General features: G+C 41.6%; 7 protein-coding genes and 1 pseudogene across 7 annotated transcripts; 6 read left to right on the top strand and 2 right to left on the bottom strand.

The window, feature by feature from the left end:
- The first annotated feature begins 11,817 nt into the window (after window positions 1-11,817).
- Window positions 11,818-13,394, top strand: LOC120293609 (probable receptor-like protein kinase At4g10390). The gene is made up of 3 exons (XM_039313306.1): window positions 11,818-11,917; window positions 12,010-12,201; window positions 12,531-13,394. The coding sequence occupies exons 1-3, from the start codon at window positions 11,818-11,820 to the stop codon at window positions 13,256-13,258; spliced, it is 1,020 nt and encodes a 339-aa protein (XP_039169240.1). The 3' UTR covers window positions 13,259-13,394.
- A 9,244-nt stretch (window positions 13,395-22,638) lies between these two features.
- LOC120293081 (probable receptor-like protein kinase At4g10390) lies at window positions 22,639-24,123 on the top strand. Its single transcript, XM_039311811.1, has 2 exons — window positions 22,639-23,049; window positions 23,349-24,123. Exons 1-2 carry the CDS (start codon window positions 22,665-22,667, stop codon window positions 24,080-24,082), a joined length of 1,119 nt encoding a protein of 372 aa, XP_039167745.1. The 5' UTR covers window positions 22,639-22,664; the 3' UTR covers window positions 24,083-24,123.
- Window positions 24,124-24,501: 378 nt separating this feature from the next.
- Window positions 24,502-24,957, top strand: LOC120293608 (probable receptor-like protein kinase At1g33260). Its single transcript, XM_039313305.1, has one exon. It carries the CDS (start codon window positions 24,502-24,504, stop codon window positions 24,955-24,957), a length of 456 nt encoding a protein of 151 aa, XP_039169239.1.
- A 9,689-nt stretch (window positions 24,958-34,646) lies between these two features.
- Window positions 34,647-36,217, top strand: LOC104444170 (probable receptor-like protein kinase At4g10390). Its single transcript, XM_010057797.3, has 2 exons — window positions 34,647-35,035; window positions 35,279-36,217. The coding sequence occupies exons 1-2, from the start codon at window positions 34,654-34,656 to the stop codon at window positions 36,010-36,012; spliced, it is 1,116 nt and encodes a 371-aa protein (XP_010056099.2). The 5' UTR covers window positions 34,647-34,653; the 3' UTR covers window positions 36,013-36,217.
- A 7,947-nt stretch (window positions 36,218-44,164) lies between these two features.
- On the bottom strand, window positions 44,165-45,561 carry LOC104444169 (protein HIGH ARSENIC CONTENT 1, mitochondrial). Its single transcript, XM_010057796.3, has 5 exons — window positions 45,426-45,561; window positions 45,248-45,325; window positions 44,970-45,114; window positions 44,800-44,853; window positions 44,165-44,573 (listed from the first exon to the last, which is right to left on the bottom strand). Exons 1-5 carry the CDS (start codon window positions 45,440-45,442, stop codon window positions 44,460-44,462), a joined length of 408 nt encoding a protein of 135 aa, XP_010056098.2. The 5' UTR covers window positions 45,443-45,561; the 3' UTR covers window positions 44,165-44,459.
- A 1,155-nt stretch (window positions 45,562-46,716) lies between these two features.
- On the top strand, window positions 46,717-48,295 carry LOC104444167 (probable aquaporin NIP5-1). The gene is made up of 4 exons (XM_010057795.3): window positions 46,717-47,003; window positions 47,154-47,573; window positions 47,687-47,748; window positions 47,826-48,295. The coding sequence occupies exons 1-4, from the start codon at window positions 46,842-46,844 to the stop codon at window positions 48,022-48,024; spliced, it is 843 nt and encodes a 280-aa protein (XP_010056097.2). The 5' UTR covers window positions 46,717-46,841; the 3' UTR covers window positions 48,025-48,295.
- Window positions 48,296-49,413: 1,118 nt separating this feature from the next.
- On the bottom strand, window positions 49,414-83,268 carry LOC104446187 (annotated as a pseudogene).
- Window positions 83,269-83,526: 258 nt separating this feature from the next.
- Window positions 83,527-84,434, top strand: LOC104445869 (probable aquaporin NIP5-1). Its single transcript, XM_010059811.2, has 3 exons — window positions 83,527-83,952; window positions 84,066-84,127; window positions 84,206-84,434. Exons 1-3 carry the CDS (start codon window positions 83,527-83,529, stop codon window positions 84,432-84,434), a joined length of 717 nt encoding a protein of 238 aa, XP_010058113.2.
- Window positions 84,435-120,134: the final 35,700 nt, after the last annotated feature.

Genomic DNA, 120,134 nt, shown 5'->3' with positions numbered 1-120,134 from the left:
TATGATGGAGTTTGAACTCTTCAAAACAAGTGAATGGTTTTGACTCGAAAAGACCTTGTTGACAGCTTTAAGAGTTAACATAATGGTGTTTCCAAATATGTTAAATTTTGAACATCAAAAGGGTTATTCGCAAATGGACATCAATGGTTGTCCCTATTAAGTAGGGACATGACATAATAAGGATCAGCTAGGGTTGGGGATCTGATCATGGATTTGCCGGGCCTTTATGCTTTTGCCCCTGCAGAAGAGAAGATGTACAAGTAGATCAATTAGTCTGGCCGAAATCAAATGTGAGTTGAGGCCCCAAGGATCTCTTTCGTCATTTGCTCTAGCAATTACTCGGAGACACCATTTCGTTTAGGAGAGTTTGTCATGCCTCTCATTGATTTGTGACCCTTGTTTTTGACGGTCAAGTAATCCTACAACAAGACATGCTTCTCATTGATTTGTTATCCTTGCTTTTGGCGCTTAGGTGATCCCCCAACAAACAAGAGGGAATGTGTTAGTCATGAACTCTTTCAAGAGTCGAATTAACTGGAAGCGATACAACTTTTACCCTTCATTGGTTTGCAGGTGATTGGGTGAACTTGAAGTGAGATGGGGGACACGAAGTCCTATGTCCCTTGTTTCGTTAGGTCAATTATTCTCTGAATTGGCTCCTGGGTGACATGTCCTTTTACACGAAGCCAGGTAAATTTGATGTGGGTCATTTCTATGTACTAGCTTGGCCAATATTGATTTGCCTAACCATCAAATTTGGCTCTTGAATCCTAGTGCTTCCGCCAATAGGGAATATGTTAAAAGTGAATTCAAAGAGGGGGAGTATTGGAAACGATACCAAATTACTCTTCTCCAAAGTTTGTATTTGCTGACTCCTGGTGATGTTTGAATGTCGATGATGGCCTCTTTATCTTGGCATAGTTCAATGCTTCCTTCAATTGGCCTCCCTCACTTGTGACGATATATGCATGATTGCTGGTCGTTGATTCATCTTCAACGCCTTCCTTCGTGGAATTTCTCCTTCCTGTCTTTAACTATAGCATCATTGGGCAAAGTCATGTACCTCAAGCTTCTATGGAATCTGAGATGGACAATCAAAACCTCCAATTCTCTGATGGGAATTACTTCTTGCGAGAGCATGCGTACGAATAGGAAGTCGGGTTTCTAGGTCTTCATTTTGAATAGGGGCTAGAGACCACTTCAACTGTCCGGATTTCTTCCACGTTGGCCGTAGCCAATTCAAAGAAAGAGAAGAGATCCCTTCCTTGTGCTTCGGGCTTGTCGAAGCTGGAAGTCCTGTTGATGAAACCACAAGATTCCCAGTTGCTTAGGCACATTGTGGGGAAAGGATATTGCTGCGGCTTGTGAAGGAGTTGGGCGGGAGCAAGGTGGAGTGTGCTGAGCTCTTGGGAATGGCTTGATTCCAAATGTATGCCTGTACCTATTACGTCCTATTTTTCGTTTCCTGATGCGCTTGCTTCAAATGCCCCTTGTCACACTAAGTCAAAGGGGACGGGAATGATCTTCTAAGACATGAAGTGAGTGGGTCGAGGAAAGACAAACATGATTAAATTTATCATCTTGTTTTAACAAAAGCTTTTGGGTGATGAAATTTTTTTCAAAATACGTCTTTGGGGAGAAAAAGCATGAGGAAGCCCAGCCCTCGGTATTCTCCTTGGATGATATTTTTTTCATGGTTGGATAGCATCACCGGGCTGGCTTGGAGTACCGCCTCATGCTCTTAAAAAAAAATATTATAATTGTACAATAGAGTACTTGGAATGGAAAATACAACCGTAGCACACTAGATAAGATAAGAAACATGAAACTATAAAAACAAGTAAAACCCATGAAAACTCCTGTGTAAAGGAGTGCTTTGATAGTGCTGGTCTTGAAGCTAAGCGTCTTTGAATTCTTCGCCTCCAGTAGACTCGAAGTATTCACATGAAAGGACCACTTCATTGAGGCTATGGAGATGCAACCCCTGCAACCAACAACGATGCTTGCGAGGTAAAGCCCCTATGAACAGCTTTATCATTTCTTCTTCGGCCAGTTGAGGGTAAGTTTGCATCATAAAAGCCTCCCACCTCCTTGCATACGCTCGGAAATCCTCCATTGGTCTTCTTTTGAAGTGAACCAGAGTTCGACAAGGCACTTCATTCCCAATCTGGCTTTGATACGAAGTAGGAATGCGAAGACAACTCATTCCAATCTCTCATGAGGTAGATATCTGTGTGATGAACCATTGTAATGCAGACCCCGTAAGACTCTCTTGGAAGGCTTGAGTTGTGAATGACATCGGGCCATAGTATCGACTCATTTCAGCATGGAAGTATTGCAAGTGGGCCACGGGACAAGCTGTGCCGTTATACTTGCGGAGATTGGGTATCCACATTTCTATGGGGCTCATGATCCTATGAGGGCAAGATGAGTTTGACGTATCTTGGTTTAGGCCCTTTACCGTTTTCCCACTTGCATATCTGTTGTAGTGGTGAATTTTTCTGTTTCAGAGAAGTTGGATTCTACCGAGATTACCCCATTGCTTTCTTCTTGGTCAAAATTTCCGAATGAGGATAAAGTATTGAAGCTATCCTCATGGTCAGAGGACAAGCTTAGTACTTCGTTAGGATCATAGCGGATAAAGACGTATGCTTCCTCTTCTGACGGGCCTTCATCCCCGGATGAGAGTAGGAAACGGTTATATGATGAATCGTCAGTTTCATTGTTGAAATAACGTTGGAAGTCCTTGGGATCGTGACTGAGCCGGGAAGTCTTCGGGGTTGCACTCTAGGGATTGTAGCCTTCAAAGCTGTATTCTTGGGAACGCTCGAAGCTTTGGTGCGGTGGCTCGTCGCAGATGCTGAATTGATCTGCTTAGGCTTTCTTTCTTGGCCCCCGGTCCCGGACCTTTTAAGTAAGGCCCCGCGTTTCGCCGCTCGATTACTGTCAAGGGAGTGAAAGACACTAGAGCTTCACCGTCGATTCACTTTCCAAAGTGATAGGGGTTGGTATTCTTTGGACCTTAGCTCTTGGAGTAAGCTTGGGAGTTGTCCAATCGTGCCCCAGAGTCTTGAACATGAGCTCGTGTCTTTGATCTCGTACAAAGGTTCCTTGCCTTCCTAGTGGGAAATTTTCCAAGAACGGGTGTTGTTCGGCTGCCCATTTATCATGCAAGGCTTCATTGACATGCTCTTCTCCTATCTCAGCGACTAACGGTTCCTCGTGCTCCGCGATCATCGGCTCTTCGTAGGGCAGGGTGATGTCAAGATTATACTCTTGGTGAAAAACACGAATTAGTTCCCTTCAGGCTTTAAGGGGACTAATCTTCCTGACAATGTACCATCGCAAGGTAGGGCCAGTCAAGCTCGATTGGTATGATTGAATCATCATTCGAACCAGGTAGGCCTGTAAGTAAGTCTCTGGACGGGGGGTATCAGCATACCTTTCGCATTCAGGTGCTTTGAGCTCTTCAGGAATCTCAATGCCGCGTAATTGGACAGTCCATGGGATTCTCGCTCCCTGCACGGGCTTAATTTTTCATGATCTTTTCAAACTATCTATGGTACTAGCTATTTTCTGGCAAATTTGCAGGTGTCATGACGGTGTTTGAGGCAACTATAGAGTTGGGCTCAGCTTGAGTGGATTTCATTTGTCTCGAGAGTTGTTGAAGGACAATGGACATCTGTCCTACGCCATCTTCAATGTTAATGAGGCGATTTTGTACATCATTCTGATCGGGCCCAATTGTATGAGGCCATTCGTGAGCGATTGGTGGCTGGCGATTCATAGTTACCTGTTCGTTGCGAAAACAATGAATGAGCACGAAAGTAAACAAAGATTGACCCATGGCAATGGTCTAACTGCTTTTTTATTTATCAAAAGAGGATTTATAGATTGCCAACTCCTAACATCTAGAACTTGAAATTGAAAAGACAGGATGAAATACTATATATTAAACAAGAGTCCCTAAACAATGGGACAGAACTTTCACACTATTTACACTAAGGGGCACATGATTGCCAATTTATATGCGACGGGGAGCCTTGTTCTTGCGAGAACGCCCGCTTCCTTGAACCGCTCGAGGTGTGCATCCACCATTCCCAAATCCCTCTCCATGAGCTCTACTTGCTCGTCTTGGCCGTCGCTCTCGGCTGATTGAGTGAGGGACCGATGGCTTCCATCTTGTCGGGATACAATGGTTGTGGATGTAGGACATGGAGGCGTGATGGGCTTTTTTCTTTTCCCTCAAGCCCTTCGGTACCACGATCCTTTTACGATGGCACTTGTTCCATGCTTCTTCATAAATGTCAACCATGTATTCAAAATTTTGATGAGTGAAGAGAAGTGGAGGGTCCTCTTCTTGAAAGATGGCGGGATCTCCCGAAGGGCTCCATACTTGTCGTGCCACCCGTTGTGGGAAATAGGAAAAAGCACCGGTGAGGTCGAGCAAATGGAATTGGATGGCGGCGCTTGAAAGCAAAGCGAGCTCTCTTTTCATAGAACCAACCAGCACACCATTGGAATGCCTCAGAGCCGGGTCTCTTAGGAAATTTATCCAATTTAAACAGCTTTGATTGGGAATGTATGGTCCTAAAACCATAAATTTTTGTAATGGATTTTCGAAGTCATTCATTCCATGATCGCATGAAGCCTTGGAATTCGCTTAGGTGAGAAAAGAACCGTACTTGTAAAATTTCAGGAGAGGCTCGCATGATTTTCTCCGTGTTGTCTTTAAAACGATTAAAGGACAAGAATGTTTCAGTTAAAATCATATTGACATAATTTTGCCCTCTCAAGATTTGATCAACTATCCATGCCATCTTAGGACTTATGACATTTCTTTGATGGGGGAAAATGATGAACCCAAAAAAGCCCCGGGAGGAAAATCTCGCTTTTTGGGTCATAGGCGATTTTGAAAACGAGCATTCATGAATTCTAGTGGGCAAGGTATTATGGTTGCCTTCAAGAATTTGTCTCATGACATGGATTTCAGTTCCTAAAAGTCGCGCTAACCCTTGCCACGGGAGGAAGCCTGTCGATGGCTTAACAAGCTTTTTCTCGAGAGGCATTCCAGTGATGATGATGTATTCTTCCAAAGTTGGGGTTAGCTCAAACCCACCAAACATAAAAGTAGTCGTTTTCAAGCACGAGAAATGTGCCATGGCCTCGTATGACTTCGGGACGAACAATGATTTGAATCAACGATAGGAGATGACCGATTTTGGCTTTCACGCGCTCTTGGGCAAAATTTTGGTCCAATTGACCCCACCATCGAAGAGTTCCGCCTTAGGAGCAAGGGATGAACTCTGGATATCGTCTTTCCCCATCGCATATAAACCGAGACTTGAAAAGCTTATCCTAAATTGCCATGGGCCAAATAAAAAGACTGAGTAACAATAAAGAAATCACTTTGCTTTTAAAAAAATGGCAAGCACAAAGACATGCGCATGGGACGTGCGGCTCGATTTCTAACTAAGAAGGATTGGTGAGATTAAAGGATATCCGCCCGTCGCAGCGGTCTCGCGTTAGCGCATACCCTCCTAACCTCGGCTAAGAAATCGGGAAAGAAAGGCAACCTCTACATCGCGGTCTCGCGTTCGAGGTCGTATCTTTCTTAACACCATCCTAGAAATCCTATGGCGGCCCAAGTCCGGCGGCCGGGTTGTGTGTGCCATGTGTAGTGTTTAAAACAGTAAATCATGCACAACAGTTTATAATCACAAAAACATTTTATTTTAACAGAATAAAAAAACTTAAAGCAATTACCCCGCATAAAAGAAAAAAAAAAACAAGTCAAAGAAAGTATTTAAACAAAGATAAAATGGCCTAAGTCCTCAAAGTCCCAAATAGTCGCTGCCCGTCGCGACCTCTTTTCCGGCGCCCGCACCGGGTACGAGCGCCTAAGGAGGCTAATGGCTCGGCTGAATTTAATTATGCCCTACCCTCCCAAGTCCACCAATTCACGACTTTAATAGTCGAGTTTTTAACCCGTAAATCAATTTTTAAATTGGAGTCGCCACTAATCGATTTGGGGTGGGTTGATTAAACCCAGTAGTATCTTAGAAATACTCACCGCGCAACCGCAAGAAATTAGGATCGGGGACTTTGATTACACTAGTTAATCACTAACTTTTTCGACCTAATCTTGTTTTAACCCTAAGGCTTTTTGGATTTTGAGAGATTTTCCATGCATTTTGGGAGGAAAAACATTTTTGAGTATTTTTCTCATTTTTGGACATAAAAAGGGATTTTTTGGTTTTTTTTTTTTTTGGAAAAATACATGTCTTTTTGGCTTTTTCATGATTTTTGGCTTTTTTTTTGGATTTTTGGCATTTTTGGAAAATATGAAATATTTTTTATTTTTTTTGATTTTTCGGAAAATAAAATATTTTTTAAATAATTTTTAATATTTTTGGAAAATAAATTATTTTTTAATTTTTTTGATTTTTCGAAAAATAAAATATTTATTATTTATTTATTATTTTATATTAAAATAATATTATATTAAAAACGACCCGGGTCGGATTCCCAGGTTGGGGCCGACCCGGGTCATTGAACTGTGACCCGGACGGGCCCGCAACGCGGGCCCGACTCGCATTTTTTGATTGTTTTTTTCTTTTAAATGCAAAAGCCCAAACCCATTTTGACTTGATTTCATAAAAAAATCCCAGCCCAACAGCTACCCGGCCCACGCGAACAAAAACAAACCAGGCGGGAACCCTACCCGGCCGCCGACCCGGGTCCGACTCGAGGGAAACCCTACCCGGACACCGACCCGAGTTCCGGCCACTTGGGATTCACGGGAACCCTACCCGAGCGACGACCCGGATCTGACACGGCCTCGACCCGACGCGGCGCTGACGGAGGGGCTGGGACGGCGGATCGTCGGCGATACAGAGGACAGCAGCGGTCGGTCGTTCGTCGGACTGAAGAGCAAGACTCAACAACAGCAGCCGAGATCTATTTGGCTGGTCGGGACTAGGGATTAGGGCTTCGCGGACAGGGGGCGACGGCAGCGGCAGTGTCAAGGGAAAGGCAGTGGCGAGGTGTCGAACCAGAGGGCTTCACGGCGGCAGCACGGCGGGATCTGGGATGGCAGCGGCATCGAGGCACGGCTTGGCCCGGCTACTGGGATTCGCTCGCTGGACCGTGGTGACGCAGCGGGAGTCCGGCACGGCGACCGCGAGCCTTCCCCCTTTCCAGATCCGACGTTCAGACGGCCTCTCCTTCTCTCGAAGTTCCAGATCTGACCTCTTTCTCCGCTTTCTCTCTCTCTCGGGCTCGGGCTTGCCCTTCGAGCTTCGGAGGAGAAGCGGCTCGTGGGGGGGACAGCAGCAGCAACTGGCGTCGGGATCTCGTGGTGTCGGCGTCGCGGAAGGGCTCGGTCGCCCCGGATCTGCGACGCAGCTCTCGGCCGGACCCTCCTCAGGCTTGATCTTCCCTCACTCAGGCCAGATCCGAGCCTCCATCGGCCGGATCTGACCTTCTCGAAATCGCTCGCCGCCGGCCTTCCCCGAAGTCTCTCGGCGGAGGGTGGGCTGAGCTCGCAATTTGAGTTCTCTCTCGCTCGCTCTTCGATTCCTCCCCCGAAGTCTCTCAGTGGGAAGATCTCAGAGTTCGCTCGTGTTGGTGTCGACGGAGGTGCTCCGCTATTTATAGGCGAGGGGGTCCGGTCGACGGAGGAGCTCGGCCGCCCGTCTTTGGCTTGCCGACCGGACTCTCGCGGCCCAACCGGCGTCTCATCTCAGCATTAAAGGCGCGCATTGAAGGCGCATGCGCGTTGTCCTCTCCTTCGGCGGCCTACCTCCGTGCCTCTCTGCCGTAGGTTGCCCTTGAGCGCGTCGCCGGCCACCGCTCGTGAGATGCAGAGGTGAATGAAGAAGAAGAAGACAGGAAGAAGAAGAGGGGGGGCCAGGTCGTGCGAAGGGAGAAAGAAAAAGGGGCTGGCTGCTTTTTTTGCTTTTTGCTTTTCTTGTTTTTATTTGTTTTTTTTTTCTTGTTTTCTTTTTGTTATCTACTTATCCGAAAAGAAAAATAAATTAAAATTTTAATTAATAATATTAACATAATTAAAATTGAGGTGTCAACAATGGTCAATCCAGTTTCAGCTATATGTTGATGTTTCCAATTCGCATTCCTGTTTTGATGAAGTGCAAAAGGACAAGAAACCCGTTATTCTTTCTAATATATTGGACAAATTCGATGGATGTGACAAATTCAGATGCTTTTTCACACTGCATAGACTTAATTTTGCAGTTAAGTTGATTTTCAACAAGTTTGTGAAAAGCTTTAAAAATATAACAAAATTGACTGTAAGATGAGAATGAATGGAACCAAGTAAAACGCAATAAATAGTTAATAAAACAAATGTAGTATTTATTGCCGTTGAATGAAATAATAGGAGAGGGATCCCAAATATCAAAGTGAATTAATTCCAAAGGTTGTTTTGACCTGGACAAAGTAGGATAATGATTATGGCGGTGATTTTTATTCATAGCACATGTCGTACAGACTGAAGATAAAGAACGACTAAAACTAATGTTGGATGAATTGAGAAGATGCACAAGCCAGTTGGTGGTGGCATTTCCCAAGCGGTTAGGCCATAAAGTGAGAGAAGCAACTGACGCAAGAGATGTGGAAGAGTGGCCAAATGGAAGGGTGAAACAGTAAAGCCCATTGTCATGCATGTCGTGGGAGGATTTCCTAACCATTTTTAGTAGACGTGGCAATAAATGAGTTTGAATCAAATTGGAAAACACAATAGTTATCAGGTGCAAACTGAGACATGGAGAGAAAGTTTTTAGTGATTCGGTATGACTAAAATTTGACAAAGTATAAAGGACATAAAAGAGGAGACAAGTGTACCTGTGTGGGTGATCGGTAAGGAGATTTTGTCATCCACAACAAGTTAATTTTGACCTGAATATGGAGTGACACTTGTAAGTCCCACAAAATTGTCCATAATGTGATGCATAGCACTTGAGTCAACAAACCATGCCGAATATGTGAGAGCATATGGCGGACTTGATGGCGGCAAATACTATGGCAGTGAATTCAGACTCATCAAGTAGGCTTGTGCGGGTTGGACTGATCAAACAAAGTGGTAACATGTATTGGTCCTATGGCCTTGCTTGCTACAAAGCTAACACAATGGGCCTCCTCTATTGCGGTGTTTCCTACGATTTCTAATTCCATAATGTGAGCCACAACCATTGGATATTCCAAAAAAAAAATCCTAGATTGATTAAAATCTACATGGAACTTGTTGGACTCATGACGAGTTAGTTGAGAAAGAGGCGGTCCTTGGCTGGTGTGAAAAGCCATTGAGGGGGGCTAATTATTTGTTATCTATACTTGCTCTAGCCTTCCCTTGTGATTAAGAATTAAGGCATGAAGTTGGTCCTTTGTCAAGGACTCGGTTTGAGTTAAAACGGAAATTGCAGAGTTAAGACCTTGAAATTTAGCACCCAAACCACGAAACAATTGAGTATGATATTCATTAATAGATAATGGCTCACCAATAGCAGCTAACTGGTCTATGAGGCTATTGGCTTATTGTAGGAATTCTGTGACAGATCAGTAACCTTTTGAGAGTGATTGAAGCTGGAGCCATACAGTAGATGTGTGAGCAGTTAATTGAGCAGCCTATGAGTTCGCAAGATACTTCCAAACACTTGCATGATGGGTGACTCGTCAATTGAGCAACTATTGGAGTAGTCGACGAATGGAGGATCTAAGCCAAGGCAATGGACTCTCCAAATTTCTAATTTTCAAACGTTGGTTGATCATCCGCATAATAGCCTCTCTTGGTGCAGTCTCCTTGACAGTCTCCTCCAGCTAAGGTTTGGTACCGTTCAGAATGGACAGCAAGTAGGTAGCGTGTCAATACGACAAGATTTGTGCTTTCTAGATCAGAAAGTTTGTCCCAGTTAGCTTGTTCCTAATACTTGGTGGTGACATGAGAGTGGGGTTACTTGAGACGGTCGTGATAACATTAATGGTGGTGTTGATGCAAATGAAGAAGATAATGTTTCTTCAAACATGGATTGGTGAGGCTTTCGTCAAAGATGCTCGATACCAACTTAAAATACTTAATTTCATTATATGTAAAGGAAGCTACCGCAATCGCAATTGATACATGAGGGAGTCGTGAGACTCAAAGAAGAATTAGGTTCTAGGGAATAAAATTTTATTCCTTTTTCCAAAGATGTAATTGTGTTGCAAATACAATGTATATAAAGGACTCTAAGAGATAAGATACAAAATGTGACGAATAACAAATATTCCCTAAATATTAGTTGAATATTTTCTTCCCTTACCAATGATTCTTGATTGGTTTCACCACCACCGACCAAGGATTTTGAATTGAATGGAGGATAGGTCGGTACTCGATTGACCGATCGATCCCGATTATACCAATTGGTCTTGTTTTTAAAATGTTGGAAAAATAAATTGAAGTGAGAAAATGACTCAAATAGCCTATAAACTTCGACACAATATGTTCTCATGTAATCTCTAAATTTTTAATTTGTTCAATATGACCTCGAACTTTTAATATTTTCAATGTGGTCTATAAATTTTTTATATATATTCAATTTAATCCCCAAACTATAAGAAAATGCTCAATATTTTCCTTGAATTTGAATTAATAAAAGAACAATATTGGATATTTTCATATAACTAAATGACTCAACTGGACATATATAAAATTTTAAGGACCATGCTAAATGGATTAAAAGTTCAGAGACCACATTTGGACCAATATTATGCTAAATTTAGGAAACACTTGTGTTATTATCCCAATCGAAGTAAGATTGTTCAAAATTAGAAAAGCACCAGAAACGTAATCGGATGCCAATTGAGAGAAGTTCCCAACCCGAGTGAGTGGTCCACAGAGACAACACCCACGTTTTCCAAGTTGATAATGCCGCTCCCGTTTTTTTATCATATGAGCTTTGAACTGAAGTGGCAAGCAAGCAACCTTGCTTTGACCGACCGACAATTTCATCACGTGAACGGATTCTCGGCTGAAATCCTTTTTTTAGTCCTAACCAGCAACCACTTCCTTTTTTTTTTTCTCTTCTTCCGACAACATTTTTAGCCACCTTCCGTGATCGTACACTCGAATTACTCGTCTTGCATCAACAAAGCAGTGTGTCTATGTGCCCATGAGGTTCCTGCCAACAAACTCATCACTTTAAAAATTCAATTTAATTTATGACAATCTATGACAAAATAACATAACATGCGTCCCAATAATCATAAATCAAATAGATAAGAAAGTTTCAATTCATATAGAATTATGTACAGACAATTACACTTTGGTTTAAAGAAAATTGTGAGTCAAAATGTGCCCTAACAGCCCCATGAAGACCCTTCTGATCTGAATCAAGAAGCTTCAAGGACATCACCTTCCGACTCTTATCCCGCCTGTCCGATTCTTGACACCCACCGAACCCATGAAAACCTAAAGAAAAGGACAAGGGTGCTGGTATAACAAAGCGGACGTGCGCGTGCTGCTGTCCTCTTCTCGTCGTGTCAAGGGATTTCAAAAACAGTGTATCCATCCATCGATCTTCTGTCTCATAGCTAGTACGCGCTTTTTGTCCTTTGGCCCCACCTCTCTCTCTCTCTCTCTCTCTCTCTCTCTCTCTCGCCTTCTTCGCTTCTTCTCTCCGCACCAAACCACTACCGCGAGCCCCACCGGAAGCTGGCGACCATAAAGTACACTCTTTAATTCACCGACTCTTCCCCTCTTAAAAAGCAACAGCAGCCCAAGAAGGGAGTTGACTCGATCTGAATCGCAGATCTGCAATTATGGGTATCGTGAAGTTCCTCCGCTCCAAGCTGCTGAACAGGCGACGCAGCTCCGACAGAGCCGCCGTCCACGCCGATGAAGGGAGGGTTGCTCGGGAAGGTGCGGCGACACGGCAGAGACGGCAGTGAAGAGGTGGGAGTGGGGAGAGATCGAGAGGATCACGGGGTGCTTCTCGGAGGTGGTTGGAGAAGGCGGGTTCAGCACCGTGTACATGGGGCGTTTCCCCGGCTGCGGAGGAGGCTCCACCGCCGCCGCAGCAGCCGTCAAGGTCCACTGCGGCGGGGGAGAGCGGCTTAGCATGGCCTTCAAGCAGGAGCTGGACGTGCTGCTTCAGCTCGAGCACGAGAACATCGTCAAGCTCCTCGGCTATAGCGATGATGCAGGTTGGCACGTCGCTCCTTTGTGCGCCTAGTTTATATTTAACTACCAAGATATGAAAATATTTGTCAAACTTCATTTCTTTGAATCGGAAGAAAATCATTTCCACGAACAAGGTTGAGATTTTGACAGTTGTGCATTTCAATTTCAGCTATATTTTGCCATTTTATAAGTATATGTTGATCGTATATAATCATATAGTAATCCTACCACCATTAGCAAGAATGATTTTTTTCAGTAATATTAAATAAATATCATGTCATCGAAAATTAGTAAATTACCATAAGAAAATTTTTGTCAGTAACTAATTTAAGTTTCATCCCGTCTCATGAAGATCAAGGCGCGCTTATATTCGAATACGTCTCTTGCGGAACACTCCATGAACGCCTCCACGGCAGCGGCAGCAATAAGCGCTCGACTCTCCCATGGAAGAGCCGCGTGAAGATCGCCTTCCAACTTGCGCAAGCCATCGAACATCTCCATGAAAGATGCACCCTCCACATCATCCATGGCGACATCAAATCCTCCAATGTTTTACTGGACGGCGACTCCGATTGCAAGCTCTGCGACTTCGGATCCGCGAAAATGGGCTTCTCCTCTATGATACCGCCACCCTCGTCGTTGCCTTCATCATCTCCTTATGTTAGGAGAAAGAATATTATCATGGGTTCTCCGGGCTACACCGATCCGGCATACTTGAGGACAGGGATAGCCTCGAAGAAGAACGACATCTATAGCTTCGGCGTCTTGGTCCTCGAGCTCGTGACTGGTTTGGAGGCGTTTCGCGCGGACAAGGGACTGGTCTTGGCCTCGATGGCAGCTCATATGACTAAGGATGTCGATCGTATGGATGTTAGTGAGGTGACGAACATGGTGGATCCAAGATTGAGAGGTGATTTCAACGTGGAAGAGGCGAGGGCTCTGATTGGACTAGCGAGGTCGTGTTTCGACGAGTCGACCCTGGTTAGGCCGACAGCGAGCTGCATGGTGAAAATGATGAAAGAGAAGGTTTCTTCAATTTCAATCACGAACTCAAGGCATAAACTCTCTGATGATCTGTAGCCAAATATGGATGTTTGTTTGGAGATCTACATGTACAATGTGTGGATTTTCTAATGATCTGTGGCCAACATTGAACTATGTTTATGTGAAGATCTACATGTGCATGGTTTGAAATCAAATCGAATTGAATTAATCACGAGCGTAAAGAATCCATCAAAATCAGGAAGAAAGCAACGTAATTCTCCCCCCTCTCTTTCTTCCTTTTTTTCCCTTGTGCGCTTACCTTTTTTCCCCTTTTAGACTTATTTTTCAATCTCCTTTGTTTCTTTTAAAAAAGTTAATATTATGAAAACCTCAAATTGACACCCATAATAAATTTACTGCAAATTAATTTTTGACCATAAAAACTCAAATTGATACTTTAGTGATAAATTCACCCTCTATTAATTTCTGGTAAATTTTATCATCAAATTACCAAGTTAGATAATACGTTACAAGTGTACTAGGTTAGAATTTTATAATTCATTTGTTAGAGATGTATTGATTTGATATTTTTTATGATAAAAAAATTAGTTTGGGGTAAATTTGTCATAGGTATATCAATGTAGGATTTTTGTGGTTAAAAATTAATTTAGAATTAATTTATCATAGATATATCAATTTGGAGTCTTTTATAGTATTAAACCAAAAAAAAAAAAAATTCTCCTCCGTTTAATTTTTTTTCACCTACTCCTACCTTTCTCCTACTATAAATATAGAAACTACTATTATAAAAAAAAAAAAAAAAAAAAAAAGTACTTTGGCTCGGCGGCTTGGTTTGGTTTGGCAAAAAATAGAAAAATTGAACCAAATTGCTTAATTTCAATCTAATTCGATTTGTGAACTAGTTTTCTAAAATTACCTCTTCAAATCAACAAATTTTAAATTTTAGTTCAGTTTGTTAGTTTGGATTGAATTATATATGACCTAAACGATACAATCGATTGGTGTACAAGACGTAAAATACTTAATTTCAATAAATGCAAAGGAAGCTACCGTAATTGCAGAGATATATGAGGGAGCCATAAGACTTAGTGAAGAATTAGATATTAGGGAATAAAATTTTATTCCTTTTTTTCTATACATAATTGTGTTGCAAATACTATTTATATAAAGGACTCTAAGAGATAAAATACAAAAGGTAACGGAATAACAAATATTCTCTAAATATTTCTCGAATATTTTCTTCCCTTAACATCCCCCCGCAAGCTAATGGTGAGGGTGAACCATTAGCTCAAACCACAATTGAAGGAATCGACAAGTAGGCAAGCCTTAAGGAACCAGCTAGTAGGCAAGCCTTTAATGAAGATATCAATAGTTTGTTCTTTGGTAGAAATGTAGTAGACTACCAATTGTTTCCCAGAAATGCGTTCCTGAATGAAATGATAATCAATTTCCACATGTTTGGTTCAAAAATGAAAAATGAGATTTGTGGATAAGTAGATGGTAGATAAGTTATCGCACCAAAGAGTGGCGGCTTGGGTGGTTGTACATGAAGATCCCGAAGAAGATATTCAAGCCACATTAACTCCGCTGTTGTATCCGCAAGACACTTGTATTTTGCTTCGGTGCTGGAAAAAGTCATAGTTCATTGCTTGCGAGATTACCAAGAGATGAGATTTGGTTGGTGATAGAGCGACGGTTTGTCCGGTCGCTCACCCAATTGGTGTCAGAAAATGCATGGAGCTGAGTGGCTGCTGCTTGAGTAAAAAGAAGACCATGCAAGACCGTAGGGATAAGTATATTAAAAGTGTCAAAAGTTATGTACGATGTTTACTTTAGTGCTAAAAGTTCTTGCCAACTCATTTAAGCGCTAAATTGGAGAAGAAACAATCACTTAAGTATCAATGACAAGAAATCCTAACCCAAATGATTACGTGGCATTTATAATTAAAATTACAATATGACTTGGTAAATTTTTAAAAATCTTTACTCCACATGGCATTTCCATGTGGTATGGTTAACAATAAAGTGATCGATTTTTATCACTTTAAATAAAATTTGACACTTAAATAATTACTATATATAACATTTAAACGACATTGTCTAGGGGCTATCTCTGACTAGGTACATCAGTGAGCCACATAGGATTGAGAAATTAATAAAATATATCCATGTTAAATTTCCAACAACTCAGATTGAAATTGGCACTTAAGGGCGCGTTTGGTTGTGTTTCTATTTAAAAATTGTTCCAGGAACAGAAATAGAAAAAAGTGTTTGTTCCGGAAACAATTTTTGAACAAAACAACGCGTTTGGTAAACTTGTTCAGGAATAAAAATAAACGAAACATGTTTTGTAAATTTGGATAATTTTTTTATTTCTTTTATTTTTTCTATTTTTTTCTTATTTTTCCTTTTTTCTTTTTTTTTCTTTTTCATTTTTTTTTTTTCTTTTGGCGGTCGCCGGCCAAGGCCTTGGCCGGCAACCGCCGGCGAGGGTCGGCCTCGCCTTGATCCGGCGAGGCCGAGCTCGCCCGGCCAGAACGGCGAGGCGCGGCCTCGCCGACCGCCGGGCGAGGTCGGCCTCGCCGGATCTCGGGCGAGATCGAGCTCGCCTGTGCCGGCGCGAGGTCGGCCTCGCCTTGATCTCGGCGAGGCCGAGCTCGCCCCAGCGGGCGGCGCGGCCTCGCCGGGCCACCGCCGGGCGAGGCCGAGGCTCGCCGGCCGGGCGAGGTCGGCCTCGCCGGATCTCGGGCGAGATCGAGGTCGCCTGGGCCGGCGCGAGGTCGGCCTCGCCCGGCTATGGCGAGCCTCGGCCTTGCCGTGGCCGGGCGAGGCCGCCGTCCCTCGTCGGCCGGTCGCCGGCCATGGCGAGGCCGGCGACCGGCCAAAAGAAAAAGAACAAGAAAATAAGAGAAAAAAAAAAAAAAGTGTTTCTAAAAAGTGTTTGAAACAAGAAACACAAAATTTGTGTTTCTTGTTTCTTTTTTGTTCCTGGGAACAAAAGAACAAAAAAACAGAAAAAGTGTTTAAAAACAAAAAAAAGAAACACAAACAAACGCGGCCTAAGTATTCATTTTTTTTTATAAAGAAAGTGACACTTAAGTGTTTAAAAAGAAACTGTTGGCACTAAGTGAGTGTTGTATACAACTTTTGGCATTTCTAGTGTACTTATCCTTGAGATTGTGTCAGCTAAGTAACACAGATTGTGTTTCACGGCCTGCCAATCGACCATAGTGGGGGCGTGAAGATGTTGACAAGCTGAATTCACTGCGCATACAATATCGGGCCGCCAAGAGTGAGATATTGAAATGCTCTAACAATACTTCGAAACTGAAATGGGTGTAAGTGGCTCATGAGAAGCAATTGTTTCTGGTTCCATGGAATTAGTAGGAGTAGCAATGGGTTTGGCAGATTGCATATTAGTATTTTTCAGTATTTTCCTCACAAATTGACCCTGGTGAAAATGTAACCCATCGTTGGTAGGAAGCACTTTAATCCCCAACAAATAATGAATGTCCTTAAATCCTTGATAGCAAATTCCAACTGAAGGGATTGCATGAGATCATGTAATGGAGCATTCGGGGAACCGATTAAATTAATGTTGTCAATATACACCAATAAGTAAATGGTGAAATCAGCCGCGTGCTTAACAAACAAGGTGGTGTCGACCCTGGATATGACAAATCCCAAGTCACACAAGCGGGTGTACCAAGCGTGAGGTGCTTGTTTAAGACCATATAACGAGCGTCGCGACAAACATAGTCGGGCTTACTCGCATCAACAAAACCTCACGGTGAAGTCATAGAATTTTCCTCCTCAAGTAATCTGTATAGGAATGCATTAAAGACATCCAATTGTTGAATGGACAAATGTTGAGAATATGCCAAAGACAAGACCATGTGTATGGTGATGGGTTTGGTGACTAGACTAAATGTCTTGGTGTAATTGATACCCTCTTGTTGATGAAAACCCTTGGCAACCAATCTTGCTTCATATCATTCAATAGTTCCATCGGAGCGGTGTTTAATCTTATACACCTATTTGCATATGATAGGTAGAGCATGAACGAGAAGTGGAACAAGATTCCATGTGCCATTATCCAATAGTGCTTTGTATTCGAACTGCATTGCGAGCTATCATTTCTCATCCTTTGCAACCTTGGAAAGACAAGTGAGTTCTTTAGGAACACCGGATTGAACCACAAGAGCCAAGGTGTGATTTCTTTTAAAAGTTCGACGAGTTATTGTCCCATCTCGAAGACAGGTTGTCATAGGATGTGAAAATGATGCTGTTATCATGGCAGGAGTTTCTGTGGAACCTCAACAGCTTCAGTTGTAGTTTCGGTGGTGTCAACAAGCAGAACATCCGGATTTGGTAGAGAAACCCCTGGAGACTCGAGTGGTTCAGCCGGTGTCGAGGATGATAGAGACAAATTAGTAGGTGAAAATAGTTCCACACGTGTTGGTGTTAAGGCATTTTGAGAGGAGTTTGACGTGGCAGCAAGAGGATAGGTGGCCTCATCAAAAGTGGCATCCGCAACAACATAAAAGTGCTTATACTTGGGGCAATAGTAGCGATATCCTTTATATCGCGGAGGATAGCCTATAAAGAAACCTTGGATCTTGGTGCGAACTTATGGGGCAAGTAAGGGCAAAGAAATTGATGCATTGCACAATCAAAAACACGTTAATGCGTAATATCGGGTTTAGTGTGAAATAAAGTTTCTTAAGGTGAATATTATCAATGATTGGTGTTGGCGTGCAGTTAATCAAGTAAACCACAGTTTCAAAAGCAAACTCCCAAAACACTGGTGGAACAGAACCTTGATGAAGATGGTCAATCCAGTTTCAGCTATATGTTGATGTTTCCAATTCGCATTCCTGTTTTGATGAAGTGCAAAAGGACAAGAAACCCGTTATTCTTTCTAATATATTGGACAAATTCGATGGATGTGACAAATTCAGATGCTTTTTCGCACTGCATAGACTTAATTTTGCAGTTAAGTTGATTTTCAACAAGTTTGTGAAAAGCTTTAAAAATAGAACAAAATTGACTGTAAGATGAGAATGAATGGAACCAAGTAAAACGCAATAAATAGTTAATAAAACAAATGTAGTATTTATTGCCATTGAATGAAATAATAGGAGAGGGATCCCAAATATCAAAGTGAATTAATTCCAAAGGTTGTTTTGACTGGACAAAGTAGGATAATGATTATGGCGGTGATTTTTATTCATAGCACATGTGGTACAGATCGAAGATAAAAAATGACTAAGGCCCTATTTGGTAACCATCCAAACAGGGCCAAATTCTGATTCTTTGTTCCCGGAATCAGTTTCGGCATAGAATCGCGTTTTGTAAAATTTTTGTTCCCGGGAACAGATTGGGAATAGAATCAAGAACAAAAAAAAAGTTGATTCTTGTTCCGGGAACGAATTTGAGAATCAAAATCAAGAAATTTTCTTCTTCCCTTCGGCCATCTCGCGACCGCCGTCCACCACCGCCGGCCACCGTCCACCGCCGCCGCCCGCCGCCGCTGCCGCCGCCCGCCGCCGCCCACCGCCGTCGCCAGCCGTCGGCCGCCGTCCGGAGGCTCGCCAGACTAGGGCGAGGTCCGACGAGCTCGCTGGAGGCAAGCCTAGCCATCGGCGAGGCTCGGCCTAGCCATCGGCGAGGCTCGGCCTAGCCATCGGCGAGGCTCGGCCTCGCCCGGATCTGGCGAGGCCGAGCCTCGCCGGGCCGGGCAAGGGGCCAAGCAAGCCTCGCGACGCCCGGCCCACCGGTGGCCGGCGAGGCTCGCCCAGGCCGGCGAGGCTCGGCCGACGAGGACTCCGGCCTCGCCGGGGTCGGCGACGCTCCCAATGAGGTCGCCGGCCAAAGAAGAAGAAGATGATAAAAAGAAAAGAAAAAAGGAAAAATAAAAGGAAAAAGAAAAGAAAAAATGAAAAAATGAAAAAAGAAAAGAAAAAAAGTAAAAAAATTATTTAAAAATTAAAAGAAATAGATTTGGAACGAATTAATGAACACGGTACCAAACGCGATTCTATTCCCGTAATCAAAAATTTTGGACAAAGCACCAAACGGCCTAAAATGCTTAGAATCGCCCCTAGGGAACGAATAAAAAGAATCGCCCGATCGAATCTACTCCCGGAACAGAATCAGTTCTGATCAGAATCTACTCTCGAGAACAGAATCGTTACCAAACGCGCCCTAAAACTAATGTTGGATGAATTGAGAAGATGCACAAGCCAATTGGTGGTGGCATTTCCCAAGCGGTTAGGCCATAAAGTGAGAGAAGCAACCGACGCAAGAGATGTGGAAGAGTGGCCAAATGGAATGGTGACGCGGTAAAGCCCATTGTCATGCACGTCGTGGAGGATTTCCTAACCATTTTTAGTAGACGTGGCAATAAATGAGTTTGAATCAAATTGGAAAACACAATAGTTATCGGGTGCAACCGAGACATGGAGAGAAAGTTTTTAGTGATTCCAGGTATGACTAAAATTTGACAAAGTATAAAGTACATAAAAGAGGAGACAAGTGTGCCTGTGTGGGTGATCGGTAAGGAGATTTTGTCATCCACAACAAGTTGATTTTGACCTGAATATGGAGTGACACTTGTAAGTCCCACAAAATTGTCCATAATGTGATGCATAGCACTTTGAGTCAACAAACCATGCCGAATATGTGAGAGCATATGGCGGACTTGATGGCGGCACGGCAAATACTATGGCAGTGAATTCAGACTCATCAAGTAGGCTTGTGTGGGTTGGATTGATCCAACAAAGTGGTAACATGTATTGGTCCTATGGCCTTGCTTGCTACAAAGCTAACATAATGGGCCTCCTCTGTTGTGGTGTTTCCTACGATTTCTAATTCCATAATGTGAGCCACAACCATTGGATATTCCAAAAAAAAATCCTAGATTGATTAAAATCTACATGGAACTTGTTGGACTCATGACAAGTTAGTTGAGAAAGAGGCGGTCCTTGGCTGGTGTGAAAAGCCATCAAGGGAGGCTAATTATTTGTTATCTATACTTGCTCTAGCCTTCCCTTGTGATTAAGAATTAAGGCATGAAGTTGGTCCTTTGTCAAGGACTCGGTTTGAGTTAAAACCGAAAATTACAGTGTTAAGACCTTGAAATTTAGCACCCAAACCACGAAACAATTGAGTATGATATTCATTAATAGATAATGGCTCACCAATAGCAGCTAACTGGTCTATAAAGCTATTGGCTTATTGTAGGAATTCTGTGATAGATCGGTAACCTTTTGAGAGTGATTGAAGCTGGAGCCATACAGTAGATGTGTGAGCAGTTAATTGAGCAGCCTATGAGTTCGCAAGATACTTCCAAACACTTGCCGCGGATGGGTGACTCGTCAATTGAGCAACTATTGGAGTAGTCGACGAATGGAGGATCTAAGCCAAGGCAATGGACTCTCGAAATTTCTAATTTTCAAACGTTGGTTGATCATCTGCATAATAGCCTCTCTTGGTGCAGTCTCCTTGACAGTCTCCTCCAGCTAAGGTTTGGTACCGTTCAGAATGGACAGCAAGTAGGTAGCGTGTCAATACGACAAGATTTGTGCTTTCTAGATCGAGAAAGTTTGTCCCAGCTTAGCTTGTTCCTAATACTTGGTGGTGACATGAGAGTGGGGTTACTTGAGACGGTCGTGATAACATTAATGGTGGTGTTGATGCAAATGAAGAAGATAATGTTTCTTCAAACATGGATTGGTGAGGCTTTCGTCAAAGATGCTCTGATACCAACTTAAAATACTTAATTTCATTATATGTAAAGGAAGCTATTGCAATCGCAATTGATACATGAGGGAGTCGTGAGACTCAGTAAAGAATTAGGTTCTAGGGAATAAAATTTTATTCCTTTTTCCAGTATGTAATTGTGTTGCAAATACAATGTATATAAAGGACTCTAAGAGATAAGATACAAAATGTGACAGAACAACAAATATTCCCTAAATATTAGTTGAATATTTCGACCACCACCGACCAAGGATTTTGAATCGGAATGGAGGATAGGTCAGTACTCGATTGACTGATCGATCCTGATTATACTGATTGGTCTTATTTTTAAAATGTTGGAAAAAATAAATTGAAGTGAGAAAATGACTCAAATAGCATATAAACTTCGACACAATATGTTCTGTAAGTTCTAAATTTTTAATTTGTTCAATATGATCTCGAACTTTTAATATTTTCAATGTGATCTACAAATTTTTGATACATATTCAATTTAATCCCTAAACTATATGAAAATGCTCAATATTTTTCTTGAACTTGAATTAATAAAAGAACAATATTGGACATTTTCATATAACTAAATGACTCAACCGAACATATATAAAAAATTTAGGGACCACACTAAATGGATTAAATGTTTAGAGACCACATTTGGACCAATATTATGCTGAATTTAGGAAACACTTGTGTTATTATCCCAATCGAAGTAAGATCGTTTAAAATTAGAAAAGCACCAGAAACGTAATCGGATGCCAATTGAGAGAAGTTCCCCAACCCGAGTGAGTGGTCCACAAGACAACACCCACGTTTTCCAAGTTGATAATGCCGCTCCCGTTTTTTATCATATGAGCTTTGAACCGAAGTAGCAAGCAAGCAACCTTGCTTTGACCGACCGACAATTTCATCACGTGAACGGATTCTCGGCTGAAATCCTTTTTTAGTCCTAACCAGTAACCACTTCCCTGTTTTTTTCTCTTCTTCGGACAGCATTTTTAGCCACCTTCCGTGACCGTACACTCGAATTACTCGTCTAGCATCAACAAAGCAGTGTGTCTATGTGCCCATGAGGTTCCTGCCAACAAACCCATCACTTTAAAAATTCAATTTAATTTATGACAATCTATGACAAGATAACATAACATGCATCCCAATAATCATAAATCAAATAGATAAGAAAGTTTCAATTCATATAGAATTATGTACAGACAATTACACTTTGGTTTAAAGAAAATTGTGAGTCAAATGTACCCTAACAGCCCCATGAAGACCCTTCTGATCTGAATCAAGAAGCTTCAAGGACACCACCTTCCGACTCTTATCCCGCCTGTCCGATTCTTGACACCCACCGAACCCATGAAAACCTAAAGAAAAGGACAAGGATGCTGGTATAACAAAGCGGACGTGCGCGTGCTGCTGTCCTCTTCTCGTCGTGTCAAGGGATTTCAAAACAGTGTATCCATCCATCGATCTTCTTTGTCTCATAGCTAGTACGCGCCTTTTGTCCTTTGGCCCCACCTCTCTCTCTCTCTCTCTCTCTCTCTCTCTCTCTCTCTCTCTCGCCTTCTTCGCTTCTTCTCTCCGCACCAAACCACTACCGCGAGCCCCACCGGAAGCTGGCGACCATAAAGTACACTCTTTAATTCACCGACTCTTCCCCTCTTAAAAAGCAACAGCAGCCCAAGAAGGGAGTTGACTCGATCTGAATCGCAGATCTGCAATTATGGGTATCGTGAAGTTCCTCCGCTCCAAGCTGCTGAACAGGCGACGCAGCTCCGACAGAGCCGCCGTCCACGCCGATGAAGGGGAGGGTTGCTCGGGAAGGTGCGGCGACACGGCAGAGACGGCAGTGAAGAGGTGGGAGTGGGGAGAGATCGAGAGGATCACGGGGTGCTTCTCGGAGGTGGTTGGAGAAGGCGGGTTCAGCACCGTGTACATGGGGCGTTTCCCCGGCTGCGGAGGAGGCTCCACCGCCGCCGCAGCAGCCGTCAAGGTCCACTGCGGCGGGGGAGAGCGGCTTAGCATGGCCTTCAAGCAGGAGCTGGACGTGCTGCTTCAGCTCGAGCACGAGAACATCGTCAAGCTCCTCGGCTATTGCGATGATGCAGGTTGGCACGTCGCTCCTTTGTGCGCCTAGTTTATATTTAACTACCAAGATATGAAAATACTTGTCAAACTTCATTGCTTTGAATCGGAAGAAAATCATTTCCACGAACAAGGTTGAGATTTTGACAGTTGTGCATTTCAATTTCAGCTATATCTTGCCATTTTATAAGTATATGTTGATCGTATATAATCATATAGTAATCCTACCACCATTAGCAAGAATGATTTTTCAGTAATATTAAATAAATATCATGTCATCGAAAATTAGTAACTAATTTAAGTTTCATCCCGTCTCATGAAGATCAAGGCGCGCTTATATTCGAATACGTCTCTGGCGGAACACTCCATGAACGCCTCCACGGCAGCGGCAGCAATAAGCGCTCGACTCTCCCATGGAAGAGCCGCGTGAAGATCGCCTTCCAACTTGCGCAAGCCATCGAACATCTCCATGAAAGATGCACCCTCCACATCATCCATGGTGACATCAAATCCTCCAATGTTTTACTGGACGGCGACTCCGATTGCAAGCTCTGCGACTTCGGATCCGCGAAAATGGGCTTCTCCTCTATGATACCGCCACCCTCGTCGTTGCCTTCATCATCTCCTTATGTTAGGAGAAAGAATATTATTGTGGGTTCTCCGGGCTACACCGATCCGGCATACTTAAGGACAGGGATAGCCTCGAAGAAGAACGACATCTATAGCTTCGGCGTCTTGGTCCTCGAGCTCGTGACTGGTTTGGAGGCGTTTCGCGCGGACAAGGGACTGGTCTTGGCCTCGATGGCAGCTCATATGACTAAGGATGTCGATCGTATGGATGTTAGTGAGGTGACGAACATGGTGGATCCAAGATTGAGAGGCGATTTAAACGTGGAAGAGGCGAGGGCTCTGATTGGACTAGCGAGGTCGTGTTTCAACGAGTCGACCTTGGTTAGGCCGACGGCGAGCCACATGGTGAAGATGATGAAAGAGAAGGTTTCTTCAATTTCGTTCACGAATTCAAATTCAAGGCATAAATTTTCTAATGATCTGTAGCCAAACATGGACTACGTTTGTGCTGAGACCTACATGTACAATGTGTGCATTTTCTAATGATCTGCAGCCAACATTGAACTATGTTTATGTAAAGATCTACATTTGCATGGTTTGAAAGCAAATCGAATTGAATTAATCACGAGCGTAAAGAATCCATGAAAATCTGGAAGAAAGCAGCGTGATTCTTCTCCTCTCTTTCTTCCTTTTTTTTTCCTTGTGCGCTCACCTTTTTTCCCCTTTTGATTTATTTTTCAATCTCCTTTGTATCTTAACAAAAGAAAGTTAGTATTACGAAGAACCTTAAATTAATACACCAGTAACAATTTTACTAAAAATTAATTTTTTTGATCACAAAAACTTAAATTGGTACTCTAGTAACAAATTTACTCTGTATTACTTTCCACTTTAGATTCACGAATATGGGCTTCTCATCTATGATCCCGCTGCCCTCGTCGTCGCCTTCATTGTCTCCTTATGCTAGGAGAAAGAATATTATAATGGGTTCTCCGGGCTACACTGATCTGGTATACTTGAGAACTGGGATAGCCTCGAAGAAGAACAACATCTATAGCTTCAGCATTGTGGTGCTTGAGCTCGTGATGGGTTTGGAGGCATTTTTTGCAGACAAGGGACAAGTCTTGCCCTCGATGGTAGTTCAAATGACTAAAGATGCCGATCGTATGGATGTCGGTGAACTGACTAACATGGTGGATCCGAGATTGAGAGGTGATTTCGATGTGGAAGAGGCGAGGGCTTTGATTGGACTAGTGAGATTGTGTCTCGACAAGTCCACCCCGGCTAAGCCGACGGCGAGCCGCATGGTGGAGACAATGAAAGAGAAGTTCTCTTCATTTCGTTCAAAAACTAAAACTTGAGGCACAACCTTTTTAATGAGCCAAACATGAACTATGTTTGTGCGGAGATCTACATGTACATGTGTGAATTTTCTAATGATCTGTAGCCAACATTGAACTATGTTTATGTGAAGATCTACATGTGCATGGTTTGAAGTCAAATCGAATTGAAGTAATTACGAGCGTCGAGAATTCATGAAAATACGGAAGAAAGCAACGTCATTCCTCCCCCTATCTCTCTTACTTTTTTTCCTTGCGCGCTTCCCCCTTCTTGACTTATTTTTCAATCTCCTTCGTTTCTTAACAAAAGCGAAAAAGTTACTTTCATGAAAAACGGTAAACCGATACACTTGTAATAAATTTATCAAAAATTATAAAATTCAAAATTGATTCATTAGTGACAAATTTACTTTTTGTTAGTTTTCATTAAATTTACTATCAAATTACTAAGGTAAATGACATGTAATATGTGACAGTTATACTAGTTTAGGGTTTTACTCTCTATTTATTACAAATGTATTAGTTTATAGTTTTTGTGGCATTATTCCTATTTAATGGAAATTAACAGAAAGTAAATTTGTTATAAATATACTAGTTTTATATTTTTTTTTGTGATCAAAACATTAGTTTGAGGTTAATTTGTTACATGCTTACCAATTTAGGTTTTTTGGTGGTAAAAAAATATTTATGGTAAATTTGTCTTAAGTGTATTAGTTTAGAGTTTTTCGTGGTATTAAACCAAAAATAAAAATAAAATCTCCTCCCTTTAAATTATTCACCTATTGCTACCTATCTCCTACTATAAAAAAAGAAAAAAAGAAACTACAATTATAAAATAAAAGCAAGTATTTTGGTTTGGCGACTTGGTTTGGTTTGGCAAAAAACAGTAAAATCAAACCAAACTGTCTAACTTCAATCCAATTCAATTTGTGAAATGGTTTTCTAAAATTATCTCTTCAAATTGATTCAAATTTTAAATTTCAGTTAGGTTTGTCGGTTTGGACTGAAAGTTCTTAATTGGTTTCGACCACCACTGAAAGGATTTCAAATCGGAATGGAGGATAGGTCAAGACCCGATTGATCAATCTATCCCAATTTAACTGATTGGTCTTGTGTTTAAAACACTGATGAGAACAAACTAAAGTGAGAAAATAACACAAATAATTCATAAACTTTAGCATAATATGCAATGTGATCTCTAAATTTTTAATTTGCTCAATGTGGTTCCTGAACTTTTAATATATTTGATATGATTATTAAACTTTTGGTACATGTTTAATTTAGTCCTCATACTATATGAAAATACTTAATGTTTTCCTTGAACTTGAATTAATGGAAAAGTAACATTGGACATTTTTATACAATTCAATGACTCAATTTAACATGTATCAACAATTTAGAGACTACACTGAATAGATAAAAGTTCAAAGACTACGTTGTATATTAGAGTAAAGTTTAGGGACCACATCGATGAAATTAAAAGTTCAAAGACTACGTTGTATATTAGAGTAAAGTTTAGGGACCACATAGATGAAATTAAAAGTTTATGGACTACATTATACATTATGCTAAAGTTTAGGCACCACTTGTAATATTATCCCAATCGAAGGAAGATCGTTCAAAATTAGAAAAGCACCAGAAACGTGGTCGATTGTCAATTGAGAGAGGTTCCCTAGCCCGAGTGGGCGGTCCCGCAGAGACAACCCACGTTTTCCAAGTTGATAATGCCGCTCCCGTTTTGATCAGATTAGCTTTGAAACGAAGTAGCAAGTAAGCAACCTCACTTTGACCGACCGACAATTTCATTAGTGAGAAAAGATGATCGACTAAATGCCTTTTTTAAAGTCCTAACTACTTCCCATTTGTTTCTATTCGTCGGACACTTTGGCCACCTTCCGGATCGTACTAACATCAACAAAGCAGCGTGTCTATGTGCCTGCGAGTTTCGTGCTAACAAACACAACACCTTAAAAATTCAATTTAGTCTACGACAAAAAAACATGAGATGCTTCCAAAAAAATCGTAGAGCAGATAGATATGAAAGTTTCATTTCATGTATATGTATCAGTATCCACGATTACACTTAGTGATGGTTTTAATTGATATTGGGCTTAGGGCCCGTCCACCCATGCTAGGCCCAAAAGGCCTGGCCCACGGGAATAGGGCCCGTGGAAGGGGAAGGTATAAAAGGGAGGAGAGAGAGAGAGAAGAAAACACTTGGCTGAACGTACGTACATTCTCTCCCTCGCTCTCTCTCCAAAAAGACAAAAAGAACAGTAAGGCAAACGGCACATTCTTCTTCCCTTCAAGCGTCATCGGATCGAACAAAGGACAAATTTCTCTTCCTCTATCGGCATTGGTGTTTAATCTGTGGCTAACAAGGTACGCTCGAATTCGTGGTGTGCTTTACGATCGGTGATACGTGTTTTCTCGGGCTTCGTCTTCCGCATGGATTTAGGGGTTCGATTTAGTGTCGAATCCGGTTTTCGGGGATCAGTAATTCCCAACATTGGTATCAGAGCCAGGTTCACGTTTTTCCCGATCAATTTGATGTTTTTTGCTTGATTTTTCGCGAAAACCTTCGGCCGTACGGATCGGGCGAAAATCCCGACACCCGAGCGCTTTGTTCGCCATTTTATGAGTTTTCGTAAGTCGAAATTGAATTCTGAAAGTCTTGGGTGAAAGAGGTCGTCGAGACGAGTCCGGCAACATGTTGTGCGTCGCCGGAAGACGCCGCACGCGCCCACACGCGCGGCCACCAGCCGATGCGCGTGGGCGCCACGCGCCCGAAGGGCTGGCAATGGCCAGCGCGTGCGCCACACGCGCCGGTGACGAACCGCACGTGCGCGCCCGGGCGACAGGCGAACGGCACGCGCCGGTCCGCGGACCGACGCGTGCGACGCCACGTGATGACGTCACCGTGGCGTCATCCAACGGCGGTAACCGCTGGATGACGTCATCGCCGACGACAGCGTTTCGCCGGGCGGTCACCGGCGGCGACCCGACCGACGACGACCCGACCGACCGCGGCGCCGGCACGCTGCGCTAGGCGCTGTGCCGGTGACGCCCGCGTGACGTCATCCCCGCGCGCGCGGCACGTGTGGACGGTTCGCCCGTACCGGCCCGACCCGGTCTGTCCGGTCCGACTAGTCCGCCCGGTCCGTCCGGCGACCGTTGACCCGTTGACCGTTGACCGATCGTTGACCGTTGACTGACCGTTGACTTTGACCGTTGACCCAAAAAAAAAAAAAAAATTTGTTTCTTTTTCAATTATGTCTGTGGGGTTGTAGGTAATCCATTTTTCATTCTGCATTTGTTGCATGAATCATGGAAATTTATGTATTTTCCATTTTGTTTATTATGGATTATAAGTGATCCATTTTAGTTTTGCATTTGTTGCAGGAACTATGATGCGTTATGCGCGGATACCTGCAATCCCAAGAACGGACGAAGGAAGAGCTAGACTAAAAAGGCTGATGAAAGAGTTAGCTGATTATCGGTGGCTTGATGGTGATTTAGTATCACACATGATCAAGGTCAATCGATGATACGAGAAATCATCTGGAATGGTTACCTTATGCCCTGACTTTGAGAAGGTGCCGGCTTTGATGAACACTCTTCCACCTGAATGGCAAGCAGTGTTAGATCGGCTATGGGAGATCAACGTGGTCCGGATTACGGGGGGTTAGTGGAAGCTTTTGTAAGAGAGTATTATAGGATTGAGTTGGCCAAAACTTCAACCCTTAGATTGAGCACCACATGGCGCAGTGAATGCGCCTTGGTGGCGACATGAGAGCTCTCCAAAAGTTTTTCCATGGTTGGCAAATGTACCTTCGGTTTTCTCAGATGTTTTGACTGATAGATTAGAAGGGACATTCCCTATTTATTTCTTTGATTAATTATGTAATGTTTACTACCACGATTGTTGTTGATGTAGCAACCGATATGTTAGTTGTATCATGTGAAAGCATTGTTATTTTATTCGATGTTTAGATTTTATTTGCTTTCGTTAATTGCTTTGATTCTTTGTGGGTAATTAGTCAGGTAGTTTAGAAGTTTTTGTATCTTCATAGAATTGATTTTGCATATGACAATCATATTAATGATAATTTTAAGTTAGGATTTTGGAGGATGATTGGAAACGTAGTGACCTTTTGATTCTCAAACCTTACTTGAAATTATTCATTGATATGATGGGTCTGCAAATAGGGATGCATAAATGATAGGCATTAATTATTCGTGCATGTATGTCGATGTGTTCGGGATGATGATTCGGCAACTAAGAATGTAATTGCTGATATGAACGGCTACAATTGTGAAATATTGAATATGAAGATTCAATATGTGCTGGAAAAGCAAGAAGCACTAGAAGCTCTTGACCATGTTATGGAAGATCTTGAGGATGCTATGCGCCACCTTGAGCTGGTAGAGGACCGCTTGACGGCATGTGAGCCGAAAATAGATATTTTCAATGCTGGTTCTAGCTCAGAAAAGGGCTTTGTGCTAGAAGCGCCGTGATTCGTTCAATATGTGGGAATGCAAAGGATCAAGTCCTTATTGCAGGAAATCAAGAGTTAACCAACACAAGAGAGGAAAACGTCCTCAAGTGAAGAAAATATCAAGGGTGAAATGTTACAACTGTGACAAGAAAGGTCACTATACTTGCGACTGTCGTGAGCCAAAGAAGGAATACACCTCTTGTACGTTTGAGAACTTTGCTTATGTGTCAAGTTCTGCATTATAGGCTGAATCCAATCCTTTGTGGAATGTAGATTCAGGAGCGACAGACCATGTAGCAAAGGATAGAGGATCCTTCATGGAATTCCGATGATACCAATTGGAACTAAGTGGATCTATATTGGAAATAACTCCGAGCTGAAGTTAAAGAGATTGGCACCTGCCAATTGAACATGCATGGTGGACGCATCTTGATGTTCTAAATGCTCCAGAGATTCGTCGAAATTTTATGTCTGTTTTGGTGTTGGTTAAGCTTGGTTTTAGTGTGAACTTCCATAATAGTGGTGTAGATTTGTATTTGGATACAAACTACTATGATTGTGGTCACTTACTTGAATGGTTTTATTGTACTAAATATTGACTGTGGTGATGTCAATATGTTATTCCCTTGTTTCACGTCTTTTACTTCATGTGATAATGATGTGAATGTGTGGCATGCTAGACTTGGTCATATTAGCCAACAACATATGAATAGACTAGCCAAAGAGGGCTTGTTGGGCAATATTGAATAAGTCGATTTGTCCATATGTAAGCATTGCCTAGAAGGGAAAACGACAAGGAAACCATTTGGAAAAGGTAAAAGAGCTAACGTTCCTCTGCATTTAATCCATTATGACGTTTGTGGTTCAAAGAATATGAGAGGAAGGCATGGGACTGTTTACTTCATCACTTTTAATAGATGATTATACTCGATTCGGATGTGTCTATTTGATTTCTCATGAATCAAGCATAAGTTGTTTGAAGGTTTATGAACCTAACAAAAATCAATTAGACAAGAAAATAAAAGCATTTAGATCCGATCGAGGTCGATAATATTTATCGATGAGTTTAGAAAATTATGTGGTGAAAAGGAATAGAAATACAGTTGTCTATTCCATATACTCCTCAACAAAATGGTGTTGCGAGAGAGAAGAAACGAACCCTACTGAAATGGTTAGGTCCATGATGGCGTATGCTAACTTACATATCACTTTTATGGAGTGATGCGTTGTTAATCTGCCTAAATACTTAACCGGGTGCCTTCCAAATCGCTTAGTTCCACTCCATATGAGTTATGGATAGGTAGAAACCGGACTTAAGTTTACTTAAGCCATGGGGTTATGCTACCTATACTCATATGTCCTCTCACAAGTTTGGGAAATTGAGTCCCAGATAAAAGTAGAGTATTTTAATGAGATACTCCGAACACTCGAAAGGGTATGTGTTCATAGGTGAGTAGGAAAGTGGGAGAATAACTGAATTTTGAATCACGGGATGTCACATTCTTAGTGGATGAATTTCCTAAGAATGGCGAAATAAGGGAAGATTACTTCCTATTTGAAACATTGGATCAAGATAATGATATTAATGGAGTTCATCCAAGTGGGAGTAATATGAGATGTGATGAATTGAATTCAACTCATTCTCAATTGCAACCACCTGATGTGACGACATCATCATTACCTAATCCAAGTGGGAGCATAATGGGGAATGATGTGCTAAGTGTACAATGTCTCATACGGTGAACAAGTCGCCAAAGTATTCCCCGTCTATGTTTTGACATTGAAAGGGAAATTTTTATGGTTGCTCCACAAGATGAGTATGAGCCAAGAAATATTAATGAGGCTCTGAATTGCCCTAGTAAGGAAAAATGGATTAATGCAATAAAAGAGGAGATGGAGTCAATGAAGTCAAACCAAGTCTGGGAACTGGTTGATCTTCCAAAAGGGACGCAGAGCTATTGGGAACAAGTGGGTTCTCAAAATAAAACGAAAGGCTGATGGCTCGATAGAAAGGCATAAGGCTCACCTTGTGGCGAAGGGGTATAATCAACAGGAAGATATTGATTATGAAAATACATTTTCTCCTGTATTGAGATTTATCTCGATTCGCATTATTCTGGCAATAATGGCTAGTCTGGATCTTGAGTTACATCAAATGGATGTAAAGACTGCTTTCCTCAATGGAGAATTAGAGGAATAAATAAATATGGAACAACCTGTTGGTTTCATAGTGAAAGGCTAAGAAGAAAAGGTATGTCGACTTTAGGGGTCGATATATGGTCTTAAGCAGTCGTCAAGATAATGATATATACGTTTTCATAATGCCAAAATGGCATATGACTTTACAATGATAAATAAGTATCATTGTGTATATATCAAAAGATCCTAAGATCAATTTGTGATCATATCATTATATGTTGATGATATACCAATTGCCGGAAACAATATGGAGTTTGTTAATACTGTCAAAAGTTGGTTGTCTTCCAATTTTGAATTGAAGGATATGGGATTATAAACCCATAGACACTCCTATTGCAAAAGGTGAAGGATTGAGCCATAGACCGTGTCCAAGGACTCCACAAGAGAAGGAACAAATGAAACATGTTCCTTATGCTAGTGCTGTTGGGAGCTTGATGTATGCTATGATGTGTACAAGACCTGACATATGTTATGTAGTTGGAATGGTGAGCAGATACCAATCCAATCCAGGTCAAGCACGTTGAAAAGCCGTTAAAAGAATACTAAGGTATCTAAAGGGGACTGCTGATTATACGCTGAGTTATTATGGAAAGGATCTGCGACTCTAAGGCTATTCTGATGTTGATTGGGGAGAAGATTTAAATAAAAGGAAATCTACCTGTAGGTTTGTTCTCTTACCGAATAATGGCACCATGTGTTGGAGCAGTAAGAAACAAAAGTGTATAGCCTTGTCCACGATGGGAATTGGGTTCGTGGCATTATCAACAACAGTATAAGAAGATGTTTGGCTTAAGAGATTTTTTGGATCATTTAGGTGTTATTGGAAGTGCTGCAGATTAATTGTTAGTTAATTATGATAGCCAAGCAGCAAAAGCGTACACCAAAGATCCAAAATATTATGGCAAGACCAAACATATAGATACCAAGTATAATTTTGTCATGGATATGATTGCACGAAAAGATATGAACTTAGAGTACATACTACGCATAGAATGGTAGCAGATCCTATGACAAAGCCAAAGACCTAGAGATGTGTTTAGTGGCCATATGAAATCTCTAGGACTGCGTAGAGACTGATGTACTAAATATTGTAATTTCCCTAAGTGTTCACATTTGATGAATTTGTGTTTTTCATCATTAATGCCTATGAATCTTTATGTGATCTTTATGCATCTTAATGCTCGGTGCATTATTTTTAAGTTAAGAAGTATGTCGGATAGATAAAAGATTAGCCCACTCACACGGGTAATCGCCTCTGTTTGTTATGTGATAAATAGAGATGAGACTGTTTTTAAGCTTATTATCTAGGTGATAATCGAGAGCTCAAGCTTAAAACACGTATGTCGCCTTAACTGGGTGTTAAGATGAGGACATAATACTTACTATGTCCGAAAGTAAAATACCCCACATATTTTACTTTAATCTGTCTATGATGCCAGATGTGAGTTCTGATGAATTTTGTGAATGAGTAGATACGTGAACTCAAGTTAGACATTGGATATGTCTGAACTATCATCTGTACGGTATTGAAAGGTGTAGACATACGCTCCATGGGAAAGGAGTTAATACCGTAATACGTATTTCATACTACGTATGCATGAGACGACCAATAAGAGTGGCAAAAGTTTGATCTCAACTTTTTATGTCGTGTGAGACTCTTGAGGAATAGAGTTCCTCAATTTTTAGTCCCATCATGACTCTTATTCTCAAGATTTCTATTTAGTGTTTGCTATCTTAGGATGTTGCCAATGGTCATGAGTTTGATTCGATCTAATGGGACATTTCTAGAAAAGCAAGCTGAACTGAAATTGAGAGTTTGAAGGAAAGAGGAAGACCGATTTTGGAGAATCACATTGTAGTTTTGTATTCACCGGTTAACCAATTATGACTGTCTTTGTGATAATCATAATTGTGAATACAATATATATATATCATTGTTTGAAAGAGATCAAGAGAGATACAAATGTGATCAATCGATCTAGGGTACTGCATACTAAATCTACTCGGAGTGTGATGCCCATTATGAGCTGCTATATATTCCTAACAGATGTATGGCAACGAGCTCTCAAAGTATGCTGGTCGCACGGATTATTCACCGGTATGAATGTTGAAGAGAGGTAAAGAGAATTCTGTTCGGCCCACCATATGCGAGTGGAAGATGATGGTTTTAATTGATATTGGGCTTAGGGCCCGTCCGCCCATGCTTTGGGCCCAAAGGCCCGGCCCACGGGAATAGGGCCCGTGGAAGGGGAAGGTATAAAGGGAGGAGAGAGAGAGAGAGAGAGAAGAAACGCTTGGCTGAACGTACGTACGTTCTCTCCCTCGCTCTCTCTCCAAAAAGACAAAAAGAACAGTAAGGCAAACGGCACGTTCTTCTTCCCTTCAAGCGTCATCGGATCGAACAAAAGACAAATTTCTCTTCCTCTATCGGCATTGGTATCTAATCTGTGGCTAACAAGGTACGCTCGAATTCGTGGTGTGCTTTACGATCGGTGATACGTGTTTTCCCGGGCTTCGTCTTCCGCATTGATTTAGGGGTTCGATTTAGTGTCGAATCCGGTTTTCGGGGATCAGTAATTCCCAACACTTAGTTTAAAGAAAAATGTGAGTCAAAATGTGCCCTAACAACCCCATGAGGGCCCCTCTGATCTGAATCAAGAAGCTTCAAGGACGCCACCTTCCGACTCTCACCCGGCCCGTCCGATTCTTGACACCCACCGAGCCCCCAAGAAACCCTAAGGAAAAGATAAATCCTGGTAAAACAAAGCGTTCGTGCGCGTGCTTCTATCGTCAAGGGATTTCAAAAACAGTGTATCCATCCATCGATCTTCTTTGGCCCCATCTCTCTCTCTCTCCTCCTTCGCTTCTTCTCTTTGAGCCGCACCAAACCACCGCCACGAGCCCCACCGGTAGCTAGCGACCATTAAGTATACTCCATAATTCACCGACTCTTCCCTTTTAAAAAGCAACAGCAGCCCAAGAAGGCAGTTGACTTGATCTGAATCGTGGATCTGCAACTATGGGTATTGTGAAGTTCCTGCGCTCCAAGTTGCTGAACAGGCGACGAGCCGCCGTCCATGTCGACGGTGGGGAGAGTTGCTCGGGACGGTGTGGCGACGCAGTGGCGGAGGCGGCAGGGGTGACTGTGAAGAGGTTGGAGTGGGGAGAGATCGAGAGAATCACGGGGTGCTTCTCGGTGGTGGTTGGAGAAGGCGGGTTCAGCACCGTGTATATGGGGCGTTTGCCCGTCTGCGGAGGAGGCTCCGCCGCTGCCACAGCTGTCAAAGTCCACTGCGGCGGTGGAGAGCGGCTCAGCATGGCCTTCAAGCAGGAGCTGGACGTGCTGCATCGGCTCAAGCATGAGAACATCGTCAGGCTCCTCGGCTATTGCGATGATGCAGGTTGGCATACCAAATTATGAAAATATTTGTCAAACTTTATTACGTCGACAATTGTGCATTTCGATTTCACCTATATTTTACCATTTTATAAGTAAATTTTGACTGTCTATACTCATATGGTAATCCTACTCCCACTAGCAAAAATGATTTTTCAGTACTATTCAATAAATATCGTATCATCTAAAAGTATCATAAGAAATTTTTTACCAGTAACTAATTTAAGTTTCATCCCGTCTCATGAAGATCAAGGCGCGCTTATATTCGAATACGTCTCTGGCGGAACACTCCATGAACGCCTCCACGGCAGCGGCAGCAATAAGCGCTCGACTCTCCCATGGAAGAGCCGCGTGAAGATTGCCTTCCAACTTGCGCAAGCGATCGAACATCTCCATGAAAGATGCACCCTCCACATCATCCATGGCGACATCAAATCCTCCAATGTTTTACTGGACGGTGACTCCAATTGCAGGCTCTGCGACTTTGGATCTGCGAAAATGGGCTTCTCCTCTATGATACCGCCGCCATGGCCGTCACCCTCATCATCCCCTTATGTTAGGAGAAAGAATATTATCGTGGGTTCTCTGGGCTACACTGATCCAGTATACTTGAGGAACGGAATAGCCTCAAAGAAGAATGACATCTATAGCTTCGGCGTCTTGGTCCTTGAGCTCGTGACCGGTTTGGAGGCGTTTCACGCGGACAAGGGACAGGTCTTGGCCTCAATGGCAGCTCATATGACTAACGGTGTCGATTGTATGGATGTCGGTGAGGTGATGAAGATGGTGGATCCGAGATTGATAGGTGATTTCGATGTGGAAGAGGCGAGGATTATGATTGGACTAGCGAGGTCATGTCTAGATGAGTCGACACTGGCTAGGCCGACGGCGAGCCGCGTGGTGAAGACGATGAAAGAGAAGGTTCCTTCGATTTCGTTCACGAACTTGAATTCGAGGCACAAACTTTCTAATGATCTATAGCCAAACATGACCTATGTTTGTGTGGAGATCTACATGTACATGTGTGAATTTTTATGTTCAAATGTGCAGTTGATTTTATCTCTTTTGACATTTGGAGAACTTTGAAAGTTCGTGCCGTGTGTGCCGTGGCTTGCAAGAGAAGTTTGGCAAAGGGTTTGTCCACATTGATAATTGTATAAATGCAATATATTTCCTTTATCTACAATCTATAAGTACCAATTTCCTTTAGAGGTCATTTTCATTCTATAGAAGTATTTCTATGGTATAAAAACTCACCATAGACTTAAAAGCAAAAATCACATTATTCAAACATCTTGCCTTCTAATACGATTAAACATCATCAAGTTGTATGGTACGCTGATGTACTATGAAAGTATGGTTTAATAAGCAAGTTTTGAGGTCGCACAACTATTCGGAAACTTGGCAAAGATTATGGTGGGCTCCAACCTACTATATGAAAATTCCATACATATGCCAAATAATGGAAAATGTATTGGTTTGAACTATTTAGGGAAAATATTAAATAAAAGTCTAAAGTATCATCATTTTCTTCAATAAGGGTCCGAAGTGGACTTTATTTAAAATAAGGGCATGAAATGGTCAAATCATCTTAAATAAGGATTTGAAATGACCACATCAGTTTAACTAAAGGGCTTTTTCCTCTTTTACTTTTTTTTTTTTTTGTTTTTTTCTTGTTTCTTTTTCTTTTCCCCTTCCCTCTACCGACCATGGCGGAGGTTGCTAGACTTGTCACGCCCCGAACCTCGAGCGCGCGCACATCCCACTACGGTCGATCAAAAATGCGACATTCCAGGATATGTCGCCGACCCATTTATTTTATTACGCATGCGGAAGCGAAACAAATCCCCTAACAATAAAATACGGGATAGAAAAGCAGGAAGCAAAACCACAACATAACACTTCCATAATTCAACAGAATTACAAACAGAGGTCTATGGCCAAAAGTCTACAAAAGACCGGCTCTTAAAAAAGAATTGTCCTACGACCTACAAGTCGGACACGTTCTCCAATCTTATGACTTCACCTCTGCAACTCCTCAAGGCCAACCAAAGCTATCCGGCCGCTCCGTCCACCAGGGACCTGAAATGGTTATTCAATAACCACTGAGACAACGTCTCAGCAAGTTCAACCCCCTAAACCCCTATTAGAAAGAAAATACGCCCAAGGGTGGCCTAGCCACATCACACGTAAGACTTACCTCGCCTCGGCCTTCATCTCGCAGGTTAGCACAATTTATATAATTCAACCACGTACAATTATGATAACCAAACAACCATGGCTCAATCACATTATCAAAACAATTCAACCACTTGGATCGTCTCAGTGATCAATCGACTCGACCGATTACATGTCATTCTAGCAAATCAATCATTGCTCTCAATCACGGCCCTACTCGGCAAAATTAGAATCAGTGGCATCACGGCCCCACTCGGCGCGACCTTTAACAGGTGGCAATTCACGGCCCCATCGGGCGCGACCTCTAATAGGTGGCATATCACGGCCCCATCGGGCGCGACCTCTAATAGGTGGCATATCACGGCCCCATCGGGCGCGACCTCTAATAGGTGGCATATCACGGCTAATCGCCCATTCATTTCCACACTTAGGATTTTATAAAGAATCCATATTAATCACAATCAACACTCAATTCGCCACAACCAATCATCAATATCAAATTCTAAATGCACAGCAGCGATCGGCACGAAATTCTGAGAGTTTAGGGTCTTGACAAAATTTTCGGAATTTATTAAATAATTAAATTTATTCCGAAAATAATTAAATAATAATATTCATATTTTTCATGATCCACGCTCAATTTATAATATCCAATCTTCAATTTCAAAATCCAACTACACAGCAGCGATCGGCACGAAATTTTGAGCAACCGGGGTCAAAAATAATTTTTCTGATTTTTGATTTTTTTTTATAAATAATAATATTTTAATAATTTCGGATTATAATATAATATAATATTTTCCAGAATTTCGAAGCACTTAAATAATTCAAAACTAAAATCATTTTGTGTCACATCAAGGCTTAACTTTAAATAAACTCTCTTAGCATTTAATTAAACATACTTTAGATTAAACAACCATCTTAATCTAAATCATAATTAAATTAACTAAATTAACCACCTAAGCTTAATCAACTTAAGCTAAGCACACATAAAGCATAATTAACCCTCTAAGCGAGGTTTAGTGAGCTAAACTCACCGGATTAGCGAGCCAAGCGGACCAAAACGACGGGGACGCCGAGGAGAACAACTTTCCTCAAAGTGGGCCGAGCATCCGGGCTCGGGAAGGCGGCCAAAACGGGCCAAACGTCCGCTGCATACCCATTTTTTTTTCAGCTGCTGTCCATGGCGGTTTGAGGCCGAGGAAGGGTAGATCCGGCGCCGGTTCGGGTCGGAAAGGGTGGAGGAGCTACGGCGGTGGCTGGCGGCGACGAACGGCGGTGCACGGCGGCGACGAATGAGCTCCGGCAGCTCTTGCGCGAGCTGAACAGCAGCTCGGGACGACAAGCTGGGCGAAAGCGGGCGGAGCGGCGCGCGGCCAGGCGCGGGCGAGCGCGAGGTAGACACGCGACGGCGGCGACGGGCGAACGGCGAGACCTCCCGGCGCGTGCGCTTCGGACGAGACTTCTCTCCGTTCTTCTTGGGTCTCGAAGCGGCCAAGGGAGATGGAGAAGAGAGACCGCAACGGGAGAGGAAGGGGAAGGAGAGGGGTCGGCCAACGACGGTTCGGCATGACGGCGAGGTGGCGAACTCCGGCGATGGGCGGCCGGTCGAGCGGATGGAGGCGGCGTCGGGGCTGGTCGCACGAGCAGCTCCTCCCCTCTCTCTCTCTCTCTCTTTCCCAAGCTTGAAGATGATGTTGATGGGTGCCCTTTTGAAATCAAATCTCCACCTTACACTTGTCAACTTCCTAGCCATTCTTGCCCCACACCTTCCACTATCTCAAAACCTCCCACAACATTTTCCAATGGTTGCAATTTCATTTTCCGCCGGGGTCCAATTCTTGTACATCCAATTTCTTCAATTCTCATCAATTCTCTTCCAATTGAGTCCAATTGAAGTCCATAAAATTAATCCAATGTCACCACACTTCAATTAACATCTTCACCGATCCGTAGAATCAACTTAATTCCCAAAAGTACGACCAAAAGCGGGCCTACTAATTTCTCGAGCCAAATTAGCCATACCTTGATTAATTTGCCGAAAAACTCGGCTTGCATGAAAAATCTTCCCAAAGATGATTCAATGATCTTGAAATGATTTGTGACACACCCCGACTTCCAATTTCTGAATTCGATCTCAATTCCACGGTTAATTTCACTTTGGCACGATACTAGCGCGCCCAACCTACCGGGTAGCCTTTAGAAATTTTCCTGCATTTGACTGTGGTTGATCATCTCAAGCCACAATGTACATCTTTGAAACATTGGCGACTTTCGGTTGTCGGGAAATCTCAAGGTTTCAAATACGAACACAGGTACCCAATCGATAGAAAAGTCGGTCCAAAGGTGCGATCGACAAGAATTGTGCGATCCGGTGGAATCACCCACACCCGATCACATGCCTCTGTCGAGTCGTCCTATCTCCGATCCCTAATTGATCTTTAATTGTGCTGTAATGACCCTTGCAGATTAGCTCGGTCGAAAGGTCGTTTCCTGATCAAATTCTCGAGTCTGATGCATAATAAACTCTTAACAGCTCCACCCGATGGACTAGCTTTCACATGAGTGGTCGACTCAAGGAAAAGAACTATATGCGTGCCAACGAAATGCCCGTCTCAATTTATTGAAAAATAGACTTGGAAAAAATCGGGATGTCACAAGACTCATGTGAGGGCCACCCTCACCAATGTTGAGTGAGGGTCACCCTTGCTTGGGCTAGTGAGAGCAACCCCCTGCCGATGTTGGGTGACGGTGCTCCTCGCTAGTCCGGGTGAGGGTGACACTCACCTTGCAACCCATATTGACATCGAGCAAGGGCTGCCCTTGCTTGATGTCGGCGAGGGTGACCCTCGCTAGCCTTGGCGAGCGACCTTGCAAGGCATTGATAGCGATGACCGAGGGAGGGAAGAGGAAAAAGAAAAAGAAAAGAAAAAGAAGTGAAAAATATAGTTACATTTTTTTACCAAAATACCTTTTCTACGATAATGAAATAGTCATTGGCCAGCCAAAACCCTTATTTGAGACGATTTGATTATTTTAAGTCTTTATTTGAAATGATTTGGCTATTTCAGGCCTTCATTTGAAGCAAAGTGTACTTGGAGCCCTTAATTGAGAAAATGAGGGCATTTCGGATCCTTATTTGGAATTTTCCAAACTATTTATTATACTAGAGAAATTTCTCAATACACATTCTCGAATTCATTCCTTGACAACTTAAAGTTTTTGAAAGAGATGATTGAAGGAGCAAAGATGTTAATTCCTTGCGCCCAATATGATTCATTTCTGCATCTCCCTTTGTCACGCTCCGAACCCCGAGCGTGTACCCATTCCTCACTGGTCAATAATATTTTTGCGACTTTTCAAAACGAGTCGCCAACCCTTTTGTTTTATTGCATATGTGGAAGCGAAAATAAATCCATTGACAATAATCATCTCGGGATAGAAAAGTAGGACAACAAATTTACAAACAAACATACTTTTATAATCACATAGAGTCATGTACAAGAACAATGACCAAAGAACTACAAAAATCGACTTTCCAAAAAGAAGCGGTCCTAGCTAACTTACATTTCAAATCACCTTCTCTCAGATCTAGGTCCTCCACTCGACGACCCTGAAAATTTATCTTACAACAGGATGAAATATAAATCTCAGCGAGTTCACACTCTAAACCTTGATTAGGAGGGAAATACGCTAAGAAACGTCTTAACCATACAATCACACAATTAAAACAGAAGACTTACCTTGCTTCAGTTCCTTCTTGCATGTCAACACAGTTCATATCACAATACAATTGAAATGCCTTATTTTTCTCAATCACTACAGGGGTCTCAGCCCAATCAATCACATGAGTCCCAATTATAAGGCCAAACTGTTATGACATGTCTCATACCATGCCACATAGTTTTGTCTCATAATTAGGCGCATCAAACTCAACCCATCATGCGTTTCAAATTGTTGATTAAGCCCCACAGTGGGCACCGGCCTACTCTCAAATTTCGGCGGTCTACTCATGCATCGTCTCACTCCATTAAGCACGATTATGTCTTTCAAAGATGACTTTCCCGAAGGAGTATAGGTCCAGCCTCTACTGCGACTCAAATCCCATATAGGGTAATGTCCATCCGATACAGTTTGAGGACGGGTTCTCTCAACCAACACACGATCACTCAATCTCGGCTCAGAACACTGTGCATTGCACTCAAATGTTTTAATTAAAATAATGATCCTGACCTATTTTCTTCGTATTAAAAACATCCAGTGAAATTAGTCGTGCGTGGATACACGGTCAAATTGGACCCGGAAAATTCATAATCCTCTTTTTAAAATCCCACTAGTTTATACAGTATATAAAACCATTTTCCGTGTTTAAAACCCAATACCCAAGATTTTCTAGATAAATGTCAAAATTCACAAATTTTGGAATAATTGACCCAACCTTCAATCAGCACTCAAATTTCACAATTTAACACTCGATTACAAAAATTAACCACATCATTACAATTAGCATGAAATTATGATCACCGACTATCCCGGTCTAATTTCCGGAAAAATATTTAATAATTAAATAATTTATAAAATTAATTAAATAAATGCATTAAATACTAAAAATGCTAACTTAAGCTAAATAATTCTAATCTAACCACCTATTGAGCTAATTAAATTATTCTAAGCATCCTAGTTGTATAACAATACACTTATCTAATTAACTATAAATTTCTAACCACTTAATTACTTAATCTAACTATCCTAATTTAACTAACTAACTTAATAATTAAACTAATTGCACTTAAATAAATTTGACACCCCTTAAACGTCATTAGCCTACTAAGAAGAGTTTAGTGCATAAACTCACCAGTCAATTGCGGAAACTGGTTCACCGCGACGACGGTGTGACGGCGGCCGAAATCCGAATTTTCGGCGACGTCGATGGGCTTGGACCGGGCCTAAAACGGGCCCAACAAATCTCAGCTCAATCTAAGATTTGTTTTTAACTTGGGCTGGGCCTGAAGTTGGGCTGAAAGCTGGCCGAAATTCGCTGGGCTGAAGTGGCTTCAAAACTGGGCTGGGCTTGATCTGACTTCAAGATGGGCTGCTGGATTATGGGCTGGACCGCCGAGCTGGGTTTGTGGATTTCAATTGGGCCGAAATTGCTGGATTCGTGGGCTGCTCGATTGAAAATCACGGAGCTTCTGGGCTTCACGTTGAGCCGCACGGCCCAACAAAGTAAAAGACAGAGGAAGGGCTCCTCGATGTGGGATTGGCACGGGCAGAGGGGAGAAGCGGCTTCGACGGCTGCTTGGGGATGGCAGGTGGACGACGTTGCTGCCGGATGAAGACACGAGGGATGATGGAGGTGGGCTTCGGTAGCCGCTGGCAGGGGAGAAACACGTGTGCTGCAGGGGCGTGAAGGCCGAAGGGGATGGCTGCTTCGGTGGACTCCGCTGGACGCACGAAGAAACGAAGATGGCAGGCGCAAGGGTCAACAAAAGGAGCTTCTATGGATGTTGTTGACCAAGGGAACAATTAATAGGGGAGAGGGGCGGCTGTTTGTTGGCTGAATGAAGCCGCGATGCAGGGAGCAATCTCGAAGAAGAAAAACAAAAGGAAATGAAGGAAAGCAAACCAGAAGCAAAGAGAGAGAGGTTCGGTCCTTTTGTGAGGGTGCTGCTTCGACGGAATTTGAAGGGAAAACGAAAAGCAAAGTGGAAACGTGAGCAAGAGGAGTCGGTGGATGGGCGCGCGACGGAAGTTTTGGGAAAATGGCTAAAGTCAATAGAGTATAACCAAGAAATTAAATGCTTGGTCCCCCAAATATCCCTCAAAATTATCTCAATATCTCTTATTACTTTCTTTGCATAAAATCCATCAATAATCCAAATTTTGAAGTCCAAAATTGCTGCCCTTTTCCAATTCCGAATTTCACAATTTTTTTTTTTTGTCTTCAATTTCTTCAACAATTTCCCAAATTCGACGTCCACTTTTGATGTAGAAAAAGCCCACGTAATTTCTACAAGTCCCATTCGCCATATAGCTTAGTTTGCAAGTTGAAAATCTCTTCAATTCGGCCGATCTAAATTTTCGTTCGTTTTCCATAACGTCCGAATTGAATTTTTGTAAAAATCCCGGAATTTCTTAATAAATCTTTGAAGAATGAGTCGACGTTATTAAAATATATCGTGACATAACATTACTTTCAATTTCTGAAATCGGGTTCAAATTCACGGTTAATTTCAATTCAGCGCGATTTTAGCGTGACTTAATCTACCGGGTAAGTTTTAGGAATTTTGGTACAGTTGACCCGTAATCGATTTATCTCGAGTCACAACGTACATTTTTGACACATTGGCGACTTTTGGTTGTCATGAAAATCTCGATATTTCAAATACGGACACCGGGTACAGAAAATGACAGAAAAATCGATGTAGTGTTGATCGATGAGAATTTTGCAATTAGGTGGAATCACCCACGCACTAATCACATATATCCATCGAATCGATATATCTCCAGTCTTTGATCGATTTTTGTCGATGCCGTAATGAGCCTAGCAAATCAACACGGTCAAGTAGTCTATTCCTGATTATATTCTCAACTCCATTGCATTTAGATTCCTTAATTGCTTTTTCAGATAGTCTAGTTATCTGTGATCAGCTCAAAGAATAGAATTATCGACGCGTCGATGAAAGGCCCAAATGTCCGATTTATTTAATCAAAAACGAAATTTGAAAATTCAGGCTGTTACACCTTCTTCATGCATCCGGGATTTTACAAGTTTCCTCACCCACACCGCACATTCTGACCCGGTAGGGACGACCTTTTTTGGTCTCGACAGGGAAATATTATTACACGAACCGGAATCGCGCAGGCTCCATAAATCTCAAACGTTACTCATGCGGATTCACGTGGAACCCTTACGCTATTGGGTAAGCGTGGAAGGTCTCCTCACATAAGAACCTGAGCAGTGCAATATGTTTGCACAATGTATTAGTGATAAGCTTATTCACATCACATCGAGACAGAGAGCGAAAAACACAAGTTACAAGAAAGAAAAACGAAAACACGACACGACACGACATGCCTGATTTCATGTTTTGACATGAATTAACACATTTGTATCATAACCCAACTATTTAGCAAGTAGAACAAGGATCGATGTGCTTTTAGGCTGACTCCAAGGAGCACGGATTACAAACATGATTATGACACGCAAACACCAATTGCTGGCCTTCCTGAGACGATGATGTTCCTTTCTAAGGGCGGAATTTGCAAGCAGTTTTGAGCTCCTCTGCTGGTTTATCCCCTGCAAATCCTTTGTCAACCCAAGCAGAGTATCCTCCTTCCATGTTGTTCACATTCTTATACCCCTGAATCCACCAAATTCCGCAAATGACTTTATTTTGCTAATACTTGCTAATCTAATTTACTTAATCAGAGCACGCCGGTGGTGAAAAATGTCGCATTCCATGGGAATCGGACTGAAAATGCTCCTAACTAACGAAAGCTTTATAATCTGATGTTACTTATCCCCTCTTTCGCGGCCCTAATGCTGTGATAAAGCAAACGGGAATCCATTGGGAGAGTCGAACTAACCGCATTGAGAAGGTCGACGCAGGCACGGAGCGATCTGCCCCCGCTGTTGCAACCCTGCACATGCAGCAATATAAACCGATGAGTTCCGGCTCATTGTTTTTCTGTCTGAATTCTAGATGTTACATTACTGAAAACTGAGTTCAATCGATCGGGGGTGGTGAGCTATATACCACGACCAGGTGATCTTCTTTGTTGCAGACTGCAGCCACTTGAGTGAGAAAATCAGGATTTTTAACTCTTCCATCTGGGGTGGAGAACATGTAAGGCACGTTCACTGCATTCTCAACGTGGCTCTTCTTGAACTCCTCCTCCGTCCTGTGTCAATGAAAAGAACATCGCCCCTCAAACACTCCAGTTGTATCGAGATTTCAGATCCCTCTCCCCAGCTCGATTCAAATTACACAGCCGAAACAAGAAGATAAAAACTACAATCTGTTGAACTTCTGACCTCACATCTAAGTACCGGTGGCTGACGGTTAGGAGGCCTTTGGCAGTGTATACATCGACGTTAGCGACATCTTCAGACCTGCCAAAAGGAAAAGTAAGAGAGAGTCAAGACTCAGGATGAAAGCTATGCGATCAACATCAGCTTCTGATGGAACTCGTTCATGCGAAAAAAATCCTACTTTTTGATGGTTTCCATGGTTCGATGATCGCCGAGAGATCAAGATATGGAAGCTCGGATCCCGCTCTGTGATATCTCGAGCTGCTTCAAGGAGAAGAAAATGATTCCTGAAATTTTGATACGTGGACTTAGCAACTATATGGCGTGCAAAGAGCAAACTCTTCAGCTAAGAAAGATTTAAAAATGGCGATCAAAGCAAACTGGATTTGTTCTTCCCTTTGGACTTTGAGATATCGCATTTAGCAACGACGTCGGCATCAGCATTACAGCTCAAGTAAGCGATTAATTTGGATGTCGAAACGAGATCCACGACTTTTCTATGAATGAGTACTGCATCAGCTCGAACCAGAGACTATTCTTTTAATTATGTGATAATTGATCAAATTTAATACTTGGAAAATAAATAAAGTAAAATGAATGTTGGGGAGGGACAAAACCGTGGGCTTCAAATGCTTTCCCTCCTTTGAAGGATTAAGCAAGATGGGGTGTGAATGAATCATAATGTCAACGCGAGAGAAGTTTTCTTTTTGTTCAATATAAGTAGTGGGTAACTAAAAAAAATCGAATAAAATTCGGCAACTAAGTCAAGTAGACGTTGACGACTTTTTCTATTGACAATTTTATATTTGGACACTTATCGGCTGTTTTAGAAATGGAATAATGACATAAATAATTCTTAAACTTTAGCTCAATGTGCAACATAGTTTCTAAACTTTAACCTAATGTTCAATGTGATCCTTAACTTTTAGTTCAGTCAATGTAGCCTTGGATTTCTGGTATATGTTCTAATTCATGAATTGTATAAAAATATTCAATGTAGTCCTTTCATTAATTAGAGACCAGGGACAATATTGAATATTTTCATTTAATTTATAGATTAAATTGAAAAGTTACCAAAAGTTTAAAGATAATATTGAATAAATTAAAAGTTCAAGAATCGTATCGTGGATTAAGTCAAAGTTTAGGAACTGTTTGTATAATTTTTCCTTTAGAGATCCGCTAACCTGGAAAAGAACAGCTTCTTTTGACAAGGGACGGGAGAACAGGCTTAACAAGCTGCCATGTAGAGTTACACCACCTAAAACTCAGGACAAGCGTTGACACCGGGGGGAAACGGTAGCTATTTTTCTTTAAAATATTAAAGGAGTAAGCATGAGTGCTGTTGCATTATGAGAAAGTCATGAGCTTAATTAACGGAGAAGAAGAAGAAGAAGAAGAAGATGATGATGATGATGATGATGGAGATGTGTAATGACGTTTGACTTTCTATAGAAAATGCTTTCCGTCTGAACTCTCGCCGTTATAAGCACCCCCATCGATCTCTTCTTCTCGCTGATCTATTCTGCGTCCTAGGAATCAAAGTTCGACCTTCTTTCCGATTTCCACTAATCTCCGGTGAGTCGTCAAACTGAGAAAAATGTCAGGATCAGGGGCCCAGGAGCTTGCTCTGGGAACGTTGGAAGTGGACTTGACGTTACCAGAGGACATGCCCGTGATAAGATGCAAGTGCGTTCCGATCGATGATGTGACCGAGGGTGTTCAGCAACTCAAGCCGGATAAGTATGATCTGTTGCGGAAGGTAAAATCTGATAAAATTCTTGGCGGCGGAATAAGTTAGGGTGAAGCTTCGTCTAGGTCTAGTATGGAAACTAAACTATCCTCACATTCCATAACAGAAAGAAGAAAGGTAGGATAGAAATTGTTAATTAGATTTACATGAATGATGTAGGTTGGAGCCGAGTTTGTCGGAACCTTCTTCCTGGTGCTTTGCGCGGTCGCCGGCCCAATCGTGAACCAAAAGTACGATGGAGTAGAGACATTGATCGGGAACGCGGTGTGTGCTGGAGTTGCTGTGACGGTCATAGTTTTCTCGATCGGTCACATATCGGGAGCCCACCTGAACCCGTCGGTGACGATTGCCTTCGCAGTGACCCGGCACTTTCCATGGATCCAAGTGCCTGGCTACGTTGCCGCACAGGTCGGGGGCTCGATGTGCGCTTCCTACGTCCTCAAGGGGGTTTTCCATCCCTTCGCGAACGGCGGGGTCACGGTGCCTTTGGTGAATGTCAGGCAGGCATTTGCTCTCGAATTTCTCGCCACTTTCCTTCTCATGTTTGTGATCGTCGCTGTGGCAACCGACGCTCGTGCGGTACGGCGTCGCCCGTGTCATATATTCGTCCTTCCTCTATCTGTGCTCGTTTCATTCCTTTAATCATGGAAAGCTCCCCAACCATATTCTGGCTGCATTTTACATGATGACAGGTAGGAGATTTAGCAGGTATTGCAATTGGAGCAACGGTGCTGCTTGACATTCTTGTGGCAGGGTAAGAATTGTATTTACTTATTCTTACCTTTTGGAAAAAACATAGAGAAATCTGAGTATGTAATGCCGTGATGATAGGATGTCGACCGGGGCTTCCATGAACCCCGTGAGGACTCTCGGCCCGGCTGTGGCAGCAGGAAATTACAAAGGATTGTGGATGTACATGGTGGCTCCTCCTCTTGGAGCAATAGCTGGCGCTGCAACTTACACGGTCCTGAAGCTTAGAGGTTACGAGGCTGAGCCGCCGCGTCGGAGGAGGATAACCTTCAGATGCTAAGGGTGGTCGGGTCCTCGACGACTCCGAAGCAAGACCCGACTGCTCCACCCGAAATAAACAGCAATTTACTAGGATCCACCTGTGGTAGTTTTGTAGCGGTTAGTGTGGTTTTTTGGGGGACTGACAAAGGGAGTGTACGTGCCTTGAGTTTCCAAAAAGTATCCCAGAGAATGCCACTGTTCATGATCATGTTAGTTCCCTTTGGATGTATAATTTAGTTAGATTACATTTTAGTCCTCGAAGTATGAATTTTCGTGCAATCTGGTCCTCTAATTATTTTTCGTTCAATGTATTTCTTTATCTTTCTCGTCTCGTTGAGGCCTTCGTCGTTAAGCATCATTAGATTATGACAGAGAAACGTTAAAATAACAGAAAGGGAGAAATTAGGGGGGAGAGAGAGAAATAGCAGCAGCTCAATCTCGCTTGAAAGCCGGTGAAGGTCGGAGCCGTACACCTAACCATGGGGTTGGCGGATCGCGGGTAAAAAGCCACAAAGACTTAGAAATCCGGTGAGAAAGTTCTGGACTCTACCCAAGGCCGACCCACTCTGGAGATTTGTGTCCAAGAATTTTATTATAGGCGAAAGTGAACAAAAAATTTAGGTCCAACCTGAAGGCACGAGCCGGGACCGGGGCCACTCAATAGTCACCTCTAGCAGCCACCAGCAGGGCCTAATGACTCCGCTCATTTTCGTTCGAGGATTGCTGTGAGGCGCCTAGGCGTAACACAACTTTCATCTCTTAAAAAATTTGAAGGCAGCTAACGTCCGTAGTTCTGCTCTGAATGGAACTTAGAAAGGGGTGGAGTTTAACAGGTAGGGTCCTTTTCTTGGCAGGTCATCTTTCATTTTCATACTGTTGCTTGGGGCCTCAGCTCTTGGAATGATCATTGGTTATGTCAAAGTCGGATGATCTTTCGTTCCACTTCAAAAGGATTAAAAAATCAAAGGGGGGGAGTAATAAGCAACCTAATTAGTATATGCATTGTGTAAGTGTATGATGCACGATATCACCAGTTACAAGAATAGTGAAATATAAAGAATAGTGATAAAAGGGGAGCTTTTGACAATAAGATTATTCATATGAAGCCAAGACATTAGGGGGACAGATATTTTTTTTGTTTTGTTTTGACAAGCAATGCATATGGATGCGATCTCATGACATGTGTTTGACACAACCTATTCTATGCGATATGGGATAAAACATGAATCACAAAGAAAAACAAAAAATGATATGACATGCCTAACTTTATCTATTGATGCGAATTGCCATGTTTTTATAGTAATTCGATTATTCAACAAGTAGAATCGAAATCAATATGTTTTAGACTGACTCGAGAATTGACATACAGATACGGCATTGACACGCGAACCCAAATTACCAACCCCTCTTACGGCCGGAATTTGCAGGCTGTTCTGAGTTCCTCTTCTCGTTTGTCCCCTGCAAATCCTTTGCCAACCCAAGCAGAGCATCCTCCTTCCATGTTCTGCAAATTCTTATACCCCTGAATCCACCAAAATTCCACACGCACACACAAACAAACATAAAAGTCTTTACTTTTGCTAATGTTTACTAATCTAGTTCGATTAATCAGAGCGCGTTGCCGGTGAATAGTCGCATTCTGCAGGAATCAGACTGAAAAGCTCCCAACTAGCGAAAGCTTTACAATTTGATATTGCTTTTCCTCGCTGTCGTGCCCCTAATGTTGTGATGAAGCAAACGACATTCATTTGGATAGTCGAACTTACTGCATCGAGAAGGTTGATGCGGGCACGGAGTGATCTGCCCCCGCTGTTGCAACCCTACACATACGGCAATATATTAACCGATGAATCCACCTGAAGTTTGTCTTTCTTTTTGTTAACTTCTGATGTTACATTACCAAACAACGAGTTCACTGAACCGGGGGTTGAGAGCTACATGCCACGACCAAGGGATCTCCTTTGTTGCAGACAGCAGCTACTTGGGTCAGAAATTCAGGATTTTATACTCTTCCATCTGGTGAAGAACATGTTAGGCATATTCACTGCATTCTCATTGTGGTTCAATTTGAACTCCTCCGTCTGTCCTGTGTCATTGCACTCGAACCCTCAATTTGTACTGAGATTTCACATTTCTCATCCCAACCCGATTTGAAAAAGATGCCGATACATGAAGGATCAAACCGTCTGTTAACTTCTTTACCAAAAAAAAAAAAAAAATCCGTCTGTTAACTTCTGACGTCACATCTAAGTAGCGTTGGCCGATGATTAGGAGGCCTTTGGCGGTGTATACGTCAACAGTGGCGATATCTTCGGACCTGAAATGACCCAAAAATGAAAAAGAGCGAGAGCCAAGACTTGGGATTAAAGCAATGCGATCGACATTAATTCTGATGAGAACGTGTTTATGTAAATCATCTCGCTTTTTGATGTTTTCCATGAATGAGACTATCGCCACGAGTTCACGATTTGAAAGCACAGATCCTGCTTTGTGAGATCTCAAGCTGTTTCATGATGAGAAGAAGATGATTCTAGAAATTCCAATCCATGAAGTTCGAAAATGATGATCAAGGCAAACTGGCATTTAAAAATGAAGTTCGGCATCAGCATTCCTGTTCAAGCATGTGATTGACTCGGATGTGTCGCGACTTATCTTTTGGAGGAGGGAATAGGTTTAGGGGTATTGCCTAAAAGACGGATCTAAGGCCTATGATTAGGCGCGGGCTCTCTCAAACTCATACCCTGCTTGACAAATGCACGGGAAAGCAAAGAATTAATACTATAGAGAAGACAAATGCTAATGACTAAAGAGAAGCCAAACGCCACATGTCAACATTGTGCACTCAAAGACAATTGTCCCTAAGGACGGTTGAAACCCTAAGGTAAAACCCTAAAGGCTTAGTTAATTTTTTAGCACAACTCTAGAGTTAAGAAACTTCCATTTTTCTTTTTCTTTTTTTGAGAAAAAAAGGTCATAAAATATTTTGCAAAACTTTTCAAAAGAAAATTTGAATTTCGTGACATTTTTCAAATTTTTTTGATTTTTAAATTTTTTAAATTAAAAAAACTCGAATTTTTAATATTTTCTGAATTTTTTTGAATTTTTTTAATGTTCTCTGAAAGTTGTTGAATTTTTTTCGAAATTTTTTTGAAATTTTAATATATTTTTAATATTTAATATTATTATATTCAGGAAAATGGGTTCGGACCGGGTAAACCCAATCCGGCCCGCTGATCCGATACGAGCCCAGGTCCGACCCACGTCGGATAAAAAAAGATTCTTTTTTTTTTCTTCAGTTTAGTTTTTAAAAATATATATATTTTTTCCTTTCTTATTTTTTGATTTTGTCTTTTCTGCTGCTCCATCTTCTGTTATACGACTTCTTCGCCGAAGGTTTCAATCCACTGTTCTTTCTTTCTTTCTGTCTTTTCATTTCCTTTCATCAACTCTTTTTATTTCTTTTTCTTTTCTTCTGCTTTTACTTTTTCTCTACTTCTCCTTCCTCGCGCATTCTCCACAGCCCCGAAGCCATTCTTGTTTGCTATTTCTCCATTTTTCACTTTTTCTGCATTATTCTTTTGCTTTTTCTTTTTTTTTTTGTTTTTTCTATTATTCTTCCTCCCCTTTGGTCTTCTTCCTTCTTCCTCGACGACTCCCCTCTCCTCACCGAACATTCACCCGCAGCTCTCTTGCCTGAACCAGCGCCACCGCTACGACGAGCCCCTCACCGGCCATTGAGGCACCAGAGCCACTGTCCGGGCGTCGGTCGTTCGGTCCGACCGACACCGGTCGCCGCTGACCACTAGATGGCTAGCGATTTCGAGTATTGCCAAAATAAGAACACAAAGCAAAAATGTGCACCGGGGGCCTCGGCGCACGACATACAATGGCTATGGAAACAAAATATAAAAGCGACGAGAGCCGGAGCACGTGTGAGCCGAACGTCCACGAGCCCCGGCCCAGCAAGCGCGAAACAAACGCGAGGAGAGCCGAGCTTTCTTGTTCAGCTTGAGGACGTCGCTGGGAAGGTTGTCGAATGGGTCCCCGCGTGGCTGAGGCGTTGGCTGAGGCTCCCACTCTCTCTGTCTCTCAGTCGCTTGGATCTGTCGCTCCCTGCTTCCCCGATCTCTAGCTCCAGGAACTCCTCCTGCGCCACGAAGAACTCCTGGTCGTAGCCTTCCAGCTTCTTCTCCTCGCTCCCGAACGGCCGCGTCTTTGGGCAGCTCCCCCCGACAGTCCAGTCCCCGTGCTCGAAGTGTGCTGGCGAGAATGTCCTCAAGAACGTGGTGCCGCCGCCGTTGCTGCCGCGTCCGCCGAAGGCGCCAAAGGGAGCAGCGGCGCTCGGAACCTCGCGAGAGCCAGAGCGAGGCTGGGGCTGTGGATGTGGTCGGCGTAGTGTGGTAGAGTGTGGCTGAGTCGCTAGATAAGGCTCTCTTGTTCTCGGCCCTCTAAACTCTCTCTACTTCCCGATCTCTCCTCCTGCTAGCTCTTCATCCTCGGTCTCTCTCTCGATTCTTCTCCTGTTTTCTGCGTTCTGCCCCCCCTCGAGGGTCCTCCTCCGCTCCATTTCTTCTCTCCGCGGGCGCCCGGCCTCCTGTCGTGCCAGCTGCCCTTGCCGGCCTGATCCGCGACCACCAACTCCAGCCGATCGTCCCCTGATTCGGCTGTTCCCCCTGCTCCCCCTTGCTGTTGCTGCTTTTCTTCCTTTTTAGCAGGCGCGCGCGAAGGGCGGCAGTAGGGAGACGACCAGCTCGTGCGCGGGCTGGGCTGAAGGGGAAAAAGGGCTGGGCCGGGCCCAACTCGAGGGAAAGAGAAAAGGAAATGGGCGGGCCGGGCCCAAAGCCGGATCCGGCCCGACCCGACCCGACCCCTAAGGCATTTTTTTAAAATTATTATTATTATTATTTTTATTTTTACGACTAATTTCTAATTTTGTATGTAATTAAGTTTTAAGTAAAATGACGAAATTTAGGTGTCAATAAGATGTCAAAACAATGTTGGTGGCCTTTTTTTTTTTGAATGATTACTTCATCAACTTGAACAAGAGACTGGTTTACCGACCAAAAAACACTAGAGACTGGTTTTAATCTTATAACACTGGTCACTCGTTAATACTTCGAAATAATTCGAAGTCAAATGAAAGGCGGGGAGCGCCGAAACCTGGGTTTAAACGTTCTCTCTCTTCTTCAAATTATCCAAGAGACATACTGTTTCATATCAGCGAAGCTCGAAATGGGACAGCTGGGACGCCTTTGAGTCTCTTTCAAATAGGGCGATCTGGGCGGTTGATGAGTAACTCTTCTTGCCGCATCTCTTGGGGCGTGAATTGCGATGTAACATTAGCAGGATGTGCCAAACTTTTAGAAAAGGAATTTCGTCTCATAAGTTGTATTCTTTTACATCGGATCATGCCGAAGTCTCACTTCTTAAGTTACAGATTTTCCAATAGGAGGCCAAACATTGGAGGAATTTTCAGATATGGTCTATTGATGATGTCCCCAGAACCCAGTCATGTCCTAAGCAAGAGGGTATTTCCCTTTCGTCTTTTCTTTTCCCTTTTCAAATGATGAGTGAGGTTTTCAAGTCCTTGGCAGCCAAGACAAGCTTTAGAGCACTTGATCTTGAGTTCAATTATTCATGCTCAAGTAACTGTAAACTAAACGCGGGTGTCATGGGCTTGCTTATTCTTTCGTTCCTTACTCATGTCGCCCTAAGTACCTCTCTTTCTTTGCTGTTAAGGATGGCAACGCATGACTCATTCAAATTTAAAATATTTTGAATTTGTTAATACTTTTATCATTTAATTATTGTTGTGTCATTATTATAGTTATTATTGTAACGGACTAATTCAATTTGAATTAGTGTATTCTTATCTCATGTAATTATTACCGTAATTATTATTGTAACTGACTAATTCAAAATTAAAAAAAAATTGAATTAGTCCATGTAATTATTGTAACAGCTAGTAGATAAACTCTATAAATACAAATGCTATCCTAAAGTTAAAGGATAAGTGAAACTCATGCTCAAATTTAGAGTCTATTTTTACATGGTATTAGAGCACTAATAAGATCCTTGAAAACACTTTCGCTATTCCTTCTTTTTCTTCTATTTTTCAACTTCTTCTATTCACAATGTCATCTCCCACCTCTACTCTAGTTGTGCAATACCACCTTAGCCTCAAACTTTTTGGTGATAACTTTCTATTGTGGTAAATCCAGCTGTTTTCATTGCTTCGCAGCCAATCCTTAATGCAATACCTTGACGGCACCATTATTTGTCCCACTCCAAATTATTGTTGCACCAAACCCTACATATGATCGATTGATTTGGAAAGACCGACTTGTTCTTAGCTAGATGATATCTTCTCTTCACTTGATGTTCTAACCTATGTAGTTGGATTAACTATCGCGGCCACTGATGTTTGGAAGGCTCTACAAACTGCCTTTGGAACTGTATCGCATACAAGCATTCTTCAACTTCATATGTAACTCTAGAATACATCCAAATGTGATAAATTTGTCTCAACTTATCTCCGCAAGGTAAAGTGCATTTCAAATCAATTATCTGCTGCTAATCGCCCTTTAAGGAATGAAGGACTAAATGCTACCGTCTTCTGTAATCTTGGTTATGACTTTTTTTGACATTATTGTTGCTTTGGCTACAGAACCTGATCCGATAATTTTTCTTGAACTCCATCGATTGCTCCTCATCATAAGCTTTGAATGAAGTCTGGCACGGTGTCTATAGAGGCAAATGTTATCACTTACATCCCTCCATCATCCATCCCTATCACTTAGTCACAATAGATTTCCAATTTTCAACTATCTACCACCCAAAACCTTCAACACTATTGGCAAGGCAACCAACGCAATCATGGAAACCTAGGCAATCGATCCAAAAAAGGAAAGACTGATGCCAAATTTGTCAGAAAAATAACCACACTGCTGCAAGATTAAGGTTTTTGCAGTCTAACAACAGTGCATCTCAACCTACTGTCAATATGGCTAGGATTTTTCCTACTCTATTGCAGCAAGACTGGTTTCTGAATACTGTAACTCACCATGTAATGCCTGACATTGCCAATCTACAGATTTTTGCACCACATAATAGTAATGAATCTCTTCATGTAGGCAATGGAGCAAGTTTAAACATTGATAATGTCGGTTCTTCCACTCTTAAAAACCTTGTTAACAAATCTTTTACTTTCTCATACATCTTTCATGTCCCTACCATTACATGAAATTTGCTTTCTGTACACAATTTTACACATGATAAAAATTGCTTCTTGGAGTTTCATCCATTTCACTTAGTTGTGAAGGATTTGTAGACCAAAACATCACTACTCGAAGGATCGCTTAAGGATGGACTATATTGGTTGCCAAGTCTTTATACTAGATCTCCATCCGCCAACACTATCTTACTTGATACTTCCGCCACTGTCACCACTTGGTACGCTCGAATGGGTCATCCCCAAAAAAGCAAAGTTCGCTCTTTAATTCATTCAAATAATTTGTCATGTTCTATATTTGATTTTAATAAATGTGCTTCCTATTTGTTAGGCAAATCTCATAAAGCACCCCTACCCCCCGTCATAGCATTAGTAAAGCACCTCTCAATTTAATTTTTACTTATGTATGGGGACCTACTCCAATTGATTCTGTTTTCGGTTATAAGTATTTTGTTATATTTGTTGATGATTTTTCCAAAAATGCTTGGTACTATACTATTCAAAGTCGGTCTATGGTCCTTTCCATTTTCAAAAAATTCATGACCATGGTTAAGAAACCATTTGAAAAATCCATCAAAACCGTACAATCTGATTAGGGTGGGGAATATAGAACCTTCAATAAATTTTTTCCAGAAGATAGAATTATGCATCAAGTAGCATGTCCACACACTCACGAGCTGCATGGAGCAGCTGAATGAAAATTTGCCATATTGTTGATACTGGCCTTACATGATTGGTCCATGCATCTTTTTCGTTTAAGTATTGACCTTATGTTTTTGAAACCACAATATACCTTATTAACAAAATGCCCATACCATTTTTAAATAATATCTCACTTTTCAAACACTTTTCCATCAACAATCGGATTACAAGTTTTAAAAAATATTTGGTTGTACTGTTTTCTCTTTATTAAGGCCATATAATTTGCATAAGTTTTCACTACGTTCTACTCAATGTGCATGCTTAGGATATAGTCCATGGTATGTTGGTTACCATTGTTTAGATTACAAAAGTGGACGCATATATATTGCAGGACATGCTAATTTTATTAAAAATATGTTTCCATATGCCATACTTGGTTCACACTCCTTTGAAATAGCCTCATCATCACATGCTTGTTGATGATCTCCATAGCTGGTATATTGTCCCATGCAAACCATGATGTTAATGGTAATATCTTGCCTTCTACCCCACCCTCTAACACCTTCTCACCCACCTTTGAAAAATCATCATCGACATTATTAAATACTAATGCTGCTTAAAAATTTAAAACTTTGGTTTCTAGTCTTTCTAATGTTGGTACAGGTTCTAATGAGGCTCTTTCAAACGTCTCCCCACAGCAGGCTATTGTGATACCTCTGCAACTAATTTATTAAAAACCAAGAACCCATTTAATGCGGCTGCATCAAAACCCAAAACCCAACACTAAATATTCATTGCCAAATGTGCACTTGACTGAAATAAGTTCTACAAAAGAGCCACGATTATTCACCAAGTTAATAAACATGAAAAATGGAGGGATGCAATGCTTGAAGAACTTAATGTTTTGTTGCGTAATGGAACATGGGTTTTGGTTCCACCAAGTCCTGGGCTCCAAATGGGTTTATCGAGTCAAGACACATCCAAATGGCTTTATGGACTAGTACAAAGCGCATTTAATGGCCAAGGGCTACAATCAATAGGGGAATATTGACTAAACGAAAACATTTAGTCTTGTTGGGAAAGTAAGCACCGTCCTTACAGTTATTTCATTGGTTGTGATAAAGAATTGGAAACTCCACAGTTGGATGTTAGCAATGCATTTCTAAATAATAATTTGATGGGAAAAGTATACACCAAGTGCCAAAACTTGGCATGAAGAGACATTTAAGTGCCAAAAGTTAGGAAAGTAACACTTAAGTGCCATCTCCGGCGAATCCCGCCGAAAATCCTATGTGGCAATTTTTTTAAAATTATTTTTCTCATCTATGTGGCTCGTCGGAAAGTTGACTTAGTAAAGAAACTAAAAAACGAGACCATTTTGGCATGGATTTGAATTTTAATATAAAAATTAATTTAATTAAATTATAAAATAAATAAAAAATTAAAAAAGGGGGGGAGGAGGGAGGAGGGATGTAGTTGAGGGCTAAGCCCTTACTGCAGTTGCCTCACCGCTGTCGCCAGGAAGGGCCAGCGACGGCGGGGAGGCGACAAGGGCCCACGAGCCCTTGCCCAAATCTAGGGTGAGGGTAGCAGCCCTCTCCCAAATCCGGCGAGGGCTTGCGGGCCCTCGTCGCCGGTTGGCTGGGGTCGTCGGCCCCCGGCTAAGGCCGGCAACCCCAATTGATGCTCCCCCACCATCACCGACCCTTCCCGGCGACAAAGTGAGGAGGTGGCGGCGGCGGTGGCGAGGGCTCGCCCTTAGGCCGCGTCCCTCCTCCTCCCCCTAAAAAAAACTATTTATTTATTTATTTTATAATTTAATTTAATTAATTTTTAAATGTTTTAAATAAATTTAATTTAATTAAATTTTATATTAATTATTTACCACGTCAAAGACAAAATGACGTCATTTGTGCATTTTCTAGCTACGTCAGCATGCAAAACGACATCATTATGCACTTACCTCGCCGGAAAATCACCACCTCAGCATTTTGGTCGGATTGGCATTTAAGGCCCCGTTTGTTTGTGTTTTTAAACACTTTTTCTGTTTTTTTGTTCCCTGGAACAAAAAGAAACAGAAACAAGAAACACAAATTTTGTGTTTCTTGTTTTGAAACACTTTTGAGAAACACTTATTTTGTTTTTTGTTTTTCTCTTATTTTCTTGTTCTTTTTCTTTTGGCCGGTCGCCGGCCTCGGCCATGGCCGGCGACCGGCCGACGACGGCCGGCGGCCTCGCCCGCCACGGCGAGGCTCGCTGGCCCCGGCGAGGCCGAGGCTCGCCGTAGCCTCGAGCCTCGGCCTCGCCGAGCCACCGCCCGCGACGCCGACTGCGGTGGCTCGGCGAGGCTCGCGGCCACGGCGAGGTCGGCCTCGCCGGATCTGGGCGAGCTCGAGCTCGCCCAGCCATGGCGAGCCGACCTCGCGCCGGCCCGGGCGACCTCGATCTCGCCTAGATCCGGTGAGGCCGACCTTGCCCGGCCAGCCGGCGAGCCTCGGCCTCGCCCGGCGGTGGCTCGGCGAGGCCGCGCCTCGCCCGCCGCGGGCGAGCTCGGCCTCGCCGGATCAAGGCGAGGCCGACCTCGCGCCGGCTCGGGCGAGCTCGATCTCGCCCGGATCCGGCGAGGCCGAGCTTGCCTGGCGGCCGGCGAGCCTCGGCCTCGCCGGATCTGGGGCGAGTCGGCGTCGCCCGCGGTGGCCGGCGAGGCCGCGCCTCGCCACCGCTAGGCGAGCTCGGCCTCGCCGGGCTGTCGCCGACCAAGGCCTTGGCCGGCGACCGGCTAAAAGAAGAAAAAAATGAAAAAGAAAAAAAGAAAAAAAGGAAAAATAAGAAAAAAATAGAAAAATAAAAGAAATAAAAAATTATCCAAATTTACCAAACATGTTTCTGTTTAATTTTTATTCTTGGAACAAGTTTACTAAATGCGTTGTTTTGTTCAAAAATTGTTCCTCGGAACAGAAACACTTTTTTCTATTTCTGTTCCCTGGAACAATTTTTAAACAGAAACGCAAACAAACGCACCATAAGTGATTCATTTTGCTCCGATTTTGGCACTTAAGTGTCCCTCTATGCCAAATTTTGGCACTCTAAGTGTCTGGCACTCTAATTTGATTGAAAAAGTTTACATGGTCCAGTCTCAAGGCTTCATTGATAAAGAAAGGCCAAACCACATATGCAAGTCACAGAATTCCTTATACGGATTGAAACAAGTACCGCAGGCTTGATTCCACTGATTGAGCATCTTTTTAGAATTCCTAAGACTTATCGGATCAAAAATTGATACTTCCCTCTTTATACTAAATTGGCCCAATTTCTCTGCTTACATGCTCATCTATGTTGATAACATTATTATTACATGGTCTAATCCACCATTTAGTGAAGACACCAATTGCTTAAATAAGGAGTTTTCCATACGAGACTTGAACGAATTTACTTCCTGGGAATTGAAGTGGTTAAACATCCATCAGGATTCCTCTTATCACAACGGAAGTGCCACGCCCCGAACCTCGAGCGCGTGCCCATCCCTCAGTGGTCGACTAAATTTGCAACGTCCTAGGATGCATCGCCGACTCATTCATTTTAATGCACATGTGGAAGCGAACGATAACCCCTAACATAACTAATACGGGATAGAAAAGCAGGAAACAATTTCACAACCAAAATACTTTTATAAACAAATGGGTTTAGGTACAAAAAGATCGGTCCCAAAAGAAGTTGTCCTACGACCTACTCGTTTGACACATTTGCTGATCCTTCGGACTCCATTTCAACAGGCTCCGGGGCTTCGGGTCCTCCATCTAAGGACCTGAAAAGTTAAGACCATGACGGGGTGAGACAATGTCTCAGCAAGTTCACCCCCTAAACCTCGACTAGGAAGGAAATACGCCTAAAAGCAATCTATACACAGAAAACAGAGGACTTACCTCGCCTCAGTTCCCTCCTGCACGTCAGTACACTTCATAACACATATGTATATAATAAATGTACACACCAATTGGAACGTCTCACACACTCTCAATTAAATACATGGGTCTTGATTATAGGGCCAAATCGTTATGAAATGTCCCATTCCGTGCCACACAATTTTGTCCAATAATCCGGCGTGTCTAACTCAATCAATCATGCGTTCCAATTTTAATCACGGCCCAATGGGCACGGCCTACTCGAAGTTCGACAGTTAATCATGGCCCAATGGGCACGGCTTACTTGAAGTTCAGCGGTCTTCTGGCGTAGCCAAGCGTTGACTCCAAAATTTCATAATTTTGGAATAAATACTTAAAATTCACACTCACCACTCAATTGCACTCAATTGCATAAATTACCATCCAATTGCACAGTTAAGCAATCAATATCACATATTCCCCATCAATGGCCATCATTTGCCATGACCATAAACCATTACCATAGCACAACCATTCACATCTCATCACGCACAAGTTCTAGGCATATCACAGGTCAACCACATCACCAAATATGTAATTTCTAACAAGCAAAGCATCAAGAACAATCATGAACTACTACCGGTCCTAATCAGTAGAAATAGTCCACTCGTGCGTCTTCGATTTTAAATCCAGAAATCTAATCAACCGAGTTCGGAAAATTCTCAAATTTGAATATGTTATAAAGGACACATAAACGAACATTTTTTATGAAGACACCTTAACCCAGATCCTTCTAGATTCGGCCCAATAAGGGCGTGTTTGGTAACGATTCTGTTTACGGGAGTAGATTCTGATCAGAAATGATTCTTTTTTATTCTGTTCCCGGGAACAGATTCTAAGCATTTTAAGTCATTTGGTAATTGTCCAAAATTTCTAATTCTGGAATAGAATTGTGTTTGGTACCGTACTCATTGATTTTATTTCAAATCAATTTCTTTTAATTTTTAAATAATTTTTATACTTTTTCCTTTTTTTTTTTTTTTCTTTTTTTCCTTTTTTTTTTTCTTTTCTTTTTCTCCTATTCTTCTTCTTTTTCAGGCTGGTCGCCGAATCGGCAATCGGCTAGACGAGGGCCGGTGACCTCACCGGAGCGTCGCCGGCCCTCGGCGAGGCTGGGCGAGGCTCGCCCAACCCTCGCCCGGCCCGGGCGAGGCTCGGCCTCGCCAGATTTGGTGAGGCCAAGCCTCGTCGGTGGTTAGGTCGGCCTCGTTGGGGCTAGGCGAGGCCTGCCTGGCCACCGGTGGGGTTGGGCGAGCCTCGCCGGGGTTGGGCGAGGCCCACTTGGCCACCGGTGAGGCTTGCCCAGCCCCGCTGAGCCTTGCCGGTGGCTGGGCTTGCCTCCGGCGAGCTCGACGAACCTCGCCCTGGCTTGGCGTGTGACGTCCTAATTTTCTAATTCTGTTTTCAATTGAATAAGTCGGGCATTTCATCTTCGCGCATATAACTCTTTTCTCTGAGTTGGCCAGTCACGAGATAATTAGTCTATCCGGTGAAGCCGTTAAGGAATCTAAACGTAATAGATTTGAGAATTTGACCAGGAAACAATTGCTCGACTGTACTAATCTGCAAAGGTCATTACGGTACAGACTGATTAGAGACCGGAGATAGGTTGACTCGACAAAGGCATGTAATTCAGTGTGGGTGATTCCACCTAATTGCACAATTCTTGTTGATCGGCACTAGATCGATTTCTCTGTTGTTTTGGTACCCTATGTCTGTATTTGAAATCTCGAGATTTTTACGACAACCGAGAGTCGACAATGTGTCGAAGATGCACTTTGTGGTTCGAAAACAATCGACCACAGGTCAATTGCACGAAAAGTTCCTAAAAGCTACCCTGTAGATTAGGACGAGCTAAAATCGTGCAAGATTAAAATTAATTGTGAAATTGAACCCGATTACAGCAATTGGAAGTTTTTCAAGTCACAAATCATTTTAGGAACGTCGACTCATCCTCTGAAGATTTTTCTACAAATTGAGTTTTTCGGTGAAAAAAAATCAAGAATTGACGGAATTGGATCAGGAAAGTTGGAAGACCGTTCTGGAGCGCACTTTTGGCATCCAAGATGGATTTATTGGCATGAAAAAATGTGAATTTAAGTGTGGTTACATTGTATGAATTTATGAACTTCAAATTGAATTGATTGGTTTAGGAATTGAATGAATTTGATGTACAAAGTTACAAAATTCGTATGCCATGGGGGGAGGGACATTTTGCACCCATTGGCAAGCTTGTGAAGGAAGCTTGAGGAGAGAGAATGGCTGAGGTCATGTGATGTCATGGTGGGGGCAAAGCCAAGGAGTTTTGGACAAGTGTTGAGCTTTAAAGAGCCCAAGGACACCCCCCTCTTCAGCATACCATCTTCTTCCCTAAATGGTGGCTTTCTCCATTGTTGAAGAAGAGAGAGAGCTTGGAAAACTAGAGAAACCACAGCTCCATCCCCCTCCTTCGTCGCACGCACGCAAAGCCACCGTCGGACCCCATTTCCTCCTCTGTTTTCACTTCTTCTAGTTTCTGCTCTAGCCGACCTTTTGCCAAAGATCCGAGTAAAAAGTCAACTTTCCGGATGAATCAGCGAACGAGCCACCCATTGCCGTGATGAGGACATCTAGAACGTTCCAACAAGCCCGATCTTGCCCCGAACAGAGCCGCCGTTAGTCCTGTACGGCCGCCGGAGTCCGCTGCTCGCCGGACCGTCTGGAGGCTGCCTGCCTGCACTATTTCACGTTTTCTTGTTGTTTCGCCCCATTCCGACCCTTTCTTTGCCCATCCCAACCTCCAACAAGATCCCCAAGACCCCCGAGAGCTACTGGTTGCCAACCACCCGCTCGCCGGAGCTCTGATCGGCCCGTTTTCGCTATTGAAGCCGCTGGTTTCCTCTCTGCAGTTCAGCCAAGAACAGAGGCGGAAACCAACAAGGTTTTGGAGACTTCAAGGCCCGTTTCCGAGCCCTTCCCGGCCTCGCTTGGTGTCGCTACAAGCTTGATTGTTGCTCGCCTCACCGTCGCCGTCGCCATTGCCGTGGACTCACTGGAACGCAAATCCGATGAGTTTACTCACTAATCTTCGCTTAGGAGGTTAATTATGCTTAAGGGGTGTTTAGATTAGTCTAAGTATGTTTAGGTGGTTAGATTAGTTTAGTTAAATGTTAATTAGAATATGTGCATGATTAGATTAAGGGTTGGATTAATTAGTCTAATTATGTAATTAGATTAATGTTAATCATGCTTAGACTTTAATTAATTATTTTAATTACTTAATTATTTATTTAAATTAAATACTATTAAACATTATTTAAATTATATTATTTATTATTTAAATTAAAAATAATTTTCGGAATTTATTTAATTATTAATTAATTAATATTTTTCGGAAATTATACCGGGAGAGCCGCTCGATAGAATTTTGAGCTGATCGCAGTGATGTGTTTGGTTTTTGTAATTGAATGTTGTTTTGTGAAGTTGAGTGATGATTTGTGTATTTGCGTGGTAGTTGTGAATTAGTTGAATTATGCAACTAAATGCTGGATTGTACAATTGATTGGGAAATTGTCGTGTGAGACTGTATTCTAAATCAAGAGAACCACGGAGTATGGTTATGCCGAGTGGGGCCATGATGCCACTAAGTCTAAATATACCGAGTGGGGCCGTGATACCACTAAGTCTAAGATTGTCGAGTGGGGCCGTGATTCCACTAAGTCTAAATTATGCCAGTGGGGCCGTGATGACCACATAACCTAGATTATGCCTGTAGGGCCGTGAATAAGAATCGAGATTGAATAATCGAAATGACCGTGAGCTGGTCTCGATGACATCTAATCGACCGAGTCGATTGATCGATGATTCGATCTGAATTCTTGATTGATGTGATGATGTGATTCGATGATTGTCTATTGAATTGTACTAACGTGCATGAAAGAACTGAGGCAAGGTAAGTCCTCTGTGTTGTGTGACTAGGCCACCTCTGAGTGTATTTCCTTCCTAATAGGGGTTTAGGGGGTGAACTTGCTGAGACAATGTCTCACCCCGTTGTTGGCTTATCTTTTCAGGTCCATAGATGATGGTTATGGAGGACCGAAGCCTTGGAGTCTGTGGAGGCGGAGTTTTGAAGGATTAGCATATGTGTCCGACTAGTAGGTCATAGGACAACTTCTTTTTGAGGGCCGACCTGTTGTAGCCTTTTGACTAGACTCGTTTTATAACTAAACCCTGTTGTTTATGAAAGTTGGCTTTTGTGAAATGTTGCCCTACTTTTCTATCCTAGGCTGTTTGTTGTCAAGGGTTTTGTATTCGCTTCTGCATGCATATTAATAATGAATGGGTCGGCGACGCGTCCTAGGAACGTCGAAATTCGTATCGACCATAGAGGGATGTGTGCGCGCTCGAGGTTCGGGGCGTGGCATGGCGAGCCTTCGGCGAGCTTGTCAGACTAGTTGCCGACGACAGGCAGTGGCAGACAGTGGCGAACGGCAACAGAGGAGGGGAGAGAAGGGTTCCACTTTTTTTTTATTCTTTTTCTTGTTCCCGGAACAAGAATCATTTTTTTTTATTCTTGATTCTATTCTAAATCTGTTCCCAGGAACAAAAATTTTACCAAACGTGATTTTGTTCCAAAACTACTCCTATGAACAAAAAATTAGAATCGGGTATCATTTGGTACATTGCCAAACAACCCCTAAATCGCTCAATCTAGCACAGAAACTGTGTCCGTTTCCAGAAAGTCCATTTCCCGAAATCAGTTTGGTTTGAGACCTAAAACTTGTCCATTTGATCTGAAATTTGACTATGTTAAACTAGAAGATGTGAAAAACAACTTTTGTGAAGAAATCATTTTGAAATTCGAACCCTAAGAGTTGATAAAAATCCCTTGAATCTCAAAAGGTCACAAATTCCAGCACAGTCCGAGATTCTGTTTGCAAATGACGGAGCTGAAATCTCATACTTTGAAATCTCTAAAAATCGTGAGTATAATATATGTTATAGATGAAGATGTCTAAAACATTTCTCAAGGGAAGTTGACTTCAAATTCGTAACCCATTTCGATCTACAAAAATGGTAAATGGCCAGGGTCTAGAGATCAGAATTGAAGAACGTCCACTGAATTGGACTAATCCATCCTCAATGGTGCTAATCTCACTAATTAGATATACACTAATCCATTCTAAGGCTAATCTAACCATTCTATATTATCACTAATCCATACTTAAGCTAATCTAATTAACCCTTAAGCATAATTAGCATCCTAAGTAAGGTTTAGTAAATAAACTCACTTGTTAAGCGGGCCGGAGACACAGATGCGACGGTGACGACGAAGGCTACATACGAGGACCTCAACCATAACGATCCAAAGCAGTCCCAAGCTCAAAACAGCAACAACAACCTCTACTTCTCATTGCAACTCTGGAAATCGAACAATAGAGGAGGAAAATGAGTTGGATGGGTTGATCGGAGCTTTGGTGAGGGGTTGGCCGGCGACCGGCAGCACCTAGGGGTCGAGGGGGACCTGCTGGTGGCTAGGCTGGGTAGAGGCTTGGTCAAAAAGGGAAGAAAAATGCTGAAACGGGCGAAACAGATGAAACAGTGCAGGCGGGCAGGCGAATCGACGGACTGGCGAGTGGCTTCTTTCGGCCGGTCGGTGGGTCAGCCGGCGGCTCCGTTCGACGAGCAGTCGCCTCCTTCCGTACGAATTGGATGTCCTGAGCAGGATGGTGGGAGGCATGGGGGCTGATTCGCATGAGAAGGCAACTATTAACTCCTGTTTTTAGAGAAAGGTCAGCTGGCGCAGAAGCAAGAAGAAAGGAAAACAGGGGAGAGAAGGCTGTGAATTTTCTTGGGGCTGAAGAAGGGATAGAGAGAGATGTGAGGGCTGGTTTCTTTGGTTCTCTCTAGCTCTCAAATGCCTCAATAATGGATAAAGTGAGGCCAAGGGAAGAAGAAGAAGATGGTCACTCAAGGGGGACCACCATTTGGCCTCAAAAGTCCATGCCTTCTATCCATTTTACTCATTGCATGCCCCCACCACTCTTGGATGTCATCCTCAGCCAATTTGCAGCCCTCAACCTTCCTTAGCAAGCCATCCAAGTGGTCCAAAAGTTGCTCCCCACAAGGCCTACGAATTTAGAACATTTGGCCATCCAATTTCATTCAATTCCTCTCCAATTAGACCTAAATTGGAGTCCATAAATCCAACCAAAATGCCATCGTCCCTCTCATGAATTTTCCTCGTCAATTTGTCCAACTTGAATCCCAAAAACGTGACTAAAAACGGTCCATTGAATTTTCCGGTCCAAAACGGCCCTACTTTGAATTTCCGCCAAAAATCCCGGTTTGCAGAAAAATCTTCGGAAAGTGAGTCGACGGTCCTAAAATGAATCGCGACATGGCAGAACTTTCAATTTCTGAAATCGGGTTTAAATTCGCAGTTAATTTCAATCTGGTGCGATTTTAGCGTGACCTAGTCTACCGGTTAGCTTTTAGAAATTTTTGGTGCAATTGACTCGTGGTCGATTATTTTCGAGCCACTTTGTACATCTTTGACTCATTGGTGACTTTCGATTTTCGTGAAAATCTCGAGATTTCAAATACGGACACAGGATACAGAAATGACAGAAAAATCAGTCTAGTGTCGTTCAACGAGAATTTTGCAATCAGGTGATTCTAATCACATATCTTAGTTGAATCGATCTATCTCTGATCTTTGATCGATTGTGACAGTGCCATAATGACCTTTGCAGATTAGCACGGTCGAGCAGTCAGTTTCTAGTCGAATTCTCAAGTCTGTTGCGTTAAAATCCCTTAACGGCTTCACTTGATAGATTAGTTATCCCGTGAGTGATCAGTTCAGGGAAAAGAACTATAGGTGCGTCGATGAAAAGCCCGACTTATTCAATTGAAAACAGAACCTGAAATCTAGGATGTCACAGAAAGTATGTTACAAATCTTCTTCGCCGAACCAGAATGGACGGTGTTAAACCGGTTCACACACCCATGGCTACAAATACTAGTTTAATCAATTAGGGTGAGTGACTTGAAGATGCCAGTTTGTACAGGAGCATCGTAGGAGCTCTTTATTAGGCCACCCTAACTCGGCTAGATATCTCTTATGCGGTACACAAAGTTTGCTAGTTCTTGAAAGAACCAATAGAAGACCACTGGAGTACAGTGAAAAGGATTCTATGCTACTTAAAGGAAATTGTTTTGCATGGATTACTCGTTAGTTCTCAATCCACCATAGAACTCCACACATACAGTGATGTGGATTGGCTTGGTTGCCCCATTGATAGACGCTCAACAGGAGGTTATGTAGTTTATATGGGTCAAAATCTGATTTCTTTGTCAGCCAAAAAGTAGCATACCATTGCACATTCCTTAAACGAATTTGAGTATCAAGCATTGGTAAACGCCACGGCAGAAATGGTATGGCTACAATCACTATTATAAGAATTGGGCATCTCTCAATTAAAACCCTCTATCCTTTGGTGGAACAACCTAGGGGCAACATATCTTACGGTGAATCCACTTTTTCTTGCTAGAACAAAGCATGTCGAGATGGATTTTCACTTTGTCCGCCATGTAGTGTCATAACGCAAACTTGAGGTTTGCTTCATATTCACATGTGACCAAATCGCGGATATCTTCATTAAGCCTCTTACACAGTGTTGCCATGATATGCTCAAATTCAAGTTGAAGATCATCCAGAAGACCCCCTTCAACTTGCGGGGGCTTGTCAAGGATAGTAATGCATGACTCGTTTAAATTCAAAATATTTTGAATTTGTTAATGCTTTAATCATCTAATTGTTACTATAGTTGTCACTATAACGGACTAATTGAAAATATTTGAATTAATCCATTCTTATCTCATATCATTATTACCATAGTTATTACTGTAACGGACTAATTCAAAATTCAAAATATTTTGACTTAGTCCATTTAATTATTGTAATAGCTAGTGGATAAACTCTATAAATACAAATGCTACCCTGGAATTAGAGAATAAGTGAAACTCATGCTCAAACTCAAAGTCTATTTTTACATTTGTGATGAATGGTAGCTAGCTAGTTTCAAATGATGGCAAACACAATGAAAATCCCTCGAGAATTGCATGTCACAAACCCTGGTGGTGGCATTGGCAGCGATGTTGATGTGATGAGCCACGAAGTCACGACACGTAGATGGAGGTCGACAATGATGGCATCTGTATGCAGTGTGCAGGGCACCATGGAGGCGGCCATGAAGAGAAGGGCATATTCAAAACGAAAAATGGAAAAGGAAAAGGAAAGGAAAGAAAAGAGCTTTAACTTTACCCCCTAATTGTAGAGGATCTCTCTATTCTATGTATTTCTATATGTTAAAAACTTGGGTAGTTTGTCTTTCTCAGTTTATGTTCTGTGAAGTCTGAGTTACGGAGTTCTTCCTCGGTCTCTTTTATAAATCAATGGTCGAGAATGCTTGAGACGTTTAGAGAAGAAACTGGTGGATAGAAAGATCTCCCACTCCCCTTTATACATGATTGTGCTAGACGTCGATACAACGGTTTTCATATACATTAAGTTATTAGTTAGCTATAGAAACTAAAAGAGATCTGCAGAAAGCTGGGGCAAGCGCGAATTGTCAAAACTACAGACAATGAGGATGTATGTTTGGTGCCTTTTCAACATGCATGGATGACTGGCACCAATATGCATTGACAATGTCAGGCAAGCGTTGATGTCGCTTGTTATCGTGAACTTGAAGGAGTATGCAATCGATTATAGCAATTTTTTAATTTGGCCCAGGTGGCGGTGCGCGGGGAGGAGGGATGGCGGTGCGTCCGCGCCTCAGTCCCCAGACGTGCGCAGGGAGAGGGCGTGTCTCCTGTCCCACATTGCTTAGGGGGGAGTCCTGGGCTAATTTATAAGGCTTGGGTTTTCTAACCTGTGTAATGCATTTTAAAGTCGTGAGGGCCGAAGGCCCAAATTAGACAATATTACATAGTGGGAAGCCCGGGTCCTTATAGTTTTAGCCAAACCCCACTTCTAAATAGTAAGTATAATTCAATCGTTCACATAAACATGCTTTCTTTCTGTCCTTGTTGTGCTTGATAGATCAGTTTGAACAAGTCACAAAACCTAATTAGCGTAAATTTGTTCGATTGATACCATTTGATTTTGGATTTGAAATAGTGGTAATTATCCATCATAAGCTAATCATGTGGTTGATGAATGTAAGTTCTCTTACAATATGCATGATAAATTTTGTAAGCAAATCATGTCGTTAGTGAGATAAACATTGAAAGCTTAAATTTTTTTTGTCTATCCTATTATAACTCTTAACTTATCTTTAGACTTTTGTCTTGCCTCTTTGCAGTGTGTGGAAGTCGAACTCCATACGCGAAACTAAATGTCTCTACATCTAGCCCTCCTACAAGGTGGGGAATTGAGCTCCTCACCTCTTTTTTTTCCATGTGGAAAGGGTGGCCATTGGGCCATTGGTTATTGAAAACTTAATATGATAATCACGTTTTAATGGGTTTATTACTACTTCGAAGGAATGAACCTAAATGCAATGCGCTTCTAAACATTCCTAATAATTTGAAGAACATGGTTAACAAGCCAACACAAATACTCCGTGTAAATAAATACAAGTTTTCTTTTACGCTTGTAAATTTCGATAAGTGTCGACACAAGTGCTAAGTATAGAAAAATTATTGGCAAGAAAATAAACAATGGCTTTTTTTGAAGAATCTTAACGATAACTTAGAATACTTTTATGAAATAATCAATTTCTTCTAATGGTTTGCAAATTGCAAATTTTGTATTAATCTACCAACTTTTATTTGTATAACTTGTCAACACTTCAAATTCCCAAGCTCTCATACAAAATTACCAACTAAGAATTAGAGTGATTTACCAACTTTGGCAAAGTGCTGTCGACATTTGTTCTTCTTCTTTGTGCAAACCCAAATTTCTTAAGGAGCAACTGAGTCGCCAATCAATTATTTACGCCCTTGAAATCCCATTTCTGCTCGTCTTTTCATCACTTACCAACCTTTTTCAAAAATCTACCGTTGCCCAGAAAAAATCCATTTTCCTTGGATCTTCCCCTTATAAAATTGGTCTTATATATTCATTATCTAATCTACAATGTAGACTTGCATGCCTAAAATTCAGAAATAGAAACATGCCTTCCAAGTTTTCCTGAGCATGCCAAACCGAGTAAAATCATTACTTTTGTGGAGTAACCCTAGATTTAGTCAAGATACAGATAGTCTGAACTACTATGAATGACCGAATCCTTAGGAGCAAGTCAATAGCTTGACTAGTGAAGAATAAGATGATGATGCGGATGTGTAAAGCCGTCTCCTCTCTTATAAAATGCTTGCAATTCATAGACGGAGGTAACAGACTGAAAGCTCTCTCCATTTTTATAAATAGCGTCTCTCGATACGATCTTTCTTCTCATCGATCTCTCGATCCTTTTTATAAACTTAATCCTTTTTTTTTCTTTTTGAATTCTAGATGTTACATTACCGAAAATAGAGTTCAATTGATCAAGGACGGCGAGCTATATACCATGACAGGTGATCTTTGTTGCAGACTACAGCTACCTGACTGAGAAAGTCGAGATTTTAACTTAGGAGAAGGACACCACAAGTGCCTTAACTTAAGTACGTCGCTTACTTTAGTGCCACAACTTTTTATTGGCTCATTTAGGTGCCAAAATTTTTGAAAAATGATATTTTCAGTGCCATCGCCGATCTGCTTGGCCGAAAATCTGACATTGATTTTTTAATTAATTTCCTAAGCCGACATGGCTCGTTGGAGGCTCTAGTTAGCAAACCACAAACAACATTGTCCACTCACTTTCCCTCAAATAAGAACCCGAAATCCCCAAATTGAAAGAGAAGCCCAAATTGAAGCCATAACTAGCCATTCAATTTAAATCACACCCTAAGTCGATTTGCCCCCAAAATTAATAGCTCAATCTTGCAAATGGAGGGTAGGAGTTTCAATAGCGGCTTAAATTCATTTCAACGAAGTGAGGAAGAAGGTGAGTGTTGTTGTTATTGTGAATTATTGAGTCCAATGAGAACATCTTGGATTTGATTGAATTTCGGGAGAAGATTCTATGGATGCGTTAGGTATAGAGAAGAATCGAAGTGTAGATATTTCAAATGGGTTGATGCAAAATTTTCTAGTCAAGCGAGAGAGGTGATCTTGGAGCTACTTAAACAACGGCATAAACCTCCACCTACAATAATGGGTGAGTTGGAGGATGTTGACTCAATGCAAGCTCGAATGAATGCTTCAGAATCTTTGGCCAAACAATTGAAGAAAGAAATTTCAAGGATAAAAATTGAAAGAAAGTGTTATCAAGCATTGATTGTATTGTTGTTCACTTGCATAGCCTATTTTGTGGTCAAATGTAAAGTGAGTGATGAGAATAATTTTTTCCGTTTACCATAGTTAAAGATCAATATAATATGTACTTATATTAGGTAATTTGTGAGTATAGTTGTGTTGTTGGTAAGTTACAATTCTTGTATGCAATCCATGGCGAAAATGGTGGAAATGGAATTGGTTCTGAGAACTTATAAGTCTCTTGCTTAGTAGTGTTTCAAATTTGGTTTGTTTAGTTTTTGTTTGAGAAGTTTGGTTTGATGTAATTGTTTGCTAGCAATGGTTTGCTACAATACTTACCGGTAATGGTTTGCTGTAATACTTGCTAGTAATGGGTTTGCTGATTTGCTGCAATTTTTGCTACAAATAATGGTCAAATGAAGGAGTGGAAATAATTTTTTGAATGTTTATTTCAATGCCATAAGTTGTAAATAGTGATCATTTGAGTGTCAAATTTAGCTAAAAGTGATCACTTAAGTACCAGTCGTGATAAAAAAATGTCATTTGTGTTGCATAAATGATTAGAAATGATCATTTGAGTGCCAAGTTTAGTTGAAAGTGATCACTTAAATACCAATAAATCGCTAGTGCAAGCACAATGTTGCATTGGCACATGTAAGTGCTCATGCATCTTGTACTTGTACCAGCACACCCTACACCAGAAAGCTATTGCATCCTTGTGCTTGCACCAAGTACTATATCAACACCAAGCATTGCATTAACACCAAACATAACCACGAACAAACCAGCACATCCAATAATACCAACAAAATCACCACCACCAGCAGAATTAGCACACCACCACAACCAAAAACAAAATATGTAAATGGAAAAAACATGCCAAAATAAATATTGTTCCATTGGCATTGAACATAATGTCTTACATTGGGTCAATTTGAATAACCAACTAAAATATCCACCTCTAGGGGTTGGCTTGCAACCAAACAATAAAATAACATCAAACTAAATGGACACCTAAAAATATCAACTTTAATCAATAGCAACCTCCCAACAAAAAATAGAAACAACCATATCTAACACCCTTCCACTATTCATCAATATGCACAACCCATCAAGTGCATTTTCTTGATAGACTTTTAACTTGGATCCTTATACTCTTCCTAACTGCAGCTGGACTTGAAGATTGTTATATTGACTTTTTTGTCCCATGCTTTTGCTTTTTCTTCTTAGTAACTACCACATTCTTAGTGGTGATGTTGCTGGCTGTTTCGGAATTGCCAACATCAGTTCCTTTACATGGTACTTGTGAATAATTCTTTTTTGGTAATTGTTTTGTAGCTGTCACTTGTGTTGTTTGTTTTGGAACACTCTTCTTACTCGATTGTGCTCTTATTATTGGACCTACCGCTCGTGTCATTTGTTTTGGAACACTCTTCTTACTTGATTGTGCTCCAATTGACATTCTAGTTCTTCTTTCGGGTGTATTGTTGACTCTTGACTTGTGCCACTTTGAGAGATAAGCACCTTCAAAGTTCTCCCGGGCTACAACAATATAGCCATATTGTCAATAAAGTCCAATATCATAAATTAAATGTGCGATACCTACAAAACTTACATTCAAAACAGTCATTCCAGTATTTATGTCACACCTTGGACCCCGAGCACGTGCCCATCCCTCTCTGGTCGATAAAATTTGCGACTTCCTAGGACGAGTTGCCGACCATTTTCATTTTTAATTACGCATGCGGAAGTGAATTATAAATCCCATGACAGTAACCATCTCGGGATAGAAAAGCAGGACAACAATTTCACCAACAAACATGCTTTTATAAACCAACTGAGTTATTTACAAAGGTCATCAACCAAGAGTTTACAAAAGACGGTTCTTTAAAAGGAAGTTGACCTAATTGACCTACTCCTCAGGTCACCACAGCTCGGCTTCAGGTTCTCCACTCTACGGCCCTGAAAATTGAGCCTACGACGGGGTGAGATATAATTCTCAGCGAGTTCACGCTCTAAACCCCGATTAGGAGGATAATACGCCTAGAAGCGTCCTAACCACACAATCACACAATCATAAGGACTTATCTCGCCTTAGTCTCCTCCTGCATGTTAGCATGAATCATATATCGCATAAGTGCAGTAACAACACCCGAGCATTTGGAATATCTCATTCAATCTTAGTCAATCAATCAATCCACATGAGTGTCGATTATAAGGCCAAATTGTTATGACACGTCCCATTTCGTATCACACAATTTCGTCCCATAATCAGGCGCGGTCAATCATATCGGTGGTTCCATCTATACCCGATAATTACTCTCAACGTTCCAATTCAACATTCCCACTCAAAAAATCAAGCTCAAGGATCTAGAGGTGACCCTACACGAAGTCTTGTCATCGTGCGGTACTTAGTCCTTGACCATAAATAATAATAGTAGAAGGCACTAGAGGTAACTCACACGAAGTCTTGCTATCGTGTAGCACTTAGCCCTTCACTACAAAAAGCAATAGTATAAGGCACTAGAGGTAACTCACACAAGATCTTGCTATCGTGCAGCACTTAGCCCTTCACTATGCATGACAATACTGCAAGGTACTAGAGGTAATTCTCATACGACTCAGGTCGCCATGTAACACTTAGCCCTTAACTACAATAAGCAATGGTATAAGTCACTAGAGGTGACTCACACGAAGTCTCATACTCATGTAGTACTTAGTCCTTTACCTGCTCACGACCCAAATCGGGTTCTCTCAACCCCACACATATCACCTCAACTTCCAATAATCAACCTGCCTTGACTATAACCCAACACGCAATCATTCACTCACGGCCAAGGACAAAGTGCTTCGCACTTGAATTCCTCAATTTAAAATAATGTCTTCGCCTAGTTTCTTCATGTTAAAAATATCCAATAAAAATAATCGTGTGTGGGTACACGGTCGGCCTAAGCCAAAAATGCAATATCTTCCTTTTAGAAAATCCCACTATTTATATAGTGTCTAAAAACCTTTTCGGCGTTAAAAACTGACGCCCCAACATTTTCTGATTAAATACCGAAATTACTCAATTTTCAGAATAAATGCCTAGTATTATAATTTTCACTTAATTTGCACAAGCCAACACTCAATTAAATAAAACCATGCATACCATTTCAATTAGCACGAAATTCCGATCACCGGCTATCTCGGCCTAATTTTCGGAAAATAAATAAATAAATAAATAAATAATTAAGGAAATTAATTAATTAAATACCAATAAATGCCAAAAATACAAACCTAGTCCGGAAATGATAAATTAAATACCGAAACAGGCCCGGAAAATTACCGAACCAATCTAGATAAATAATACAACTTATCTAGTCCCTAACTAGGCCGTTCTAACCACCTAACATGCATAATTGAATAATTAAATCACTAATTTAATATAACTAACCACCTAATTCATAATTAAATTAAACTAAACACCCCTTAAACGTCATTAACCTACTAAGAAGAGTTTAGTGCATAAACTCAGCGGTTTATAGCGGAAACCGGTTCACCGCGACGGCAGCGCGATGGCGGCCGAAACTCGAGTTTGTGGCGGCGTCAACGGGCTTGGACCGGGCCTAAAATCAGTCCAACAAATCTCAGCCCAAGCTGAGATTTGTTCTTGATTTGGGCTGGACCCAAGTTGAGCTGGACTGGTGGACTTCGAATGGGCTTGCGGGCTTCAAATGGGTTGAATGCACGGGCCGATTGAGGAGGAGCTGCTGCAGCTGAAGCCCACGGTTGGGTCTGACTTCAATTGGGCTGAACTGTGGGCTACTTGCTCACGGGTTGGGCTTGGTGGAGAGCTGGGCTGAAGATGCTGGAGAGGAGATGCGGACGAGGAAGCAGCGAAGTCCACGAGCTGGCTGGCGATGCTCGAGCGTGGAGATGGGGCGGCCTTGCGGACGTGCTGGCGGTCAAAGATGGGCTTCACTCGGTGGAAGGAGGCGCTGGTTTGTTGACCGGTGGAGATGGCTTCGGTGAGGTGGCGTTGGCAGCTTCGGTGGACTCCACTGGACGTGCGAAGAAGTGGAGATGGCAGGCGCAAGGGTGGAAGCAGCTGCTGGCGCTCGAACGATGGAGAGATGATGAGAGCAGGGGCGTTGCTGGTCAACAATCGGTAGAAGGGAGCAGCTGGATGAAGACTTCGCTGGAGGTGCTGCTCGGTTTAATTGATGGCCTTGAGGGCGTGAAGACGCGTGGATGTGGCAGCAAAAAGACAGCTCGGTGGAGGCAGAAAAATGAGAGAAAAGGGAGAGCTGCTGGCGAGGAAAACGAAAGCGATAACAGAGACAGGAGGGGGGGAAATCGATTAAGCTGGACAAATGAAAGTGAAGATGAAGCCGTGGCGGTCGAATGGAAGAGAAATGGAAAGCGTGTGCAAGAAGAGAGGGATGAGAGAGAACAAAAGTCCACAAGGATTATCTAGATAATTGAATTCTTGGTCCCCCAATCATCTTCAATCTTATCCTAAGTGTCTTCAATACTTTCTTGCATAAATTCCACCAAATAATCTAAATTTTGAAGCCCAAAATTGCTGCCCTCTTCTAGCTCCGAATTTCCTCAATAAAGCTTCAATTTCCACCAAAATTCTTCAAGTTGATGTCCAATTTTGATGAAAAAGAATCCCGTAAAATTTTCTGTAAGTCCCCAACACCCAAAGGCTCGGCTTGGAAGTCTAAATTTCCTTCGACTTAGCCCATTCGAATTTTCGTTATTTTTCCGCAACGTCCGAATCTATTTTCCGTAAAAATCTCGGAATCTCCGAAAATTCTTCGGAGGATGAGTTGATGTTCCTAAAATAGATCATGACACGACAAAACTTTCAATTTCTAAAATCAGGTTCAAATCAGCGGTTAATTTCAATCTGACGCGATTTTAGCATGACCTAGTTCACCGGGTAGCTTTTAGGAATTTTTTTTGCAATTGACCCGTGATCGATTTATCTCAAGTCACATTGTACATCTTCGACTCATTGGCAACTCTCGGTTGTCGTGAAAATCTCGAGGTTTCAAATACGGACACCAGGTACATAAATGATAGAAAAATCGGTCTAGTGCCGTTCGATGAGAATTTTGCAATTAGATGGAATCACCCACGCACTAATCACATATCTTCATTGAATTGACCTATCTCCGGTCTCTGATCGATTTTTGACGGTGCCGTAATGACCTTTGTGGATCAACACGGTCAAGCAGTCGATTCCTGGTCGACTTCTCCAGTCCATTGCATTAAAATCCCTTAATTACTTCCCCAGATAGTCTAGTTATCTCATGAATGATCAACTCAGAGAATGGCACTATCGGCGCGTCGATGAAATGCCCGATTTATTTAATCAAAAATAAATTCTGAAAATTCAGGCTATCACAATTTAAGTCTGTATAAAAGCCACAACCATATTGCCTTATCATTTTCCCTATAGCTCCTCTAATTCGAAGTAGTGCATTAGTTTCAACAACCTGAGCAACTCGTGCAACTTGTGTTTTCCTCACCTAAGAATATAACGCACACAACTAGCCCATAAAACAATATGACACACACAATCAGCTCATAAATAACATAACACACACAACTAGCCACAACAAAACACGTACAACAAAAATTGTAGGACTTATGGGATATTTACTTCTCGTCTTTGAAAAAATTAACTCAAGGGTTGGCCTTTCAGTTCGACCTTCAACTAATACTTCAATTGTCCTTCACTCGGCCACTTAGTTGTACTTTCGGCTGGCCCTTCTTTAGTTGACCCTTCAATTATCCTTTCAGTGGGCCATTCCTTAGATGGTTGTTGTTATTGATGTAGTTTATTCAATTGACAACCAGTCTTATTGTGCCATTCCTTATGACAATAGAAACATTTTATCTTCAGATCCATCATGCCCATCCTCTTACTTAAAATCTCCCCCTGTACATTCTTTGTCTCTTTTTTGGCCTACCAATTTGCTTTTTTAGAGGCAAAGGCTTAGAGGCTTCATGAGTTGTGGGTTTCCAAAATCTACTACTTCTAATTGGCCACAACATGTAGTAGTTATGGGTGTGCAAAATACCTGGGAACCGCCCGGACCGCCCGGAACCGGCGGTTCTTGAGGGAACCGGTCCGGTTCCCGGTTCCAATTTTTCGGAACTAGTGGGTACCGGTCCGGTTCCCGGTTCCATGGGCGGATCTGCCCACCTGGACCGAACCGGAACCTTTTTAATATTAAAAAAAAAATTTACTAAAAGAAACCCTAGATTAGATCTCATTTCCTCACTCCCTTCGTCTTCGGTTCTCTCTCTTTGTCTCTTCCTCGGTTCTTCCTAATCCTATCGCCATTTTGATTCCTCCCTGAGCGTCGACGCCGCCGCCGCTGCTCCTCCGCCGCTGTTGTTCGCCCCCTCGCGTCGGCCGCCACTCGCCACAGCTGCGGAAAATTGTTCCGCGACCGTTCTATGTTGATTACCCAACCATAGACCTCCTCCCCTCCTTTCCAACTCATAGACCCGACCGTTCTATGTTGAAAACCAAAATTGTTTCGTGTCAAGATCGATTCCATGGATCCACCCGGGAACCGGACCGGACCGGCGGTCCAGTTCCTGGGTGGATCCCTGCAACAAACGGGTGGATCTCGGTTCCAATTTTTCGGAACCGGTCCTTAGCGGGCGGTTCCCGGTTCTAGGTCGGGAACCGCCCGCCCGGACCATGCACACCCCTAGTAGTAGTAGAAACAACATATGTGCTTCTCTTGTAGCAATCGTGCAGGTAGTCCTCTAGAATATGATGCTTCAACTGGATGACACAAATGTCATGTATATATAGAATTCCAATTAGTTGCCTGTCACGACATGAACACCTTCTTCCCTCTAGTTGGACAATATACTTATCAGTATTGTGCATTATCTCATATCCATTATCTCCATTCTAGATGAGATGACAAAACTTACTAACAGCTATATTCTCTTCTAATCTCTTTGCAATCCTGGTATCACACTCCTTAGTTCACTTTGTAGCCTCAATCCGCTACCTTTGAAGCTTAGTCATGACTATTATTCTTATTTCTTCGAGCATGTTGATGATTGGTTTACACCTAAACTCTAAGATTCTCCCATTGAATGTTTCATTGATGTTATTATCAATGATGTCGTACTCGAATTCTTCACTAAAAAATGCCCTACACCAATGTTTAGGCTTAGTTTGGAATAGTGCTTCAAATCCTTCCCTAGTCAACTTAAGTAACCCCTGTTTATGTATTCTAAAATAAGTCATGTTAGTGCTTTTTCTTATAGGCCAAAATTGCTTCTGCCTTTATACTTTCCAGGAACCAGAACCAAGTGCCTTTGTTCTTTACCCTCACAACAGCCCAAGCTATTGGAAACATTTGGTTATTGGCATTTTTTCCAATGGCAGCCAACAACTCTCGTTTACATAATCCTTTAAACATCAAAGTCTATGACTCTTCTACAATTAGCCATAAATTCTCTCTTGCATGCATCACAATAAACATAAATCCTATCAAATTTAGTCCCATGGTTAGGTAATGGCCTTTCGACAACTTCGACATATATTCTACTATATGGGTTTTGAAGCCTATACTCACCAGCATAATCCAAATCTCAGTACATTCTTCCTTGTACCTACCAATTAGTGTACTCATCACCTTCTATTTGGCTCTTTTGCACTGGTTTCTGGACATATTTATTCCTACCTGCTCGTTCACTAATTGCTTGAATGAGGACTTTTAATCTCAGGCGTCGCCTTGATAGTGTTGAAAAAGTGTTTTGACAACCATACACTTATTACCCTTTTGTTGTCAAACACAATGGAACAAATATTTTCCTCTTGGAAAGACCTAAGCTGAAATGATCTGCTCTTCTTATTCAGTGCACCATATATCTTCCATGAACAATTTCGTTGTGAACTTTTGTTCTCATAAATTTATTAGTATTTCTAACTCCTCTACTCAATAATTAAATATTTTACAAAAGCTTTTTTGAACTGCTTAGCATCATCGAATTTCTTACCAATAGACAAAATAGGACATGCAATAGTAGGATCATAACATGGATACTTACTTTTCCTCCTACGCACAGCTCCTTTGACATCTTCATTCTCTGAACTGTGAGTCTCGTTGTCACCGATACTTTCTTCATAATCGATTTATTTACCATTAACTAGAGCTCCTTCATCTCCATTTATGGGTCGAGGTTCTTGCTATTCTCCGAATGCTACAATTTCATTTCTCTGAAAGTCCCTCTGCTTTTACCTTGACTATGCAAGTTCCTCATCATCATTATCATCATCACTGGGGTAATTCACATCTTGCAAAGTTTCATCATCTGATTCACTAGATAGAGTAACTTTCCACTCTAATCGAGTGAATTCTTTGTCACCTAAGTTTTCACCAGAGACTCTTCTTGATTGTGCTTTATATGCCCTACCTCCCTCACCTCCTTATACTGTCTCTCCTACTGTCCTTCATCTAAAATAGATCCACACCCAATCTGAGTAGTCGGTTCAACACTACCTTTTACTTCTCCTACTTGAGTGGTTTCATCATCTTCATCATCTTCGTCTTCATTGTCTTCATTATCACCATAATACTCAACATATATCGTAGCTTCCTTGCCATGAAGATAATAGTGAACAATTTCCTTTGTACCATTATCATCATTGAAGATTCTTAAACCCTCCTTCAATTCTTTCCCAAGAATATAACAGCGTAACTTTTCTATTTTGCAATGTAACTGTTACACTATTTCCCTCATGATATTAGTATATGATGGCTTACCTACATCGACATAAATAGTCCCTTTGTTTCCACCAATATATTCCCATTCATCAGCGCTAACGACAAATTCCCCACCGTATCTGACAATGATGCCTACAATAATATTATCCCCCATGCCAGCCCTGCACCCAAGAAAAAAAGTAGCTTTTGAGACCACAACACAAAAAGGACAAACGACAACTTAACATGGAGGTCCCCACAATGACATCTAATTAAAAAGAAAACAAACAACCAAACAACTCAATGCTTGTCTTTTCCTAGATAGAAAGCAACAATAGAGCAATTGGGGGTTGATAAAATAAATCGAGGTCCTCATATTGTCGGCTTTAGTGTAAAATGACGAGGCAGCGCACACTAATGACCCTAATTTTTCCTCCTCACCCGAGCGCTAATTTTTTTCCCTCCTAAACCCCTAATTTTTTTCCCTCCGATTGATTAACTCAAAGAGTATCACTTATGACTAACCGGATTGATTGAAAGTGATGAGGCGGCGAGCAATGATGGCGAGCAAGTGAGCGACAGATGGCGAGCAAGCGAGGGTGAGCAATGTTCATAGAGAATCGTCGATGATGAGGCAACAGATCGGAGCCCTAGTTTTTGTTCATTTTGGGCAGCATCATGTGGCGTTGTTTTTGGGTAACGACGTGGTGCGATGCCGTTTAGTCCAACCCAGCCACGTTGGACTAAGCAATGCCGTTTTGCCAGTCCACGTGGACTGGAATTTGTAAAAAAATTCCAACTCAACCATTTTATTATTATTTTTTTAAAATTGTAAAAGCCACGTAACTATTTTGGCTGGAATATTTCGCCATTAGCACTTAAGTGATCATTTTTTATTTTCCGATTTGGCATTTAAATGAGTGAGCGAAAAGTTGTGACACTAAAATGAACGTCATACACAAATTAAGGCACTTCTGTTATCCTTCTGATGCAGCCCACATTGAAGACCGGCTCTCTCGACCAAGAAGATCGGCCCGCATTAAAGCTCGACGAAACCGAGAAGCCATAACGACATCTTGAGTCCATCCCGGAAGTTGGAAAGACACCTTGCCACGAAGACGTTATGCTTTTACTATTTCTGCTAATTTTAATGTCCTGTCTTTATTTCTCCTAGTTTCAATGCTCCGTCTTTATTTCTTTGATGATATAAGCCCAATTTCTTGTAGAAGACGAACAGCTTTTGATGAATGAAAAAACTTTGCTTGAAGCAAGTATCGTGAACCTTGAAGAGTTCATCCCTTTGAAAATCTAGAAGAGTTTTCACTCCGTCCTTGAAGAGTCGGAGCTTTCGAAATCTGCATCCTTGAAGAGTTGCAGTCATCGATCTAGAAGAATCGGTGCCCTCTCAACTTCCTTGGAGGCCTAGAAGAGCAACCAACGGAGTTTCTATCTTTTCCTATTCTGTTCGTTATTTCCAACCCAATTTCGACTATCCTACAGTGCTTATTTCAGAAAACCCAAAACAAAGAAATTGTAGATCCAGAAGTCTTTGTTCATTTGGCTTTGGAATCAGGTCGATCCGATCTGTATCGACAAAGATACGACTGTTCTCCTAAGCTCGCGCAGTGCTGAAATTCCTGTTTGTCCTGTTTCTGTGTGCGAGTCACTCTCCCGATCCTATTGTTTGATAAAGCCTCCCCTAGGCTTGCATCACCTTCTCCCTTTTCTTCCTCTGGTGTGGAGAACATGTAAGGCACGTTCACTGCATTCTCAACGTGGCTCTTCTTGAACTCCTCCTCCGTCTTGTGTCGATGAGAAAAACATTGCCCATCAAACGCTCCAGTTGCATCGAGATTTCGGATCCCTTTCCCTCGACTCGATTCGAAAAACACGCCGAAACAAGGAGGGAGAAAATGACAACTGTCAAACTTCCGACCTCACATCTAAGTACCGGTCGCCGATGGTTAGGAGGCCTTTGGTGGTGTATACATCGACGGTGGCGACGTCTTCAGACCTACCAAAAGGAAAAGGAAGAGAGAGTAAAGGCTCGGAATGAAAACTCCGCGTGTTCATGCGAAAATCTTACTATTTGATGGTTTCTATGGATGGATGATCGCCGAGAGATCAAGATACAAAAGCCCAGATCCTGCTCTGTGAGATCTCAAGCTGTTTCGAGGACAAGAAAATGATTCCTGAAATTCTTATCCGTGGACTTAGCAACTATATAGCGTGAAAAGAGCAAATTCTTCAGCTAAGAAATAAATAAAACTGGCGATCGAAGCAAACTGGATTTGTTAACGACGTCGGCATCGGCATTACAGCTCGTGTAAGCGATCAATTCGGATGTCGCTTAGTACTGAACCAGAGACTGTACTTTTAATTATATGGTAATTGGTCGATTTTCCCTCCTTTGAAGAATTAAGCGAGAAGGGGCATGAATCATGATGTCCATGCTAGAGAAGTTTTCTTTTTGTTCAAGATAAGTAGTCGGTCATTTGAAAAATCAAATAAAATTCGGTAACTAATTCAAATAGTAGTTGACGACCTATTTTATGGATAATTTCTTTTGGACTCTTTTAGAAATGCAGTAATGATATAAATGGTCCCTAAACTTTTGTCTAATGTGTAATTAATTCTTGAACTTTTAATTTGTTCAATGTGGTCTTTGAACTTTAGTCTAATGTTCAATGTGGTTTCTAGACTTTTGGTACATATTCAATGTAGTCCATAAACTGTATGAAAATATTTGCGTAATCCTGTTATTGAAAATTTTCATATAATTTAGTGATTAAATTAAACATATACAAAAAATTCAGGGATTACATGGAAAATAAAAAAGTTCAATAACCACATTGTATATTGAGCCTAAATCCAAAAACTATTTGTCATTTTCCCTTTAGAAATCCTCTAACCTGGAAAAGAACAGTTTTTTTCTTTTTCTTTTTTTGGTGACAAGGGACAGTAGAACAGGCTCCACAAGCTGAAATATAGAGCTGCAACACCTAAAACTCAGGATTAGTGTTGACTGCGGAGGAAACGATGGCTATTTTTCTTTCAATATCAAAGAATTAAACGTAAAAGCTGCTGCATTTTGACAAATGATTGGCTTAGTTAGCGGAGAAGAGGAAGATGATGGAGATGTGTAATGCCGTTGACTTTCTATAGACAATGCTTTCCATCTGAACACTCGCCGTTATAAGCACCGCCCATCGATCTCTTCTTCTCGCGGATCTCTCGCGCGTCCTAGGAATCGACGTTTGACCTTCTCTCTGGTTTCGGCTAATCTCCGGTGAGTCGTCGAACTGAGGAGAATGTCAAGATCGGGGGCCCACGAGCTTGCTGTAGGAACGGACTTGACGTTGGCGGAGGACATGTCCGTGATACGACCCAGGGGCGTGCTGATTGACGATGCGACCGAGGGTGTTTGGCATCTCAAGCCGAATATGTATGATCCTTTGCGGAAGGTAAACCCCGATAAAACTCTAACACGAGTAAGATTAGGCGGCTAAATAAGTTAGGGGGAGGCTTTGTCTAGGTTTAGTATGGAAACTAAACTATCCTCACATTCCATGAAAAGTGAAACAGAAGAAGAAAGGCAGGATAGAAATTATTAATTCGATTTACACGAATAATGCAGATCGGAGCGGAGTTTGTCGGAACCTTCTTCCTGGTACTTTGCGCGGTGGCTGGCCCCATTGTGAACCAAAAGTACGTAGGAGTAGAGACGTTGATTGGGAATGCGGCATGCGCCGGACTTGCTGTGACGGTCATAATTTTCTCAGTCGGTCACATATCGGGAGCCCACCTGAACCCATCCGTAACCATCGCCTTCGCGGTGACTCGGCACTTTCCATGGAACCAAGTGCCTGGCTACGTTGCCGTGCAGGTCTTGGGCTCAATGTGCGCTTCCTACGTCCTCAAGTGGGTTTTCTATCCTCTGGTGAACAGCGGTGTCACGGTGCCTTCGGTGAACGTTGGACGGGCGTTTGCTCTCGAATTTCTCGCCACTTTCCTCCTCATGTTCGTGAGCGTCGCAGTGGCAACCGACACTCGCGCGGTATGGCATCACCCGTGTTGCATATTCGCCCTTCCTCTATCCATGCTCGTTTCATTTCATTAATCATCAAAAGCTCTCCAACCATATCCTGGTTGCATTTTGCATGACGACAGGTAGGAGATTTAGCAGGTATTGCAGTTGGAGCAACGGTGCTGCTTGACAATCTTGTAGCAGGGTAAGAATTGCATTTACTTTTTCTTACCTTTCGTAAAAACATAGAGAGAAATCCGAATACGTAACACCGTGATGATAGGATGTCGACCGGGGCTTCCATGAACCCCATAAGGACTCTCGGCCCGGCCGTGGCTGCAGGGAATTACAAAGGATTGTGGGCGTACATGGTGGCTCCTCCTCTTGGAGCCATAGCTGGTGCCGTGACTTACACGGCCTTGAAGCTTAGAGGCCATGAGGCTGAGCCGCTATGTCGGAGGAGAGACCCAACTCTCAAGCCGGGACCAGGCCCGCTCAATACTCACCTCTAGCGGCTGCCAGCAGGGCCCGACGGCTCTGGCCAGGTTCGTTCGAGGATCGCCGCGAGGCGCCCAGGCTTAATACGACTTTCATCTTTGAAAAAACATTAAAAGGCGGCTAACGTCCATATTTCTGCTCTGAATGGAATTTAAAAATGGGTGTAATTTAGCAGCTACCGTCCTCCTCTTCTCAACTTATTTCTCATTTTCATACTATTGCATGTGGCGTCAGCCCTCGGAATGATCACTGGTTATGTTAAAGTCGGATGATCTTTCATCCCACTTCAAAAGGATAAAAAATCGAAGGGAGGAAGAGTAACAAGCAACCTAATTAATATTATGTATTGCGGAGTGTATAATGCATGATATAAACAATCACTAAAATAGCGAAATATGAAGAACAGTAATAAAAGGGGGAGTTTTTTCCTATAAGATTATTCATATCAAGTCAAGACATTTAGGGGGCATATATTCTTCTTTTCTTTTTCTTTTTTTCTTGGCGAGCAAGATACATGCGCTTCTGTTGGACATGACCCATTTTGTGCAATACAGGACAAAACACGAATTACAAAAAGAAAATGATAACACCGTACAACATAACATGCCTAACTTTATATGTTGATGTAATTTGACATGTCTTCACCATAATTCGATTGTTCAGCAAGTGGAATCGAAATCAACATGTTTTAGATCAACTCGGGAATTGACACGGACTACAAATACAGCTATGACACGCGAGCACGAATTGCCAACCCCTCCTTCTTTTACGGCTGGAATTTGCAGGCAGTCTTGAGCTACTCTGCTGGTTTGTCCCCTGCAAGTCCTTTGTTAACCCAAGCAGAGTATCCTCCTTCCATGTTGTTCACATTCTTATACCCCCGAATCCACCAAAATTCGACACTCACACACAAATAAACATAAAGACCTTACTTTTGCTAATATTTACTAATCTAGTTTGATTAATAAGATTGCTGCCCCGCTGAATAATGTCACATTAGAATCAGACTGAAAAGGTCCCAACTAGCGAAAGCTTTACAATTTGATGTTGCTTTTCCTCGCTGTCGCGCCCCTAATGTCGTGATGAAGCAAACGAGATTCATTCGGAAAGTCGAACTTACCACATCGAGAAGGTCGATGCAGGCACGGAGTGATCTGCCCCTGCCGTTGCAACCCTACACATACAGCAATATATAAACTGATGAATTCAGCCGAAGTTTGTTTTTCTTTTGTTGAGTTCTGGTTTTACATTACCAAACGACGAGTTCAATGGATCGGGGGTGGAGAGCTATAGACCACGACCAGGTGATCTTCTTTGTTGCAGACTGCAGCTACTTGAGTGAGAAAGGATTTTTAACTCTTCCATCTGGTGCGTCAATGAAAACATTACTCTCAAACCCTCGATTTGTGCTGAGATTTCAGATTTCTCATCCCAACTCACTTCGAAAAGTATGTGGAAACATGAAGGAAAATACCATCTGTTAACTTCTGACCTCGCATCTAAGTACCGGTGGCCAATGTTTAGGAGGCCTTTGGCGGTGTATACGTGGACGGTGGCAACATCTTTGTACCTGAAATAACCCAAAAACGAAAAACAGCAAGAGTCGGGACTTAGGATGAAAGCTACGCGATCAACATCAATTCTGATGAGAACGTGTTCATGTGAAAATCTTGCCTTTTGATGGTTTCCACGAATCAGATTATCGCCGAGGGCCCAAGATCTGAAAGCACAGATCCTACTTTGCGAGATCTCAAGCTGTTTCATGATGAGAAGAAGATGATGATTCTGAAATTCCGATTCATGATTGTGGCAACTTTATAACGTAAAAAGAGCAAAACTCCTCAGCTCAAAAAAATTCAAGATAGCGATCAAGGCAAACTGGATTTATTATTCCCTTTTTGACGTTGATATCTTTGCATTTAAAAATGAAGTTTAACATCAGCATTCCTGCTCAAGCATGTGATCGATTTGGATGTCAAGACAGCGTCGATGACTTTCTTTCATGAATGACTACTCCATCAACTTGAACTAGAGACTATTTTTAATTATATGATACTGGTCAGTTGTTAATATTTCCAAATTAATCGAAGTCGAATGAAAGGTGGGGAGCGACGAAACCTGGGCTTAAACGTTCTCTCTCCTTCAAATTATCTAAGAGACATACTGTTTCGTATTAGCGAAACTTGTAACGGGACAGCTTCGTGGCCTTTGAATCCCTTTCAAGTTGGTCGATCCGGGTGTTTGATATAACTCTTCTTTCCGCATCTTCTAGGGCATATATGGTGATGTAACACTAGCGGGATGTGCCAAACTTTTAGAAAAAGAATTTATTCTCATAAATTGAATCCTTTTACCTGGGATCATGCTGAAGTCTTGCTTCTTAATTAACAGATTTAGCAATAGGAGGCCAAACATTGGAGGATATTCAGATATGGTCTATTGATGATGTTCCCAGAACCCAATCATATCCTAAGCACGAGGGTACCCTTTGGTCTTTATTTTCCATTTTCAAATTGATGAGTGAGGCTTTCAAGTACTTGGCAGCCAAGGCAAGCTTTAGAGCACTTGATCTTGAGTTCAATCATTCATGCTCAAGTAACAGTAACCTAAACGTGGGTGTCACGGGCTTGCTTATTCCATCATCCCTTAGTCGTGTCGCCCATATACCTGTCTGTCTTTGCGATGAAGGTAGCTAGCTTGATCCGAAAAGGTTGCAAACACATCGGAAATCCCTCAAAAGTTGCATGTCGCAACCCCGGTGGTGGCATTGGCCGTGACGTTGACGTGACGAGGCATGAAAAGTTGTGCAACGGAGACAGAGGTTGACAATGACAGCATCTGTGTGCACAGTGTGCAGGGCGCAACACAATGGAGGCGGCGACGAAGAGAAGGGCAGATTGGAAAAGAAGAGAAGGGAAAGAAAATAGCTTTAACTTTACCCCTAAATGTAGAGGATCTCCATCCTATGCATTCCTATCAGTTAGAAACTTGGCTAGTTTGTCTTTCTTAGTCTATGTATGGTGAAGTTGGAGTTATGGAGCTCTTCCTCGGTCTCTTTTATAAATCAACAGTTGAGAATGCTCGAGACGTCGAGAGCAGGAATCGGCGGATAGAAAGAACTCCCATTCCATTTATGTGCGATCGTGCTAGATGTCGATACACCGATTTTCGTAAGTAAATGAAGGAGTTATTAGTTAGCGACAGAGACAAAGAGAGATCGGTAGAAAGCTGGGCAAGCGTGAACTTTTGATCAAAAAGTACAAACAACGAGGATGCATGGTTTGTGCTTTTCAACATGCATTAACGACCAGCAACAGCATGCATTGACGATGTCATGCAAGCGTCGTTGTCGCTTCTTATCATAAACTTGAAAGAGTATGCAATCGATTAAATTAAGTTTTTGTAAGAGTTTTTTTTTGGGTGGGCAAAATTAATTGATATTATAATCTACCATATCTAATAAAGAGAGATAAAAAGTTTCTTAATTGATATAGTATGAGGATGACTAGTAAGGGCCGAGTTGAGCCCAACCCATAATGAGAGTACCTGGCTAAAAACTCTATAAAGAGTGCTCAAGTTTTCCATCTAACCTTGACACACAATTATCCTCGCATAAGGAGTGTTTACCAAAATGTTAAAAATGAGGGGCAATCTCATTAAACTAGTGATAAAAGGGGGCAATAGATGAGAAGTTCTTGAGTTTAGATCATTGTTAATCCGCATCAAGAATGATGATCCAAAATAGGTGCGCAACTCTCTCTACTCGATTATATGTGTTCTTGTTTCCAGTTATGAACATCATGGGATTGCACTTTTGCGACTATTATGTGGTATCAAAACAGCCATAGCCTAGAACTCGAATGAATGGTCTTTTGCCCCTTTTTTCATGAATTTTTGTGCAACAAAAATTCATTTTGATTATATAAATAGAAAGAACTCGTTGAGACAAGCAAAACTATGGGTGGCGCACCACCGGGGGAGGCTACATGCGCCCCCACACATGGCCACATGTTGTTGGGTAGCGATGTGCAACGCGTGCGCAAGGTTGACGTCATCATGACATCAGCAAATGAGACATAGGTCCTCGATGTCACGCCCCGATCCTCGAGAGCGCGCCCATCCCTCGGTGGTCGATAAAATTTGTGACGTCCTAGGACGCGTCACCGACCCATTCATTTTATTGTACATGCGGAAGTAAATAACAAATCCCCTGACAGTAACCATCTCGGGATAGAAAAGTAGGACAACAGATTCACAAACAAAACATGCTTTTATATACACACTGAATCATGTACAAAAGTCTACAACCAAAAGACTTCAAAAGACCGACTTTCAAAAGAAGCTGTCCTATCTGACCTATACCTTGGATCCCCTCAACTCGGCTCTAGATCCTCCACTCTATGTGTCACGCCTCGATCCTCGGACACGTGCCCATCCTTCCCCTTGGTCGATTAAATTGCGATTTCCCAGGACATATCGCCGACCCTTTCTTTTTATAAGCACACGCGGAAGCAATTATCAATCCCCAGACAATAAAATAATGGAATAGAAAAGCATGGCCATATTTTTCATATTGAGATCCACAACCACACTTTTATACATAGCACAACCTATAGTATATTTTACAATACTATTCATAAAAGGTCAAGTCTATCACACATTAGATCCCAACTAGGAGTTTGCCAAACAGGGGTGGAGTTTCAGTCCTCCGCTGAGTCTTCATCTGGATTTTCCCCTTGCTGGGTGATCTTTCCTAATTCAACCTTCTCGCTAGGACCTACTGTAGAGTACTCAGATGATCCTGGACCTTCAAGGACGAGAGCCACTGGGTCAATCACCTCTCCACCTCTAGGTTCTGCAATGCCCTCCCCATACACTACTTCCAAAGCATACACAGGCACCTCAAATTCCGGTATTGGGCCCTCTCTTTGCCCATTGCTAAAATAGCAATACCATGCCCGGTATTGGTGGGGTACCTTTTGGGTTTTGCCCACATTAACCCAGATAATATACTTCACCATTACGTACTCTGATCCTTCAGCGTGCCCAAGCATCGGCACGTGGAACTTCTCTTCGGTGATTTCCTTCGGCAAACCAGGACACATGGGAGGAGGTAGAGGTGCTGCCATCCACGGGCCTGAAATGGTTATTTAATAACCAATGAGACTACGTGTCACGACCCGAACTCCGGGAACATGCACATCCCTCAATGGTCGATATAAATTTGCAACATCCCAGGAACTATTGCCGACCCATTCATTATTTTGTGCATGCGGAAACGTAAAACAATCTCCATACAACATAACAGTGGGATAGAAACGTAGGATAATATTTTCACAAACCACACCTACAATATAGTAGCACTTATATACATACCAGTTTAACACCCCAAGGTCCAATACAAAAAGTGAAGCTATTCGGCTACCTACATACTAAGCTTCCATTTACAAGACCAGGGTTCGCTACTACACTATCATACTTCTCAACCTCTCTAGGGTGAATTGTCACCCATCATCCAGCCTTGACGGGAAGACCCGTCACCACTTGGGAGAAGATAGCGAGAAACCTACACTTCCCTTCCTGCAGACTACTGTATACGACCTGGCCTTCCTCCATCTAGGGACTTGAAAATTTTAGCCCACTAAGGGGTGAGATCACATCTCATCGAGTTCAATCTCTAAACCCATATTAGGAGAATGGTACACTCTACATGCAATTTAATTCTTATTTCCACAACTCTTTTAATACCAGTATTTTCCTGCAGGTTAGCGTCAATCCAATCATACATATCAATATTGAGGCCACATATCATGTGAATACTTTAAAATGTTTATATGTAAGGACATAAATATCAACACAAGTACACGGGCCCCCAATTACCAGACTAAATTGTTATGACACGTCTCATACCGCACCATATAGTTCCTTCTTTTAATTAGGTCCCTCACTTTCACCCATTCGTGTGTCACAAATGATTTTAATGCACATATAACAATCTTCTGGCATAACCGGGCATCGTCTCACACCGTCGAGCATGGCAATGTCTACATCTAGACGGCATTCCGATTAGGAGCATCGGTCTATCATCCACTACGACCGGCATCTATTGACATGGGACATTCTTAAAGGAGCATCGTCCAGCCCCAAAGGCTCGTGACAGATTCTCATGTTGTGAATGCATTCACTCAATGTCACAGTTCAATGCTCAATTGCACATTTAATTCACAACATCAATTAAACAATTTTCCAGCAAGAAACACCTCAAAATAGTTATAAACTTCTACTGACCAGAATTGGCAGAAACTGCCCAATTGCGCACTTTCAGGTTTAAGACTAGAAACCAATTCATATGAGTTTGAAAAATTCTCAAACTTGAACACGTGCTAAAAGACATGTAAATTTATTTTTTTTGTGAAGGAACCAAGGCTCAGATCCTTCTAGATTTGGCTCAGTAATTCACTCAATCCAGTACTAAAATCGGGCCTGTTTCCAACGGTTATGTTTTCCAAAATCAACTTGGTTCGGGGTTCTAAACAGATCCGTTTTGTCTGAAATTCGAGTATGTTCAACTAGAAGATGTAACAAAAAACTTTCGTGAAGAACCCATTTTTAAAATCAAACCCGAATGGTTAGTAACAACCCATAGAATCCTTACAGGTCGCAAATTCCAGTGCAGTTTGAGTTTTTGTTTAAAGACAATGAAGCCAAAATCATTTTTCTTTGAATCCCAAAAAATCCTGAGAAAAATATATGTTATACTTGAAGATGTGTAAAAAATTTCTTCGGAAGGAATTCACTTCAAAATCGCAACACATGTGAGTCTACAAAAATAATAAATTATACACGTTTAGAAAACAGTTTTAAAGAACATCCCCTGTTTTTGGCCCAGCTGTCCTCTACGGTTCTTATCTTGCTATTTTAACTAAAATTAAGCTTCCCTATGGCTAATCTAACCTTACTAAACTAACACTCAACCATATTTATCATCATCTAACCCTTTCTTACCTTGTTTAAATCCCTAAACAGAGGTACTCCGCCCCTAATCCAATTTTAGGAAAACAACTCACCTATTTAAAACTAAAGGCGGCTCTCGATGATGGCTGGACAGCAACACTGAGCTAAGTCTTGGGTCCTTCGGTGATGGGGTTGAGCCGAAACAATAGGGGGTGTGCTGCAGTGTGATAGCAACAACAACACACGGACTTACAAAACTTTCGGTAGAGAGAAACAAACGTGGTGTTTGTTAGCTGAGCCGTTCTCCTGCTAATGAGGGGGTTTTGTCGTCACTTGGGCTCCAAGACCACGAGATAAAAAAACATGAAAGGCAGCCCAGTCGAACTTCTGGTGGTCCGCCGGTTTGTTGCGCTAAAAACCGAATCTCCTTTGATTCGGTTTTGCTTGCTGTTCGATTAAGCAAAAACCGGAGGAAAAAGGCAAAACAGAGATGCGCACGTTTGAAGATGGTGACAGCAAAAGCTTGTACAATTGAGGGAAAGAAGAAGGAATAAAAAAGAAAGAAAGGAAAATACTAGGAAGGCTCCCTTTACACTTTCCACAAGGCTAAGGGGTCCTTTTTCCATGGAAATTTGCCCACCATCACCATCAAGTGTCCCACTACTTTACACAAGTCTATCTCTTTCAAATGAGATTCAAATTGAGGTGAAATTTTAAGCCTTAGGCCTTCCTACGAAATTACTTCATTTTTAGAAGCCTTTCCTCTTTTCATTTTACCATTTTACCACTTTAGTTAATAGGGTCAAGTCCCCATTCAAGTTCTTATAGCTCCTTTCCAAATGTCCCACATTAAAGGTCCAAAACCTATTTAAAATGTGGCATTTCCCTTATTATTTTAATTTGCTACTCTTGCCCCTTTTCTGCTAATAATTCTCATCGTCCATAAACTTTGAAAAGATGTAACAACATTCCACAGGATTAATTGTGACACATTAGAGTTCTCAATTTCTGAAATCAGAGTAAATTTCGCAGTTAAATTTAGTCAAACGTGATTTCAGCGTGACCTAAACTATCGGGTAGATTTTGGGAATTTTTGGTGCAATAGACTTGTGATCAATTATTTTCGAGCCACTATGTATATTTTCGACTCATTAGCGACTCTCGATTGTCATGAAAATCTCTAGGTTCAATTACGAGCATAGGGTACCAAAACGACACAAAAATCGATTAAGTGCCGATCAATGAGAATTTTGTAATTAGATGGAATCACCCATGTTTAATTATATATCTCTATCGAATCGACCTATTTCCGGTTTCTGATAGATTTTCGACTGCGCCGAAATGATCCTTGTAGACTAACACGGTCAAGCAGTCGATTCTTGGTCGAATTCTCAAGTTTGTTGCATCAAAATCCTTTAATAACTTTCCCGACTAGTCTAGTTATCTCATGAGTGATCGGCTCAGAGAATAGCACTATAAGCATGTCGACGAAAAACCCAATTTATTTAATTGAAAATAGAAGTAGAAAATCAGACTGGCACAACTCTTCCCCTCTTATAAAAATTTCTTCCTCGAAATTTATGTCGTTACATCTCTTAAATCGAAAAGGTAAGGGTATTGCTGTTTCATTGCGTCTTCACTTTCCCAAGTTGCTCCTTCTGTGCCGTGGTGTTGCCAAACTACTTTGATCAATATAATCGTCTTGGTACATAGGACTTGCTCTTTTCTATCCACAATTTGAATTGGTCTCTCCTCGTACGATACCTTATCGTCCACGTCCAATTCTTCAAAATTCAGTACGTGGGTTGGATTAGGTTTGTACTTTCTCAGCATCGACACGTGGAAGACATTGTGAACTTGAGCAAGTCTTGGCGATAACGCAAGGCGATATGCCAAAGTCCCTATTCTTTCCAGAATTTCAAAGGGACCTACGTACCTCGGACTTAATTTCCCTTTCTTGCCGAAGCGCGAAGTATCCCTCATTGGTGACACTTTCAGAAAGATGTGTTCACCAACTTGGAATTCCAATGGCCTTTGTTGCTTGTCGGCGTAGCTTTTCTGACGACTCTGAGCAGTTTTTAATCTGTTTCTGATAACTGTAACAGTATCCACTGACTGTTGTACTAGCTCTGGGCCTGTGATCTTTCGTTCCCCAACTTTGTCCCAACACACCAGCGTTCTACACGCCCGCCATACAAAGCTTCAAAAGGAGCAATTTGAACGCTCTGTTGGTAGCTGTTGTTGTAGGCGAATTCAATAAGGTGAAGTTGTTCTTCCCAACTTCCTTTAAAATCCAGTACACACGCTCATAGCATGTCTTCGAGGGTTTGAATGGTTCTTTCAAATTAGCCATCCGTCTGAGGATGATAAGTTGTACTATACTGTAACTTCATTCCTAAGGCAGCCTGCAAACTTTTCCAAAATGCAGCTGTAAATCTCGAGTCTCGGTCTGACGTATTCATCACTGGCACTCCATGCAGACGAACAATTTGACGAACGTACAATTTTGCATGTCTATCTAAATCAAGATCTTTCCATATTGCAATGAAATGAGCCGACTTCGTCAGTCTGTCGACTACTACCTAGATGGAATCATTACCCCTCTGACTCCTCGGTAAGCTTGTCACAAAATCTATCGTGATGTGCTCCCATTTCCATTCGGGAATTTCGAGAGGTTGTAAAAGTCCTCCCGATTTACAGTGTTGAGCCTTTACCTGCTGACATGTCAAACACTTGGCGACATGCTTGGCTATGTCTGCTTTTATACCAGACCACCAATAGTGTTAACGTAAATTATGATACATCTTCATACTGCCAGGATGTATACTGTAACTACTACGATGTGCTTCTGATAGAATTTATTCTTTAAGCTCTGAATCATCGGGTACACACAACCGTCCCCTGAATCTTAACGTTCCATCTTCTGAAATGTGAAAATCTGGTTCTCTTTCTTACCTCCTCCTGTACAACTTTCTGGATCTCTGGGTCGGTCCATTGAAGTGTCTTACTTCTCCTTTGTAGTTCCGGTTCAATTTTGAGGGTAGCCATAAGATTTGAAAGATGGCCTACCTCAAACTTGAAGTCCGAATCTCTAATCTTCTCGATCAAAGCCCACTCTTTGAGTACCATCTATGCTACAGAAGACTTTCGACTCAGCGCAACTGCGACTTTATTTGCCATACCAGGGTGATACAAAATATCACAATCATAATCCTTCAAGAGTTCCATCTAACAACGCTGTCTCATGTTCAACTCATTTTAAGAAAATAAATACATGAGACTTTGATGGTCTGTAAAGATTTGGAATCTTTCTCCACACAGATAATGTCTCCAAATCTTCAAAGCGAAGACAGTTGCTGCAAGTTCTAAGTCATGCGTCAGGTAGTTCAACTCATGAGGTCTTAACTGACGAGACGCGTATGCAACTACCCGACCGTGTTGCATCAACACGTAACCCAATCCTCTGAACGATGCATCACTATTGATCTCGTATCCTCCAGGACCATATGGTATGGTCAATACAGGTGCAGTAGTAAGCTTTTCTTTAAGCTCTTGGAAATTATGCTCACACTTGTCTGTCCATACGAACTTCTCTTCTTTCTTTAAGAGTTTTGTCAGAGGCGACGCTAAAGATGAGAATCTTTCCACAAACCGTCTGTAATACCCAGCTAAACCCAAAAAAACTTATGATCTCTGTCACTATAGTTAGTCTCGGCCAATTAATCACTGCTTCGATCTTGCTTGGATTCACGGAGATTCCTTCTCCTGAAATCACATGTCCTAAGAAGGCTACACAAGTCAACCAGAACCCGCACTTACTAAACTTGGCATGCAGCTCGTGGATTCTTCAAGTCTGAAGTACCGTTCTCAAATGTCCTTCATATTCCTCTGAATTTCTAGAGTATACCAGGATATCATTGATGAATACAATCACGAACTGATATAGGTATTCCTTGAACACACGGTTCATTATATCCATGAAAGCAGCTGGGGTGTTCGTCAATCCGAATGGCATTATTGTGAATTCATAATGACCGTATCGGGTACGAAACGCGGACTTAGGAATGTCCTCATTCCTGATCCTCAGCTGATGATATCCCGTTCTCAGGTCGATTTTAGAAAATATCGACGCTCCTTGCAGCTGATCAAATAGGTCATCGATTCTCGGTAGTGGATACTTATTCTTAATCGTCACCTGATTAAGTTATCGGTAGTTGATGCATAGACGTAACGAGCCATCTTTCTTTTTCACGAATAGAACTAGAGCTCCCCACGGCGATGCACTAGGGCATATAAATCCCTTATCCAACAATTCCTGCATCTGAACTTTCAGTTCTTTCAGCTCCGACAACGCCATCCGATAAGGAGCCTTAAAAATTGGTTCTGTCGCAAGGGCTAATTCAATCACAAATTCTATCTCCCTTTCTGGCGGTAGACCTGGTAATTCTTTTGGAAACACATCTGGAAACTCTTGTACCACTACAATATCTTCGATCTTTAACTCTTCAACTGTCGTGTCCATAATAGTCGCCAAGTAACTCTGACAACCCTCGTTTAACAACCGGGTCGCCTTGAGTGATGAGATTAGGGTAATCGAAGGTCCTCCTCGACTCCCACTAAACTTGAAACTGTCACTCTCCAGTGGATTGAACTGAATCATTTTACGATAACAGTCCATCATAGCTCGTTGCTTGGTGAGCCAGTCCATGCCAATTATGACATTGAAATCATACATGGCTAGAACTATTAGGTCTATTCTCCCCTCTTGCTCACCAATCATCAACTTACAACCAGTACAGCCCATTGTAGACAATACACTATCTTTTAATGGTGTCGATATACTAACAGCCGATTCCAACAATCTAGGACTTAATCCTATTAGCTTAGTAAATTGTTCCGCTATAAATGAATGAGTTGCACCAGGGTCAAATAAAGCATATGCGGAATGATCATCTGGGAAACGGTACCTGTGATCACATTCGGCGCGTCCTCTGCTTGACCCTTGGTAACGGCGTATGTCCTTCCTCGTGCTGGAGGCCTAACTGGTTCACCTTGCCGAGCGTTCGGGGGTGCATACCCCCTATTCTAACCCATTGGTGGTGGAGGCGGTAGCTGTTGTCCCATCGTTCGCCTAAGACAATCTCTGATTTGATGGCCTTGTTGGCCACATCCATAACAGGCTCCCGTCCTAGTATGGTACAGTGCAGATCCGTGTTGTTTTCCATAGAAGCGACATGCTCCATTATTGTTTGGTGCTGACTTACCCACCCCACCTTTCCTATTAGGTGGAACAGGGTATCTCCTACTGGCCATAGGTTTCTTTCCAAACCTGATACTGCTCCTGTTCGCGTTAAACCTCGACCCTGATGCAATAGCTTGCTCGATCAGATCCCTTTCTATTAGTTGGGCTCGTCAATAAATTTCTCGATAATCATGCAGGTCATAAGGCACCAGTGGTTGCTTCAGCTCTTGTCGGAGACCATTCTTAAACCTTTTAGCCTTTTCTTCGAGGTCCTCTATCAACCTTGGAGCATACTGAGACAGCTCCGCAAACTTAACCTCATACTGGTTAACAATCATTGATCCCTGGCGAAGACGTTGAAACTCTTCCATCTTCTGCTCTCTGGCGTCCTTGGAGAAGTACTGTTCATTAAATGCCCTGAGGAAGGCATCCCACAACGAAACTACACCTTCTGGAAACATGGTCTCTCGGACCGCTGTCCACCAGATATTGGCGTTATCATGCAGTTGATAGACTGCCAAAGTTGCCTTATGTTCTTCACTGCACCTCAAAAGTGCAAATACCTTATGTAAATCTCAAATCCAGCGAGAGGCAGCCTTTGGATCTCTAATACTAGTGAATTTTGGCGGATTTAATTTCAAAAATTGTTCCACTAGCTTGTGTATAGGCCTCCCCACGACCACATTCCTTGGCGGAACTTTAGCAGGTGGGACAGCAGTGGCGTTGCTAGCAGCAGTAGTGGCAGTTGTAATGGCGGCAGCAACGGCGGCTTCTTGGTTTTGGCCCTGTTGTCCCATTAGCTCTCTCATCGTTCTAGTGCTTGTATGATCCCAACTGTTCTCGGATCACCAGGTGCTGCTACACCACCACCAACCGGTAGAACTGGCTGCGATGCTGCTCCACTAGCGCTAATCTGAGCCAGCGCTTTACCCCTATTTCCTCGGGCACCACCTGTAGTCGGTGCCCTAGCCCGAGTAACTAGTCCGATCGCCCCTTTTCTAGGTGTTCGCTGATCCTGCTCACTTATGGTGCAGATTCTTTATGGACACCTGCTTCCAATTCCAACACCAGATTAGAATTTGAGTGAGTTCACAAATAAGCTATCAATCAGCTATCACTCACATGCATTAGCATATTTAAAGTCTTTCCTACTAACTATCCCATGACTCATCGCATCTTATCACTCAAAACACTAACCTGGCTTTGATACCACTTAATGGGGATGTCACGACCCGAACTCCGGGCACATGCACATCTCTCAATGGTCGATATAAATTTGCAACATCTCAGGAACTGTTGCCGACCCATTCATTATTTTGTGCATGCGGAAACGTAAAACAATCTCCATACAACATAACAATGGAATAGAAATGTAGGATAATATTTTCACAAACCACATCTACAATATAGTAGCACGTATATACATATTAGTTTAACACCCCAAGGTACAATACAAAAGGTGAAGCTGTTTGGCTACCTACGCACTAAGCTTCCATTTACAAGATTAGGGTTCGCTATTACACCATCATACTTCTCGACCTCTCTAGAGTGAACTGTCACCCATCATCTAGCCTTGATGGGAAGACCCGTCACCACCTGGGAGAAGATAGCGAGAAACCTACACTTTCCTTCCTACGGACCCCTGTATACGACCTGGCCTTCCTCCAACTAGGGACCTGAAAATTTTAGCCCACTAAGAGGTGAGATCACATCTCAGCGAGTTCAATCCCTAAACCCAGATTAGGAGAATGGTACACTCTACATGCAATTTAATTCTTATTTCCACAACTCTCTTAATACCAGTTTTTTCCTGCAGGTTAGTGTCAATCCAATCATACATATCAATATCGAGGCCACATATCATGTGAATACTTTAAAATGTTTATATGTAAGGACATAAATATCCACACAAGTACACCGGCCCCCAATTACCAGACTAAACTATTATGGCACGTCTCATACCGCACCACATAGTTCCGTCTTTTAATTAGGTCCCTCGCTTTCACCCATTCATGTGTCATAAATGATTTCAATGCATAGATAATAATCTTTCGGCATAACCGAGCATCGTCTCGCACCGTCGAGCATGGCAATGTCTACATCTAGACGGCATTCCGATTAGGAGCATCGGTTTATCATCCACTGCGACCGCATCCGTTGACATGGGACATTCCTGAAGGAGCATCGTCCGGCTCCAAAGGCTCGTGACGGATTCTCATGTTGTGAATGCATTCACTCAATGTCACAATTCAATGCTCAATTGCACATTTCATTCACAACATCAATTAAACAATTTTCCAGCAAGAAACACCTCGAAATAGTTATAAACTTCTACTGACCAGAATTGGCAAAAACTGTCCAGTTGCGCACTTTCGGGTTTAAGACCAGAAACCAATTCATGTGAGTTCGAAAAATTCTCAAACTTGAACACGTGCTAAAGGACATGTAAAAAAACATTTTTCATCAAGACACCGAGGCACAGATCCTTTTAGATTTGGCACAGTAATTCACTCAATCCAGTACTAAAATCGGGCCTGTTTCCAACGGTTCTATTTTCCGAAATCAACTTGGTTCGGGGTTCTAAACAGATCCGTTTTGTCTGAAATTCGAGTATGTTCAACTAGAAGATGTAACAAACAGCTTTCGTGAAGAACCCATTTTTAAAATTGAACCTGAATGGTTAGTAACAACCCATAGAATCCTTACAGGTCGCAAATTCCAGCGCAGTTCGAGTTTTTGTTTAAAGACAATGAAGCCAAAATCATTGTCCTTTGAATCCCCAAAAATCCTGAGAAAAATATGTGTTATACTTGAAGATGTGTAAAACATTTCTTCAGAATGAATTCACTTCAAAATTGCAACACATGTTAATCTACAAAAATAATAAATCGTACACATCCAAAAAATAGTTTTAAAGAACATCCCCTGTTTTTGGCCCAGCTGTCCTCTACGGTTCTTGTCTTGCTATTTTAACTAAAACTAAGCTTTCCTATGGCTAATCTAACCTTACTAAACTAACAATCAACCATATTTATCATCATCTAACCCTTTTCTTACCTTGTTTAAATCCCTAAACAGAGGTACTCCGCCCCTAATCCAATTTTAGGAAAACAACACACCTATTTAAAACTAAAGGCAGCTCTCGCTGATGGCTGGACAGCAACACCGAGCCAAGTCTTGGGTCCTTCGGTGATGGGGTTGAGCCGAAACAACAGAGGGGTGTGCTGTGGTGTGATAGCAATAGCAACACACGGACTTATAAAACTTTCGGTAGAGAGAAACAAACGTGGCGTTTGGTTGGCTGAGTCGTTCTCCTGCTGGTGAGTGGGTTTTGTTGTCACTTGGGCTCCAAGACCACGAGATAAAAAAAATATGAAAGGCAGCCCGGCCGAACTTCTGGTGGTCCGCCGGTTTGTTGCGCCAAAAATCGGATCTCCTTTGATTCGGTTTTGCTTGCTGTTCGGTTTAGCAAAAACCAGAATAAAAAGCCAAAACAGAGATGCGCACGTTTGAAGATGGTGACAGGAAAAGCTTGTACAATTGAGGGAAAGAAGAAGCAATAAAAAAGAAAGAAAGGAACCACCGGCCGCAGTGGCTCCGCTAGCAAGTCTTCTCCATCGTGGGGGGACCCATTGACCCCTTCTCGGAGGGCGAGGGTTCGACTCGCCGCGGAGACGCTTGGCGTCTTACCCGTTCCACGAGGGTGGTGGGTCCTCCTGTGGGGCCTTAGAGTTTACTGCAGCCGCCTGCGGCATACGGGCTTGCCTGGGTCATAAAAAAAAAAAAAAAAGGGAAAAGGAAGGGGGAAGCAGCCAACGCCTGTTGCAACTGTTGTGCTTCACGCGCGGATAGGAGGAAAAGAAATGAGGAAAATACTAGGAAGGTTCCCTTTACACTTTTCATAAGGCTAATGGGTCCTTTTTCCATGGAAATTTGTCCATCCATCACCATCAAGTGTCCCACTACTTTACACAAGTCTATCTCTTCCAAATGAGATTCAAATTGAGGTGAAATTTTAAGCCTTAGGCCTTCCTACGAAATTACTTCATTTTTAGAAGCCTTTCCTCTTTTCATTTTACCATCTTACCACTTTAGTTAATAGGGTCAAGTCCCCATTCAAGTTCTTATAGCTCCTTTCCAAATGTCCCACATTAAAGGTCCAAAACCTATTTAAAATGTGGCATTTCCCTTATTCTTTTAATTTGCTACTCTTGCCCCTTTTCTGCTAATGATTCCCGTCGTCCATAAACTTTAAAAAGATGTAACAACATTCCCCGTGATTAATTGTGACACATTAGAGTTCTCAATTTCTAAAATCGGAATAAATTTCGTAGTTAAATTCAGTCAAACGTTGTTTCAGTGCGACCTAAACTATCGGGTAGATTTTGGGAATTTTTGGTGCAATAGACTCGTGATCGATTATTTTTTAGCCACTATGTACATTTTCGACTCGTTAGCGACTTTCGATTGTCGTGAAAATCTCTAGGCTTCAATTACAAGCACAGGATACCAAAACGACATATAAATCGGTTAAGTGCCGATCGATGAGAATTTTGTAATTAGATGGAATCACCCATGCCTAATTATATATCTCTATCGAATCGACCTATTTCCGATCTCTGATAGGTTTTCAATTGTGCCGAAATGATCCTTGTAGACTAACACAGTCGAGTAGTCAATTCTTGGTCAAATTCTCCAGTTTGTTGCATCAAAATCCTTTAATAACTTTCCTGACTAGTCTAGTTATCTCATAAGTAATCGGCTCAGAGAATAGCACTATAGGCACGTCGACGAAAAGCCATATTTATTTAATTGAAAACAAAAGTAGAAAATCAGAATGTCACACTACGTCTCAGCGAGTTCTACTCCCTAAGACTCGATTAGTAAACCAATACACTATTCAGTTACCTAAGCACAGCACGAGTCAGAGGACTTACCTTGGCCTCAGTCCCAACCTGCAATTCAAGGTTATACACAGATGCCTCATATATCATATCAAATATTCAATCAATTCACGACATCAGATCAAATCATTGATTAATCGACCTAATCGATTACATGTCATTCGGACCATCTCTAGGTCATTCCCAACCATACTATATAATATTCCCAATAGTATGCCTAATCACCATCATCGACCCCGTGCATTCTCTAAGGCGCTGTTTTCGCCAAGACAATATACCGATCAGCAATCTCATGTATTTTCTAAGGCATCGTTTTCGCCAAGGTGATGTACTAATCGCCGAGCCACGTGTGTTTTATAAGGCGTCATTTTCGCCAAAGTGATGTATGTAATAAACAACTCACGTGCGTTCTTTAAGGCGCCATTTTCGCCAGTGATATACTTAATCACCGAACCACGAATGTCTATAAGTCACGTATATTCTCTCTCTCTCTCTAGCACCATTTTTGCCAACGTGACATACTAATCATGTCCAACAACATCGTACCTGATTGGCTTTAGCCAATAATATTTCCAGTTCGCTCTCACAACTCTCTCTACTTTATAGCCCATCTAAGCATTACTGGCGCTATATACCCATACTCGGCCATCTACCAATCAATTACTCAATTCCAAACAATTTAGGAATAATTCCTAAAATTCCATAATCAATTCAATTCAACATAACGTAGAGCTCAAATAAACAAACGGATTGTACTACGACAATCAGCATAAAATTTTGGTCAGTCGGCTATCCCAGCCTAATTTCCAAAAATAAATAAATAATTAATTAATTTCAAAAATTAATAAATAAATACTAAAAATCCAATTTAGGCATGTAATACCTAATTGGAGCCCGAGACGGGTCGGGAAAAATCCCGAGATGCATTCAATAAATAATATAGGTTATCCTCTATCTAAATGCACTAGTCAAATGCCTAACATGCATCATAATTAATTAATAATTACTAATCTACTCTAATCTAACCACCTAGTCCTACTTAATTAACACTAATAAATCCTTAAGAATCATTAGCAAATTAAGCAAGGATTAGTGACCTAAACTCATCGGTTTTACAATCCACTCGGATTGAAACGTTGGGAACGTCGCGGGGGACGTTTTTCTCCAAAGCGGGCCTAGGGTTCGGGGTCCGCGAGCACCTCAAAATGGCTTCAAAAGGTGGCTGAAAACCCACTAAAAAGCTTGCTGGTTGCTGCTGGAAATGGAGAGAAAATAGTTTGGTTTAGCGCGGTGAGGCTCGGGAAAGGTAGAATAGGCCAAACCAGGCCTTGAAGTGGACTCACGGGTGTCAAACGAGCTCGGGACAGCCCTGGATGAGCTGCGACGGACCTGAAGCACCTGCTGGAAGGCGAGAGGGAGGCGGCCAACGGTGACAACGTGCGGGGTTGGTGGCGCGCGAACCAGCAATGGCGAGGCGGCAATCCAGTGTCCAGGTGGCGTGCGGCTTCAGCTTCTCCTCAGCTGCTGGTCGCACAAAAATGGAGGGAGAAAGATGAGGTATGGTCGGCCAAAGAGAAAGGGAGAGAAGGGATAGAGGTGAGGGGGAGACAAGGGCCCCATTAGCTTGATTGTTCCACATTTTTGTCTCCCAAAGGCTTGCCCATCAAGCCAACATCCCTTGGCTGGTATTCCTCCACCAAAATACTTCTAGAAGGTAAGTTGAAGGAGTCCAAAAGCGGTGGTGGATGGGGGCTACGATTATGTTAGCCACTTTCTCCAATTGGACACCAATTCCTCTCTAATTCTATCTCATATTGCTTCAATAAATTCAATTAATACCTCAATGTCTCCATTGACATTTTTCCTCACCCCATAATCCATGTTGCATCTCAAATTCGCAACTAAAAATAATCCTCGGCCTTGTTCGAACAAAAACGGTCATAAACCGACTTTTTCCCAAAAAGCCTTGGTTGTCAGAAAAATCTTTTGAGACTGAGTCGTGGGTCATAGAATTCATTGTGACATGACAGAATCTTTAATTTCTAAAATCGGATTCAAATCGGCAGTTAATTTCACTCCGACGCATTTTTAGCATGACCTAGGCTACCGGTTAATTTTCAGAACTTTTTAGGGCAAACGACCCATGGTCGATTTTCTTCGAGCCACATTGAACCCACTCGACACATTGGCGACTCTCGATTGTCGTGAAAATCTCGATGATTCAATGCCGGTTGACGAGAATTTTCCAATTTAGTGGAGTCACCCACAATTGGCCACACATCTCAGTCGACTGACCTATCTTTGACCTCAAATCGATTTTATACTGTGCCGTAATAGTCTCTAAAGATGAGCACGGTCAAGAAGCCGATTCATGGTCGAATTCTCAAATCTATTGCCTTAAAATTCCTTAATGGCTTCAATAGATAGTCTAGTTATCTCATGAGTGGCCATATTAGAGAAAAACACTATAGTCGCGTCGATGAAATGCCCAACTTATCCAATCGAAATCAGAACCTAAAATCAGGATGTCACACTACGGTCCTGAAAATAATTGAACCCATGATGGGGTGAGATATAAATCTCAACGAGTTCACTCTCTAAACCCCGATTAGGAAGGAAATACGCCTAAATGCAGTTTATACACACAAAATAGAGGACTTACCTCGCCTCAGTTCCCTCCTGTATGTCAATACAATTCACATCACAGATGCATATAATAAATACACATATCAATTAGAACGTCTCACACAATCTCAATCAAATACGCGTTCCAATTTTAATCACGGCCCAAAGAGCATGGCCTACTTGATGCTCGATGGTTTTCTGACGTAGCCAGGCGTCGTATTTTAATCATGGTCCAATGAGCATGGCCTACTCGATGTTCGGCGGTTAATCACGATCCAATGAGCACAGCCTACTCGAAGTTCGGTGGTTAATCATGGCCCAATGGCACAGCCTACTCGAAATTCGGCGGTTAATCACGCAATTGCACTCAATTGCATAAATTATCAACCAATTGCACAATTAAGCAATCAATATCACGTATTCCCCATCAATGGCCATCCTTTGCCAAGACCATAAACTATTACCATAGCACAACCATTCACATCTCATCACGCACAAGTTTCAAGCATATCATAGGTCAACCACATTACCAAATATACAATTTCTAGCAAGCAAAGCATCAAGAACGATCACCAACTACTACCGGTCATAATCGGCAGAAACGGTCCACTCGCGTGTTGCCGAGTTTAAATCTAGAAATCTAATCAAATGAGTTCATAAAATTCTAAAATTTGAATACATTGTAAAGGACACACAAATGAACATTTTTCATGAAGAAACCTTAACCCAGATCTTTCTAAATTCGGCCCAGTAAATCTCTCAATCCAGTACAAAAACTGGGTCCATTTCCAGAAAGTCTGTTTTTTGAAATCAGTTTGGTTAGAGAACCAAAACTTGTCAATTTGATCTGAAATTTGATTATGTTAAACTAGAAGATGTGAAAAACAACTTTTGTGAAGAAACCATTTTGAAATTCGAACTCTAAGAGTTGATAAAAACCCCTAGAATCCCAAAATGTCACAAATTCCAACATAGTCCGAAATTCTGTTTGCAAATAACGGGGCTGAAATATCATACTTTTAAATATCTAAAAATCTTGAGTAAAATATATGTTGTAGATCAAGATGTCTAAAACATTTCTCAAGAAGGAATTGACTTCAAATTCGCAACCCGTTTCGATATACAAAAATGGCAAATGGTGAGAGTCTAGAAATCCGAACTGAAGAAAGTCCACTAAATTGGACTAATCCGTCCTCAATGGTGCTAATCTTACTAATTAGATTAACACTAATCCAATCTAACCATTCTAGATTAGTATTAATCCATCTTAATACTAATCTAATCAACCATTAAGCATAATTAACCTCATAAGTAAGGTCTAGTGAGTAAACTCACCGGTTTAGCGGGCCGGTGAGTCCACGGCGATGGCAACGTGGAGGCTACGCACGGGGACCTCAACCACGACTATCCAAGGCGGTCCTAAGGCTGAAACAGTAGCCACAAACTCGGATTCCCTTTGCAACTCTGGAAAATTGGATCGCTGGAGGAGAAACAGAGTTGAACGGGCTGATCGGAGCTTCGGCGAGGGGTTGGCCAGCAACCGGCGGCACCTGGTGGTCTAGGGGGACCTACTAGTGGTTGAGATGGGCGGAGGTAAGGTTGGAATAGAAGAAAAATGGCTGAAACGGGCGAAACAGGAGAAGTAGTGCAGGTTGCCAGGCAGATCGACGGACCGGCCAGCGGTTTCTTCCGGCCGGCCGACGGGTCGGCCAACGGCTTCGTTCAGCGAGCGGCCATGTCCTCCTAAACGGTTTGGGCCCTTTGAGAACGATGATGGGTGGCACGAAGGCTGATTCTCACGGGAAGGCAATAATCAACTCAGCTTTTCACAAGAAGGTCAATTGGAGCAGAAACAAGAAGGAAGGAAAATAGGGGAGAAAATGCTACGAATTTGCCTGGGGTTGAAGGAGAGGAGAGAGAGGGATGGGAGAGCTGGCTGTCCTCTGGTTCTTTGAGCTCACAAAAGGCTTCAACAATGAATAAAGCAAGGGGGAGAGGAAGAAGATGGCTGCTCAGCTGAAGGGGGACCACCATTTGGCATCAAAAGTCCACAATTCTATCCTTATTCACTCATCACATACCCCCACCACTCTTGGCTGTCATCCTCAGCCAATTTGCAGCCCTCAATCTTCCTTAGCAAGCCATCCAAGTGGTCCAAAAATTGCTCCCCACAAGGCCTACGAATTTAGAACATTTGGCCATCTAATTTCATTCAATTCCTCTCCAATTGGACCTAAATTTGAGTCCATAAATCCAACCAAGATGCCATCGTCCCTCTCATGAATTTTCCTCGTCAATTTGTCCAACTTGAATCCCAAAAACGCCACTAAAAACGGTCCCTTGAATTTTTCGGTCCAAAACGGCCCTACTTTGAATTTCCGCCAAAAATCTTGGTTTGCAGAAAAATCTTCGAAAGGTGAGTTGACGGTCCTAAAATGAATCGTGACATGACAGAACTTTTAATTTCTGAAATCGGGTTTAAATTCGCGGTTAATTTCAATCTAGCGCGATTTTAACGTGACCTAGCATACTGGGTAGCTTTTAGGGATTTTTAGTGCAATTGATCCGTGGTCGATTATTTTCGAGCCACAACGTACATCTTCGACACATTGGCGACTCTCAGTTGTCATGAAAATCTCCAGGCTTCAAATATGAGCATAGGGTACCAAAACGACAGAAAAATCGGTCTAGTGCTGTTCGACGAGAACTTTGCAATCAGGTGGAATCACCCACACTTAATCACACACCTCTGTCGAATCGACCTATCTTCGGCCTCTGATCTATTTTTAACAGTGCCGTAGTGACCCTTGCAGATTAACACGGTTGAGCAGTCGATTCCTGGTCGAATTCTCAAATCTATTGCGTTTATATTTCTTAACGGCTTCATCTGATAGGCTAGTTATCTCGTGAGTGGCCAATTCAGAGAAAAATGCCGAACGTGCGTCGATGAAAGGCCCGACTCATTCAATTGAAAACAAAACCTGAAAATCAGGATGTCACACTCGATCGACTCAACCTAGAATGTTGACTTGATCTGATTGATCGTGGACCGACTCGATTGACTCGGCCTGAGATCTGACCAAGTTGACTCGCTCAACTCAACTATCCGTTGATTGGACCAATTGAACCGGTTGGACTGGTCATTGACCGGTCAAAGTAGTTGGACCGAGCATTGAGTGGTTGAGCCAGCAGTTTAGATCGGTCCAGCAAGCCTACGAGTGCGCTACATGCACTGCACATTTTGGAGGTGTACATGGGCATGTCTGATATCCAATTGGGACATTCTTGGAGTCTATGTGCTCACATGAAGATGCTCTACACTGTGGTATATTTATTTTTTTATGTTTAATGATTTTATAGATGTTAAAATATGAATGGAACCCTAAATACAAGTATTGTTAGGTTTTTTTTTTTCCGTATTCTCCTATGTATATATCTTTTATGATTTTGGAAATACAAGTGTATGCTCACATGTATGTCATCACATAAAGAATGTGCAGAGCATTGATTCATTGATAACATGTATAAGGTCCAACATTTATCAATAAATAAAGTAATGCAATTGGCATGATATGTGGTTTTGGTGACAAATTACCTCTATCATCAAATCTAAAATTGCATGTATAAGGTAAATGTGAGACCTAAATTTTATATCCTCCGTATAAGAGAGTTTTAAGCATTCAATTGAGTTGTGACTGTCAAAGTGGTACACTTGATTGGGTTTGAGAAATATTGATTTTGTATTATAGTGAGATTTCTCATGTACTAATGTGTGGTCATACTTCTAAATGAGATGATTATGTGTTAGTTCATGGAGAGATACATGTACAGCATATGGTTGAGGAGTGACTGATCCGAGTGATTCATACACCAAAAGGTGATGACTCACGAAGGTTGGAATAGATTCACATGATTATTGTCATGTCAAGAGTACACAATTGCATGTCATATATTCTGTCCAAATGTTGATGATATATGTAACTCTCTTGATGTCAATTATATACATTGCTTGTTATTTTAATCACATTATCTATAATCGATAACTTCATAACTATTGAAGTTCTTACTTATTCAAACTTTAGATAGTGGAAAGAGAATTTTCTATTTGGGATGGAGTTGTCAGATGTTCATATTACTCTTATAAAGGATAGGCCGGTAGATCATACCACTGACGGTACAAAATCGCAAATAGCACATTTTGTTGCTTGGAAAAAAGAGTAATTAGATTTGCTTGTAATCAATGAAGCAATCTATTCAAACCTCGAAATGAGGTAGACTACTTTTCTATGAATGAGTATTGAAGGAGAGACCATACATTTAATTATATGACAATTGGTCAATTTTCCCTCCTTTGAAGAATTAAGTGAGATCGAGCATGAATCACGAGGTCAATGTGAGAGAAGTTTTCTTTTTGTTTAAGATAAGTAGTGGGTAACTTGAAATATCGAATGAAATTCGGTAACTAATTCAAATAGAAGTTGATGACCTATTTTATGGATAATTTCTTTTCAACACTTATTAGCTATTTTAGAAATGGGTTAATGACATAAATGATCCCTGAATTTTGACCCAATATGCAATGTGATCTCTAAACTATAACCTAATATTCAATGTAGTCTCTAGACTTTTAGTGTACGTTCAATGTAGTCTATGAATTGTATGAAAATGTTATATGTAATTATTTTATTGAATATTTTCATATAATTTAGGGTTAAATTGAACAAGTGTCGCAATCTAAACTTGGATGCACCATCTAGGGTTTAACTAATGGATTACTAAGGCTAAATTTAGCTCAAGCTCTCTCAAGCCCATATTAATTCACGATTTAGGTTCAATTTTTTTAGTATGCAAATGAATTTTATCTACGAGTTGCCACTTATCAGTTTATAGTATATCGATTAGATATCTAAGTAAAATAACAGGAGAATTATTTAACTCATACGAACCAGAGAATTTGGGTACGGGAACTTTGTTACATTAGATTTCTTTAATACCCTTTCGGAACCATTCTTTTCATGAAAAAAAAAACATTTATCGGGTAGCTTCAATTGATTTTATTACTCCATAACATATGAAGTGATCGTGTGAGTGCGCAACCATTATTTAACATGCATTAAAGCAAAACAATAAACAAATTGCAAGCACGGAAAAGAAATACCTACCTCATAACAATGAAAATATGGGCAATGTTAGCTTAAAAATTGCATCAACAATCCTAGATATGATTTCTAATTAACATGCAATCACTCAATTTTTCTAGGGACTTTCACTTATTTAATGGAAACCTAATCCTCATGCCATGCAATGCAATAACTTATAAAAATGCCTAACTAAAATGACTTGCATACTATGTCATGTGACTTAATTATATCACCTAATCTAGATGACGTGCAAGGAATGACTTCAAACACACGCATGATATTTTCCATATTTTCTTTTCATTTTTTATAAAATTCGAAATTAAAATTTTCCATGCAATTTAAATTAATGAAAAGAAAATATGACATCCTAAATTAATGTTTTTGGTGTTTTTTATTTCAAAAATTCAGAATAAATAAAATGCCTAATCTAAATAAGCAAACTATCCTAAAACAAGCAGTATTCTAGTGAGAATATGATCCAACTTAAATATATTTTTTTGGGTTTTCTTTTATGGGAATAAAATTAATTCAAACAAAGGCATCAAAAACAGCACGGCAACAAATTAGGCAAGATATTATCCATGTCCGTTTAATTTTGGAAATAAATTGACAAATCGTATTTAGGGCGTGAGATTGGATTGGGTAATTTTTCATGAAATCACGAATCATATCTCGGGCATGAGATCGAATTGACAATTTTCCGTGCAATTGCAAATTGTATCTCAGGCATGAGATCAAATTGACAATTATAACACATTAAGAAATTAGGAAATAATTCCTAATTTAAAGGGCAACTTGATATTTTGGATAGGATGTGCATCAATGATATTTCAAATAAGGGAGCGGAATATTTGAAAATCAAGTTAGACAAGATTTTTACCTAATCCAAATATTGGCTTCCAAATTTGGTTCAATGAATGGCGATTCACGAATCACGATCGGGATAGTGATCGTGGTGCTCAATGGTGGACGGTTGCAGCTATGCCCCGCGGTGTGACTAGAGGACAGGTGGAATGCCATGGGTGTGGGAGTGCCATGGTGAGGAAACTCTATTGAACAGAACCGCGGCTGTCGTGGTGGTGGAGAGACTTAGGGCGGCAACTTGGTAAGGCTCCGAGATCGGCATCAGTTGGAACTTGAAGGCGTGACTGCGAGAAGGAATTCTCGATTAGGGGTGTTGGCGTCTCTAGAGAAACATGCAGGAAGGGTAGCAAACAATAGCAACCGAGGCTGTCCGAACCGGAGGAGTTGGGATCTAGCTTGCGGCTCCAGACACGTTGCTACTGCCAGTTGGCTAGATGAGAAGCTTGTTATGAAAAGCTTAACCGTGCAACCTGGACTGACGATCGTCGCGCTCTTGGTGGGGCAAGGAATAAGGCAGCGACGTCGGAACCATTATCTAAATGGCCGCAAAGAAGCAATGCCAGGCCGTGGAGTTGGGGAGTTTGGTCATGGCCGCGCGACGACACGCCTGAGGAAGAAAATGGCCTTCTCTCTCTCTCTCCCTATCTTTCTCTCTTTCTCAAGATTTTTTTCTCTCAATGGCCGTGTCTTTAGTATTTTTGTAGCCCCCCCTTTGTCATGTCCGCGTGTGCTCCTTAAATATGTTCGAGAAATCTTTTTGAAGTATTTTGAAGCTGACAAAACGTTTCCATCAGTCTAGTCTGAAGGCTTGCAGACTCTGCTATTTAAAGTCTGAAGACCTCCGAACAGCCAGACTCAAGACTCAAAGTATATCCTCAATGACAGTCTCTAATCCGTTGAAGAAAGACTATCCAAATTTGGATGTTTCGTCAAGGATTTATCCTTATCAACTGGAGAAGATTTCATGGCTGGAAAAGACGTAATGGAATCCTTTGATTGATCGAGATTGACTCGATGATTGAAGATCCGGTGATTGCCTAAATATTATTGGAAGGTTCTACTTATGGAAACCGAGATCCTGATTGTATGGGCTAACAGGATTGATGGGCTATCGACATGTTCCTTTAATAGCTTGAACAATCTTCCTAATTGATTCCGTCCAACGGGTAGATTTGAGGAATTCCTTTGGTAAGTGCCAACGGGTATGATGGCATAAAGGAGTATATAAGGAAGACGGTCTTAGTTGTTGAAGTGTGCGCGATAGAAAAATTCCAAAGTCTGAAGCTCTTGTTTGTTTAGACAATTCCTTTGAGCGAATACTTGTATACAAAAGAGAGTCTATATTTGTGAGAAACCTTGAGGAGGTGTGATAGAACATCTACACTGTAGAATCAAGGCAAAGCTGTGCTGTAACTTCTCTTTTGATCATAGTGAAATCTAGCCGGTGGGCTGTCAGTGCGGAAGAGTGGACGTAGGCTTGGAATAAGCCGAACCACTATAAACTCTGTGTTCAATTTTCTCTTCCTTACTCTCTTTACTTTGATCGTACTTCATTCTCGCTAATCATAGTAAACTTTCCTTCTATCATTTGAAAAGAATTACTTTCGTATCTCGATAAATTGTTTGTGCACCTATTCACCCCCTTCTATGTGATTATACTAGCTATCACAATTGGTATCAGAGCTTGTGTACTCACATTGTTTGAAGTGTTTTACTTCAGAGTTAAAGATCCATGGCTAGTATGTTGGCTCCAAGGCTGGTAGAAGGGCAAAGCAACACGAGACTGCCTTACTTTGATGGAAAGGACGTTGTAGAAAAAGGTGAAGGCATTCTTAATATCAAAGGATCCTTTGGAATGGGACGTTGTAGAAAAATGAATCGTTCCTAAATATGCTCCTGTCTCAGAAAGAGGAAAAGACTCTGTTGAGTCTAGCGAAATGACTCAGGAAGAGATAATCAAGAGACAAGCTCTTGATGCAAAAGCAATTTATTCTTTATATTGTGCTTTATCACCTACTGAATATAACAAAATATCTTCTTGTGATACAGCCAAAGAAGTCTGGGATAGATTACACATCACATATGAAGGAACCGATCGAGTGAAAGAGACAAGAATCAACATTCTTCTCGGTCAATACGAAGCCTTCAGAATGAAACCAGGAGAATCTATCACTGACATGTTTAGTCGTTTTACAGATATCGTGAATGGTCTTGAAAATCAAGGTCAACCAATTTCTGATCCCATGAAAGTAAACAAGGTACTGCGTGGACTCTCTAAGGATTGGAATCACATAAAGACCTCAATCAGGGAGACCCAAAGAATCATGCTACTGTCCGTCGATGAGTTGGTTGGGACTCTTCAATCCTATGAAGTGGAAAGAATCAATGAAGACGAAAATCCTAAAGGTAAGAAATCTATTGCATTAAAATCTAATGATGATTCTAATGTAACAGATTCTGAAGACGACATAGATGATGAAGAACTTGCTCTTATGATAAGAAGATTCAGAAAGCTGAACAGAAAAGGAAGAAGATTCAATGCAAAGAAACAAAGTTTTCAAAAGCAAAGACCAAGTCTCGCTGAAGATGAAGAATCAAACAAAGATGTAGTCCGCTTTGAATGTAAGAAAAAGGGACACATCATACCCAACCGTCCTCTTCTAAGGAAGAAGAAAGGAAAAACTGAAAAATATCGAAAAGCTCTCAAATCTGAAACCTGGAGTGATACATAGTGCGAAGATAGTGATGATGATTATGCCAACATATGTCTAATGGCACAATCAGATTTAGAATCAAACTCCGAGACTGATTCAGACTCAGAAAGTGAATTCGAGGTAAGTAACTTCAAAATTCCTATTAAAGTTTCAAAATACATTGATGAATTATGTTTTAGTCTTAAGACTTCTCTTAAAAGAATTTCCGAACTCAAAAAGGAAAATTCTGCTTTAAAACAACAAGAGAATGCTTTGGAAGAAAAAGTGAAATGCTTAGACCAGAATGTTTCTTCTCTCAAAGAAAGTGAAAATAATCTTTTAAAAGAAAATGCATTCTTGAAAAATGATATTTCAAATATTTCCAAAAGATTTTCTTTAGGTTCTGAAAAACTGGAGAAAATACTTTCTGTTCAAAGACCTTATTTCAATAAATCTGGATTGGGAATGACTGCTGAAACTATTCCTTTAATCGATTTTCCTAAAGTAAAAGAAAGAATCAAGCAAAGACCTACAAGAAATGCTTACAAAAATCATTTTGAAAGGAACTTTGTAAGACCAGTAGGTCGCAATGCTCTTAGATGTTCAAAATGCAATAGTACAGATCATTTTAAGAAAGAATGTCCTATGGTTTGGAGACCTGTCAATAAAGTCTGGGCAAAAACCGTATATCAGACTAACTCAAAAGGACCCAAGAAAATATGGGTACCAAAGAAAGCTTGAGTTTCTTTTTGAATGCAGGTCACTATCAAGAAAAAAGCGAAATGGTATTTGGATAGTGGATGCTCTAGACACATGACAGGAGATTCAAATTACTTCATAAAGCTCGTTCAAGTGAATGGTGGAAAAGTCTCATTTGGAGGAAACAACAAAGGAAAAATAGTAGGATTTGGAACTGTAAAGATTGGGAACCTCACAATAAGCAATGTTTCTTTAGTTGAAGGGCTCAATTACAATCTGCTCGCATCGATCGCTTTGTGATGCCGGTTTTAGAATCAACTTTCAAGAGGGTATTTGTTCAAGAACCAGTAAAGACTTTACTCAGTCATTCATGGGTCGAAGACATGGGAATATCTACCTCTTGAACATGAAACCAGATGAATCGCAATGTTTAATCTCAATCCAAGACGAAGCAAACTTATGGCACAAAAAGCTTGGGCATATCAACATGAAGCAGATAGCCAAAATCTCAACAAAGAAGCTTGTTCGTGGTCTACCCAATTTATCATATCAAAAGCCCGATCTATGTACACCATGTATATTGGGAAAACAGGTAAGAAATTCCTTTAAACCAATAAATCAAGTTTCCACTAACCGTGTCTGCAGCTCTTGCATATGGATCTCTTCGGACCAACCGAACGCAGAGCATTGGAGGTAAGAAATATTGCCTAATAATTGTGGATGACTACTCACGATTTACTTGGGTATATTTCTTGGCAAGTAAGTCTGAAACTTTCTCTTACTTTGAAAAATTTGCTAAGAAGGTTCAAAATGAAAAAGGGTATGTAATTTCAAGTATAAAAACAGATCATGGAGGTGAATTTGAAAATCAAGACTTTGCAAAATTTTGTGATGAATCTGGTTTTCAACATTTGTTCTCCTCTCCATATACTCCAGAGCAAAACGGAGTCGTAGAAAGGAAGAATAGATCTCTTCAAGAAATGGCTAGAACTCTTTTAATTTAAAGCAATATCTCTTTACGATTTTGGGCTGAAGCAGTTTCAACATCATGTTATATTATCAATAGAGTCTTTCTAAGGCCTATTCTAGAAAAACCCCTATGAACTATTTAAAGAAAAGAAGCCAATTGTTTCATATTTTCATGTTTTTGGATGCAAATGTTTCATATTGAAAAATGCAAATGATCGAGTTGGTAAGTTTGAAGAAAAGTCGATGAAGGCATCTTCCTTGGATATTCAACCACAAGTAAAGCGTACGAGTCTACAACAAGAAGACTCAAACTGTGGAAGAATCAATGAATGTCAAATTCCAAGATTCCATTCAAAATGAATCCATTCGAGACTCATCTAGAAGAAACTGAATCCTCCAGACTTAACAAAGTCTAAATCTCAAGAAGCAACTCAGATTTTAAAGGATCAGCAACAAGTAACTGTTGAAGATTCAAGTGAAGGAAGTGATCATCAATTAATCAGCAACTGGAAACATAAGTCCAGTCATCCCAGAGATCTTATTATTGGTGACATCAATGAAGGAATTCGCACAAGATCCAAAAGGCGAGAAGAGTCTAGTGCCGTGGCTCTTATTTCTGAAATAGAACCCAAGAGCATAGAAGAAGCTTTATCTTATGAAAGCTGGATTGAAGCTATGCAAGAAGAACTCGACAATTCAAAATTAATGATGTATGGGAATTAACTCCAAAACCGAAAGGTAAATCGCTTATTGGAGCTAAATGGGTTTTCGAAACAAGATGGACGAGAAAGGTAAAGTCGTAAGAAACAAAGCAAGACTCGTGGCCAAAGGATACACACAAGAAGAAGGGATCGACTATGACGAGACTTATGCACCGGTAGCAAGGTTAGAAGCAATTCGTTTATTACTTGCATTTGCTTGTCATAAAAATTTCAGGTTATTTCAAATGGACGTCAAAAGTGCTTTCCTAAATGGATTCATCCATGAGGAAGTCTATGTAGAACAACCACCAGGGTTTGAAGACCCAAAGAAACCAGACTCAGTATTCAGACTCAAAAAGGCCTTATATGGCTTAAAGCAAGCACCTCGAGCTTAGTACGACAGATTAAGTAAGTTTTTAATTCAAAATGGATTTGTTAAAGGTAAAGTGGACACTACTCTTTTTATTAAAAAAGAAAGCAAAAGTTTTCTGCTTGTTCAAATATATGTCGATGATATTATTTTTGGATCCTCTAATGAAAGTCTCAGGCAAGAAATTTTCAAAGACTATGCATGATGAATTTGAAATGAGCATGATGGGTGAGTTAACCTTCTTTCTTGGACTTCAAATAAAACAATTGGAGGAATGAACTTTTATTCATCAAGAAAAGTATGCAAATGATCTAGTCAAAAAGTTCGGTATGAACAATTGCAAAAAGGCTGACATACCAATGTCAAGTTCCTTGAAGATAGACAAAGATGAAGAAGGGAAGAAAGTCGATCAAAAGCTGTACAGGAGTATCATCGGATCTCTTCTTTATCTTACTGCTTCTAGACCTGACATTTTGTTTAGTGTTTGCATTTGTGCCAGATTTCAATCAGACCCAAAAGAATCTCATTTGAATGCTGCGAAGCGTATTATTAAATATGTTTCATCAACTTCAAGCATCGGTCTATGGTATCCTAAGAAGGGAGACTTTAATCTTATGGGATACTCAGACGCGGATCTGGCCGATTGCAGAGTTGATAGAAAGAGCACTTCGGGAACTTGCCAGTTGCTTGGAAGCAGGATAGTGTCTTGGTTTTCAAGGAAACAAAGCACTGTGGCTCTTTCAACAACAGAAGCAGAGTATGTAGCTCTTGGAAGTTGCTGTTCGCAAATTCTATGGATAAAACAACAGCTAAGAGACTTTGAAATTGAAGACTCATGCATGGAGATTAATTGCGACAACACCAGCGCTATCAATCTCACCAAAAATCCAATTCTACACTCAAGAGCGAACCATATAGATATTCGACATCACTTTATTAGAGACCATGTTCAAAATGAAGATGTTTCAATTCAATTTGTTGACTCAAAGAACCAACTGGCGGATATATTCACAAAGCCATTGGAGAAAAATCAATTTGAATCTATCCGTTCCAGACTCAGCATTTTGAGGTATGAGGAGATCAAAGTCTAAAGACTTTCAGACTCAGACATACAAGACTTTATCTGTAAGATAGTCTTGGTACGCCCATCAGACTGTAAGTCTTTCTCTCTCTAATCTTATCTTGAAAAGGTACGATCGTCAGACCGTGTTTAAATTGTTGCTATATTTAATCGTCGCATCATTTCATTTTCCAAAAAGAAGTTATTTTTGAAATGACTATTTTCACGGAAAAAGACAGTTATTTTAAAAAGGCATCTTTTTACCTTCCTTTGTGACGGTTCGTTTATCTCTTTTTTTAACCGATCGACTCCTCTTCACTTTACTCTCAAAAACCCTAGAAAGCATCGATTCTCCATTCCCGTTTGTCTTCTTTGTTTAATCTTCAAAAAGTTGTCATCTTTCTTGGGAAAGTCAAGCAAGGAATCTTCCAAAAAACTGAGAAAGATGTCATCTTCAAGAAAGTCTTCGAGAATCGCAAGCGGGGGACCACAATGAATGAGTGAGGGGCCTACACACTTCGATCTTACCAAGAAGAAGTGTCTCCCGGATCAGCAACCGAGCCCACAATATTCTCGCGGCGTCATTCTCCTCCATCTAGTCTTCAAGGCGTTGATCATCAACAACAGAAGAAATCATCGAGGATGCGAGACCCGAAGAAGAGTTCAAAAGCCCGCTTTTATTTACAAGCTATATCGTGCCTTAAAAGGAATTCATACTCCTTTGAACTATGTTGATGATTTTCTTAAAGACAAAGGATATAAGAACGAATATATCTTTCTGTGAAAAATGGAAAGTTTGGGAATTGCTCGTAAAGAGGTGGTGAGGAAACCCTTGCGAATATCCCAAGTGATCCTCGTGATCGGGGCCGAATCTCGTAGATGGGAATGATGATGACAATTGTTCAGTCTATTTCAACCGAAAATGGGTATTGCGGCTGAAATTCAAGGAAAAATGGGAGATTTGTTCAGATCGAAGGAACAAAAGGATCTGTACTCGAAATTGCTGAAGCGTGGGGTAATAAACCCTAGGAGTGTGGATTTTGATTTTCTGGATGCTGTGAAAGTGAAATTGAGGGAAAAGTTCAGTTATCTTCAACTTGAAAAGTTCTGCTTTGACTCTACTGAGGCCTATGTTGGATTGACTGCATATTTCTATTCAAATCTTAGCTTTTTGGATGCGAATAGATTCTCTTTCAGCGTTAAAGACCAAGACTATGTTGTGGATATAAATATGCTGGCAGATGTGTTAGAAGTTGAGAGAGGCAGATATCAACCAATCAAAGTTTCCATTGCTCGAGCCACACTGGAACTGGTGAAGGACAGGAGAACAGATGAGAAGATCACCTACTTAAGGATGAGTGCATTCAACATCTTGCTTTACAAGATTGTGATTAATTGCCTTCGACCGAAATCAACTTCCAAAACTGATGTTTCAAGTTCAGAGGCAAAGTTGATGTATGCCATCCTCTGTGAAAAAAAATTTTCTCTCCCTCATACTGTTATGTTTCACATGTATAGAGCAGTGATGAAGGACAGAGGTCAACTCCCTTACCCAAGCCTTGTTACGAAGTTATTCAGACATCTGAATATTCAGCCTTCGCAGATCTTTTGTGTTCAATCATGCGATCATATGGTGGTAGGATTGAAAATGGTGACCAAAATGCGTCTGAAGGAACTGAGCAAGGAGTTGGAGAAATTCAAGGAGAAGACTCCTGCCAAATCTCATCAAACCTCTTCTGCAGCTAAAAGAAAAGGGAAGGAGCCCATGGTTGCTCCATCCAAAAGAAGAAGAACTCTCCTTGTTGAGGATGAAGATGATGAAGATGATATCACCATCTCTGCAATGGCTTTGAAGAATTTAAGTCGTCCTGTTCCAGAGAAAAAATCGGAACAAATAACGAAAGAAGCAGAAGAGAAGGAAGCAGAGGAGAAGGATGCGGGGGAAAAGGAAGAAGAAGAAAGAGAAGCTGAAAAAGAAGTGGAGGAGGAAAGACCTGAAGAAGAAAGAAGAGAAGAAGGAGAACCTGAGGAACTCTCTTCTCCACATGTAGGCATGAAAACAGGGGGAGATCAAGAGAAAGGAGGGAAGTCCTCATATCCTTATGCAAGTGAAGGAGTCAGTCGCTCACTTGCAGACCCAGAGGATGTTTATACCTCTCAATTTCCAGAATAAGGTCATGAAGGTTCTTCGCCAAACCTGCGAGATTATGCTGATCTACCATCGTCTGCATTTACTCCATCAGATCGGGCCGAAGCAAGTACTCAGACTGATAATGCAGCAGATTTTCGCAGAATCATGGATGTTCTCTTGGAGATGCGAGGTCAAATTTATGCCTTGGGATGCGAGGTTCAAAATCTGCAGAATGCAGGTCAAGTTTCTTCATGTTCATTGAATGATAAGATCCAAGCCCTCTCTGTTCAGATTCAGGCCAATGCCAAGGGTGAGGAGATTGCACAACTGAAGGAAGACTTGAAAAGGCTGGAAGGCATCGTTAAGTCTATGGAAGAATTCCAGCTTGTCCGCATTCCCAAGCAATCTTGACTTCATTCCATCTTTATCTCAACCTTTTTAATGCTGACAAAAAGGGGGAGAGATGCAAGATTTGAACAAACTTTCAATTGTTGAACTTTTTTTAATCATGTGGTTTGTTGGACTGTGTTTTGTTGTTGAACTTTGTTTGACTTTGTTTTGTGTTTGGATGAGAACTGAACTAGACTTGGATTTGACTGCTTCTATTAACTACTATTGATATCTTATGGATGGCTTTATCTCATACTAGACTAACATATTTTCTGTGGTTGCAGATTCTAGTGTTATTCATTTAGCCATTTATCTCTATAAGATATGCATATGTGTTTGAGAAATGTTTTGCGGTCAAAGTTGTCCAAATCTGCAGAAAGTTTTGTCACCATCAAAAAGGGGGAGATTGTTGGAGAAATATTTTTGAAGTATTTTGAAGCTAACAAAACGTTTCCATCAGTCTAGTCTGAAGGCTTGCAGACTCTGCTATTTAAAGTCTGAAGACCTCCGGACAGCCAGACTCAAGACTCAAAGTATATCCTCATTGACAGTCTCTAATCCGTTGAAGAAAGGCTATCCAGATCTGGATGTTTCGTCAAGGATTTATCCTTATCAACTGGAGAAGATTTCATGGCTGGAAAAGACGTAATGGAATCCTTTGATTGATTGAGATTGACTCGATGATTGAAGATCCGGTGATTGCCTAAATATTATTGGAAGGTTCTACTTATGGAAACCGAGATCCTGATTGTATGGGCGAACAGGATTGATGGGCTATCGACACGTTCCTTTAATAGCTTGAACAATCTTCCTAATTGATTCCGTCCAACGGGTAGATTTGAGGAATTCCTTTGGTAAGTGCCAACGGGTATGATGGCATAAAGGAGTATATAAGGAAGACGGTCTTAGTTGTTGAAGTGTGCTCGATAGAAAAATTCCAAAGTCTGAAGCTCTGTTTGTTTAGACAATTC

The sequence above is a fragment of the Eucalyptus grandis genome, chromosome 5 (genome assembly GCF_016545825.1).
Source record: "Eucalyptus grandis isolate ANBG69807.140 chromosome 5, ASM1654582v1, whole genome shotgun sequence".
Classification (NCBI taxonomy): domain Eukaryota; kingdom Viridiplantae; phylum Streptophyta; class Magnoliopsida; order Myrtales; family Myrtaceae; genus Eucalyptus; species Eucalyptus grandis.
The sequence above is the reverse complement of the archived record's forward strand: the minus strand, read 5'-3'. Positions and strand labels throughout refer to the sequence as shown.

Bases quoted from the DNA above. Each gene is read 5' to 3' on its own strand.
- LOC120293609 (XM_039313306.1), top strand. From the start codon at position 11,818: ATGGGTATCGTGAAGTTCCTCCGCTCCAAGCTGCTGAACAGGCGACGC. The intron at 11,918-12,009 runs GTGCGGCGACAC...TGGTTGGAGAAG, and splicing joins AGGGAGGGTTGCTCGGGAAG to GCGGGTTCAGCACCGTGTAC. The intron at 12,202-12,530 runs GTTGGCACGTCG...CGTCTCATGAAG, and splicing joins CGGCTATAGCGATGATGCAG to ATCAAGGCGCGCTTATATTC.
- LOC120293081 (XM_039311811.1), top strand. From the start codon at position 22,665: ATGGGTATCGTGAAGTTCCTCCGCTCCAAGCTGCTGAACAGGCGACGC. The intron at 23,050-23,348 runs GTTGGCACGTCG...CGTCTCATGAAG, and splicing joins CGGCTATTGCGATGATGCAG to ATCAAGGCGCGCTTATATTC.
- LOC120293608 (XM_039313305.1), top strand. From the start codon at position 24,502: ATGGGCTTCTCATCTATGATCCCGCTGCCCTCGTCGTCGCCTTCATTG.
- LOC104444170 (XM_010057797.3), top strand. From the start codon at position 34,654: ATGGGTATTGTGAAGTTCCTGCGCTCCAAGTTGCTGAACAGGCGACGA. The intron at 35,036-35,278 runs GTTGGCATACCA...CGTCTCATGAAG, and splicing joins CGGCTATTGCGATGATGCAG to ATCAAGGCGCGCTTATATTC.
- LOC104444169 (XM_010057796.3), bottom strand. The intron at 45,115-45,247 runs GTCAGAAGTTCA...TCATTGACACAG, and splicing joins CACCGGTACTTAGATGTGAG to GACGGAGGAGGAGTTCAAGA. The intron at 44,854-44,969 runs GTATATAGCTCA...CTGCATGTGCAG, and splicing joins AAGAAGATCACCTGGTCGTG to GGTTGCAACAGCGGGGGCAG.
- LOC104444167 (XM_010057795.3), top strand. From the start codon at position 46,842: ATGTCAGGATCAGGGGCCCAGGAGCTTGCTCTGGGAACGTTGGAAGTG. The intron at 47,574-47,686 runs GTACGGCGTCGC...ACATGATGACAG, and splicing joins TGGCAACCGACGCTCGTGCG to GTAGGAGATTTAGCAGGTAT. The intron at 47,749-47,825 runs GTAAGAATTGTA...CCGTGATGATAG, and splicing joins CTTGACATTCTTGTGGCAGG to GATGTCGACCGGGGCTTCCA.
- LOC104445869 (XM_010059811.2), top strand. From the start codon at position 83,527: ATGCAGATCGGAGCGGAGTTTGTCGGAACCTTCTTCCTGGTACTTTGC. The intron at 83,953-84,065 runs GTATGGCATCAC...GCATGACGACAG, and splicing joins TGGCAACCGACACTCGCGCG to GTAGGAGATTTAGCAGGTAT. The intron at 84,128-84,205 runs GTAAGAATTGCA...CCGTGATGATAG, and splicing joins CTTGACAATCTTGTAGCAGG to GATGTCGACCGGGGCTTCCA.